At 35.8% G+C, this 144179-nt stretch overlaps 9 protein-coding genes across 9 annotated transcripts in view; 3 read left to right on the forward strand and 6 right to left on the reverse strand.

Moving 5' to 3' along the window:
- Nucleotides 1-8675: 8675 nt before the first annotated feature.
- On the forward strand, nucleotides 8676-13752 carry LOC110449889 (uncharacterized PPE family protein PPE12-like). The gene is made up of 4 exons (XM_021497034.1): nucleotides 8676-10086; nucleotides 10939-11027; nucleotides 12384-12487; nucleotides 12867-13752. The coding sequence occupies exons 1-4, from the start codon at nucleotides 8750-8752 to the stop codon at nucleotides 12900-12902; spliced, it is 1566 nt and encodes a 521-aa protein (XP_021352709.1). The 5' UTR covers nucleotides 8676-8749; the 3' UTR covers nucleotides 12903-13752.
- A 4589-nt stretch (nucleotides 13753-18341) lies between these two features.
- On the reverse strand, nucleotides 18342-26318 carry LOC110449890. Its single transcript, XM_021497035.1, has 2 exons — nucleotides 26060-26318; nucleotides 18342-20657 (listed from the first exon to the last, which is right to left on the reverse strand). The coding sequence occupies exons 1-2, from the start codon at nucleotides 26074-26076 to the stop codon at nucleotides 19754-19756; spliced, it is 921 nt and encodes a 306-aa protein (XP_021352710.1). The 5' UTR covers nucleotides 26077-26318; the 3' UTR covers nucleotides 18342-19753.
- Nucleotides 26319-31115: 4797 nt separating this feature from the next.
- LOC110449878 (uncharacterized protein DDB_G0283697-like) lies at nucleotides 31116-46203 on the reverse strand. Its single transcript, XM_021497023.1, has 11 exons — nucleotides 46066-46203; nucleotides 43286-43388; nucleotides 40967-41102; nucleotides 38895-40243; nucleotides 38455-38680; nucleotides 37492-37600; nucleotides 37144-37222; nucleotides 35550-35597; nucleotides 33263-33324; nucleotides 32192-32321; nucleotides 31116-31798 (listed from the first exon to the last, which is right to left on the reverse strand). The coding sequence occupies exons 1-11, from the start codon at nucleotides 46104-46106 to the stop codon at nucleotides 31760-31762; spliced, it is 2322 nt and encodes a 773-aa protein (XP_021352698.1). The 5' UTR covers nucleotides 46107-46203; the 3' UTR covers nucleotides 31116-31759.
- A 1364-nt stretch (nucleotides 46204-47567) lies between these two features.
- On the forward strand, nucleotides 47568-74874 carry LOC110449879 (xylosyltransferase 1-like). The gene is made up of 12 exons (XM_021497024.1): nucleotides 47568-47724; nucleotides 57846-58104; nucleotides 58566-58694; nucleotides 61620-61787; nucleotides 63189-63364; nucleotides 64073-64275; nucleotides 65176-65256; nucleotides 67462-67678; nucleotides 69046-69222; nucleotides 69699-69804; nucleotides 70817-71145; nucleotides 73363-74874. The coding sequence occupies exons 1-12, from the start codon at nucleotides 47584-47586 to the stop codon at nucleotides 74026-74028; spliced, it is 2652 nt and encodes an 883-aa protein (XP_021352699.1). The 5' UTR covers nucleotides 47568-47583; the 3' UTR covers nucleotides 74029-74874.
- Nucleotides 74875-88690: 13816 nt separating this feature from the next.
- LOC110449880 lies at nucleotides 88691-95956 on the reverse strand. The gene is made up of 2 exons (XM_021497025.1): nucleotides 95842-95956; nucleotides 88691-92661 (listed from the first exon to the last, which is right to left on the reverse strand). Exons 1-2 carry the CDS (start codon nucleotides 95847-95849, stop codon nucleotides 90657-90659), a joined length of 2013 nt encoding a protein of 670 aa, XP_021352700.1. The 5' UTR covers nucleotides 95850-95956; the 3' UTR covers nucleotides 88691-90656.
- A 9260-nt stretch (nucleotides 95957-105216) lies between these two features.
- Nucleotides 105217-111349, reverse strand: LOC110449881 (ragulator complex protein LAMTOR3-B-like). Its single transcript, XM_021497026.1, has 6 exons — nucleotides 111318-111349; nucleotides 110435-110469; nucleotides 109713-109771; nucleotides 108859-108992; nucleotides 107864-107927; nucleotides 105217-107156 (listed from the first exon to the last, which is right to left on the reverse strand). Exons 1-6 carry the CDS (start codon nucleotides 111324-111326, stop codon nucleotides 107083-107085), a joined length of 375 nt encoding a protein of 124 aa, XP_021352701.1. The 5' UTR covers nucleotides 111327-111349; the 3' UTR covers nucleotides 105217-107082.
- A 10218-nt stretch (nucleotides 111350-121567) lies between these two features.
- LOC110449883 (soluble calcium-activated nucleotidase 1-like) lies at nucleotides 121568-125781 on the reverse strand. The gene is made up of 3 exons (XM_021497028.1): nucleotides 125055-125781; nucleotides 123032-123235; nucleotides 121568-122209 (listed from the first exon to the last, which is right to left on the reverse strand). Exons 1-3 carry the CDS (start codon nucleotides 125641-125643, stop codon nucleotides 121839-121841), a joined length of 1164 nt encoding a protein of 387 aa, XP_021352703.1. The 5' UTR covers nucleotides 125644-125781; the 3' UTR covers nucleotides 121568-121838.
- Nucleotides 125782-126018: 237 nt separating this feature from the next.
- LOC110449882 (ribosomal L1 domain-containing protein 1-like) lies at nucleotides 126019-136566 on the forward strand. Its single transcript, XM_021497027.1, has 10 exons — nucleotides 126019-126127; nucleotides 128011-128073; nucleotides 130031-130084; nucleotides 130796-130843; nucleotides 131539-131678; nucleotides 132572-132716; nucleotides 133104-133252; nucleotides 133528-133629; nucleotides 134081-134247; nucleotides 134645-136566. The coding sequence occupies exons 1-10, from the start codon at nucleotides 126113-126115 to the stop codon at nucleotides 135277-135279; spliced, it is 1518 nt and encodes a 505-aa protein (XP_021352702.1). The 5' UTR covers nucleotides 126019-126112; the 3' UTR covers nucleotides 135280-136566.
- Nucleotides 136567-138195: 1629 nt separating this feature from the next.
- The window catches only part of LOC110449885 (RAD50-interacting protein 1-like), a 20925-nt gene continuing 14941 nt past the window's right edge, over nucleotides 138196-144179 (reverse strand). The window contains exons 10-14 of the mRNA XM_021497029.1: nucleotides 142971-143150; nucleotides 142260-142417; nucleotides 141203-141380; nucleotides 140564-140682; nucleotides 138196-140298 (exon numbers count right to left, since the gene is read on the reverse strand). Of these exons, the coding sequence (XP_021352704.1) occupies nucleotides 140106-140298; nucleotides 140564-140682; nucleotides 141203-141380; nucleotides 142260-142417; nucleotides 142971-143150 (828 nt within the window). The 3' untranslated portion in view covers nucleotides 138196-140105. The remainder of the gene's footprint in view (nucleotides 140299-140563; nucleotides 140683-141202; nucleotides 141381-142259; nucleotides 142418-142970; nucleotides 143151-144179) is intronic.

Here is a 144179-nt window from a genome sequence, read left to right on the forward strand (position 1 = left end):
GAGAGAGTCTGCATCGGTACCATCTGTCGTTCGTGCCTATTTAAGTCAATCTGACGCAAAGGATATCCCAAATACGCGAAGGGAATCCCAAAATGATTGTAACAAGAGATGCCAAATACAAATTAAATTCTTACAAAATCATGATGGTTTGTAATTATTTTCGCATAGAGATTTCACCATGGTCTTCAAAGATGCAGGTAGGGCGTAAGAATTGTACCTGCTGCCCCCAATTGCATGATCGTAAGAGGCGACTAAATTTGGGACCTTATCTCTTCTCTCCTTTCTAAATAACTTTCTTCTTCCTAATGTCTCCCTTGACAATGCCTCACTTTTGGCCATTTGTTGAGCGTTCGCCCCTGTGAGGAAGGCTTTGGGTTCTGTCCCCTGGCCGAGACATACCAAAGTCTTTAAAAATGGTAGTTTCTACTCCTGCTTAACGCTCAGCAAATTAGGAGTGGGACGACTGGTTCGCCCGTTGTCAGTATAATGTGACCGGGTGGGGCGTCCTGCTGGGTGTCTTCGGCAGTATGTTTCAGTGAGGTAGCACTATAAAGTCGGCATCAGTTCCGCGCTATCACAAGGAGACAAACACGAACATATCGCAGCCTCCCAAAATACACACACATACACTACACGCATGCATCTTGCACACAGGGGAGGCCGTCCTTAAATGACCTTAGCTGTTAATAGGACGTTAAACAAAATCAAACAAACAACCAAACAATCAAAGATATGATCCAACAATAGATAAAAGGATTCTGTAAACTATCCGTAAGAAAACTGCACATGTACATGTTCATGGGCTGATCGTTAAAAGGGAGGTAACCCGTAGTTCCGATAACCTCAGGTGTATGAAAGGGCCGACTATTCATACGTATATCTGGCACTAGAGAGCAATCGCTTCTGTATAACGCCACCTATTCACATGTTATATCGTTTTTGTTTTTGTTGATATGCCAATGTTTGAGCGAAAGATAACGATCCATTTGAGGTTTTGATACAAAAGTTGTAAATTAATGAAATCGTATACTTATCCCTGCTCCATTTTGAGATGAACTACAAACGGTACGATTATGATTCGTTTGTGTCTTAATCTTAATTTGTTTGGTTTGTTTGTGTTTTACGTCCTAATAACAGCTTTGGTCATTTAAGGACGTGCAAGGTTTTGGTGTTGGAGTAAAGCTGGAGTACCCGGAGAAAAAACACCGACCTACGGCCAGTGCCTGGCGACTGCCCTACGTAGGTCTCGAACCCGCGACCCAGTGGTGGAGGGCTAGTGCTAGAAGAATGCCAGACGCATTGACTTGGCCACCGTGGCCCCTATCCTAATTTGAATTTTGCAGAATCTGTTATGTTAACCAATCCAAAACAAACATGTATGAGTTTCACAGTAGTGAAATAGGTAGCCGGTTTCCTGAAGTATACATGTGACTCATTTGAGAGAGAAAAAAACCAGAATTAATGCCTGGATTGCTTTGAAATACTTTAATATTGAGAGAACACACTGTTCTGTCAATAATAAACATACAATATTCACGAGTTTAATATTAAACATAAGAATATGCGGAAATTGTGATACTGTCTCCCTACATTGAATTTTCAACTAGGGATGTACTTCCTATTTCCGTTTATCAATACACTCCTATGACCTTAAATAGCTCTGCTGAAAAACGTCTGCTGGATATGTCAAGTGGTTGAATTTATGTGAATAAGTGTTGCATTTTGGGGGTTTTCGTATTGGTCAAGACTCAAGATACACCAGGCTAGAATCCACGTAGTAAATGTGGATTTATATCAGAAACCATCGCCCCTAAGCCCCACGCCATCTACATTTTGTAACGTCATCCAGGTCACTAGTCTCTATAGTCACGCACCTAAACCTGACTCCGCATTTTGCCTTACACACAGTAAACGGTAAGCCCAGAAAGACATATCAAACACACACACATAGACGCCAACTAATACCATAGTAGCTAATCATAGGGACATATAGTATTGTTTTAATACAAGTACCTCTCTGATGTGCATGGCACGATATTAACCGTTTCATGTGATAAATTCAATGGTTGGTTTGGCTTATAGGGTTAAGGGTGCTTTAACCGATAAGGTCACTCAGGACGGGCTTCAATTTGCATAATATATGCGTGCGTGCTGGAGACCGTATGTTGATGAAATTGCCTCCATGCGACAGCGTGGATATGATGCCGACTTTAAAGTGCTACCTTACTGAAATACCATACCGAAGGCAACCGGCACGGTATTCCATCTGTCACATTATATATATGACGACGGTTAAACCACTCCTTAACGCTACAATATCAAAAGTACAAATTTTGATTAAAGACTTTTGTTTCAGTCATGGGACAGAGTCACGGAACCCATAACCTTCCTCGCTTGGGCGAACGCTCAATGCCAAGGCCAAAAGCGAGATATTGTCAATTATTACCCAATAGTCTATATACATTATGATTAGTCATTTTTGACTGTTTCTGACTTTTTGTCAAATTTCGGCTGTAGGGGTGAAACAGTCAAAACTGTTTTCCCGGTCAGAGCGATCTGTTACCCGGCGCGAATTCGATGCGCAGAAATCACCCTTTGAGAGCCCCCTTCAAGCGATTCGGTGACCACGACTCAGTGTTGAAGCAATGGCAACATTGTAGCAGCATTGATACTAATATTTATTTGGTAATAAAACATCCAGGTCGGTAGGGGGAAGCCCTGTGGAACTGTTTGCCCTTGGCCTAGCGGCCTCGGGCAAACAGTTCCCCAGGGCTTCCCCCTACCTCGGGATGATAGTTTTTACTGTTCCCCAAATAGCCATGAAACAATTGTATAATGATGCGTAATGAAACGGAAAAGCGGTTCAAAAATAGAAAAAACACAAAGATCCTAAATATCACAATGGGATCAGAATGTATATGTGTACCCAGGTAGAGAGTTTAGAAGCAATCCCAAATTCTGCAGAGGGTTCCTACATTAGTCGCCTCTTATGATAACCTTGCGCTGTACTGTGACGTTGTCCCTGTGTCCTCCGGAAGTCCTCTAGTACTGTGACAAACACATCTAACCATTTTGCGTCAGTGAGTTTGACTTTCTCCAAAGTACTTGAAATAGTGATATTCTTCGTATATGACTTTCGACAATCGCTGACCCTTGCCGTAGTAGTGTATTTGACCTCAACCAAACGTGGAATGCTGAACATCCAGCGGCAGTGTGCCCCCATCAACGTTTACATTGTCCGAAACACTCACAAATGTCACCCATCGGCCATGGGCATGTCAACTCGGGGCATTTCACATCAGCTCCGACCATATATTTGCCAATCACCAATTACCTGTGGTGCCAAACACAGAGAGAAATGTGTATCCGTGTTGTAACACACATATGTAATAACTACTTTCAACTTACCAGGCCAAGCTCATAAACCATTAGCACAGATATTACATGCCTAGTATGTGTTATAAAACTATCGTTTTATCCCGCTTGGAAGCGTTTATTTTATCACTTTTCATGCGCGAAAGTGTTAACGTTTGCTTGACGGTGACACGCGGTGAGGTTTAGGTCGGTAATACCGCTATTTATATAGAAGACCCACTTGGCCTTCGTGACTTTATATTATGGTCATATATGTCACAATAAAACAAATTTCATAAGTTTATTTGAGATTCCTGCTTTCTTATTGTTAGTTAATTATCGATAACAGGGAGTAGGATGTGAAATCGTCTATAAAGTATGCATTAATTAATTTCACTGCTTTAAAACTAAAGCTTTAAACCAGTTCCTTTCTTGATTTGCAAATTTATTAACATATGACGGAAGACCAGAAGTAGTATATAGAAAGCATTGCTAACGTAAATCAGATTCCAAATATGTATACATCCACACAATCATTTGCGAGCATATAAAAAGGTTTACGACTGATAACCGTAGTGGACCTCCTTGCATAACACCAGGTTGAGTGACGGGTGCATCCTAACAAAATGACAGATAAATATAACAGGTGAATACAATTTTGAAAAGGAATTATGACAGTGTATAGTGTATAGAATAACTGTTATTTTGATACTAAATATGTTATATTGATATACATGAAGAACATGTGAGCGTAGTGATACTTTTAATTAGAAAACTATGCAAACTTTTTCACAAACTTTGAAATATATCCAACATTGTCAACTTGCCTATATATAGTTACAATGGCAGTCTATATTTTATCCTTCTTTAAAAACTTTCCATGTATATATTCCGGCTACAGAATCATTGTTTTGTTATATCAATTCCGGTAAAATACTTTCATAGCATGCCAAATATGACCAATGCACGATCTCACATAATCATGACGATTTGATTATCAATGTTTATTATGGTAAATACCGATACATTTCTTGTTTTTGTATCATATCAAAACATTTTATTATATTACGCACTCATAACAAAGTAAGCTTTCCTCTGGAGAACTACTTAAGATTGAGATTGTGTTATAGACAACATTATGTAGATATATAAAAACAATAAAATAATCTTAAAAATAAAACTAATATACACTTGATCATTATTTTATTTTGTCTTTTGCCCATTTATTAAATTAAATATGAAGGAATATTAAGATATTTTATATCTTTTATTCTAAACAAATGAATCACGGAAAGATATCCTTGTCTGCCTCCCCATACAAAAAAATATTTTAGCACATTTTATTCTTGTGACCTTGAACGAAGGTCAAGGTCACCAAATTTTACAAAACTTGTATCCATTCACATGAAAAACCTACTTGCCAAATAACAAGACCCACTGACTTTTGGTTGTGAAGAAACACAAGTTAAAGGAAAAGTGGAATGAAATCTGTGTTTTTCTTTTTTTAAATCAAAGATGTTATATGACATATTAACCTTTTGTCATTTTTTTAGAATTCCTGATGTTGAAAGATAGAATTGAAAACCAACTTTTAAGCAAGTATGAAAAGTAGGCTCGTATTAGACCTATGCAAATTAACGTGTCCAAATTAGGTATTCTCTCATTAGCAATGAAAAGTTCATATACTTTTCTGCTTAAATCTTCAATAAAAAGAACATTTTTTTCTTGAAATAGTGTAATATTTGGTATCAAAATAACAGTTGGAATATGTTGCACACAATGATGATACACTTTTATAGTAATTGTGTCATTTAAATGCTCTAGGAGGAATTGTATTACCGCACCTTTAACACCGACACATGTGTAAGTCAATGAGTTCCCATTTGTCATCAAATGAATTCTGAAACTAACTGGTCCAAATTTAGGCTTCCTATATCCAAGCCGGGCTGATGCTAATGTTAAATCTCCATTGGCGTTGACCCTACCTTTCTGCAATTTGGCTATATTTTAATTATCTGAGAACACTGCTCCTTTTTTCAATTTCAGAATTACTAACATTATTGAAGTGTATATACCAATTCCTACTTAAAAGCACGCCAAAGTGTTTATTGAGTGCCATATTTTTTTTTGCTTTGCTAAAATAATACTTTATGTCAGTTGCTTTTACATGGCAAAATAGACAAGACTATATGATAGACGTATTGTGAGCAAAAATACGCGACGAAGCCTGAAAATATATTGGCGCAATATCATTTTCAAAATAAAAAAAGTAATGGATCAAGAACAGAACCCTGTTGTAATCCTGTTTTGATAAATAGTGCAAGAGATATTTTGATATATTTCAATAATCGGATGAGCAGTGACATTTCACAGCATTAAAACAGAATGATGCTTATAGAAATGGAATTTCAAACAAAATAACATATTTTATTCTCTCAAATACCGTTCCAGGATAATACAACAAAATGTTGGTCGTCTGTATGTATATCGTATGGTTTGAAAGGACACATAACTTTCATTGTTTTCTATATATGTGATGAACAAATGATGAAAACATGTTAGAAGGCAATCCTTGGGGTTTTATAACCACATTTGTGTTGTGTTTAGCGTATGATGATCAATGACATCACTACTGGGTTTTTTTTACCTTCTTTTAAAGTCTCGAGGATGTGTCTGATGTCTGTATATTATACGTGTAATTTTACCGTCGACATTATATTTTGTTAAGGTAGCACTCTAAGTTCGGCATCAGATCCGCGTTATCGAGAGGAGGCAAACACACCAACAAACCGCCTCCCGCACACACACATATATAACCCACATGGAGGCATGTCCTCCAATGACTTAAGCTGTTAATAGGAAGCTAAATCTTATGAACCGAATACTCTGTATTCTGTTTGGATTGATGAGCATTTAGAGTAAGCGAAACGACTGGATAACCCGTTAACTGGTTGGTAGTCGTATGTGACCGGTTGTTTTACTTTGCTTGGTGCCTTCGGCATTGTATTCTAGTGAGGTAGCACTTTAAAGTCGGATTTAGTTCTGCGCTATCGAAAAGAAACAAATTCACCAACAGACCGCATTCAACACACACGCATACAACACACACATAAGGGTAGTCTTTAAACGACATTAGCTGTCAATCAATATCCATTCATACTTATTATTAGTATCAACGTTATCACGAGACTCATCACAGCACAGATGCTATCGATGCTGGCAAACTAGTCTTCTCGTCTCATCCATAATGTGTCACAGACCGAGCCTTCCATTTTGTTATGACATATTCAGGGCTGCAGAGAGCGAAAGTGAGCGTAACCCCTGGACTATCGAGGATGGGCAACAGGTGCTTTCTTTTGTTCGAAAATCTTACCATCTGTAGTTTAGAAGGAAGGATGTTTTATTATGTTTACTTCATCTGAATTATGGTATGATGGCGAGTTTCTGAACATAGGTCAGCAGTAACAATGGAATGAAGGAAAATGAACCAATAACGTCACATAATGATATGCATAATGATGGTACCACTGTCGACCTCAATGCCATTTTTGATGACACTGAAAAATGCCCTTATCTCAGCAAAGGAAACAACAGTTTATAGTGCATCGCGAGCAACGTGTATGCTCCTAGGTCTAAAGCCGACTGTTCGTCTGCTGAAATTTTTGCCTGCTGAAAAAAATGGTCAGTAAAAGTTGTACCGGCTGGCAAATGTCTCATCACCTACCAAATCTTCGCATACATAATCCGATTTTCTGGCAGCCTTCTCTTGTTGTTATGTGACAGATAGTGTGACGACGACCGAGCGCGAAAAAAATACGGCGCCACAAATGATCGACCGAAACTTGTTTGACAATGTCGGCTGATTTTAACGGTCCGGTTGAACAAGTCTGACCAGTAATCCTGATTTTTCTACCGATTTTACCACTTTTATGGTTTAAAAAAAATCACTAGTCAGACAGTCGACTTAATCTAGAAATCTAGTGTCGTCACAGTTTGTGTTTGAAAATGGTTCTTTCGTACAAATATGGGTATAGTAAGGCTAACCGGTTATATTAAAATTGTACATTTTGACTTTATTATAAGTTGGGAAATTGTTTTCGTCAGATTTGTTTACTGAATTTTGTTGAACGATCGTTAAGAAACCCTTCGTCAAACTTGATGACGGTCGTATCGTCAAAACGATCGTTTGATAGATTTTGTGGGAAAAAAAAGGTCGCTGTTCGCGTTAGACAGTTGGTCGCTTATAGAGTTAAATAGTCAATACAGTTAAATTACGAACTCCTAACATTCGGGAGGAACGAAAAGAGGTCATATAAAACAGATGGTCGCTAGAGCAGATTTGACTGTATATAAGTCTCGCGAACTATACTAATCTAAAAGTATTTTTAGAGTAATAATACAGTAATATATAAAGAGTCCTGTTAATTTTTGCCACGTGAGTTCTACTCTTGTTGGGTTTTTTGGGTTCGTTGTTGAAGAGAGTGTACCACTGACAGAGTTAGTCCAAGTCCCAGTAGTGAAGTTCACATTATAAAACTGACACATCACAAAGCATCTGCAGAAATATACAAGGTTTGTGTGCCAATCATTAGACGGTGATTATTTCAATTACAGTACATGTATATATTTTTTCCAAGGTTTTAACAAAGTTTAGTAGTGAAGTAATGATGAAGCTTTCGTAGATTAAAAGTTGTAATTTAATAAATGAGACTCGATACAGAAGCAGACAACCTTGTGATTCTAGTTTTATGAAATCCGAGCTAACCGGGTTGATATCCTTCTTTACTAACTTGACTAATTTCCCCGTTAAAATGCCCCATATGTTAGAGTTATTGATGTTCGTAACTGGCACGCGCGGTTAACCTATTAGGGCGTTTTCCCCAATTGTGGTAAAAAAATCGTGTTGGAACGATAGAATGAAATATGCCGGTCAAGATATTAGAGTAAACTGTATAAATCAATGCAATAAATACCTCCTCTTCACCTGTTTGTCGGCATGCTATATTACGTTACGTATACCGCAGAAGTAGTATCATATATATATACATATCAGTAGGGGCTTGCAGCATCGTGTATAGTTGACAGCGACAGTATTGTACAAACCGACTCTATGAAGAAGAAAACGATCATTGTTCCAGGTAATTGACCATTGGTCATTAATCTGTCACTTCGGACACCAGCCTGCAGGTGTTATCTGACTACAGGACAATCCAGCAGAGTTAACGATTTTATAGGCATCAATAAGTTAATAGTCCATAACTGCTATTCATCACAACCAGCTTGTTATTTAGTTATCATTTACGTAGGAGGGCGTGCGAGTGGTCGGACAGGAACTTAGTGCTTGACCAGTAGTGTTCATTCGGACTAGGACCAGGCAAGTCATCTAGCAGCAACCATGATGAAATCAATGGTCTCGTTAGGATTGTGCTTTATCCTACTTTCAATTTTCACCACAACTAACGGTCAACCCCCGTTCCGGACCTTTCCTCGGAGAGGCCCTCCGCCCAGATTCATAAGAGGATTTCCTGGTCCGCCAAGATTCGGTGCATTCAATTTCATGCCGCCTTTTCGCAGGCCAGCATTTATTGGAGGCAATGTTTTCGGACCACCGCTGGTAGGTGGTCCAGGAATCGGAGGTAGGCCAATTTTTTCCCAACAAGGCAATGCTATCTTCAACGGAAATCCATTTGTTTCACCGTTTTCACCTGTAAATGTTTTGAATAATGGAAATGTGGGATTTCCGACAAACACTTTTATACAGGGAAATGGATTCGCAAATACGGGAATACCCCCCAATTTAGGCATTGGAACAACAAACACTGGTAATGTAGGTTCGACAACGAATACAATTGCAAATCTCCCATTCGGCACCACAAACGCACGCCCCGGGGGAGTGGTAACCCAGACTTCCAATACATTTGGGAACGTCCCATTCAGTCCTGCGAACGCTGGTACCGGGGGAGCGATAGCTCAAGGGGTGGGGCCCGCAAACAGTCAATTTCCCACGGGAATTCAAGGCGGTTTTCCTGCAACCGTTAATACCGGCTTTACTGCACCGGTGAATAATGTTTTTCCCGGGCCCATTCCGAACACCGGTTTTCCTGGACCAATACCAAATACCGGCTTTCCGCAACCAGGCTTTATTGGATCGGTAAATACCGGCTTTCCAGGAACGATACCAAATACGGGAAACGTACTTCCAACACCTACAAACACTATCGGCGGTACTAACACTCTTACCGGAAGTGGGGTCACAGCCGGCACCTTTTCAAATCAATTTCTATTGAATAATGGCGTTCCAGCTTTGGCACAGGTTAACAGTTTAGGAACGCAGGTAACAAGCAATGTTCAGCCAGATGGAAATCAAGACAATATGGTACTTGCTGCCGGAAACAGCTTCGCAAACAGATTTACTCTTATGGGTGGTGATGGTGCTGCACCAATAGGAATGATGGGAGGAGAGACCGGTGTTGGCTCCTTCCAGGATCCGACTTCAGGGCAGACTATAGCTGGCAACACTCTGGTAAATACCGGGGCAGGCAACACTCTGGTAAATACCGGGGCAGAATTTGTAGTCCCGGTTGTAGACCCTGTAGGTGCCAGCGTCCCAATCCAGGGAACCGAACTTTCCCCAGATGTAGCCGTTATTGGAACTATTGGTACGACGGATACAGGAGCTGTGGATCCAAACACCCTCCCAGCAACAACTGTAGGGTCTAAATGCCAAGCAACGTAAGTAATTTTGCCCTTTAGTAACTTTCATGTTTTCTTGAAGGTCACTTCTAACAGGGTGGGGGGGAAAGCGGAAATAATAGCAAAAATATCTTATTTAATGATCGAATGAACGGGGTTTAATAGTGAGGTTTTAGAAGTCGGACGATTTGATAGGAAATTATTCTCACCATATTTAATAATGCAGGCTACAAGCACTACATGTATGTTCTAATACTCTGGAAGTAGCCTTACCAAAGTCCGAGATTTATTTAATGGGGGCATGTAGCATAATCAATTCTGTCTACACTGCAATTGGTACATAACAGTTACAACACAGCCGTACCCTTTAAATAATCAAAAGTACATTTTCATTGAAATATGTTTTGTTTTCCTGTATTGGATAGAAAAAGCACATACATTGGTAACGAAAACTAGATAATTAATTTTGGCACTACCAGCATTTTCACTCAGTATTTCTAGATAACGGGTTTTGCACCCTAACCTTAATGTCAGTTCAACGAAATTTACTAGCATGTGTTATCTTGTATAAGTATACACAAATGTAGATCTGAAGTAAGAAAAGTTATTTTAGAACAAACGTGTTTTTGTTAGGGAGCGAAGGAAGTACCTTGGATGGGGAAAACCCTCCAAGTTGATTAAGAAAATAAATTGAATTAATTATTATATTCAAATACCTTTTTTCAGTCAAAATAAATTCAAAGTCGGGTGTATTCGAAATAGCATTTAATATATTTGTATATTATATAAAAAAAAAAAGTTGAAGGAACGAAACCCAATCAGATTTCGCTGACCGCTCTGTTTTTCCTGTTTAAACTTGTGTGACATCTCTGAAACTCTTTTTTTTCTCAGCGGATGTCAGGGCGGTCAACAATGTGTGTTTGCTGGGGAGTATCCTTGTGCCATGTATCTCGAATCACTTGAGTGTCGATGTCAAGCAGGTAAGTAATCAGGTTATAAGAAATGGGCTATACCACGCGTTTCTTGCACAACTAAATTTATTTCACTCGAGCTAAAGCCCTCGGAAATATGCCCATACGCGAAATACATTCGTGCAACCGGAGACGTGAGATGGACACATAATGTGTGGTGCTGCTTTTATAACATACCTACACGTGTTGTTTATATGCGTATTATTTCTCCGAAAAACATTATTCATCATTATCCCGTATTAATGTTCAAGATCCTTCCCAAAATCTTGAATCAGACGGGAATATCAGACAAAACGACGTCTTTGACAGAATAATGACGTTATATTACTATAGCCTAAAAGGGTCTTTAAATTTTTCAAAACCCATTCTTGTTTCAATGCATCAGTTTGATAAGTGGATCAAAATTGTGTTGTGTTTCATTGCTCAGCCAAACTGAACTTACATGTAAAATAACAAATACCGCGCCAAACAGTGTGATATATTACGTCATCGCTTTTGGTAAAAACTTTAATGACAGCCTATCAGTGCTGTACCAAATACTGCGATATACGACGTCAACACCTTTTGGTGTTGACTCTTTCTAGATTTTACTGTATAGTGAGAAAAAAGTCGATCGTCGTGTGAAAACCACTATTAAATCATCTTTATAAGTACAACACCAAAAGTGATGACGTAAACCGAAATGTTTGGTGAGGTAGTTATAAGTTGGTTTGGTGCGAGTGTGTGTAGGCTGCATGTACATACAGACAGTTAAATCTCCATTTCTCATTAATTACGTTACATGCAAGTTAGCAATAGACATTTAATTGTTTTGTCATTCAAGTATATTTTTCAGGTCGGAATCTTTATTAGTTTATAAAATCTTTTCTCGGTAAATGGCACAAGTACCCGAATTGTTCCATGATACTTTGCCATAATATTTAAAGTCTTAAAAACACCATTTTCACCTTACAGACAGTATTTTGTAATGTGTATTTCCAGTATTCAGTGTACTGTCAAACTAATGTTCAATATAATATACCTCTAAGTTGCCTCTAATATAATAACTCCAGGGATAAATTATTTCTAGTTAATTGTTGTTGTGTAATATAAATTGCAATATTTTCTATGAAAAAAGTTCATTTTTTTAAGAAACATTTTTTTTATCAATTGCAATGATTTGTGACGATTAGACAACTGTGTCTAATAAATATGGCTGGGCATCGCATTTTAATTTTATAAACATATTTTGAATTCTCTTTTCAATGAAATATTGTTTCAATATATTGTACATGAATGTGATGCGGTACACGTTAACTAACTGTTATCGATTGATTAATTATGCTTGTCATCTTGTTTACATTTGACCGTTGTCCATTTTTGCAGGTTGTCGCGTGAGGAACTTCTTTATCCCTGAGGGCCAGTCTCGGCAGACGGATAGTTGTGGGAACGTCTGCTCCTGTGAGCAGACGGGAGAAAACAGGGGCACGGTTAGTATTATAACAACGTAGCGTTCTCAGGTTGGGGATCGCGTCCCTTGGGAGAGGACTGTGACGATGGGGTAGAGATAAAAAGAATGTTTCATGAGAAATATGTCAGGGGTGGAGTAGAGCAGGAAAGGTATTGGGTCGGTAGAGTGGAGAAAATGTCCAAATGGAAGGGATCGTTCGGGTAATAAGGGTTCCTTTTACATGTATGCTGCTCAAATAAAACGCCTAAACACATAGTATCGATGGCATATATATACGATTAATTATTATGCCAATTTGTCACGCAAGGCAAGCTGGACACGGTCGGTATGCATTTCTGATGACCAGACACCTTCACACGTATATATATATTAACATATATTTTTTTATCGTCCGACAGGCGCAGTGTACGACGATCAACTGTCCACAACCATAAATCGTGACGGAAGTGACATTTTCTATCGGGGCGTCAAATCTACTGCCATTCGTCCAATCGGTAAAGACTGGAGCTTGTGTTTGACCAGTGTTGGAGTCTAGAGTTTTACCAAATGAAGCCACATGTGTGCTGATTTCACGAAGGGAAAGAAAGTATGACGACTGATCAAAATTTCTTCAAGGAGAAAATTATGAAAAAATATTTTACAGATTACTTAAGGGTATATATATGCTTTCTGATATACAATACTTATGATCTATTTAAAGTTATCTCTCTTTAAACAAACGTGTACTATCTAATATTCCAGACTGATCTAGTAAATATCTAAGCATGCCCTTCAAATGTATCGATAGTCAATCGAAAGATATCGTACATATTTGTTAATTCGGAACTCTTTGGAAAAGGCATACCACAGTCAGGTAGCATACAGCCCGAACACATTTTCTTAGTTAAAATATAGAAAAAAAGGGAATGTAAAATTGTGAAAGAGGGTGGGGCGTAGGGGTGGATAATAGAAGAACAAGAATTCAAATGCAAAAAGTAGCCTTTTCCATAAATTAACTACTACATTATCAACTACATTAGCATTGGTATGAGGTAGATCACCAATAGTGATGTCCCCCCCAAACAAAGAGGATCATTTTAATTAGTATAGATGTACGTTATTCCACACCAATCAGACTTTTGAAAGAAGTGCAAGTGAAATGAAAGAGATACATTTTTTTTCGGAGAGGTTAAGAAAACTATATACAATGTACATATAATTGTTGATTGTTTCTCATTTTGTATTACGTTACATTGACTTACCTATATACATATATGAATGTCTCATTAAATGTTTTAAATATGCCATACGGTTGTTAACGTTACATTAACCCTCCCATGCCGACACATTTGCCTATCACCAGTGGCGAGTATTTATATTTTTAATGAAGTTATCCATTTCTTGAAGAGCGACGGTACATTCTGAGCAAAATGTCAGAAAGACGTCATATGGTGTGTTATACAGAAAAAATACAGGGCACATGGGATAGCGCACTTTTCTTTCATCAAGACGCCCGGGGGTGGATTTTCCCGTTGGTTTTCTCCGGTTTCCTCCCACATTAAGACCCCGCGCTAGTATCCGGGCCAACACGGGTGATTGATATAAGTTGAAATAAAATCGTGTCATAATTGTTGAAAAATAAATAAACTTTACGTATTAAAATATATATATATAGCAAATGACATGAAAGGAACACACCCCTGCCCCGCCCACTCACTGACGTACACGCACTACCTATAGGGGACGGAAGCGGAAGAACATTGCTATTTAATTTGAAATCATAAGATCAATGACTAAAATATAATCACAAAGATGAGTTAAGGTATATTATAGATACCCCATTAACATGTTTTGTACGTGTGCTAAGGAAGAAGTAAATCTACAGAGATCTCCGCATTTGCAATAGGAACAGCAGGTCGATTTAGTTTTTCTTTGTGTCTCCAAAGCAGAGAAAACAGGAGAAATCAATCATACAAAACCACTATTGCAATGAGGACAATGCATACTTTTAGTCTTCGATTCTCTTAGCAGATCACAAAGCAAAACCCGTGATTGTGTTGTAGGCAGTTTTTAATTACCTTCCACGATCTTACGTTGGAAAGTAGGATACCAAGTTGGTGAAAGATTTAATATTTAGCTTCAATAAACCAGTGCCATGTACAATTAGTAAATATTAGAACAATGTATCAAAATCCAACTACAAAAAAAATGGTCAGTTCATATTGGTAATTAAACACTCGATATCTTTATATATGTAATTTCCTCTCGGAAAAAACGCAAACACATTATTGTTCATTCGACCACAAATAAATACACACTTTATTTATTTTACAACAATTATGAATCAAGTTTTTCAACTTATATAAATCACTCTTGTTGTGGGAGGAAATATCCGGAGAAAACCCACGTGATCGGGCAGGTGACCCCATACCTCTTCACGTCCGATCGGGGAATCGAACCCCGCCCGCCTTGGTGAAAGGCAAGTGCGCTATCCACTGCACCACCTGACCACAAATAGCAATGCTCGATCTGCCACATAACATTCACGGGGTAATGATAAAACACCTGGCAAGGTCTAACACGCGTACCAAATCACCACAACAAGCATAGTCTGTATCTTATACTATAAACCAGAAGTTAAAAAAGGAAAAGAAAAGATGTTCTTCTCGACAGTGCGCCTATATATAATCTTCTACACAGAAAAGGCTACGGATTGTATAGTTGTATATACTGATGTTGACTCTACATGAATTGGAAAGGGTCTATCAAGGCAGATAATTCTACAACAGACATAATGTGCCATGTATCGAACTTGGCCTGTGTTTATCAAACATACACGTTTATTAGGTATTGTACGGTATATTACGTAGATCGTAAAATAACACCGAGGTGAGACTAACACACTCGTAGCTCGCATATCTCCATTTTTACCTGTGCATGATTAATTAACACCTGGTTGATGACCGCCTGAGGTGCTGGATTTGGACACGATGGTCATCTGATTGATGTACAACGTGCTGTCACTGTCCGTGAACCGGCCATTGTGGAGCCCTCCGGCCGATGTCCGTTCGGAAAAGATTACAAAAACAAAATTGACGACCTACATGCAACTTTGCTTGTAAATTTCGTTTTCCACACATCAAGCTGTCCTCCAGTATACTAGCATCAGTTGATTCCTATGTAAAACTCAAATTTGTATTTAGTACCTTCAATTCAAGCTCTGTCTCACGCATAGTGTTGTGACGTCACAGTTAATTTTGGGTTATATAATTAACGGGGGAAACAGAATATTGAATGCGATAGTGTTAAATAGCAATCTCGTGATTTTTTTTATCATGCATGAAGTTAATATTCTCACCGAATATAATGGATATCTTAGAATACAATCACTAAGTTAAACATTAATTTCAAAGCATTGAGTTTCACCTAAAAATACCTTTACACTTTGTATACACGTTCACCTCTATATAATGCCCATATTTGACACTGTACAGTAAAACCTCTATACAATGCCCCTTTTTGACACTGTACAGTAAACCTCTATACGATGCCCATTTTGTCACTGTACAGTAAAACCTCTATATAATGCCCATTTTTGACACTGTACAGGAAGACCTCAATATAATGTCCCTCTTTGTCACTGTACAGTAAAACCTAGATACAATGCCCCTGGTTTCATTTGGCACCTTGCTTATAATACTGCCAACATACATACTTCCAATACCATATCAATCTGATTAAAATCATCTGTTACATGGCTCCGTCTGTTCAGGCGTAGTACGAAGTTAACGAAGCCATGCAACAGATGATTTTAATCAGATTGATACCGTATCTTCATAACTATTCATTTATATGTCTCCCTTGAAATATATATAGATAATATCGCCAAACCTTACCCCTTTATAACACCAAAATTGTCGGGGGGGGGGGGGGGGGGGGGNAGTATAACGAGGTTATACAAAATGTAATGTTTATATATTTGTCGGGATATTCTCTGTAATTTAATGCGCCAGGCACGTGTGTGAAATTTAGATAAAACAGAAAAATGTTAGAGACATATATCTGGAAAGTTGTTTAGCCTGAATCAAGTCAACATAATATCCGATAAACTTATCCAGTAAGTTAGTAATAGCAAGTTCATTATATAATGTATGCAAATTACTAAAGCGCCATGTGGAAATAATTTATTTAAAAAATAAAAAAATGGACATAAACAATCCGGAAGTTGATTTAAATAACCAAGGCATATCTCGTTCGAAATATCTGTTTTGTATGTAATAATAATTATGTACATGTCCTTCAGATACAATTAAAATCCCACAAGCTCATAGCATTATTATATGAGTTTTTTTGTTTTTTTTTATCGCGACACGTATAATAAGAAGTACGTGAGTCCGAGACCGTTTTACCGAGGTCGATACGGCTAACTTTGGATAAATACTTGCCAAACTAACAAACACTGGCTGCCATTAATCTCTTGTAATCATACATTGGACTGAATTATTTAAGTAGCGGATAACCCAGATTGTTCCTTTCAACGATCAATACATAGCTGATGACATAAGGGTTAACTATCGCAAGTTCAAAATATTTTCTTTTCAAATTAGGTATTTTGATGTTATACTTAAACTTGAACTATCAAATGTGTATTAAATATTGAAGTATTTATCCGACATCATTTGACATTTTACTCGGCCTTCCTTGGACTTCCCTGCAGCACTTAATGAAAAATTATCGTCGATATTACATCATGGTTACAAAAAAAAAGAAATGCTCTTGTCTTCAAATCTCTGTAAGACAAAAAAAAATGAAAACATTGATATCCCCGAAGGTGGTCTGAATAAATTAAGGTATGGTTGATTTTCGCGAAAGAGTTTTTAAATTTAAATGATAATTACCGTAATCTAATTAAGATAAGATTTTCGCATCGCTCCCGTTTACTGATAGGTTCCACGCGACATATCAGTTAACGGGAGCGATGTTAATATCTGATTTTAATTAGATTGATAATATAGATATCAATACATGTATCTCACACTCAAGTAACTATTTATCTATGCAAGAAATTAAAAATCACAAGATTCTTAAGATCTGTATAGCTGAGAAAGGCCTGGAAAATCGGTCTTCATGTTATTTTAAATTGTCTCTTTCATTTTCCATTTTTATTTTCACATTCACTTCTGTTTATTTGTTGTGTTGTGTGTGTGTCCGTCCGAATTGAGCCATGCTATCAGTGCAAATAGTAATATCGGGCTTAAGTATAAGGATATAACAAGTGGGAAACCCAAGTAATACTGTCGTTTTAGTCAAACATATTTTACCTGTTAAATTACCCATGTAATTAGTTCGGTGTATACATATGTAGGGTATATAAGTATATGTACATTTACTGTTCATGTGAAGACAGAAGTTAAGTCGTAATTAACCTAAGAAGACTGTTCTGTATACCCGCATATACATTTGTAAGTCTCATGACATTGGCTCAATTGCCCATACATTGTACTTTCCATACGTTTGATTTTCATTTCATATTGTTTCATAAGCCTACGCGAAATTTTTAAATGTCGAAATCATTGAGAACCTTTTTAAGCTAGCAAAGCTTTTTTTAACATCAGTATGAAAATTACAAACTGGACAATGTTTGATTTTGTTATTAGTACCACTCTTAGTCAACAGGTGTCAAAATCGGCTAAACTAGACCACTAGTCGATTGGAGGTGAGGGGAATATATGGACCAATGAAGGCTCAATGAATGTACATTGTATTTACCATCCGTGGCCACCTTTTAAAACTATCTATAAAGAATCAGTTCGAAACTAATTTGACTTAAATCTTCCACATGAAATGAGTTTTTGAAAAAACTAAGCAAACTATTACTATATTTCTATGTTCTGACTTTATTTTTATCGATGTCCAGCTAAAATGTACACTGCCATGTTGAACGATACACACGAGCCAAATAGATACTCGAAGCTTATCCTGTCTACATCCATTCAGGTGGCGTTCAAAAAAGCCTTTGTAATCAGGATGTTGAAAACTTAGTGAGAATAAGTTCAGATATATGTTCAAGATAAAGATATCGTCTAGGTCAATCCCAGCATGCATCAAACTAAACAGATTTGCCCTTTTCAAAATGCTTACCGGAATTGACCGAGATGTCACGATTGGTTTATTCCGATGTTTACCGGAAATGACCAAGAAGTTACTAATTGAAATTAGTCTGAATGGTTAAAACCCCAAGTTAAACGAAATCAAACATAAACTGTTTTCTTTAATATCCTAATTCATTTGTTGAGAAAACCAGCTTTCAACATACAAGTCAAGTTCTCTCTTGCATGAAGTCTCACAACAATATGGGATTCATTATAATTAAAGTTCTTCTTTTTTTTTGAAAAAAGAACTTTTCATAATCTATACTTACCAACCTGAAGAAAATGTTTAGAAATATGGGATTAAGTTTGTATTGTCCGTTAGTTGACGTTCCCCAAATAATATTTCAAATCCCGTTGACTTGATTAAAGAATGACGAATGACACTACTCTGTCTGAGAGTTTGTTCTATGTGATGACACATGCAATTCTATGTAAACAGGACGGTATTTATTGCTCGCAATGTTCATAACCCTTGGGGTCTATTCTAGAAACTGTAATAATTGATACCAATGATTTAAGAAAATATATAACTGGAGACTAGAAGTAAACATTCATTTGATAGACATATAACCGATACGGATACGTCTTTCAAATGCACGTGTAAAACAATGGAATCGATTTACTAGCTCAACAAAATTATATACTGTTGTCGCAGTTCTTTGTGTCACCACGTAACAGACTAGCAGACGACACTACGATTCAGTCATGATTAGGAAAAGTATCTAGATTCGTACACTTGTAATTGTTATCGATGTATAAAACACAACGGGTATCGGAGGTGGAACAGTTTCATGAAATTGTTCCACATATAATTGATGAAAAAACTGTCGTTAACAACCTTAATTTAACAAGTCGGCTACACATTTCAATGCTGGAATAGCAGTCCTTCAAATTTGTATGGTGATTTTCGAAATTGTCTTGTGTTATGCAAAATGAAGTAGGCTGGATGACCTTCCGGCAAACCAGTCTAAAAAATGAAAATATGGTCGTGGAAAATAATATCAACATGTTTGTCCATGCTTATGTTATATAACGACACTTCTAGACATATCTAATCAAATACATTCATATTTATATCATCCTTCTTCACGTATTCGATTTTGCATCTTAACTTTTCCATCCTTTTTCTGTTATCAGACGACACATGTTTTGATTTAGATACTTGTTTGCTTACCAGTCCTTATTAAGACATTTTTGCTATCTACGTCTCCGTCGTTCGATTGACGAGTCTCGTCTATAACAACACAGTGTGCCGGTGGAGAAACCACAACTGCCGGTAACATCCCACATTCTGATGTAAAAGCGAAAGTATCCGCCTTTTTTGTTAATTCCCTGTTCTGCTTGACTTGATTTGTATTTCTTTGTTCTGGAAATTTCGCCAAAGCTGCCCATTTGGCCGAGAATGACAATCCAGCGGATTCCCCAGAGGAAAGACTAGAATCTAGATAAACGTCCATCTCCGAATTCTCTGAAGTCTGTCTTCCGATGCTGGATCTGTTATAACTGTATTTCTCACGGTTACATGCATTTCCGGAAGTGTCTGTTGTGCTTGAACCGGAGGAGGATGTTTCTCGCGAAAGCAATGGTTTTGAAGAGCTGTCTATCTGGCAAGAACCTCGCTTTCCTCCTTGAAAACTGTTGGAGTTGTAACTGCTTCCTAAATCAAATACACGCATGTTCATTCGTTTTTTAATCTTGGTCTGTCGTTCGTACACAAGACCAGTCGCAACAAGCAACAATAACGCACCAACTCCTATGGTGATCGGCCCGCAAATTATAAAGATGGATCTATACGTCCAGAGAACTGAACCCTCACCTAATCCCTTGACTACACTCCCGAATGTCATTATAGTACCGCTTAAAAAAGCCAGTGTAGATAACACATATATCCTTTTGTAATGCACTAATCTTCTGTCAATTTGTATTGTAATTTTTCGTTTTTCCCGGCCATCGCGCCTCCGCTTGAACTCTTTCTCTTGCGCAACTTCTTCATGTTGTTGCATTTGCCGGAAGCGCTCGACAATATGTCGGAACTCTTTTTTCTTCTTTTTGTTTTTTCTGAAAAATTAATTATGAAATAGTCATTACAGAATCAATAACAAAGCAATACAAAATATTTTGACAGTAAAAAAAGTAATATATATGAATCTTTCGGACTCATTTGCCTTTTTCCAGTTGTCTTCGTTTTATTGTCGGATTGGATTTCTGAAAACCAGGAACTCGGTTTCCTTGTTAGTCTAACGTATATAGCACAGCATCTCGGGTTTTCTTGTCAGTCAGACTTTTGTTAACAGATAAACAAGGAACACGCTTGTATTGCCAATTTAACGTTTATAAACCAGGAAGTAAGTTTTCATAGTCAGTTAAACGTTTGAAACAAACCAGAAACTCAATGACATCAGCTTTTATTAGCTATAACTATATAACTATACTACACATGGTTAATATTAGGACTTGTGTTACATACCAGGGTATATGTTTTTAACCAAAAACAAATATTCATGTCTAAGGATTCAAAACGATCATGATACTATGTCCAAGAATTACACGAATTCCAAGTATATTTGGCGGTCAAATGTTATTTGGAAATACATTTTACAAAACTATATATTAAAGTCCACGAAGCTTACTTGAAACGGGACCCAGTAGGTCTACATATATCTAAATCGAATACATCAAAGGAAGAATACCTATTAGCGAACACTTTAATATCCAATTTTTTGACAAATCAAATTACCTTGACATGAGTATCGTCATTCAGGCTATTGTTTAGTAAAATCGACCAAGTTTCAAGTTTTATTATATCCAAATGCAATACAGCATATAGGTTACCAGACGCCTACACTAGTTATCTTATTATATAATAGACCTGCCTGTCATGATTGAATATCTCCGTGGGTGAACCTACTTGTTTGTGTTATTGTTCGTGTAATGTTGTCTGTACACTGACTGAACGGGCTTTCTCTCGTTAAGTTTTCATGGCAAGTATTTAGTTAGCACCACCTCAGCTAGTTTTGTATTATTGAACTAAACAGGCAAGCACACATTGACAGTTTTTACAAGTTGTCTTGTTCATGTTTTAAATCTATACATGATAATTGTCAAAGTCATGTTCCTCGAGCTTCACGAAAATCCACCTATTTTTACTCAGAAGTGTACTGAACAGCTGCAATTATCATAGTGCCTTGTTATTATGGAATTGCGTTTGTAAATTTTAAATGAAAACGTTAACATGGTAAAACCCTAATTAAGTTTCACGTTTTTTTACCGATTTATTTAGTTTAAAATCCGTTTAAATGTATAGTCAAATGCATTATTGTTAAAAACATGACACTTGTTAAAATTAGTATATCATTAAAGCAGCTGAAATAAAGAATTATCTTTACAATTATTAGTTTTATTTATTTCTATAATTTAAGAGACACGTTCTTAATTTCTCAAACTGCTCTACGTCTTAGGTTTAAACATTTGTAATCCACGAAAACAGGGTAATTCATATAGTACGAGGATAAAATTTGCAGTGCACTAAATCGTTTCGAATAGATGATGATTAATGAAGTACACTTTATAAGATAAATACATGGTATGACAATAAAGTTAGGAATGAACAATTTAGAGGGGAAAACTGACGAGTCCAAGCAAAATAACACTGAGTTGGACCTTACCATCAGTTGAAATAGAAAGAGAAAGCATCGAATGGAGAGGTTTGTGAGAGGCGAGTACGCTGGAAAAGCCAGGATAAAATGGAAACGTTGCACCAGTGAGTGCTTAAGGGTATAAAGAGGATAGGTCAGGCGAGATGAGGACCTAACCAAATTATAAATGAAAAACTTTCCGCCATAACCATCTTTCTGATCATTGTATTTGATACGAGCTGAAGTGTGATTTTTTGATTCATCTATTGTGTTTACAAATGAATCTTGATTTAAACATTTAAACTGAACTAGTAGGTCCTTAAGGCCGGATACATGTGACAAGAGAAAAAGATATATTCACTGCCAGACTATGATTCGAACCAAGGACCCTCCGAATTTTAGACGGACGCTCTACCAATTGAGCTACCTGGTCGCCAACAATCGTCCCAGTCCAGTTTACATTTAAACCGTTATATCTTACAGATTATTATGTATATGTTATGGTATTGAACTGTAAACTATCAACACCTAGAGTAGCGAGATAAGTATATGTATTATATGATAAGAACCATATTTTTATGTATTTCGCATGTAGCTATAATAAGATATGTTATATTTCATTGTACATGTATACTTAAAACATAACACCTATTAAAGTCGTTCTTTGATTAATCCAACATAAATGTCAGTTATAAGCACACCATTGTAATGCTGTATCACACGCGTCATGTAGATTCCAACTGAATAATGCTTAACGGAGGACACTTGGTCGAGTATTCAAATTGAGTTCAGAAAACAATATATGCAGAAGTATGAACGTTTTTGGTGTACACCCGAGGGTGATATTGTGAATATCAGGGCATAATATTTTAATTAAATTTTTAGTAATTTTAATTATGAAAATATCACTGATTGAATATTCCTTGTTGTTTTCAATAAGCTAACAAAACTTTATACAATGAAGTCCATCTCTTTCAGTTGTATAAGTTTGGTTATCTTGATGACCCGTTTTCTAACTACGAAAAAATAAAACATATCTGTATTTTAATTAATTGCACAAGTCTTGATCATTTCATTTTCATATGATTGTGTTTCTTGTCATATCTATTTCACAGTGGCAATATAAACATTAACAAAATATCATTTTGTGCTATTTGTGTTTGTTTTTTAAGCTGATCAACAATGCACCGAACTTGTCATTAACCGATCGCGCGATCAACTCCTACATCAGATTAAGATTTGGTTTTGTGACCTCGGTAATGCCATACCGGTCTTTAGTCATCTGTTCCTGTCAAACTTCCGTCTTAACACCAGATTATCCGTTTCCATTCAATGCTTGTTTTCTGTTTAATTTTAAAACTATTTTAAATATTTGTGGTTTCAATTTCAAACTCCTCTTCTACAGAGAACGTATTATTAAAATTTCAATGTTTACTTTACAACAAAACTAGAGAACAACTATTCAATTAATTCATTATCGAAAGCAATACAGCTTATTGATATTACATTACATGTACATATTATGCACAATACAATGTCATACAAAGTCAAGTTCAAGCCATACACTAATAGGTATATTCACTCATTTCATAGACAAGAGGTGTGACCTAATTTCAAAAGCTTTACACAAAAAAATAAAAAAATTATACAGTTTTGTAACATTTTCTGTATTAAGTAATTTCAAAAGTTCATATACGGATGGCTTGCATCGGTAATAAGGTTTAAATAGTTTTTGTCGGAGGAAATCATATTCTTTACAAATGAAAACAAAATGATATTCATCTTCTACTTCAGTAGTACATATTGGGCATATATACGGTAAGAAACCGCCTGCTTATTGTATCTTTCTATTTCAATCGTTAAACAGTGCGCAGACAAACGAAAACTACAAATTACTTTCTTGAATTTCAATAAAATTGGCTTTGATAAATAGCTCTATAGGCTAACTATTTAGGCAGAAAAAATGACGTGACCAAACCGCGGAATTAGATTGCGATTCCATGGTCCAAACAAAAAAGTGTCGAGGTTGAAGTTACGTAATACATCATTTTCGACACAAATATTAGATTTGAATTAATTCAATGTCACACAACATTTTTTAAAACAGGTTGTGCACAAAGAGTTGACATAAGCGGTCCATTAAAACCGGATGCGAATATTTGGTTCAATGTCCTTTTTGACGTAATACAGGTCAGTACTGTTCTGTATGCTTTTTTTCTTAACAATTTTTTTCCGGATTTTGCTTTTCAGAATTCAAAGAGTTTAGGCGAAAGATGTTCAATGTATACAGTGCAAACTTTCTAAACCGAACAATGTATGATCCGGTAACCTGTATAACCAGGCATATTTAACTGTAACTTCTATGTATCTGAACGTGAATACAGAAACATGTCTATTATGACAATAAACGTATTTACTTTCAATGTCTGTGATGTTGTCTCGTAATCTATAACAGCTCGGTGGGGTCAGGTCAAAACAAATTCGGTAAGCCATATTGGTTCGGTTATTTCCTTGAGGAAATACGGAAACTGCCAAGAGAGTTAGTCTGCAGGGGTTTTAGATTTCAGACTTATACACGGCTGTGGAATCCCTGGCCAGAAAAGTCAGGATTAAAACGTGAATATGGCCAATTTAACGAACTAGTTTTCTATCTAGTGAATAAAGCGGAGACCTGTTGGACAGGGCCAATTGAAAGGAAAACGAGATTAATGAAATGTGATTTTGTTTGAAGAATCGTTATTCGAAATCAAAGTCAATAACACTATGATAAAATACGAATAATGAAAGATTTACACGGAGATCCTTTTAAAAAGAGAACACCATGTGTTTCGGAAGGATAAGCGTCGACGACATTCACCATGCTAATCTAAGTAATGTCATTTCCTCAAAGATAAAACTGGTGTTGTGACACAATTTTCGTTATTCATATTGCATAATGAATAGAATATTCCCAAAGATATCGTGATGATGACCGTAACACTTGTCAATAGTCTCATCAATCTTTACAGTAAAGATCACAGTTATATCCCCAATCACTGCCTACCCAGCTTGGCCAGTTGTGTGTAGATACAGAACATGATAAAGGATTTCGGATACCACGGAAGGAACCAAGGACCGTGATGAAGTGAGACCACCGCTGTTCCGTATCAGCCAGGTCTAGGATTGTGTTTTTTGTTTTGTTTTTTTCCTCAAATGTAGTTAGGTGTATTTTAATTACAATTCTATCTTCTTCATTGCTTCCTTCTTATCTACATTTGACCTACGATAAATGCTTTACCATTTAAATCATAAATAAATTGAATACAATGGGAGGGCTAATTAATCGGTAAAATGTTGTCTAATGCAATCGTTCGATACCAAATTGCAAATTATGTTTAAAGGGTGAAGAATTAACTCAACCTCGTGTTTCCACGTTGTTCTTCCCCTATGTAGCAGGGTTTCGGTTAAGCGAGATTTCTACGTACTGTAGAATCTTGTAATAAACATATATAGTGATTATGATACCCGATTACAAATGTAAGGCATTGAAACGCAATGCAATGGGTTCAATAACGAGCTTAACGCAATGCAGTTGAGTTTATTAACGAGCTTGTTCGAGTAAAAGGATATTGTGATTGTTGTAAAACAAATCAAGTCTATATTATTGATTGTACATCTCAATTTTAGCTATAGGTCATATCTATCAAAAAAATAAAGATATTTAGATATAAAAGCTGCACGTGTTTCCCCAGTCATACTGTTAGTGAAAGTTAATACTCAAGTTTTTTTTAAATACCCGTATTATTACCACGACGTTATACAGAATATGGAATTTCAATAACTTACCCTTTTTGTTCCTTCATACTGAACTGAGACGACTGAACCAAGAGTTGATCAACACTTCCCAATTACTCTTTCTGGACTTTCTTAAAATAAATTCCGAAGTCATTTTGTTCTATGCCATGTTGATACAGATTTTTTTCATATCCGAATTCATCTATTTAAAGACGTCTTAAAATTACTGACAGTATCGTGCACCTGTCGCTTTGATACGCTCTATACAGACACCGTTTTGGCGGTTAAGAAAATGAAAATCCATAAAAATGAATTGCATTTAAATGACACAGTGAAATCCGATATATATGTACACATGTCAGCTTTCAATGGAGTTTTTCTCTCGAACAGACTTGGCAAACACTCAACATTAGTATACCGTATTTACCGGATCATAATGCCGTGTGTCGCGATTTAATTGCTTGCGTTACTGGGTCGCTGTTTACTGGATCCCAAAAAATGTAAATAAAACATTTGTATTGTACGTTTATATCAATAGGAAGCGTTCCTTGGGTGAACCATCTATTGTACTATACCGAGACACTAAATGTCTCGAAAACTTTGACGAATTGCGTCCGCACTGTCGCTATAAATCCCTTTGTACAATTTCATTACACTAATAATGGAAACTAATCCTTATTACAATATAAATTTAAACATTAACCTTTCTAGGGATTACCTAGAGGCAAAAAATGACGCGTATATACCTAACAAAACACCCTCAGGTATACTTCTTGTGAAACAGACATTTCAATTTTTAACCATCTTTATACACAAAGGTTATCTTTCTGTGTTTGGCATATTTCTTGATATCAATAATTAGGCCTTTAAACATTTAGAAAATGAATAATAATAGTAATAATTCGAGGTTCTTATATATACCGCTTTATCACAACCTAGTCCGTAGGTCGTCTCAAAGCGAATCACAAATTATTATCCGTGGTTATAGGTCCTTTGCAACCAGCCAACACCTTTCTCAACTCCCTGGGGAGCATACAGTCGGTGCTGCCATTTCGGCGCTAACAGCTAGCATTCAACAATTCTAGCACTGCCCAACCACGTACTCATTTACAGCTGAGAAGACTGGAACAAGCAGAGTAAAGTATCTTGTCCGGAGATACAACACAGTGCCCTGACGTGACTCGAACCCGCCATCCTTCGGTAACGGTCCTACCACTAGACTACCATGCCTCCTAAATGAAGCACATTTGGCTTAATACAAAAAAAGAATAAATTTTAAATATTCTTTTTTTCCAAACAATTTGAAATCAAAATATGTATGCCATGGGCTCAAAAACAACCGCCGTCAGATATATTTGTTTGGAAAACGTTTAAAAAATTAAAGTATTTTTCTTTACATTTTAAAACTTGACTTACCGTGTCTGTAATGAGCCTTTTGAACTCTAACGTGAGATGTTGAAGGTCCATATTGTATTGGCAGAGAAATGGGAAGGAGAACCCCATAGTACAGAAACCTGAATTATCTCGATTCACCACACGGGGATAAACATTTCTTTACCAATTGTTGATAGAAATAATTATGTAATCGTTGTATCGACGGGAGCAGACAGTTTACGACTGTCGGTTATTTGTAAACGGTTCATTCTATTCATTTCACAATGCACGCAATTTATATTCAAGTGATGTTATTTATTATGTTGTAGATGGTTATTGAAGGAAATTAGTCTCTAAAAATAAACAAATACATTTTCACAAAGCATGATGGAAAGATACCATGTCGTTTTTAGAGGGCATGAAAGGGGTCGCTTTATGGGGACAATGGTAAGGACCCCTTTGGTTATGACAAAATCAATCGAAGTTCACTGGCTCTTTTTTAAGTTTATGAAACAGGCAACAAACCGCTATAACAGTGCGCTGTCTTTTGATATTATCTTTAAGTGACGCGAAATTATATATGCGGTTACCTCCCTTGTATCCAGCTTGTATGGTCTTTTAAGTTATTTTCTTTCGGGAATATGAATTATATTCGTCGCTGTATTATAAATATTGTAAATTAAAAGTAAACAAATAGTTATTTTAATTTATCCAACTGTACGGTAATTTCATAAGTCTAATCGTATTGTGTATATGCTTTGATAAGCCTATTATATATACGCTTTACAATTGTTCGTTTAACTATACAACTATGTTATGTATGTGCGCATAAATGTAATTATAATGACCTACTTATTGTTCCTAAGACTTGTTTTTCGTAATAATAGCTCTACTGGGCTAACATCAATTGTTCACTACATACATGAAATGCATTAATGAAGAGAATGTAACAGAACGTCATCTCTGGAATTCGTGGATGGCACAAAGCAAGATGCAACATTACGGCTAGGGGATGGACATATTTTTCTCAATAAGTTTGAAAATAAAATAAAATCTGTTACGTTCAGTCTGCATAATGTCAGTCTAACTCTTTTGATTTTTACCTTTAAGAACGTATAAAGGATATTTGACAACATCGTCAGATATTACTCACTGTCGATTGCGCTACTTACCGAGATATCCGACGATGACTCGTCGTCGACTGCTAACTAAACAGACATGTTATCATAAACCTATGGACCATGGTGAACCCTTATGTGAAATTTGAACAAAAAGATCCCGGTCAGTACTTTGTTTAAGGACGGCCGGACAACGGCTGATTTTGGTTAGCCCACCATCTATGACACGCCTAACTTGCAAACAAATGTGTACGTTTTCATAAATGTGAAAAACACCTTTAACATAAGTTTAAACAAGTTTTATCTGATAGATTGTCATTGGTTTTACATGAGGCACAGAAGGGTGGAGGAACTGGTGTCACCGAGTTTTCCTTTGTTGTTTCGTTTTTTGCCTTTTGCATTTTGTTTTCGGGTAAGGTTAACCTTTGATATGCCAGCTTCTGTAACCCTTTTCTACTATATGTTAGCTCATTTATCCCTGGTAGTGCCCTTCTATCAACACTACACTTTGTCTTATTGGTGACGGTGGGTTCAAGACACTTAACCGCCGTATTCAAGATACGGTAACACTAGACATAGAGGACAGAAGGAAAGCCTCTCCACGGCATACTGAGGACTCTATTTGTTTTGTTCAAAACCGCATGTAAGAGCTTCTTGACACGAGTCTAATACTTTTAAGTACATCCTCAATTGCTGTCTTGTTTGTCACGTATCCGCAATGAACTGCTTTCAGTTGGCATTGTCAATAATATAAGATGACTGCCAGAAGGAAATGACAAGTTCCTTTTAGCGCGCAAATGGTAATCACTTCATCATTAATTTAATTTACTAATATTTATAAACCTTTTAACTATATTATATAGTTTATCTCAAAGGTGAGGTGAAGTTCACTTATTTAAATATATTTTATAGTCCTTCACCTTTTCAGACAACATTATTACCCTTGCCTTATGGCTGTTTATAAGTCTTTCAAGTTAGTTAACTCACCTTAAGCCCACCTGTCACTTATTTTAATAAACATGGTTATTCATCCCAACAAGCTAAATATGGCGCTATTCCAGACGCTATTTGAAAGTTTTTAAAAACATATTTTCTCTACCCTCGTGAACTTGAAAATGAATCAGTCAATCATAATAACAAAACTGATAACCTATTACTTTAGCATGTTCAAGTTTAAGACCTAATACCACGAACCTCGATCTTTATTTGGTCCAATCTCTACTTCGTCATCAACAACACACACAAACATCATTGTGCCAGCCTAGCCCGCCGTGCGCTATAGAAAATTAATCAAATGAAATCGTTGAAACGTTGATAATTTTAACCCAGTTACTTTGAAAGTGAGCCAATGTCATTCAATCAAATAAACTTTGTAGACCTTCATTCCAGCATAGTACAGGTCAACTATTATGACCCGTTTACAGATTTTAACATTACGGAGTCTAGTGGTCTTGAAAAGAAGGTTAAGAACATTCGTTTGAAGAAATTCTTTAGTCCGTTATTCTAGCAATCTACATGCCAAATATTATGATCCTATGCCTCTATTATTATTTTTATGTTATTAAGATGTTTAAATATTTGACCCATGTGACATTGAAAAAATGCCATGGTCATTTTGATAGCACTTCATCCAAACCTGTTACATGACATACCGGTATATCCAGACATCTGGATTCTTGGTTATTAAAGTTTCAATATTATAACTATAGGTGAAATATCGTAATCTTAGGTCTTTTGATCTTCAAAAAGTTTACAAATTTCACATATGACCCCTGTGAGCTTGAAATTATGTCCAAATCATTAATTTGAACAAATTGAGAGTGCTTAATAGAAACACTCAGCAGACCAAATATCATATCAAAAAGTCTTTGATAGTAGGTCAAGGTCATGCTGAATTAAACATAAGAAGATTTATGTTCAATTCAGCATCGAGTTTAATACCATGATCCTCAAAGTATCTTGGTTATTCAGAAGAAATTTGATAGACATCTGGATATGCTTGATTGCCCTTCACCCCAGCATGTGACAGGTAAAATATCATGACCCAAACCCCATTGATTATTCAGAAGTATAAACTTATTTGTCTCCTTTGAAATTAAGACTTTATTTTAACAAACTTTATAGCCGTGCATTCCAGTATAGGCTGTTTACAGCCAAGGGCATGACCCTACGCCTGTTGGTCATTCAGGGTACATTTGACCAACGAGACCTTAAAATCAGGTCAAGGTCAATCATTTGAAAATAAGCTCACTTGTCCTATGTCAAATTCTTTTCTGGTCATGGAGTTTGTTCAGATCAGTATGAGGAGAGACAAACAAATGGACAAACAAGTAGATGGTGCCAACAAGCTACCTGATATAATATATCTTTTTCACATTTCTAAACTGATATTTTGCTGGGCTAAGTTTACACCCCAAATACAATAGCAGCACAAATTTACCTGTCACAATGTATGGACTGTATAAGCAATCTGATCAAAATACTGATCTCCATTATAAATTATAAGCCTGAAGCTGTAGGTGAAAATAACATCGGTATTTTAATCCGATTGTATGTGTAGAGTAGTACTAATTCTTTTAAACAATCAACACCATGAGTTTGTTATTGTATTTTAGTTTAATAAAATATTTTCAATGTACAACAAAACTAATTGTTTATAATCAATATATACAACAAATATTTTTTACAAGTTTCCCCTTTTTTATCTGGTTTGAACATATTGGCCTTTATATTAAATATTTGACCAATGAAAAAAATCAACATTATTTGAAAGATCATGAGTTTTGAAACGGACATGAGACCTGCTACATATTGTCAGCAGTATAAAGTCTCACTAAAAAAAGAAATATTGGAAATGCTTTTGCATGTATCCCTGGGTTACAATTCTTGAAGTAGAAAACTTTGTAAAACATCTCTGTTCCTATTCCAGGTGTTGAATCCTCGTCACTCTATCTTGGGTAGATCGCCAGCTGTATCCCGTAATTTGTTTTCAGACAGAAAAATGTCAACTGCTTCTGTCTGAAGACCTTTGTCAGAAATCGCCTTCGAGTTCCTGCTATAAGCTGTGTGAACATGTCTGTTCCTGCTATAAGCTGTGTGAACATGTCTGTTCCTGCTATAAGCTGTGTGAACATGTCTGTTTCTGCTATAGGCTGTGTGAACATGTCTGTTCCTGCTATAAGCTGAGTGAACATGTCTGTTCCTGCTATAAGCTGTGTGAACATGTCTGTTCCTGACTTCCCGTGTTGAATCCCCGGGTTCACTCTATCTTGGGAAGGTAGCCAAATGAAACCATACCCTAGGAAATGAAGAAGAATTTCTTTTTACAACTGAGAAGAACTGAATGAACTGAAAACTAAGGAAATCCATTATGAAATTCAGGACATGAACAATGTTTATCAGCACTTGTTAACACAACCTAATGTTAGAGAAAAACAATTCGTTTTGAATGACAGAGGCCAGGACCAAGTTTTACACATTACACTTTTATTTAGTTCACATTTTTTTAACCTGAAGTAAGGAAAAATGTAAATTCACATTTTTTTAACCTGAAGTAAGGGAAAATGTAAAAATAAATAATGTTTTTTTGTTTTTTTGTGTTATTCTGTAAAATTGATGTCGCCAATTTGTTTTGGAATGTCTGAGACAAGTAATTGTATTGACATTTCAACATAAAAAAAGGAGAGCTTACCTTCAGAGCTGATTTGGTTTTTATGTTACGAGACGCTACCATTAAAGTTTCAAAGCTGGTGATCCAGTCGTTCAGTAACTTCTTCCGATATTTCTTTTCATTTTTCTCATTCCCAAGCTTCTCGGAAAGTCTTATCAAATACAAGAAAAGAAATTCTTGCTAAAGATCAAATTGATTAATTATGCATTCATTATTTGATTTGAATAATGACCTAACAACACAAAATCCTTGGCTAAACAATCAACCAATTTATAGTGAGCTGAGCAGCTGTAGGTCCATTAGCCATTATTGCATATTTTTGACCCTGTGTCCTTGTAAGTTGATCTCTATTATCTGTATCATAGAAAAAGGGTCCTTACATGAATTTTTCTCATCTTAAATCATTCAAAATGTGGTCTGCATCAGACTATAAATCTACATTGGACTAAGTGTTTGATTGTTGTACTTTGTGAAAGTCCACTATACATATTGGCCCATATACCAAAACAACTCCACATCTAAAGATTTACAACATATCCATTGAAAATGAATACATTCTGATAGCATTGCATTCTGGATTGTTATGACCATGTTTTCTCTCTCATTCCTGTGTGTATAACAGAACTAGGGTAAGAAAAGATTGTAACAAATTTCTATCTTACATCCCGTTTCATGTGCAGGATATCACACAGCTGTCACAGTGGGTAAACAATGACATGACGTCAGCAAATCAGAAACATTGAAGCAATGTTGATATTGTGATGCTCTTTCTTGTGGGTTTTGATTTAAATCTAGCGATTAGATTGATAGAAAAATACTCTTTCATATCGTCATATAATAGGGAAAGTTCACCCTCAAGCTTATCAAATTGGTGCAAAACTCTTGGAAAGCCTCAGGTCTTACCCAATTTGAAAATCCCTCCGGTAGAATTTCCCTATCCTACACATCTGGTCTTGAAAGATTTGGAGAGGAATTTATGGAAGGATGGACAGAGAGATGGATGAAAAAATACAAATACAGGCATAAATAATCAGTGACTGGCAGACCTGGAACATTAAATATGTTTATTACAAATATATATAGGAGACAAACCTGATGTTTTTCTGTTGTAGCTCTGACAGCTCAGTCCTGCTTTCATTAATGCTTCTCTTTGCCTGGAATTAAGATTGTTCAATAACTAAAACAGTATACATCTGTTCAAAGTACATATAAACAATATACGGCTATTATAAATAAGAAAATTCATCAATTGTCCTTTTTTCATATTTTCCCAATGAAATATGCATTTAGAAAACATCACATGTAGCATTACACCATGGAATACTACATTTGGTCAGATATATACAATGCTGTCAAGATTATTGTTTTCTTATGCAATGTGACCGATGTAAAACACTGCAGATTGTAACACACAGAATTGTGTCAACATCCTTGTTATATTAATTATTGCACTGCTGCGGTATTTAAGGCATTAATTGTCAGTGATGAAACATACAATGTACATAGATTTTACCTGGTAGTTATGAAATATATACTGATAAACATAATCAGAACCCAAAAGATTGGGTTCTGTGACATATCCTATGCACATCTACCTACTAATGGTTCACATGTAAATAATGTTTCAACGAAATATTTTCTTCAGTTAAGAAGTTACATGTTCTGGGCAAGAAAACATTACATAAGGACAAAGCTTTACCATAATACAATCTGTAAGAATGGGCCAGAGAGCACTCAAAGTTACCCAGACACATTACAAACTGTAAGAATGGGCCAGAGAGCACTCAAAGTTACCCAGACATAATACAATCTGTAAGAATGGGCCAGAGAGCACTCAAAGTTACCCAGACATAATACAATCTGTAAGAATGGGCCAGAGAGCACTCAAAGTTACCCAGACATAATACAATCTGTAAGAATGGGCCAGAGAGCACTCAAAGTTACCCAGACATAATACAATCTGTAAGAATGGGCCAGAGAGCACTCAAAGTTACCCAGACATAATACAATCTGTAAGAATGGGCCAGAGAGCACTCAAAGTTACCCAGACATAATACAATCTGTAAGAATGGGCCAGAGAGCACTCAAAGTTACCCAGACATAATACAATCTGTAAGAATGGGCCAGAGAGCACTCAAAGTTACCCAGACATAATACAATCTGTAAGAATGGGCCAGAGAGCACTCAAAGTTACCCAGACATAATACAATCTGTAAGAATGGGCCAGAGAGCACTCAAAGTTACCCAGACATAATACAATCTGTAAGAATGGGCCAGAGAACACTCAAAGTACCCCAGACATAATACAATCTGTAAGAATGGGCCAGAGAACACTCAAAGTTACCCAGACATATTTATGAAAGAATATAAAAGATGTCACAGAATTGTAAAATTTAGTTAAATTTCAGCATCTGCAACATGCCGTCAGTTTTAATGTACATCATCCTCGATATCCAGGGGTTACGCTCATTTTCGCTCGCTTCACCCCTGGGATATGTCATTGCAAAATCACAAGCTCAGTGTGCAGCACCAATCAAATAGCTAGCTGTGTGCCTTCAATTTTGCTATGACATATTCCATGGGTGCAGAGAGCGAAAGTGAGCATAACCCTTTGATATCGAGGATGAATGTACATCTCTGTACATGGACAGACCCTGTCTCCATATCCCCTGTATATCGAGGATGAATGTTGGGAGCCCGGGCAAGATGTTACTTCTCTTCAGTCTGTCACCGCTGGTGACCAAGCGACTATCTCTATATCCCCTGTATATCGAGGATGAATTTACATCTCTGTACATGGACAGTCCCTGTCTCTATATCCCCTGTATATCGAGGAGGAATGTACATCTCTGTACATGGACAGACCCTGTCTCTATATTCCCTGTATATCGAGGATGAATGTACATCTCTGTACATGAACAGACCCTGTCTCTATATCCTCTGTATATCGAGGATGAATGTACATCTCTGAACATGGACAGACCCTGTCTCTATATCCCCTGGATATCGAGGATGAATGTACATCTCTGTACATGAACAGACCCTGTCTCTATATCCCCTGTATATCGAGGATGAATATACATCTCTGTACATGGACAGACCCTGTATCTATAACCCCTGTTTATTGAGGATGAATGTACATCTCTGTACATGGACAGACCCTGTCTCTATAACACCTGGATATTGAGGATGAATGTACATCTCTGTACATGGACAGACCCTGTCTCTATATCCCCTGTATATCGAGGATGAATGTACATCTCTGTACATGGTCAGACCCTGTCTCCATATCCCCTGCCAACTTCCTTGAACATGGGACCAAAATAAATCTGTGCATTGTTTGACAGGCATTCAAGAATTCAAAAGGAATTAAACATACCCGAAGAATGTATGTGCGTTTTTGTCGAGTTTCTTCAACAGCTTCTATCTAAAATTAAAACAAAAATCATGATCTTCCAATGTACAGCAGATCCTCATTAATCTGCATCTACACTGTTCCATGAATAACATGCTAACTTATTTTGATCAAGGCCAAACAATTGGATGGTTGTGCTTCTGATTTCAGCTCTCTAAAACTTAGGCTCAGAAAAGTTTTTATATTTCATAGAAAACACTTCAGACCTAATTAATAGCCAACGTTTTGTTTATTAGGCTAATTAGGGTAAACAAATAGGAAAAATAGGTTCTTTAGTTGGGCCTAATCAAATTTAAAAATGATTTCCCAAATTCATACTTTCCTTTATCATAACAAGAATTCTACCGGAGCAGATGTGTCGCCTGCCAAGGCAACTCTAGTGAGATTATGCTTCGATGTAATGGTGAAAAAAGCTGTTTAGCACTTTTAGTGAGAAAAGTGTTTCAGCTTGAACACCAGCAATCCCATGGAATAACAGTCAGTGTCAAGTTTTGAGGCTGATCTGCCCAAGGAAACTGGACTTATAGCATGGAAACAGTTTTTCTATTTATAGTAACAGCGACATTGACCTTTGACCTTCAGACCTGAAAAGCAATCCCAAGCAAGCACTATTGGTAAGAAAGCACTTTATGAAGTCTGAGTTTGATGAACAAAAAAAACCTCTAGTAATTGCACGGAAACAGATTTTTCTATTTATAGTAACATTGACCTTAACTTTTGATCTTCGGACCTGAAAAACAATCCCAAGCAAGCACTTTTAGTAAGGAAGCACTGTATGAAGATTGAGTTCAATCAACTCTAAGGAACTCAAGTTAACGCATGGAAACAGATTTTCTATTTATAGTAACTGTGACCTTGACCTTTGACATTCGGACCTGAAAAGCAATCCTGAGCAAGCACTATTGGTAAGGAAGCACTGTATGAAGTCTGAGCTCGATCAACCAAAAGAAACTAAAGTTATTGCACAGAAACAGATTTTCTATTTATAGTAAACGACCTTGACCTTTGGACCTGAAAGGCAATCCCAAGCAAGCACTATATATATTGGTAAGGAAGCACTTTAAGAAGTTTTGAGTTCAATCGACCCAAGGGGACTCAAGTTATTGCACAGAAACCTTGTTTCGGACGACACAACTGATGACGCAGACAAAGTAATACCTATATGTATTTTTGGATTGTCCTTAACATTGGCAGTCTGTTTATGCATGCATCGTTATTTTTTTGAAGTAATATTTTCATTCTTTAAAGCAAGATGAATCTTCAAATTCAATCAAGGAAAACATTAGAAGGCAGATATGTATTGCGAATTCTTGCTACCAGAGAAGCACATAAATGAATATTGAAAATTATAATGAATTTTTTCCTAATCCATGGAGGAAGAAATATACCATGTGAGTTCCCTTAAAACCAAAATTTATTTTCTCAAGAGCCCACAATACATAAATGTTGATCATTTTAGACAACAATATCAATATATTGTCAATCATAAGTGATTCTCTCTCCCTAGCATAAAACATTATTAATCAAAATAATAGTGAAACAAACCAGGTATACTTACTGTACTGGTGATTCTTTTCCGTATATGACTCAGTAACTGACATTCCTTCTTCTTCATTGTAGTAAGATGAATGTCATCACTAGACAAGAAAAACAAAGCTAAACATGGAAAAGATTTCTTGTTTGTAGAGCAAGACATTTACTTAAGACAGTTAAATTATTTTCCTAGATATTTTGGGTATTTTCCATTGGGAGGAAATAATCTAGATCCATCCTCATTGAAAATGGGGTCCTACTGTTTATGAATACATATTTCAACACAAATGTGGAATTAATGAAAAGGTGTTTCACTTTAACATCATCTGTCATTAGATATACTTTTACATTTATACATTGTTTTGATCACTACCTGGCCACTTGGAGTTTCTCATCGAGGTCATTGAGGACAATGTCGAGATCTAGAACAGATTTCTTGTAACGTTTGTCCATCTCACACTGCCATAGTCCGAGGTGGTGTACCGTGAAGATAGACATTGGTTTGGTTTGATTTTGTTTAACGTCCTATTAACATCACAATACATCTGGAGTGTCCATTAATATTAGGGGTGTCACAATACATCTGGAGTGTACATTGATATTAGAGGTGTCACAATACATCTGGAGTGTACATTAATATTAGGGGTGTCACAATACATCTGGAGTGTACATTAATATTAGGGGTGTCACAATACATCTGGAGTGTACATTAATATTAGGGGTGTCACAATACATCTGGAGTGTACATTAATATTAGGGGCGTCACAATACATCACAGATTTAAGATTTTCATTAAATCAACCATCAAATAGAAATTTCAACTGCTTTCCACCACTGGTAATAGTCTGTTTACGGTTATTGGCATATCTGTTAGAATGTGTCATGATTTGCAAAGTTACCAGTAGAGCATCTAGCATAGACAGAAAAATAAGTTTTTGAAAAATAATACGATACAGCAACATTTTTTATTTCTGTATTGTGATAAGATAACCCTCTGTATTATGATATACCGGTTTTCTGATATATTGTGACAGATCTAGACCTAATTAATATATTCTCTACATTGATTTGATTTTAATTTCGGATTTCATGAACACATTGAATTCCTTTCCTAAATATTAATTTCTTGAATATCTATGTTTGCAAATATTAAAGAATGTAAAACTTCCTGAATATTTTTTTTTTAATGTTAGGAAAATTTAAAACCACAAATATTATACATCCATTTCACTAAATGGCTGCACTAGTTCATATTTTATCCTTTGTCAAGAAATATCTAAAATTATCATAGCACTGAAATATTCTGTTATTCCAAACCTATATTTCTATCTCTTACCAGGTTCTTTCCTTTTTTTCTCATCTGATTTTTTAGTTCCAGAAGAAAATGAGATTTTCTTCTGTTTTAAAGGAGGTGGTACGGGTTTAGCGGGGCTGCCAACATTGATATCATCATTGTCCTCCTTCTCATTGTCATTGTTGATTTTGTTAACAAGACTTCTCTTTAGCTTTTTGTGAGACTTTGTTGTTATTGGTGTATCTTGTATAGTTGACTGGATCATTATCTGAAAATATACAATTTAAAAAAAAAATAATCAAAATTCTGAAAATCTGAATGTTGAAGGCCTTTTTTTTTTTTAATCATTACAAAATGAAACAATATCTTAGAAAAGCTTTTTTTCTTCATGTTTTTGTCGATACATTGTATGAACTATCTGTCAACTGCTGGGGATTCTATTTTAGTAGATATATGACTGATTACATTTGAAGAAGACTTACTGATGCTGCAGTTTCCTCCTGAGAGATTTCGTCCCGTAACATTTGGTCCTGCGTGACATCTTCTTCCATATCCTCATCACCAATCTCCTCCATGATTTCCTCTTCGTCAGTATCGCCCTCTTGTGGAACTTTAGTCCTGCTCTCAGAGAGTGACCCTCTCCTTTTACCTGCAGTCTCTTCTTCCTCCAAATCAGAATCATGCGTTTCCGACACATCTTTATCTGAATCATTTTGCTCCATAGAGGAGTGCCTTGTCAGTCTTTCCTTTTTTCCTGAACGTGTTTTTCTTCTCTCAAAAGTCTGATTTTGCTGCTCTTTGTCAGCAGATCTAGATTTGTTTAAGTTCTTAGCCTGCTTAGGTGATTTGGATACAGAGTTTCTCACATTTTCCCTATTATTTAGACTTGGCCTATTCTTATGTAAAGGTTTCTCATTCTCATCCCCGTCATCACTTTCCCTTGTCTCATTATGGAAGACAGTCTCAATATGATGTCCACCAGACCTGTTTGTCTGAATTTTCGACCTGTTCCTTTGATTCCTATCATTTCTCTGGTTCTGAGATGAGGACCTATCAGTGCAGTCATCTGAATCTGCTTCAATGACTCTGTTTCTTTGTTCAGACTCGTTTGGCAGACCTGCACTATGTAGCACACCAGATGATGTTTGCACATTCATATTGTCCTCTGGATCATTACCCCTAGACCTTGCTCTCAATTTACGAGATGAACGATTATTAAGACTTTTCTCCTCCAGAGAAGAGCTTTTCCTGTCCAATTTCTTTAACCTAGTATCTTCAATCCCCTCCTCCTCTTCCTTATTATCTTTAGCACTGGACCTTCTTGTTCTACTTGATAAATCATTGTTCTTCTCCTTCTCAACATGCATGCTGCTTATGTTCAATTTCTCATGCCTATCAACCTGTTCCTCCTCCTCTTCTTCCAACTCCTCATCATGATGAACAGCCTTCTGTCTTCCATCCTTCTCTCGTTCAGACTCATCTGCCCTACTATCAATGGTACCGGTCTCGCTGTGTTCAGAATACACACCTCCAGATACCTCACGGTCAGATGTGCTGTATCTAATCCTCTGTGTGGTCTCTTTTCTGGAGCGATATAAAGTACCGTTCACGTCCTCCTCCTGAGCATGTTGTATTGTAGCTTCTACCACAAAGCTATCACTTTCCGACTCTCCATCATCCTTCACGGCCATTGTGCTGTCAACCATGCTGGCATCCCCGTCTCGGCCAGACTCCTCCTCCTCTGCCATCTCTTCTTCTTCATCCTCCTCGTCTGCTAACTCTTCTTCGTCGTCATCATCCTCCCCAATGGATGCTTGTTTAGAAGGAATTGCTGAATGAAGAAACAAAAAAATATCGGCATCTGAATTTTTTTTGTTTCAATTAAGACATAAGGCCTATTCTAGTTTAAATCCTTAAGTTTACTAGCTCACAATTGCAGAGTCTGACATTTGGTTTATTTTCAATTCTCAAATGACCTATCATACTGCTAAAAACACTTTATATTTGGAAAAGATCAGGTTCTGGGTAGGGAGTATAACTTCTTCTCTTGACATGGGATTTTTTCAGCTCAGGAGTATTTGTTGACAAAAATTTTAATAAAAAATTTAGTCTTTCCATGAAAACAGGACAGCCTTGGCGACACGCATGCCAGTCCATGGTTCATGACAGTAGAGTTACCCTTGATGGTCAGCTATCGGGTAATCACAAATCAGAGTTACCTAACCCTGATGAGTGGTGAGTAGGGGCCTATTCATTTATGTGGAACAACCTGTTTGTCTGTTTTTAAATGTTACATTTTCAGGTATGTAAATCATGTAAATACTGGCGGACATGCAAAAGTTTATGCAGGCCTTGCAAGGCTCTGTCAAAGCTCGTCTGAAAGCAGCATCAGATTACTAGGATCAACCTTATTTCATAAACGAACAACTCTGGTCTAACCCGCTCAACCCTTTGGTCATCTACCCCTGATGCCTGGTGACTAGATGACCGCCAATTAGAGAAACCTATCCCTGATGTCAGATGGTGTCTTGGTAATGAAAGGAGAATAACCTACCCCTTGCAGGCGGTGACTGGATGACAACAGGTATCGGACTGCTGCTGATGAGATCAGAAAGTTCTGGTATGTGATGATTGCCATGAGCTGGACTGGGTTTGGACGAGGAAATAATATACTGTGCTCGTGGAGTCACCTATATTTCAAAGAAGAATCAAAGTTATCAAAATTTGTTTTTCTTGAATTTAACTATAATAAAACAAGAGGCTCAATGGGTCTGCATCGCTCACCCGGTATTAATCTCACAACTTTAACCTTAAAATTAGACTAAAATAAAGCTGTAGGAGAAATATCAGTGTCTTGACTCAAAGTCATTAAAACAAGAACATTTAGCTGAACAGAGTTTATAGCCTTCCATCCCAGCATGATTCTGGCCAAATATCATTACCATGAACCTTTTGGTTATTCAGAATAAGTTGATACATGTATAAGGTTTTAAACATATTTGACCCCTGTGACCTTGAATATGGGTGAAGGTCATTCGTTTGAACAAACTTGGTAGCCCTTTATATCCAAGCATGCTACTGGCCAAATATCACCATCCTAGGCCATTTAGTAAGTTGTATATAGGTTTAAAACATATTTGATCCCTGTGCCCTTGAATATTGGCGAAGGTTATTTGTTTGAACAAATTGTTAGCCCGTCATCACAGCATGATTTTTGTCAAATATCAACATCCTAGGCCATTTGGTTATTGAGAAGTTGTTTCAGGTCATAGGAGTGTATTGATAAATGGAAGTAGGAAGTACATTCCTAGTTGAAAATACAATGTAGGGAGACAGTATCACAATTTCCGCATATTCTAATGTTTAATATTAAACTGATGAATATTGTATGTTTATTATTGACCGAACAGTGTTTTCTCTCAATATTAAAGTATTTCAAAACAATCTAGGTATTAATTCAGGTTTTTGTTTTATCTATGAGTTACATGTATCCATTTTTCTGTACTTCAGGAAACCGGCGACCTATTTCACTACTGTGAAGTTTTTCAAGGAAGATAACTCTTACCTGCATTTACTATGTGCATATAGTTTTATTATAAAATGTCAATTTTTAATCGTTTATAGATAATTTATTTGACATAATTTCAGCATTTATTAAATTGATGTACATTGATGCAATACTTATCTATGGTAGTATCATTTTTATTGACATTATTTTGCAAAAAATTGTGTCTTTCATTTTTTTTCCAGAAGTCATTCCATTTTACATAAATTTCCATTTAAATTCCTTAAAATTATGACAACCTATATTTATTTTGTGGCAGAAAATTTTCTTTCCTTCAAAGCAAAATGACTACAAAATTTGAAGAAATTCTACTGAGAAATGGCGACACAATCCTATTACCGTAAAGGTTTTTATGAAATTTGACCCCTGTGACCTTGAATATATGTCAAGGTCATTCTTTTAAACAAACATGATCATGAATGCTCTCATCCCAGCTTGCTACTGACCAAATATCGACATCCTGGTCCTTTTGGTTATTCAAAAGAAAGTGTTTAAAGTTTTTTTAAGACAATTGACCCCTGTGACCTTGAATGAGTGAATTCAGGTCATTCATTTGAACAAACTTGGTAGCCCTTTATCACAGCATGATACTGGCCAAATATCATCACCCTGAGCATTTTGGTTATTAAGAAGAAGTTGTTTAGATATTTTTTTACATATTTGAACCCTGTGACCTTGAATATGGGTGAAGGTCATTTATTTGAACGAACTTGGTAGCCCTTAACCCCTGTTTGCTTCTGGACAAATATCATCACGCTAGGCCTTTTGGTTATTAAGAAGAAGTTGTTGAAAGTAAAATATTGTTGCCGGACGATGGAAAAGCAGATCTACATCAAACATACAGCATGCATTCATCAGTAGGTTAGCTAGGCCAAAAAAATAATACTTGTGTTTCTTCTTTCATCCACAGAAAATATGGTAGGTAGCTAGGTAAGCTATTTTTTATTTTAGAAAATATTCTTACTATACTTATATAAAGCAGGATTCTGACTTTAACAGTGAAAATATCATTACATGCCAATAAAAACTTAAGGATAGGCAAAAAATTCTAGTAGGGTAGGTACTAGGTATACGTAGGGTACGCCGAAACACCAGACTTTTTATATTTGGCCTTAGTATGCCTTCATATGCATATGTTTACAGATAACAGACACATTTGTATTTTCATTATCAAAGTGTCGGCTATCAGTCAAGACTAAATGAGTAATAACTTTTGAAATTCTATTGAATATTCATAAAGTAAACGCCAAAAAGTGAGTCTACACCAAATACTTAAACGGACATGTACCTGGTAGGACTGTTTATTACCTTGGCACTAAATGTATCATGGTTGTCTGTACTTCTGCCATCTGATGAGCCTGCATTCCAATCTTGTACAAAGTTGAAATCACGGTTCGTTACCTGTCGCTTTCTGAAACATTATATGAGAAATGTATACATACAAGGGTACCACGTACAGGCTCTTGCTTCAGTAGATGCAATGGAATATTGTTTGGATTTTTGTGTAATTCTTTGCTTGATTTTCCTCCTTCTCATAATGAGATTTTTTTATTTTTTTTTTCTTCTTTCAATTAACAGGTATGTTAAAGATCTAGATTGAATGATCCAAATTTATCTGAACCTGGGCTGGTGCCTTATGCATTGTCAAATCTATGTACTTTATTCATTGGGGGAAATCTTTGGAGGAGAGTTGCACAACTCACTATTTGGAAGGTTTAGCTTTTATTTTAGGTTTTAAATCTGCTAAGTAGTTTTGGTGGAAATTAGCCTCCAGGAATGTTAGCTGTCTGTTGTATAGAATTTCTACTCTTTATGGCCTAGAGATTCACTACGTATATATATATATAACAATTTTGTTGAAAACCTGTCCTATTGATTGAGCATACTTGCCAGCTTTTTCAAATGTCCATGGGGGGGGAATCTAAATGCTCAAAATCAAAACATAAATAAATTTGTGCAATATACCCCCTGAAGACAAACTAACCCTTTTTTAAATGACATATTTTGAGTTGTACTTTTAGATGAAATCATTAGATCTTAGAATGTGGTAATAGTGGAACAAATTGATAGGTTGAAAATACTAAATATAAGGGTCAATAATCAAGAGTGTCCCTCCTAAATAGGGAGGGTTTGCAAGTATGGATTAGGCAAATAAGCAAATTTGAACCCGGGACCCTCCAAACTCTAGACGGATGCTTTAACAATTGAGCTACCTGGTCGCTGACAATCGACTCATTCCAGTTCCGCTACACCACTATCAAAATAGGAAAGAAATGACAATCAAGTTATTAAGAGCAATTTAGCCAACTTGATCCCATCCCTCCGACACCAATGGTAACCACCAGCTCCACTTTATTTGTATATTAAACATCTGTTCCCCTGGGCAAAGGTTGGTATCACCAGCGACATATATATTACAAAGTAATGTAGCGGGGGATGTTATAATATATGTGTGTTCATCTACAGTGTAAGCTGACAGGATTGTATTATAAAGCTCAATTCTATGGCATGTATGTACGTTGTGTCTGTACTATGTGTACCTGTGTCACCCTGACCTTTGTTGTTTTCTGTTCACGTGTCCTGTCTGAGGTCGATGCTTTTGTCGTGCATTAACGGCAGTTGCTTGCTTTTTTGTCAGTGTCCGCTGTACCTGTGTGCTTCTGTGAATCTTTTGTTGTGATTGGTCCTTTAGTTTTCGTATTGTCAAATGTGGGATAAATACGGGGTGGTACAATGTATATCGTACACGGGGCAATCGGATGGATTAGATTCCTGTATGCTGTCACATCTTTTCGTCAGGTATATTTAGGGTTAGTTTAGGATTTTTAGATAGGGACTTAGTCAGGATGTGGGGTTAGCGTTAGTTTGAATTATAGTTAGGTCGTAGGTAGTATGGGATGGTCGGTCTTTACATATTTTTTGTAAGTATAGGGGACCGGAGTATTCGCTATGTTAGCTAGGCCTAGGCTATTGTAATTGTTTCCCATGTATTTTATGTTGTAAATAACAATGCTGTAAATAATCAATTGATAATTGTGTTTCAAGGCGTTTGTTTTCCCTCGAGACAGTTACAAGTTATCCATCAAACCTGGGTTGGTCTGCAGGGCAAGTCAGGTACAGTTTGACGTACTGACAAAATGGGCCCAATATGCTCCTGTTACAGTAATATATACGTCTCTGGTATACGTATAACTTCAATTTAGATGACAGCCAGACCTGAGATCTCCAAACTATATTAGGCATCCTCGATATCCAGGGTTACGCTTAATTTCGCTCTCTACAACCCTGGAATATGTCATAGCAAAATTAAAGGCTCAGTACCGGTGTGTGCCATATCTCGATGAGACAAGAACACTATTCCAGGGGTGTAGAGATCGAAAATGAGCGTAACCCTTGGATATCGAGGATGTATAAAAGGATGTTTTAATCAACTCATCCTCGATATCCAGGGGTAACGATACGCTCACTTTCACTCTCTACACCCCTGGAATGTGTCATAACAATTATTTTTTTTACTGTTACACGACCGCGAGATTCTTTTGATGTGTATCAAAGAATCAAATTAGTCTTCTTGTTTCATCGACAAGGTGGCGCACACTGAGTTTTCATTTTTGCTATGACATATTCCAGGGGTGTAGAGAGCGAAAGTGAGCGTAACCCCTGGATATCGAGGGTGTAATCACAGATCATGAACTACCAGTCCAGTTCTCTGCTACATTGTTATTTGTTAAATTTACTCATACATATATGCAATATGTAATGGTCTTTGGGGATCCGATATCTTATTAAAAATAATACCCGATATTGGTCGAGGAAAAAAAACTGTACAGTATATTTTAGTACGAATAATATCTCCGTGGTATATCATTATTTTGATTTATTTCTTATGCGCATGTCTTGCCTGTTCATATTCCGTTTAAATCGCGCATCATGTTGTATTGTTTTAAATGTACCGATTGCGAAAAAATAAAATAGAAAAGGATAGGCCTACTGTAGCGTTGATAAAGTTTGTTTACAATTTGACATGCGGTGAAATCTGGAGTTGAGCATACGAAAAAAATATCAGTAAATCTTTTAAACACACTCACGAATATCTCCGCGCAAACATCGATGAAAAGGGCTTCGACATGACGAAGTTTTGATCTTGAGCTGTCGACGGTTACGGGCTCTGAAATCGTCAAAGTTCGTTTAGTCTACATCTTGGTTGTCTTTTTCATGTTTAATTTCCCGCCAGAGGAATGAAAACTTCAGTAAAGGGACACAACTCATGTCAATAAATTCATGAAATTTATTCGGTATCAACTACACTTTACTGGCATAACCAGAATAGTGTTATAGTCATATAGTTATAGTTAATAATAAACGAATAGCTAATATTAAAAATTAGCTTGGGACATTTCGTAGTATACATATTGGTACCATAAATCATACATATATTGGTTCAAGGGAAACAACTCTTATGAAACATAAACACGTTCTAGTATCAAAACTGAAACTGTCGAGGGTTTTAGTAGACTTATGTGTAAAAATCACAAGATTAATTTGCTTTATATAATAGGGTCTGCACCTACAGACACAATGGAAATAAATATATCCCTTCATAGATAAATGTTCATTCTTATAGCTGTACATCACAAAGTATTTTTAACATTGGCCTAAATATCCTTATAGCAATAGAAAAAATATGGGGAATTACCCCCATGGGACCATAAGTTAAAAGCCACGGATTTATATATCTTTCGTGGGATACCAAACTATTTTAAATGAAAGGATATATGAATATGTTTTCACTAAGTTCACAAACGAAATTATGTATTCAAACCAAAACTGTGGCATCCTTATATGTGGTGTAAACCAAGAATTGCTGGTAGACGCTTTTTGAATATATGTTTAATAAAGACAGTTAAAAATATGGGTTCATAGAATTGCACGTCTTCTTCTAAAACCTGATTTTTTTCTTTTCCACTTTTCATACAAATAAAAGCAAAGTGAAAATGATCGAAGTTGTAAATAAGTACAACGAAACGACATTGATAAGTCAGAGTTGACGTATATAATTAACCTTCTTGGATTTATATATCTTCCGTGGTATACCAAACCATTTTGAATGAAAGGATATATGAATATGTTTTCACTAAGTTCGCAAACGAATTCTGTATTCAAACCAAAACTGTGGCATCCTTATATGTGGTGTAAACCAAGAATTGCTTTGATTTTATATGAATATAGTTTTATTTTAAAAGTTTTTCAGTACAGTACCCTCCATTTTTTAACATTTTTTCAAGCATCAAAATTCCCTGTAAGATTCTTAAGATTCTTTTTACTTTAAATACAAAACAAAGTATTTGAATTCTGATAATTTGGTGAGATAAACGCTCATCAACTGGGCATGAATCTTGTAGGAATATATGATGACTCAGCTATGGGTACCACGTTGTGCCTGTTGTATAAGGGAGGTAACTAACCAAAAAGAGCTAAGAGAGTGTGGTTGCAATCGAACGCTCCCCTGTGTGTTGATCGGACACCCTCGGCAATTTCCTTCCACACTCCAACGTGAAAAACTTGCTTGATACAGCATATTGCCGGATGACTGTTACCGGAGGAAGATGGCTCGACACATTTGCCGGCGATGCTTTAAATATAAAAAATTATCCATTTGCGCGATAACAATAGTGTTTTTACAATTTGCAATGTTTTATATGTTTAGTTTTGATAAAGATTTCCGTGATGGCAAAATTGGAAACAAGGTAAGAAAGTTTTGGTCTTTTTGGCACTGTCTTTATGCAAACGTCTGTGGTTGATGATGCTGATCATGAGATAACGTGGAGCTACTGTACCGTAATTGTGATTTTTATACACATGGTTTTTAAATAAATGTTCCATTGATGGTTTGGTCGAATAAACACTCGATCAAGGTTTTTTAAAAATAATATTACTAACTTTATTCATATCAATTAGGTTAAATATTGCATAGTGACGTTTAGGGTCAGTAAGCTTACTGTTACAAATGGTGTCTGTGGCCCTACTTATGGTAACAGAGATTCATAACCTGGGTTGTTTTGGTATTCGATGGCAAACACATTTAAAAAGGGGTGAGTAGTGTGGCAGATTTTAATTGTACATGATTACGGTCACCTAGCTTCGCACTAGAGGGAATACCCTTTAGCTCAGTGGTAGAGCATTCGACTTGGAAGTCAGAGATCGTTGGTTTGATCCCTGTTGGAAGCACATTACTCTCTTTCCTGTTACACATGTAAAACGTCGCTCAATAAATCCTCATACTTATTCTATCAATAAAAAAGATGCCAACGACGATAGGTGTTACAAAGTGATAATTGGTACAGTTGTTTTGTAATACTAGGAATAGACATCCTATCACTCCATCTACATCTACCACTGTTCTGTTGAAAGAATGTAGTTGTAACAGGAGAAAGAGAAATGCAACAACCAGGCCGGTGGTTCGAACCCAGGACCCTCCAAATTGTAGACAGATGCTTTAACCATTTGAGCTACCTGGTTGCCCTTGATCTACCCATGCAGTCCAGTTCCGCTACATTCCTCCCTCCTTTAACAAATCTAGCTACTGTAGGGGCCCCTGAGGACCAGCTCGACCAGTACAGCTCTTGTCATTGGGCAGATGGAAAGCCAGTCTGGATGTGTTTTGAAAAGGAGAGAGAAAATAGACCCTGCTTGAAAGGTGCCAAGTCAGGGACCTTATATTAGTCATAGCATCTAGGAGGGAATTCCAGTTTTAGGTGTCCCTTGATTGATGGGAAAGGGTTTTTAAGGAAGAGAGTCAGCAATATTTAAAGGAGTGATTACATCGAATGAAAAATGTAGAGGTTTTCAGATAGTCCTGGGGTTCCATATTTTATAAATCATGGGCAATCGTTAACTGGATCTTGAGGCATCTGGAATTCAATGACTGCTATTGTAGGGACTGCATAATGTCAGAATCAGTGTTTGTGTTACGTTATGTGTGCGGTGTAATGAGCAGCTCTTCTTTGAACCATTTCCTGCTGGTCAGTCTGATTCTTGATAGGGGTCTTCAAAGAGAGATGAGCAAAACTTGGTCTCTAATTTAGGGTGAATGAGTGCAAAATATGTACGGGCCTTGGTATCCTTGTTTGAAATCTTTTAAGATTCCTCATAAGGAGTCCAAGGGTGATATTTGCCTTCTTACATACTCAAATGATGTGACGTTTTCATGAGAGATATGTTTGAGAGATCCACCCCAAGATATTTGCAGGAATGTATACAGTATCTTTGAGTAATTGGCCTTTATGATCGATGGTACTGGGGCCTTGAGATCTTCCTATTCTTTGTAACCCTTAGGACACTACTCCATTCTCAATCTGATTAAAAAAATCACCTGTTACATGGCTCTGTTAACTTTGTATACGCACTACGCCATTTAACAGATGATTTTAATCAGATAATGAGATTGCTCCATTTTCCACTTTTGGTCTTAGTCAGCCTGTTCTGCCATGTCTTGTCACAGTTGATCGCTGTCTTCTTGAAGTTTTTCTCTCAATGTCCTGTAAACAACACAGCCATCTGAAAAGAAATCCTACGTCAGATGTGATGTTGTTTGGAAGGTCAATAATGAAAAGGAGGAAAAGAAGAAGTCTGACACAGATTTTACCGCAATACTGCAACTGTGACTTTTTAAGATAATGTTCCTTCTACCATGACCCGTCAAGTCTGTCCTTGCAGAAAGCTTCTCATCCAGGATAGTGTTGGCCCCTGTTACCGTATTCCTCAACAAGTGTTGGTGTGGCACCTAGTCCAATGCTTTGAAATAATCCGTCTCATAATATAATGAGATCTATCTGCAGGCCCAGATCAAACTTGCCTGCAAGATCATAGCGAGGGTAAGGGGCTGGGACTCACAGTTTCTGGCCCTGAATCCATGCTGACAATCGGGATGCTGTGTTTGTCGAGATGTTTCATGATGTAAGACACAACGATTTGTTCCTGAATATTCCTGCATATGGATGGTAGAGAAACAGGTCGATAGCTACATATACTTGCTCTTCCTTCTGAAAGACTTCTGTGACATGCACTTTTCATCCTGTTGGTACAGATCCAGTCTTTAAGCAGTTATTAAAGATCATTGTCAGGGATGGTAATATTTCCTCAGTGAGATCTTTAAGTATTCTTGCTGGAATGTTATCTACTTGCCATTTTGGTCTTGTTATCACTAAGCAGCTCCTTTACCCCTTTCTCCTCATCACTGAGCAGCTCCTTTACCCCTTTCTCCTCATCACTGAACAGCTCCTTTACCCCTTTCTCCTCATCACTGAGCAGCTCCGTTACCCCTTTCTCCTCATCACTGAGCAGCTCCTTTACCCCTTTCTCCTCATCACTGAGCAGCTCCTTTACCCCTTTCTCCTCTATGATGATATCCTGCTGACCATGCTCTGTAACTTTGGTCTTACTATTGTTTTATATACAAAAAGAAAAACAGAAAATGTTATTGTACTGCACATTTTCTCAAGTTGATATTTAGATTTCTTAAATACCTGCTATAGGTTTCATCATTTCCAGCCGTGGTTGATTTTAATGTTTTTTTTGGGTTTTCTAATCGCATATTGTAAGATATCCTATTCATGGCATCTAATCACACATTATTGTGAGGTAATTACAGATCAGTTCAAGGCATCTGGACTGGCCATGCATTTTTCCTCTCCTGTTACAACAGTATATACAATGTATCACAGTGTAAAAGTATGCAATATTTGGTGTTTTTGAGTTATTTCTTGTTTTGGAAATTGTAATGTAAGAATTATTTATCAACAGACTTCGAAATTAGCTTTGGGATGTACAACTCATTGACATTTACTGTAGGTTTTAGAAGTTTTGATGTATGATAAATAAGATAAGCCCTAAAATAATTGTATTGACAGCTAGGTTCTTACCTTTAAAGCTCTTTATTATCTGCTCTATAGATCAATTAATGTTATTGTACTATTGTGTCACATACCTGTGGACACTAACCATTCTTAGGGAAGTAAATACTTATAAGATTATATATACCAGGTATTAACACAATAGCCTTTTGTGTGATGCCCAAAACTGGGCATTACCGTTTATTAACACAATGGGCCTTTCATTTCACTGAATGTAAGTGGGCATTACTAATACGAAGGCATGAATAAATAGATGACGTAACGTTAACAGACTCCACACTTCACCACTGTATAAAAACTGAACATAAAATTCAAAAGAACACAAAACAATAGTGTGTATTTTTATTATAATAATAAGTTTCATTTTTTTCATTGTTTCCAATGTCACCATCATATGTGGTTTAAATGCTTAATAGCAAAAAATTGGTGTCACTGGAGCTAACACCGACAGCGCTGCTTCAGTCTCAAAGATATTTGATCTGTTTTCACTCAGAACCATCAATTCATGTAATTTATCAAAAATATAAATAATAAAAGAAATCAAAATATTTTCCTATTCAGCATTATCCTTACAATCAAATTGCAATCAATGAAATAACCAAAGGCAGAGGATTGTAATCCGAGGATTTCATCAAATGGAAGTGAATACATTGTTTAATTCAACTGTTTTGATCCAGGGAAAAAAGAATGTAGAAAATCACTTTTAACAGCTGATGAATCTCCCTGTGAATAAGAGTACAAACTTGTACGAGGTCCGTACATTTATACCCAAACTATTATTCTGTGCCCATGGTGATCGGACAGATGCTGTAATTTTTACAGATTTTTAAGCAAATAATAGCAGCTATTATTATTTACAGTATGTGAAATAATAAAATGAAAACAAAGGGATGACAATATCACATATCATATTGATTTCTTTCGACGTTTACCTGAGCTGAAGCTAATATCCATGTCAGCAGTACTAGTATCCATGTATCCAGTACTTTGGTAAATTTAACCCTCATACAAATCCAATATCTGACTTAGGATACTGTCAGAATCATAATCCATTCTCAGCACGTGGACCTTCCGTTCAACATGTGTACATGAGTTGGAGAATGACCACATTACGTCGTGTCTCATAACAATCACAAGTCCTCTGAACTGAGTTTGAATCCTGTCAAAGACGGGTCCTTATTTTTATCAGATGAATATTTTTTACAATTTAAAAACCAATATGATTAAATACGTTTTTAATGAACACTATAAAATATCGGTTTCACCATGAATATTTTTAAAATTTGATAACCAATGTGCACCAAGATTATGAATCAGTTGGGAAGGAGTGGGTTGGTGTTGGCGGGGGTGGGGGTTAATTTTTCATCTGAAGCAAATGTCTCTTTTCAAAAATTCTTATTGAACCTGTTAGATCCTTAAGTTATTGTTTCCAAAAACACATGTTATAACATATCGCCATTCAAAATTCATTACATAGTTATGTTTCTTAATGTAATCAGATTGGCAAGATAAAAAATAAGATGAAAGTTTCCCATGTTTCACTGCTAAATTACCTTTAAAACATGTGTACAAAAATCAAAGGCTAAATAAATGTAAATGTTTTGGATATGCCCTATTACCATAGATAATAGGGCACGGTAGTCTAGAGGTAAGACGCCGGGCTCGTCACCAAAGGGTTGCAGGTTCGAGTCACGGCACGGCACTGTGTTGTATCTTTGAGCAAGATACTTTACTCCGCTTGTTCCAGTCTACTCAGCTGTAAATAAGTACGTGGTTGGGCAGTGCTAGAATTGTTGAATGCTAGCTATTAGCACTGAAATGGCAGCACCAGCTGTATGCTCCCCAGGGAGCTGAGAAATGTATTGGCTGGTTGCAAAGGCACCATAATCACGGATAATAATTTGTGAACCGCTTTGAGACGACCTACAAACTAGGTTGTGATAAAGCGGTATATAAGAACCTCGAATTATAGATATGAGTCAGTGTTTTTTGCATCCAAAATTGAAGATAAATATAAATCCTTGCTTGTATGCTATCATGAAAAATGTCCTATTCTACAAAAGTTTTCCACAAATAGAATTGTAGTAAAACAAAAACACAATTAAAAGGAACAAAAGTTACAGGGATTAAACTAGAGACCTATACACTGCCTGTCGAAAAACAAATCAGCTCAGACATAGAAATCTTCATCACGATAACTACTGATGCAGTAGTACCTTTTCAGTAATTGATTATTCGGGGTTTATATTTTATTCAGAGTGATATCTAACATCTTGGCTGTTTTTGGGAAAGTGTTATGCCGTTCCACACCTTGCAAAGTGTGCGTGACTGGTGAACGGTGGCGACTGGTATTTATTTTAGGGAGTCGACACACAGACAGGAGCGAGAGTGGAGGTGCTGGTCTGATACACTGGACCAATGGACTTTACCAACTTTAAAGTATAAGCCAGCAGCAAGATATGGAAGTACTGACTTTGTAACATACTGACTTTTGTGTATATGAATAAACCTAGCACAAAAGAGAATCTGGACTGGACTCATTCCTTTGAACCTTAGGTAAATACAGTACAACCACAAAGGGTGCTTGTCAAGATGTTGCTTATTCTACCACAGCTAATTCCCCAAACCAAGAACTATATAGCCACATTCTGATTGACAATCTGACACCAAGTTAGCCCCGAGCCACCAATTTTGCTATGACATATTCCAGGGGTGCAGAGAGCAAAAGTGAGCATAACCCCTGGATATCGAGGATGCCAATGTGCAGCGTGACATATCCTGTGTTTACAGCACCCTGTATAATCCAGAAACTTAAACATGTAAGCCAGACCTTCAACAAGGTTCTATTGTATACTGCAATATTGTACTTTATTTAAATTCAATGTAGGGATTACTTACACAGGTGGTGGGAGACTGGTAGTAGTTTGGTTTTATTTTGATAAACTTCCTATGAACAGCCGAGGTAATTTAAGGATGTGCCTCCATGTGTGTAGTGTATGTGTGCATGAGTGTATGTATGCTGTAGACAGAGTATGTTGGTGTACTTGTCTCCTTGAGATAGCACGGATCTGATGCCGACTTTATAGTGCTATCTCACTGAAATACCATGCTGAAGGCACCCAGCACAGCATTACGCCCGGTCACATTACACTGACAACGGGTGAGCCAGTTGTTAAGCAGGGAATAACAACTACCATTTTTAAGGACTTTGGTATGTCTGGGCCCGCAGGGACATAACCCACTGCCTTCCTCATTGGGCGAATGCTCAACATTAAAGCCAGAAGTGAGGTGTTGCCAAGCAAGGCGCTCGGAAATAAAAGGTAGATAGAAGTAGAAAAATAGAGAAATATCCCAAATGTTGCAATGGGTGCAGCAGAATTATTTTGATTGCTTTTATGCCCTCTATTTGGGGACACAAATGCAAATACCCAATTCTGCAAGGGGTTCCCACATTAGTCACCTCGAATGATACATGCATTAGGTAACAGCAGGTGTATTCTATTCTCCATGCTCGACCTGCAGGGGTGGACTGGTAGTGATGGGCTGATGATCTGAAATTGATCGGTTTGCCCTTTCCGATTCCAATTATGCATGTAACTGCTTCAATATTGAAATCAGAATGTCAAATCTATACATTGTAAAGTATGTATTAAAAGTATTTTTTTCTTATGATTTTTTCTAAATGACTGACAAATTTGCACAAAAGCTGCTTGAAATCTATTCATTATAAAAGAACCAAACCTAATGTTAAGCTTACAACTCTGTCTATTGATAGAACAGTACTGTTCTCTTTATTTGGGTATGCAGTCCCATAAAATTATAAACCGATTATGGATAGATCTAAACCCCCTGCCCATTATTAGTGGTAGGGGGTATTTGGTTCTGTAAAGGCCCCAGTCAAGTTCTCTATAGATAGTTGTCTTTGTATTGTCATACATAGACAATAGTTTCTCATGAGACACTAGTAAGAGGGTAGGGTCATGGTGGCCGAGTGGTCAAGGTGTCCGACCATCTACAATCACTTAAGCCCTCCACCACTGGGTCACACATTCAAGGCCAATGTTGGGCATTATCCAGGTACTGGCTTCAGGATTGTGGATTTTCCCTGGTTTTCCTCCGCCACAAAAACCTGGCTTGTTCTAAAATGATCCTAACTCTTAATACTAAATCGGATGTAAAACACAAACCAAACCATCAGTAAAAAGAAATTTTGAGCCAAAGGCATACAAGTCACTGAATAATTCCTTATGATAAGATACACCAGGTATTAGGCAGGTACACAATGGAACAGGTACTTTTGTTTATTTTTGCCTGACAATATCAATGGACTATAATTAGCCTTAGGTACGACATGAGTAATTTACTTTCCCTTAAAAGATACACTCCTGATCAGGAGTCAGGATAATATTTCTCTTTAAAAGCATTTAGTCTTGCCTGTAAACTTAAAAGTCATTTATATGCGACAATATTCAACCCGAGGGCCCTAACATGATGTTTAAGATTTGTGAGGATGTCTTACAAGTCCATGACTTCAAATTATGACAAAAAAGTAGAAATTTACCTATTGACGTATAATTTGCATATGGACATATACAGTGATATTTTTTTCTTTCCACAATGCAATGTCAGCACTCACTAAAAAATCTATATAGGCCAGGCCATCGTCCTGAAACTTTTCATATTTTCTCGTGATCTTTAGCTATGTAAACTATGAACATAGGAGGTTCATCAACTTAAGTTTTCCTCTACCAAGACTTTTTGTTTGTTGTACTAGTGATCGAGAATATTTTAGGTAAAACAAACCAGTATTAATTTGTTTAAATGTTCTGCATAAAGATTATGATTGTATATTATGGCTGTTATTTGTATATTTTTGAATTTAATTACCTGAAAAAACAATAAAATCTGAAATTAACACAAAACTTTTTGATAAGGCTAAAATCATTAGATTTTTTGCTATTTATTATAAACAAAGACTTTTCTATAATCCCCCTTAATGAGGTTATTGAGGAGGTATATGTTCTTTTTGAATGTTTGTACGCTTGTGCATTCAAAGACATGTTCACCTGTTGTCATTGCGATAATGACATAATTTCTGATTTTGATAAAACTTCATATATTGTCAAAGATATCAATACCTCAAATGATTTTGTGTTTCAAGTTCAAGGTCACCATTTCTATTTATAGAAAATCGTTGTGACTTTATTTCAGACAGCAGATTTTGATCAAACTACACCCAATAGTCCTGTACAGTGTATACGTATGACATTTACAACAAACAAAACATTTTAGTGTATCTGGAAAGAATTATGTTTGGCCTCGAGTCCTTTACATGAATGCATGAAGTTATTTGCTTACAGTCTTCAAACCCATTAGCTAACTTTAGATTGAAATCTGAGTTGTTTACGTGTCTGTATGAGAGACAAATTGAGTTATCATCACAACTGTTCAAGGCCTGGGTTAACTTAATGAGTAATTACAGAACATTTTCAGATTGTTATTTTTGGAGAGAGAAAAAAAAGAGAAAATTTTCCGTAGCAGTTTTGTTTCTTGTCTTCAGGTGATTCATTTTTAATTCTCATAGGTGTATTTTTAGGTTTTTATTTAAAACCTTTTGAACATATGTTTGTGTTTCTATGCATAATGAACATGAGAAAGTGATACAGACTGAGACCACGGAATTAGATTAGAAATCCCTGTTATCTAAGTTCGTGCTGAGACGAAGTCCTGTATTATGAAAATTTGTTTTTTATCACTAAACTTGAGACTAACTGGATTTGCTCCCCTTATTGAAATACAACCATAGTCAGATTGACTTTTACTTACAAACCTATATAAAAACAAACTGGAATATGATAACAACACTATATATATACTATAAAGTGCAGACAATATCCTGTCATTTAAGGATTGGTTGTCATATTTTTGACATGCATTGGTGTGTAACATATATTGACTTACCTATACATATTGAATGGAGCGCTCTACACACCAATGCATGTCAAAAGTATGACAACCAATCCTTATATTTACATTTTATGTTAATCAACTTACAGTTCACGCAGAAATAAAGACATAATATTAGTCTGAACACGTTTCAACGTCAGGGTAAATCCATACAGAGAACAGCCACCAGTTGACAGTGGAGCAGTGCAATCTCCAACGTTACAGTTATGACGTCATTAGCATAGCGTCGTCACAATAGCCCAATGTATGTTATACGGAAATAACATACATTGGGCCCGGTAGAAACATCTAGGCTCTGTGCAGTGGAAATGTAAATATTATATCATGAAAAGAATTCTGTTGTTGATAATGACCAGCTGGAACAATTCCATAAACATTGATTCATACTTACCAACTGTTTGAAATTTTCATGGGAAAGATTCTGCATATTCAAAATTAAAAACTTAAATAAAATGTGTATATATACCCCTGAGGGGAAAATTACCACTTCAAAATGGCATCTTTTTTGTTCTTTATGCTAAAATCATTTGATCTTAGAATATAGTGCAAATTCACTGGATGGAAAGACTAAAGACTAGGGTCCAAAATCAGGAGTCTCTGTCCTAAATAACGAGAGTTAATCGGCAAGTATGATTGATTTGAAATAATTATCTGAAAATGTTTATATAAACACCTTCCTTTTTCTAACCCAAAATCTGCCTTCTTCGCAAGACACAAACATAAACACTTATTTATCAAAACATCTAAACACAAGACATAGTCACATAAATAGTGACCCAATAAACAACTCTATATCCCAAAATATATAACAGAAAACCATTAATTATTGAATTTCATTGATCCTAATGTCAGTATTGCTGCTACACATGTATTACCTCTTTGTTTATATATGTATTTAATGTTAAGTAACACGCATCTGATGAACAGTTGTATTTTTCAGATCCAGTGCATAAACATTGTATATATATATTCTTCTTTTATGTTAATAGAATGGAAAAGACCCGCCTGATGCCGTACAACTTCAGCACTTATTTACACAGACATTAGATACTCATTTTATAGACAATAACACAATCAATGTGCCACTATCATATAAGCCAAAGTGTCTCATTACTGGCAAGGAGGCAATGTCGGCCATCAACCGGTCCAAAACACCGGGCTGTAAACAAGAGATTGCAGATGTCTACTGCCTTTCCCAGGAGGGAAAACTTTACCCAACTAGTCTACCTAATACCTGTCCATATAAAGGTAAATTCTTAACTTGTTCTTGACACACAGTCCTAACTCCGATATAAATTGAGAATTTGAGACTTGACTCTTTGGGAAATTATTCTTGAATTCTAGATGTTTCAGTACCCAGTAGTTGCAGTACCTATAAACAAATGGATTATGCAGCTCTTTCTTTGAAAGCGTAAAAAGCTTAAGAATGTATGAAAATATCAAATAACCGACACACGGAACACATAAAAACAAGCATGTCACTGTGTTGTCAAAGTGCCGAAAATGTAATCATTATATCAAAAAGACTTTTGGAAAGTACAGAAACACCTTATGCATATACAAGTACTGAAACACCTTATACATATACACGTACCGAAACATCTGTACCCCTTATTCTTGACATTTTGGGAATTTAATATAGACACATAGAGAAATTAATTTTATTGCTCTCTCCAATCCTATGGAATGAGTTTTGAATCTATGTCCAGGCACATACAGCAAAGGCCATCATCTGGGTTGTTTCCGTGACAACTTGCAGATTCGTGACTTACGATTTCATACAGACTTCCCAGAGGACAACTCACCAACCAAATGCACAAACTTCTGTCTACTTTTAGGTAAGTCATGTTTCACCACCCAGTATACAATTTCCTTTCTACCTAATTATATCTAATTCTGGATTCTCAGGACTATATTGTGAAATGTAATGTGAAAGTATTTATGTGGAGGCTAATTATTTCATATTTTAGCCCACCATCATCTGATGGTGGGCTATTCAAATCACCCTGCGTCCGTTGTCTGTCGTCCGTCATCCGTCTGTAAACAATTATTGTTATCGGTATTTCTCAAGAAGTACCATAGGGATCTTTCTCAAATTTTATATGTAGGTTCCCCTTGGTTCCTAGCTGTGCAGGGCAACTTTTGAGACTGATCGGATAAACAACATGGCCGACAGGCAATCATCTTGGATTTTGACAGTGAAAGTTTGTTATGGCTATTTCTCAGGAAGTACCAGAGGGCTATTTCACAAATTTTATATGTAGGTTCCCCTTAAAGCTTGTTCCCTTGTTCTGCAGCAGTGCCTGAAATGCACTGCTGCAAAACAAGGGAACAAGCTTTAAGGGGAACCTACATATAAAATTTGTGAAAGAGCCCTCTGGTACTTCCTGAGAAATAGCCATAATGGCGATTAAAGTCTTGCTCGGGTGACCATAAGTTATCAAAAGTGAGGTAGTCACTTTTGAGGTAGTCACTGGCCCAACAAAAATTTGGGCGACTGTCGAAAAATTCGTGAATAAAAGAACTTACCAGGTATAGTCCCTTTCACATTAACTGGGGGGCAGTACATTTTTCAGTTGTCATTACTTCAGTTTGAATCGAACTGACGTGATTTAGAAAATATGGCCAGGGTGTCGTCTTTGAGGTGCGAGTTTTGTGTATTTCTTTGGGAAATACTAAATACCTGAATGGAGTGGATCATGTCAGGTTTTAACTAGGGTTGAAGAATAAATATATAATGTTTTATTTTGTTTTACATATTACAAACATTGTCATGTAATATGTAATTTAAATGTGCTGAAGCATTGTGTTAAATGCTGTGGAAATAATTCTTCCCAAAATTATTTGGGCCACCAATATATCATATGGGCCATTGCTTCAAATTTTTTATTCGCCCCAAAAAAATCATTTGGGCCAGCCAATGCAGGTTACCGACTATCCTTTATTGTTCATGTTTACTTTCGAAACTGATCAGTTAAACAAAACGGCCAACTGACAACCATCTTCGATTTTTGACATTGAAGGTTTGTTAGTACTTTTTCTCAGGAATAACTTGAGGGATCTTTCTCAAATTTGATATGTAGGTTCCCCTTGATCCCTCGTTGTGTATGTTATATTTTGAGACTGATCATAAAAACAAAATGGCTAAAGTAAGAACTAAACAGATCTTTCTCATATTGCAATGATCGATTCTATTTCTTTCACATCAAGTACTGTACTAGTAAATATGTGAAATGACAAACTCACTTTGAAGGTTGGCGCTCATACACATCAGTATTAGGTTTGGATCAAAAGTTACCTCAAGGTGTATTTACTGTTAACATGACTCGATCAAACAGATAAGAGGGAAGAAGAGAAAAGATCTAACTGACAAAGATCTAATGAAGATGGTACAATGGTGGGTGCCAAGATCCCTCTGGGATCTCTTGTTTAAGGATCCCAGTACCACTGCCAAAAGCTGTGATTTTGCATTGGAAACTTTTTTCTCTTTTTTGGCATGACTATAGCTTTGATAAGTTATTTCTGACAAGAAACCATACCTCGGGTGGTTGGGTGGTGCACTGGATAGCGCACTTGCCTTTCACCAAGGCGGCCGGGGTTTGATTCCCCGATTGGATGTGAAAAGGTATGGGGTCATCTGCTCGATCACATGGGTTTTCTCAGGGTACTCTGGTTTCCTCCAACAGTAAGACCCCCACGTGCTAAAATCTGGGCCAACAAGAGTGATTAATATAAGTTGTAAAGATTGTTTAATAATTGTTGTATAATAAATAAAGTTTATATTTTACATATACCTTACAGAATTTTTATGCAAAAAAAAAAAGATGATGAAATCAACAAAAAACAACAGCACAAAACAAAAACTACAGTGTAAAAATAGTGCAAAAAGCAGTGGGGCCAGACCAACTTTAGCCTTAAAGCTTCTGATCATTAAAGCAACAGAACTACCTGGTAAACAGTAGTGTCAAGCCCTGCAGCCATACTACAATTTCACCAAAAGGAAAATTTAGGGGAAGTTACTGTATGTACAGAAAAACTTCAATGGAATTGACAAATGTTTTGCATGCAGTAGTAAAGAAATCCTTAACAGAGAATTAAATTGAAAGTGAGGAGAATAGAATTCTTTTTGGTACAGATTTTGTGTCATTGTTTTAACAATCAAACAAGCACTCAAACCCTCCAAACTTTATCAACCCAGCAGTATAGTTTTGCTACGTGACTTCATCTTTCAACAATATCTTCGACCCTAAGGACATAAAAGACCACCCTCCACCTTCCATGGGGGCCACAGTGGCTGAGTGGTTAGGGGGCCACAGTGGCTGAGTGGTTAGGGGGCCACAGTGGCTGAGTGGTTAGGGGGCCACAGTGGCTGAGTGGTTAAGGTATCTGACCGTCTATGATCGCTAGCCCTCCACCACTGGCTCACGGTTTGAGGCTCACATGGTGCAGTGGCCAGGTACTGGACGCAGGTCAGTGGGTTTTCTCTGGGTCCTCTGGTTTTCTTCCACCGACAAAACCTAGCTTGTCCTTAAATGGCCATAGCGCTTGATAGAACTTAAGCACAAACAAACTAAACCAATTCACCTTTACTTTGGAACTTAATGTGAATGTAACGAACAGACCAGGTTCTTGACACTCAATTGCAAGGGAACATGTGTCAGAGCTCGTCAAATTATTTTGGTGATGTTATATCATATTGGTAATTTCAAGGAGTTAAGTATTTATATTAATTATGTCTAATTCCCGAAAATTTATTATTTAAGGGTATGTATATGCCGGGCTACAGTATAGTAAGGAATGCTGGTGTGGGAACAATTACGGAACACACAAAATGGAGGAAGAAGGCAGGTGTGTAAGTAGCTGTCCGGGCAGCAAGGAAGAGAAATGTGGTGGATACCTTGCCAATAGTATCTACAGCACTGGTCTTAGGGGTGAGTACCAATGATAAACATACGCTCAGGATACCTCGCCAATAGTATCTACAGCACTGGTCTTAGGGGTGAGTACCAATGATAAACACACGCTCAGGATACCCCCAATAGTATCTACAGCACTTGTCTTAGGGGTGAGTACCAATGATAAACACATGCTCAGGATACCTCGCCAATAGTATCTACAGCACTGGTCTTAGAGGTGAGTACCAATGATAAACACAGGCTCAGGATACCCCCAATAGTATCTACAGCACTTGTCTTAGGGGTGAGTACCAATGATAAACCCACCCTCAGGATACCCCCAATAGTATCTACAGCACTTGTCTTAGGGGTGAGGACCAATGATAAACACATGCTCAGGATACCCCCCCCCCCCCCCCCCCAATAGTATCTACAGCACTTGTCTTAGGGGTGAGTACCAATGAAAAGCATACGCTTAGGATACCTCGCCAATAGTATCTACAGCACTTGTCTTAGGGGTGAGGACCAATGATAAACACATGCTCAGGATACCCCCCCCCCCCCCCCCCCAATAGTATCTACAGCACTTGTCTTAGGGGTGAGTACCAATGAAAAGCATACGCTTAGGATACCTCGCCAATAGTATCTACAGCACTTGTCTTAGGGGTGAGGACCAATGATAAACACATGCTCAGGATACCCCCCCCCCCCCCCCCCCAATAGTATCTACAGCACTTGTCTTAGGGGTGAGGACCAATGATAAACACATGCTCAGGATACCCCCCCCCCCCCCCCCCCAATAGTATCTACAGCACTGGTCTTAGGGGTGAGTACCAATGATAAACACATGCTCAGCAATAAGCCCAACCACATGACTCATTGGAAGAGATTTCGATGTGCATAAAAAAGTAGTTCCTTGTCTTGTTTGTAATAAGCTTCCAGGCGTAGAAAAATCCAGTCGCTATGGTGAAAAAGAAAATTAATTTGGGCTGATTATTTTTTGCTTAGTAAATGCCAAACTTCAAGTGACATTTTATGAATGTTATCCCTTTCTCAGTCATCTAAGTGCTTGAAAGTAAGAAGAATGTAGAGATAGGTGTTCAAAGTCTAATTTTTCTTAATTTTTAAATGGTATTACACAGCAGTTACAATGTATATGTGCAGTAGGGATGTGAAAAATTTCTGAAGTTAAAGTCAAGGGCACTTAGTAAAATAGAACGGGGTATATAATCAGCAACACATTAGGTTGTTAAACAGTATTGGATGGATATTCTACATGTCATTAAATAACAACAAATTACTTGCATTCCGAAATTCATGGTGGCAATCAGTCAGATCAATCCCTGATACTAAAAATAGACCAGGGATGATATATATACTGTCAAAACTATATGTATGGCCCTTTGTAACTTGTCAGTGTTTTTTTTTTCATTTTAGAGAAAATACTTGCTGAGGCGTCACTAATATCAGACGATACACAAATGGAGATGCAAGATGAGACGGTGAAAATCGTGTTTGTTTTCACTGTGAATGGGCGAGCCGTTCGTCAGGTCCGCAGGCTGATTAAGGCCATATATCATCGTGATCATTACTACTACATACATGTAGATAAGGTATCGGCAGCTTTTTACATTTTAATTCTTCAAATATCTCTCATTACAGTTTACTTAATGTATTATGCTTCATGTCTCCTTTATTTAGCTAGGTTCACAAACAATATTGATATAGAAAAAATAACATACTTCAGTAAAATATGTAAACAGCCAACAGTTGTTTTTTCAAAGCAAATGATTCATAAACTATGACAAAAACAAAGTTGGAACATAACTTTCCTTTAGTGGTTTTGACTCTTCAGGTTTTATCAGGAGGTCAGTCATTCCTCCTGATTAAAGAAAATGGAAAGACCCCGAGGATAGAGATCTTCAAACCTTTTTTTAATTATATACAATGATACATACAAAAAACTGTCTCCGCATATATTTGCTGTCTGACACATTATACTCACATTTATGTAACAGCATCTCACTGACAATGAGTATCACTATTATAGAAATAACAAACTGTATTTTTGATGCTGAGAAGAATGCTTTCTTGCTATTTTCTAAGGATATTGAACACAAAAACATTCTGTTCTCTAGTTAAATATAATATATGGAATGCCTTTTAAAGTCCCTCAAAACACTAATTTTCTTGCCGCACCAACATGGTAAAAATACAGTACAGACTGTAAATGACTTTATTAAATATTTCTGATAGTAATACCATGTATTACTTTTATGGGTCAGATTTTTGTATCTGCTTTGCTATGTTATATATTCCAGAGGCAGGAGTTCTTATTTCGAGAGTTACTTCCCCTTGAAAAGCAGTTTTCAAATATCCACCTGGCACGAACACGGTTTGCAACAATTTGGGGTGGAGCAAGTCTCCTTGACGCCCACCTCCATTTTATAGAGGAGTTGCTTGGCATGAAGGATTGGAAGTGGGACTATTACCTTAACCTGAGTGAGAGTGACTACCCTATAAAGTGAGTACATTTTAGTCAAGAATTACAACTTGACCATTTAACATGCAGTCTGACTCAATAACAGTGACCTCATGAACCGAGTCAATATTTACCAGCAGCCCTACACAATAACCTACACAATAGTAACATAAATTCTGACTCAATAGCAGTGTTTACTCTATTGGAGAGTAACTTTTTTTTTATATTAGCCTGAATAACAGTTACTACCATGTCCCATTTAAGCTGCTCAAAGAGTAGCAGTCACTAATCCCATCTGAAATTGAGCTAACTCTGATATGACTTGACCTTCTAAAAAAGTGACCTCCCCATTGGTCTGTAGTTGAACATATTGGAAATAACATTAACAAGCATTTGTCAATCTAAAACCGAAAATGCATTAAATATATTATACCTAGTAGGTAAATTCAGATGTGGTAGGTCAATGTTAGCTTTTCATCTCCTTTTCTAAATAACATAATTGGTTAATTTTCATTCATTGTTTTTTTTTTTAATCTTAAATGAAATGTTAAGCAAAGGTCTGCTTATTTTCACAGGTTAAGATTATCCATTACTCAAAATAAGGGAAAGAATCGTTCAATGGCAAAATATCTGAGAAAATGTGAAAAATAAAGTGAAGTCTTCAATATGGGCGTGTTTGTAACAGCTGTATATTTACACAAAAATAAAAAAACTGGACTAGTTTGAAAGATACAGGATTTCTTTTTTTTAACACAGACAAGCTCTTGTTTAGAATTCAAAATATCAATGAAAATGTATCTATTTTGTATATATCGTGAGTTCTCACCCATCATCAACATAAATTTGAACACCTATAATTTTATATAACATTTTCATTTGAATCGTGGCAACATTTGCTTATCTTTTTATGTATTAAATTGTACTTTCAAATTCAAATTTCAGGCGGTTGAAGACATTAGAACTTTTCTTGACCAAACACAAGGGTCATACATTCCTGAAGTCACATGGCAGGGAAACGATGCGGTAAGCTCATCCTCAAACTCCTGTTAATGTTTGGTCAGACATTGATCAAACTGATTGACTACAGATTCTTTTGATTAACATGTTTTTGTTATTAAAATTTATTTCGCCATTAATCACTTACATTCAATGATATTAAAGGGACATTATGTGAAGAGCCATATATTTTTTTAATGAATGTATGTGTTGTATGCACTTCCACTTATGTTAACTTGCTATCCCCATATTCATAGTCCGTTCCAAATGTCCAGTTTGACCACTTTAATTGTTCGGGAAAGCCCTGTTGAAAATAACTGTTGAAACCAAGGAATATGATTTCCAAATCTGTGTTGAAACTTATTGAATCAGTAATTATTCATCATCAGAAGTTAATTGCACACATGCTAATATTCAGAATTTAAATGAAGAAATATTTGTTGGCATCTCTGCATTATTTACAGACACCAGGGAATATCTATTAGCGTAATGTGACCGGTACAAATGGGTACGGGGCTAAACACGTTCCCTCAACCATGGGACAAACCTTTCTGTAAAAAGTAATATTCATGAGACGAATATCCCTTTCAAATGTTTTTATAAAGTGTATATATGCATTGACAAGTATAAAAAAAGAGAAACGTTTGGGATATTTTTTTTTACATCGTACAGCTCAATGTCTTTGGCCACTTTTTTTCTAGACCATGCATATAAATTTATGTATACTCTCTTTACCACTTTCACTGTCTTCATACGCTAACACTTAGTAAGTCATATTAGCCATCACACACATTAAATATTTCTGGCAAAACCACTCCGTGTACATGTAGAATATGTGTCGGATATGGAACGTGTTGAGATACTTTATAGTTATATGTTTTCAATACTTTGCATAGATTAAAGCATACTTGTATTGAGACAACTTTTTTTTAATCAGTTCTTTTTGTCCGTAACAGAAGCCGTAGTTATCGGCAGCAGGAAACATTTTTACGTAACAAATTACTTTGTTCCGGTTTTCAATGCGCATTCCGATTCTATCTGAAGTCGAAAATTAATTATTTATAGAAAAAAAGTTGTTGCCTAATCATGCATCCTAAGTCAACATCATGTGAAAACATAAACTGTTGAATTATTACGATTTAAAAAATGTTTTTGTTATGCAATCCTATTTACTATAAGTAGGTTCTCCTTCCTCAATTATTCATCATGAGCCGTCATTTTGACATATTTAAATCTTGCATGTAAATAAAAAAAATCGTTTACTTCAGCAGTATAATTAAATCATATAATTTTACGGTACCTGGGAATATTGTAAATTATGTAAATCTAACAGCGCACGTATCTCATTTGACCCCGAGTACCAACTGAAGAGAGAACAGAATATATATGCCGTGGCTATCACAACAGTTATCCCTTGGAGGGCCTCATAGCAAAATCAGACAACTTAGACAAAGATACTAGCTAGGTTAATAGTTTTAGATATGTATTCATAACATAAACAGCATTTCTGTCGATTCCATTTCAACTTTATACCGGCTATCCGGAAAAATACATGCAACGTAACAATTTCTAGGGCAGTTATTTTCTCCTTTGAATACTTCCCACCTGTAATAATGATTCCGTAACTAATCCTTGCGCTATCTTTTGACCATTTGACAACTTTTCGCTTCGTAGCTGATGCGTTACGCTTTTCACACACCAACAATTCCCACGGCTAGTCATTTTGTTTACAATGAAATTGCGTGCTATGCGCATGCCTTATAGTAGTTCTGACGCAGGGAAATCCTTGATAAAATGTTAGTTAGACAGGTAGAAATCCCAATAATTATCTTAAAATTATTCATTTTTATGAATATAATATTATATCAGCCAAATCCACTCACTTGATATGTTAATGTAGTATTTTAAAAATTAAGACGGAAAAAAAATACACTTCACCGTGATGTCCCTTTAAAGGTTACTGTATTTAAAATAATTATAGCATATAGTAAATCATACTTTTATATCAATAATACATATTAATTTGTTGATACATAGTCCTCAGTTTTAACATATTTTATTCACATTCATGTACTTTATAAATGATGCATATTCAGAAGGTTATTATAATTTAAGCATAATCATGACTCAATATTTTTATTTTATTTATTCAGGTATGATTTTGTAATAAGCAGTCTGTTCAGTCGAACTCAAAATGTTTGAATTTATTTGAATGAATGTAACATTCCACAGGTTTATACAAAAGCAGGGATTAGAGAACACGTTTTTGGAGTGTGAAAACCACTTATGGAGGGTGGCACCTCGAACCCTTCCCAGCGGCTTTCGTCTAGACGGAGGAAGTGATTGGGTCACCCTCCATCGAGACTTCTGTATCTACGCCTCTCAGTCCAAGTCGGAGCTGGTGTCTGGGCTCAAGCAGGTGTTTAAGTACACACTACTGCCGGTTGAGGTTTGTTACATCTTGAGAAAATAATCATAGTTTTACTCACAGTAAACACATAGCACAGCACAAAGGTCCCCTTAAATGATTGTAAGAAAGGTTTTAACTCATATAATCCTGAAGACAAATTTGAACCCTTCCAATTCAAAGGATGGAATGGTTCATAAAGAAATTTCAGGGTTGAATGAGTTAAATCAATATTTCTCTCGGGATGGTGGAGTGATACCTACTGAATTTAGTTCTTGTGGCCCACTATGTACACAGTTATGGCTCCTAGTTCATTTTTGAAACCAAAGTTTGTCTGAAGCAAATGACCATGGACTGCTATATAGCTTACTAGAGTTGGTTTAGATTTATTCCTATCACTATGAAGAAGGAAACGCTCACATCTTGTGGTCATTATTTTAAATGATTATATCATCAGTATTATTTTTGTTGTAAGACTAAGAACATAGGGTGGTTGGGTCACTTGAATGGCAGATTGGATAACAAACTTGCCTTTCATCGATACAGCCAGGGTTCAACTCCCCAGTTGGATGTGAACATTTATTGGCTCACCTGCTCACCACGTGGATTTTCTCTGGGTACTCTATTTTTGTCCCACATTAAGACCTCCTGCAGGCTTCCATCCACGCCAAAAAGAGGATTATGTACTGTAATTAGAACATAGACTTATGAAAAAAAAACTTAAGTAAAGAGTAATGTGTTGGAATAAATTCTTACTTGCCAACTCAGCCTCATTTGGAAGAAGACTCCCTATTTTGGACCTATAATTTTGATATATTCAACCAATGAATTTACTTAACTATTCCTATATTCTAAGATCTTATGATTTCATCTGAAAAAACAACTCAAAATATGTCCATTTTAAAAGTGTTAATGTTTCCCTCAGGGCTATTTACATGCTTTTTATTTGATGTTTTTAATTTTGAGAACGCAGAATTTCTCTCATAGAAATTTTTAAAAAGTTGGCAAGTATGATAAAGTTGTGAACGAAATGTAAAAATATGTTACAATGTATACATATGTCATGACACAGAACTTGAAAGAAGAAGTTACATATTACATCACGCCACGGTGGTTTGCTTGAGAACCAGTAAAACTGTACTAAATAATTATATTACATATTTATAAGTTGTTTATTTGTTGTTTGTGTGTTGTTACAGTCATTCTTTCATACGCTGATCCACATCAGCCCGTTAGATATTACATCACGCCAGGGTGGTTTGCTTGAGAACCATTAAATCTTTACTTTGATCCACAACAGCCCATTAGATATTACATCACACCAAGGTGGTTTGCTTGAGAACTATGAAATTTGTACTAAATGTATATATTTGATGAGTTGTTCACTTGTTGTTTATGTGTCGTTACAGTCGTTCTTTCACACGCTGATCCACAACAGCCCGTTTTGTGACAAGTGTATCGACAACAACCTTCACATGACAAACTGGCGTCGACGACAGGGCTGTAAGTGCCAGTATAAACACATTGTAGACTGGTGTGGCTGCTCCCCTAACGATCTCAAGTCCACCGACTTTGACAGACTCCTGGTAGGTTGCTCATGCCAGTGAATTTTTAACAATTGTTTTAACAACCTCAGATAAATGTTCAGATCTTTTTCTTTTAATATATTTTCCAAAGTTGGTGCTGTAAAACTTATAATGAGAAAAAAATCACTATTTAAATGAAGCTAACGCACTACGGCATTATTTCAGAATGTGATTTTCAAGAGACAATTCTTTGCAAGGGACACAATTTCTGTCTGACTTTGTAATTAGCTAGATAGTTTTTTTTCTGTGAACTTTTGGGGCCAATAATGGCCCCATTCCCAATTTAAACTATTTCAAATTCATGCCTAATTCCCCAAATTTGCAGTTAACTCCTGGAAATTTCCTTCCTTATTGGTATATTTTCTTCCCAAAAGCCCTATCCCAAATTAAGGAAAAAAAACCTGGCTAGAATTCACAATAAGCATGTTAGTATGCTGTAAATGTGTTTTACTATGTTTGATTTTTTTTTAACTCAGGCCTATGAGCATAAGCCTACATTCTTTTCGAGGAAGTTTGAAGCCATTGTCAACCAGGAGATCATCAACAGTTTGGATATCTACCTGTTTGGAAAGACCAACGAAGGTACAACAAATTTCTCATAACCATCATACTGATACTGTTTGGTATATCAAAGTATAATAAGTATAAGAGTCAATCATAACAAGTTCGGGATAACTTGAGTTTACGGTCCTGAAGAAGCCCACTGTTCGGGCGAAACCGGTAGACATTACCGTATTATCAAAATCAACTTATCCCGAACCTGTTGCGATTGACTCTTATACTTAGTTTGCCCTTTTCTTCAATCGCCCTTCCTTCTGGGGTGGTACCCAGGTAAGGGATAAACAGGTGGTATCCAGGTAAGAAATAAACAGGTGGTACCCAGGTAAGGGATAAACAGGTGGTACCCAGGTAAGGGATAAACAGGTGGTACCCAGGTAAGGGATAAACAGGAGGTACCCAGGTAAGGGATAGACAGGTGGTACCCAGGTAAGGGATAAACAGGAGGTACCCAGGTAAGGGATAAGCAGGTGGTACCAAGGTAAAGGATAAACAGGTGGTTACCCAGGTAAGGGATAGACAGGTGGTACCCAGGTAAGGGATAAACAGGTGGTACCCAGGTAAGGGATAAACAGGTGGTACCCAGGTAAGGGATAAACAGAACCAACCAAACCTAAACTAAAGCAACGGCATTGGCTCTACACCTTGAACCAAATTTCATTACTGATACTTTTTAGTGTATCTAATTTTATTACTGATACTTTTAAGTGTATCTAATTTTATTACTGATACTTTAGTGGTGTATCTAATTTCATTACTGATACTTTTTGGTGTATCAAATTTCATTACTGATACTTTTTGGTGTATCTAATTTCATTACTGATACTTTTTAGTGTATCTAATTTCATTACTGATACTTTTTGGTCCATTAAATTTCATTATATTAAGAGTAGTACAATTCAATTTATTTCTTAATGAAACTCAAAAATCTATTTCACATACAAAGGATAAAAAAAAATCCATAAATCAAAAAGGTCTTATTTTCTTTGTTGTATGAAAATATACACAGTTCATGACTCCTGGTCTTCTGTTACAGAGATGAGTGACCATTACTGGCAAAATGAATACCATCACTTTGACGTCAATACCAAGAAAAAAGATGAACATCATTCTTTCTATATGTCCTTCCTCCGTCGGGCTGCTAAGGACCTTGAACTTGAAGCTCAATGTCGAATTCGTCCGCAAAAACTGTTGGAGGTACACCTTCTATACATCCGTGACCGTTTCAATGGAGTTCTGACTCTCTATGAGGCTCTGGATGAAAATACTGGAAATATTGTAACCATGGAGACGCATGTACAATGGGAGAGAAATTATGCTGTGATAAAACCAGTTGGGCCTATTGGAAGACTAATAAGTCTAGAGGTAATCATCAGTTATGGATTTTTTTGAGTTACATGTACCTGGAGGCACAGAAGTCTAGTTGTAGGATGCCAGGCTCGTGACCGAAGGGTTGTGGGTTGCAGGTTTGAGTCGCATCACGGCACTGTGTTGTATCTTTGAACAAGATACTTTACTCCGCTTGTTCCAGTCTACTCAGCTGTAAATGAGTACATGCTTGGGCAGTGCTGGAATCGTTGAATGCTAGCTGTGAGCGCCTAAATAGCTGTATGCGCCTAAACAGCGGTATGCTCCCCAGGGAGTTGCTGGTTGCAACGGCCCTATCACCACGGCCCTATCACCACAGTTAATAATTTGTGAATCACTTTGAGACGACCTACAAACTAGGTAGTGATAAAGTGGTATATAAGAACCTCAAATTGTTATTATTATATGACCAGACTTGATGATTTTGTGTTTGCACTAGGTGCCTAACACTGACTATTCATTTATTTCCTATTTTAAAAGTCGAATGTTTTCCTTTTTTATACAAATGTAGAATTTCAACATCTTGTACATGTATAAACGATCATTAAGATGATTATCTTTATATCTTTAAGCAAATAAAACAGATTCAATCACAACAGGCGAAGGAGCAATAAGTTATTCTTGTAGTTTATTAGAAGTGTCGATCGGTTTCGCCCCTACAATGGGCTTCTTCAGGACAAAATTATCGGATATTTCTACCCCTGAAGTACTAAAAATGTGGGCACATACGATTGTTCTACACATATATATATGTATAAATGACATCATTAACAATGGCAGAAGTTGTGACGTTATAAACAATAGGTAGAATTGTGACGTCATCAATAGTTAGTACCAGATAGATAACTCTGTTAAGCCAATATCAATACATATCTAAAAGGACATCAATAAAAAAGTCGCCTAGTGGGACATAGTAGTTAGAGAATGCAAACTCTTTACATACTGAATAATACATTGGTAGGTTGTCGTGCAGAGTTTCTTCCAGCTGGTAGATATACTGGTCTTATAATAACGGATTTTAATAATCATTGTAAAGCTAGGTTGAAGTCATCTAGAATGATGGAAATAACCTACTATAGACTGAACAATATAAAGAGATAATAAAAAATAGTAAAGTTTTTGAGTCCAAGGCCTAGATGAAGGAAAGGTCCTCTCTTAGAGTGGCCATATGGTCACCATTTCCCTATGACATGGATCCTGTCATACTGGGATGGCTCCTGAAAGTGTTGTTCAGAGGGAATTGCATCATGATCTTTTCTATCTTTAAGTAGAGTAGTTGTAGATTCTGGTATGGTAAGGGGGTCAAAACTTCAAACAAATAATATATTTGTTATCAACAGTTTATCAGATATAAGTTTATTGCTATTAATGACACCGAGTAGTGTGGAATACATCCTTGATATACTTAGTTGTCATAATCTGGTGATTGAAAGAAAAGAAAAAGAAAAAAAAGGAACTTGTTGACATTCACATCTCTATGTGTTTAAAAGATGAGCCACAGGGCTAGGGATCATGGCCTTGCACTGGGCGCTAAAATATTTCTTTGGAGGTCCCTGAACATTGCACTAGCCAGAGGGCACAATCCTTTGTGGTCCAAAATAGAAAACATGCAAGACAGTGATGTTATTCCGTCTTTGCTTATTGCAGAGTTATCTGAACTTGTGAGCAGGTATTGATTGTTATGTCATTTGTTTTTTAGAGTAATTGTCATCAACTTTTGAGAAAACGACGTAATTTTCTCACACAAACCAATGACGTAACAATCAATACCTGCTCACAAGAGAAGATAACTCTACAATACACAAAGACGGAACAGTTGTGAAGCTAATTACTCCTTTGCATAGACTTAGTTATGACTCCTTGCTTAATCATGGGTTTATTTTCTGTGTCTTTTGTTTAAAGGAGAACATGAATTAGGCCAGAATTTATCTGCCTGGATCTTCATGTTTTCATATTTCTCCTGCCTTCTTGTTTATTTCATGTTACAAAGTAGTGACATAATATTCTATTGGGATACCACATCAGTGTGGCCCATTCATCAGTAGACTCCATCGTTATATAAACTAAGTCACTGTGAATACATTGCATGTGAAATATCAAACAAGCAAACCAGAATATACCCATTACATACATGTACTAGGTCATGTAAATTTGAAATAATTTAGCTAAATGCTTCTTAGTTAAATGTAAATATGTTCTGTTTAATTTTCACAGGTTGGAACTGACTTTGACTTGAAAGAATTGATATTTAGGAATTACGCCCAGCTTTTAGGGCCTTACAGTGACCTTGTCCTGCGACACGTTTGGGGTCAAGGTATGGAATTCACAGTCTCTGTTGCTTGGATCGACCCTGCTAATGTCATAGCAGCATCTTACGAAGTGACTGTGCCAAAATCAAGCATTGAATATATAGGCAACCACAAACCACAACTGTCTGTCCCTCTGCGACCCGGTGTTTGGACGGTGAAACTGATGCACCATTGGACTGTACTTGCAGAGACAAAGTTTCTTGTTATACCTCTTATCATGATGAACGGCCAACCAATTAATCCGGTTGAGTCCGAATTATCTCATGGTGGGCCACAGGAATTTTACGCATCCAAGGACTTTTCGGAATTCAGGAACGTCCTGAAAATTAATGCATCCGATGCATTTATAAATGATGCTTTATTTAATAGTAAAAAGACGGGGGCAGCTTTGGAATCCTGGATTGACCTTTTAACTCAGAAATTCTGGTCGATACAATCAACCTGTTCCGTTAATGCAGAACACTGCCCACAAATTGACCTTTGTGACACAACTTCTTGGAGTTCAAGGTCACCTGATCCAAAATCTGAAATCCGGGGGATTGATGAACGTACGGGACTCTTGGTCAGCTGACACAAAAACTCAACTACATTGAGATTTTCAAGCAAATAACTGTGATATATTTAGTCAAAACAAACTTGTTTGTGTGGCAGGATTTGGGTGGTTTTTTTTAAATAGCAGCAATGTATCTCTAAAAGATATTTATCATAATGTGTTCAAAGTCTGTTACCAAAAAAAAAATCAAAATGATTTTAATTCATCAAGATCATCATAATTACCTTATGGGCATCAAAACATGGTAGTAAATGAACTGGAACTGTATCTGATTTCAAATTCATTTACACATTCAAATTAACTGCAAAGGGACCAAAAAACTTTTTTAATTACCATTCAAAATATTTATGAAACTGTTAGCATTGACTGTGTTCTATCAATCTTTTCTTAATTTAGCATTAAAAGTTCTGGTCTTGGAATATATTTGTTCAAAATATGAACGTAAAATGCCCACCATTTGTAGTTTTATACGTCTGTAATATATTTTCACCTTTATGATACAGTCATTGCAAAAGTTATCATTACTGAGGGATATGTTGTTGGTTTTTCTTTGTTATACGCTGTACCATGTAATTGTTTAGATGGTGGTTTTGAGTAAAATACATCGGAGGCTGGATGGTCGTACAAAAATGACTGCATTTCTTATACCAGCAAGTTATCTGTATTTGTTATCTTTCATTGTTATACTATAATTTTAGTATTTTCTTGGTGCTTTTGGTAATATTTTTCTGATCCGAGACGAATTTCGCCTAGAGATGGTATCTTTATTATTTACACAACTGATACTGGGTATTAGCAATATTTGGTTATTTTGTTCCTTGTTTTAGAGGTTTTACAAAATCTCAATGCACTGCTGAAAGCTATCAAAATTATTTTTAGGATGATTTCGATATTGTTGAAATTGAATTGTAAATTTGTGTACATTGTACTATAATATTTTAAGTCATTCATTTTTTTGAGCATTTGTGTATTAATTTATTTTGAAAGTAAGTTAAAAAAAATAGCATGAAGTTTTTATTTATTTCGAATAATTTATTGTAAAAATCCTTGAGCTTTCAAGCAATGACTGATACGTTAATGAAACTTGAAAGAAAGATCAAATATCTTTTAAATTATGTTTACATCATCATTATCAGGAATCAAGATAAAAGCTACATGCTCATTTATATCAATGAACAAGCTTTTTCACAAAAACAAAAAAACAAAAACCCCACTTTAACATAGGCTCTCAAATCACCATTTGTCCCTTGCCCATCCATCATCTTTCCTTTAAAACGTTTTTAGCGTAATTTCTCAAAGAGAATTGATAAATTCTTTCTCAAATTTTTAATGTATTGTCTCCATATTCTGTTTTTTATGCATGTTCAATTTTGGGACTGATCAGAAGAACAAGATGGGCTCCTTGGATTTTGACAGAGAAATTTGTTATTATTTCTCAGAAAGCACTGGACAGATCTTTCAAAAATTTCATCATTGGTTCCCCATAATTCTTGGTTATTTCTGTTAAAAAAATAATTTTGAACTGTATATGCTGCTAGGAGGCCATCTTGAATTTTACAAATAAAGTTTGTTATGGCTAATAGTTCTGGAGGAATCTTTCTCACGTTTCCTGTCTAGGTTCTTTACGATTATTATTTGTGCACATTATTTTCAGTTATATCTGGAAAAAACGGAAAAACCAATGACGACAAGGCAAACATCTTTTAACCATTAATTTGTTAATCACTATTGCTCAGAAAGTACTTTTTATCAAATTTCATAAATATGTTCTTCCTGTTCCCAAGTTTAGCATAATTGATTTGAAGCTTGATTAGAAGAAAAATATGACTGTCAGAAATTATAGTTTATAAACATTTCTATTCTAGTCAATAGGCAAGAAGATGACTTAATCATGTTAGGATAATGTAAAACACACCAGTATGAATTTGAGCAAGTCAGCGCATGATGTATTGTTGATCATGACATAACTGTGACTCAAACAGATGCAAGAACAGAAAATATCAAACCTCCCTAGAGATCTACATGGTGGTGGGATATCAAACCTCCTTAGAGATCTACATGGTGGTGGGATATCAAACCTCCTTAGAGATCTACATGGTGGTGGGATATCAAACCTCCTTAGAGATCTACATGGTGGTGGGATATCAAACTTCCTTAGAGATATACATGATGGTGGGATATCAAACCTCCTTAGAGATCTACATGGTGGTGGGATATCAAACCTCCTTAGAGATCTACATGGTGGTGGGATATCAAACCTCCTTAGAGATCTACATGGTGGTGGGATATCAAACCTCCTTAGAGATATACATGATGGTGGGATATCAAACTTCCTTAGAGATCTACATGGTGGTGGGATATCAAACCTCCTTAGAGATCTACATGGTGGTGGGATATCAAACCTCCTTAGAGATCTACATGGTGGTGGGATATCAAACCTCCTTAGAGATCTACATGGTGGTGGGATATCAAACCTCCTTAGAGATCTACATGGTGGTTGGTGACAAGATCCCTTGTGTTCTCATTAATTTGTGCACTCTATTTTTTTCTATGTTATTGATGAATGAAATGTTTGTTTTATGTACCTGTTCAAAACAATGGCATTTATTTTCAAAATAATTTTGGTGTATCTTTGTATAGTTACTGTGTACCAGGTATCAGCCTGTAGTTATCATAATTATTTGTGGGTTTATGAAGATTTATTGTTAATTTAAAAGACAAAAAATCAGCCCAGTACATGTTTTTACACTACTTCTTCATGTTGATGTCATTTAGCCATGCATTAAATATATATTTATTATATACATTTTTAAGTGGCATGTAAAAGGAATCAAGAAATCATTCACCTTTCTGTCATTCACACAATCAAGTGTTGAAGATCTGATTCTTTTTCTTCAAATTCTTATTTTGCAAGAGATCAAACTTGCTTACAAAATCGATTATGTATCGGTACGTTCAGTTATTGAAATCTACCACCGACCAACCCCTCCATCAACCCATGCTTAACTATTCCCCCACAATAAGATTAGCTTGAAGGTGGGACATAATTATGATTGTTTGACTACATCCTCTAAAGCACTGCCTAGATTACAGTTAAACTTTGAACACTCTGTCTCTGTACAAGGTAGTTGTTTATCTATATGCAAGGTAGTTGTTTATCTATATGCAAGGTAGTTGTTAACTGTGCAGTTTATTTTTCAATTGCAGAGTTATTGCCCTTTTTCATTTTCAAAGCCTTGTTCAAACGACTACTCCTTCATAGCTTTTTGATCAGTTTCTGGTAGGATAAATCACATCAAATGTAGTTGTACCTGTCTATCTAGATAACTGTTCTCATGATACAGGGAGAACGCATATACATATGGATGATTAGAAAGTGATTAAATTTGCCTTTGGTTTACAGTTCTGGTTTCTACTGTAAAAAGGTAGGACACACATACAGTCCATCTTTTTCTCATAGTTCTAGTTTATAAGTTTCATGTGAGTTTGAGAGATATATTTAATATTGTTCATTTGCAAATTCACATAATCATGGAGAAGTCTTTCAAAGTGCAACTTTAAAATTGAATCAGGTGTACCTGCTTGTGGGGTTTACTTGGAACAGTTGATTTGCTATTCAGCGTCATTGAAAGTATCAGAATTTTCTTGATAGATGCTTCTTGTGGACAAATTGACTTCCAAGCCAGGTTTCTTTTTACTGGAGTGATATCAATCTATACATAACAGGAATTTTTATGGTTAACAGATCTGTTATCCAACCAAGATATTTCTTTGTCTTCGTGGATTAAATTTTGATTTACTGTGTCTTAAATTGTTAGTGACTTACATTGCTTAACAAGATTTGAGGGAAGACATCATGGTTAGAGCCACACGTGGTTCAGGAAACACTCATTCTGAACACCTGGTTCTCCTCCAATTTTTCTACAGGGATTCATGATGTCTTTCAATTTATTTTTGATGTCTCCTTTGTGTAGGCTGTTGTCGTTTTGATGTCTCTTCAGTGTATGCGGTAGTCATTTTATATCATCTTTTTGTTTAGATTTGTGTCCTTGTGAGTTGTTGCTCTGGTATATTTTAACTCTACAGCAGTATACTGTTGTTCAGTATGTTGTACTTTGATATAAAGTCATTTGAAAATACATAAATATGTGCCATAGTTTTGGCATAGGAAACACGTCAATGAATTCCAAAATCCAAAATCAATCATCGTCCTGAGGATTTAATCCGATGGGAAAGTTGTTAACCATGCTTTTTAATGATATGTAATACACAATGATAGAATGTTATTTAAAAATTCATTTTATAATATATTTTTTTATAGAACTGTGTGACTGCCAAAATACATATTGTCCCAGTGATCATTGATATTTTAGTGTTATTCGAATGTGACCAAGCTCGGCCAGATAAACAATATCTACACAATAATTTAAGGCCATACGTAATTACCCGGTATACTTGGCCAGATGCATTTAATTGCGTGCAACAGACAGGAGCCGCTGAAACTGGGATGTTCCATGCACTCATGAACAACAGATGTAAATTTTGCTCAGGATCAAGAACAAGAAAACTTAACAATCCCTGTTGAAAAACGGGAAAAACTTGCGGACTTGGTCCATTTTTTCAAGAGTTTGTAAGTTAGATTAAATGGTCATTTTTTCAATAGTTTGTAAGTTAGATTAAATGGTATCAAAATCTGGAAAGTTTTCAAAAAGGCTGTTTTAGTGTGATAGTGAAATGTCAGATTATAATATGTGATCATGTTTAATTTTACTACTTGTTGATAATGATTTTTTATTTAGTTATTTACTAGATTCCCACCTGCAAGTTTTTGATATATACCGGCCTGATGCACTTAATTTCCAAAAATGCTGTAACTTTGAAAATATTTCAGTGGTTGATGATTTTTTTTCCTAATTTCATCTTCAATAAATGAAATATTAACTAAAACAATGCATACTACAGCTGCCAAAGTAAACAAAATCCTTTTTTACAAAAGATTTAAAGCTTTTTCATGTGTATAGCTTTTGACCAAATGTGTAAAGCTTTAAGCTTTTGCAACAGTTGTATGGCCTTCAAAGAAGGGTTTCGCTTTAAGCTTTTGAAGGTAGTGTTTAGTGTGTGCAGAAAGCTTGTACAGGTACATACCTTTTACAGAAGGTCAATACCTGTAAGTTTTGAAGAAGTCCACAGTTGTTATAGGATTGTAGATTTACAGAAGGCTAATAGCTGTTACAAGGGATGGATGTCTTTTACGGCAAGTGGTATATCATTTACAGAATGTGGAGAAGCTTTAGGCTTTAACTCATTCAACCCTGAAAACACATTTGAACTCTTCCAATTCAAATGTTGGAATAGTTCATTATGAAATTTCAGGGGTGAATGAGTTAACAGAAGTTGTACAGCTTCAAGATTTTGCAGGGAGTGTATGGTGTTTTGGCTTTTTATCATTTACTGAAGGTGTATAGCTTTAAGGTTTTGCAGAAGATATATAGCTTGCTTTCTTTCCTTTCTTCTACCTCTTTTTAGTTTGCAACATACAAAGTGTACTATCAAGCAGGGAATTTTTGCCTCCATTTTTGCCCTTGAATGAGAGTGTATGTAATTGTATGTACATTCAGCACAGGGGGATTTATATACATGTATGTGTAGATGTGTAGATATGCAGTACCAGTAAAGTAAACGATGTTGAATTTAACACTTTATTATTCAAAAAGCCATAGGTCAAACCTATTGTGATTTTGCTCACTTGACATAAATTGCCAAATATATAAACCACCTGTATATAGGTAATTGGTGTACCTAAAAACTACACCTAACATCCCATAATGTCACTCTTTGGAGGCAGCTTAAAAACAATAGTCATCCAAAAATAATACATTTACAAAATTCAACATTAATAAAAAAAACTATTGTGATTTTCAAATGAAGAACGTATTGAAAAAACACAGTTTTAAAAATAAAATGTCAGGCTGGTGGGGCAGGGTCTGCCTCCACCAATTAGAAGAATGATTGCCAGCCTTGTTCAGTCCCATGATTTGTGGGTAATCCACTCATTCTGTCCGCTTTCATTATCAATGAGGATGACCCAAAAAAGAAAGTGTATAGCATGTTAGCTCAGTGAAACAGTTCATTTCCACTGACTACCAAACTGGTGGTTTTGATATTTTTATGATTCAATTATTACTCTGTACGTTATAAAATGTATGCTTTACAGTTATAACATATACATTTTTCATGGTTTTTTCGTGCCTTGTGTTCAAATTAAAACTTCAATTGTTCAGTTCTACTTACACATATATATATATATATATAGTTCTTTATTCTATTTATTAGAATTCATTTAGAATCTTTAATTAGTGCAATTTGGTTCATTTTTAGCCAGCTTAATAATGCTTTCTGATATATTGAGTTGATTTGTTATTATTTTTTCTATTTTCTTATAAATGAATTGCTGAGATATAAAGGACACAACTTTCTTACCATTAAAATATTTTCACTTCCATTTGTTAAATAAATTGAAAGTCATATGTCTTTTGTATATTTCTATATTGCAAGATGCTTCTCAAAGAAAACACATTGGTTGGAAATGTATGAATATTTATAAATGATTTATAAATGTTTTCGCACAAATCCTCAGCAAGAATGGTGCTACAGCTTATTTTTCAGTATCAAAAAAGGACTTCACCGATGACATCAAATGGGGGGGAAAAAGTGCCAGAACAATTATCAAAAATTGAAGTTTTTACAACTTATACTAATCACTCTTGTTGGCCTGGATGTTATTGCACGGGGGGGNTCACGTATAGAAGGTGTTCAGCCAAAGTGCAGTTGACCCATCAGATATGATTTTGAAGGGTTCATTCCGTCTTTGCGTATTGCAGAGTTATCTTCTCTTGTGAGCAAGTATTGATTGTTACGTCATTGGTAATTTTCTCACAAATTGATGACGTAACTCTCACAAACAAATGACATAACAATCAATACCTGCTTACAAAAGAAGATAACTCTGCAATACGCAAAGACGGAATATATTACAATAAAATTACTCTGTATGAACTAAAGGTTAAAACCATTCTTTCAAAACTTCTGCAAATCAGTGGGAACACCATTTTAATTAGCCTTATCTTTGTATGATGTTATGATCCATGTTCAAAAAAGGAAATTTTATGGGGGGATTTGTCTATGCACATGCATCCATGAATTTGTCACACCATTAATTATTTTATAGCTTCAAAGTTAAGATGGATTATAACAAACCTATTACAGGTATTTATTGAGATGTAAGGAATAAGAGTCAGAAAGTCAAAGGTCAAGGTCTCTTTGTTAAGTAATAAATGCAATATCACCACACTTGTCACAATAACTTACTAAGGTATAAAGGAGAAGTATGAAGGCTGCCAAGGTCAAGGTCACAGGATCACTCTGAAATAAATTGACTGATTATCTCCAGTCATTGCAACATAAATAAGAAGATGTTTAAATGGTTAAAATGTCGTTCTGTTTTTTATTTTTTTGAAAAGTCTATTTCTCCTAAACTAGTGAGGGAATATTAAACACTTCATGTGGTTCTTCACCAAGGCATGAAGAAGAATGTTTGTACTGGTTGGAAGTCTGTCATGGTGGCATGGACACTGTAATAAGAGTGAATATAAATACAACAAAACATTGTCTTGTGTTAGATTTATATTTATTGTGTTTACAAAGTATCACTTTACTAAAAAGTCCAACCCTTATTTATATCTATCCGAGTGATGGGGTTGTTCCGTAGACAGGCTCAGCTACAGGTTCTGATGAACATTTTTTTTACAAACAGTTAGACTTCTAAGGTACATGTTATAAGTATATGTATGTAAAACATTCTGTAATAAAATGTAACATGTGTATGGTCCCACGAATGATATCCATTTGATTGTGAAAAAAATGCCTGTGGGACCAAAGGTTAAACTTCAAGGTAATTAAAATGTGAAATGAATGTGTGATTGTGGACATTAGAGGAATTTTATCATTGCTGTTTGAAAGAAATGTATACTGTTGTTTGTAAGATAACATGCTCAATTATTGGCTACATCAGTGATTGTTTCAGTATAAATGATAAAGAATGCTCTCAAATTAAATTCTTTGGCATCGTCCATCTCAATACAATTTAATAGTGAATAATTTATTACGCATTCAAAATCTTGAAATACATGTTAATAATGAATAGCTGTATGATCAACAAGGGACATAACTTATTTTAGTTAACAAGATTAACTCATTCACCCCTGAAATTTCACAATGAACTATTCCAGCTTTTGAATAGGAAGAGTTTAAATGTGTCTTCAGGGGTGAATGAGTTAATAGATAAATTAGGTTTTCTATAGAACAAAGTTCAACGAATGTTACAAAATGGTGAATTGGTTTTAAGAAAATGATTTAAAGATAGCACTTGCGTGTATGTTTGTAATGATTCAGACTCGTTTACGATCATTGTTGTCATAAACATTATTGTTTTCATCAACAGCGGTCATCACTATGCAATCAATTCATACAAATGTTTTTATCTTCATTATCTCCAAAATAAACTTATAAAGTAATTCGCTAGTAAATATTGCCTTTCTGCTTTTTATTTTTCATGAAGTGCTCATGTACAATGGAAATTGGAAGAATCCTGAAAAAAGTGAATACTTGTGACAATGTCTCTTCGCTTGAAGCCTCCGTCTTCAATGGTTACAATATCGTTTAGCTGTAACTTCACTAACTACAAAGGAGGCAAAGTTATTTCGCTACTTACGTCTCTACATTTTCAACAATATAATCTCCCTGTAAGGTCTCCTTAACCTTAGCTGTTACTAGAAGTTTAAACCCAGTAAACCAAACAGTAAGGTTGCTATCTTCACAGGTAAAAAGTCACTTTGCTGAAAGGTTGCCTTCTTCATAGGCAAAACGTCACTTTGCTGAAAGGCTGCTTTCTTCACAGGCAAAACGTCACTTTGTTGAAAGGTAGCTCTCTTCACAGGCAAAACGGTACTTTGCTGTAAGGCTGTAACCTTCATTTGCAAAATGTCACTTTGCTGAAAGGTTGCTTTCTTCACAGGCAAAACGTCACTTTGCTGTTTGGTTGCTATCTTCATTTGCAAAACGTCAATTTGCTGTAAGGTTGCTATCTTCACAGGCAAAACGTCACTTTGCTGTACGGTTGTGACTTTCATTTGCGAAACGTCATTTTTCTGTACGGTTGCTATCTTCAAAGGCAAAACGTCACTTTGCTGTAAGGTTGCTATCTTCATTTGCAAAACGTCAATTTGTTGTAAGGTTGCTATCTTTATTTGCATTAAGTGACTTTGCTGTAAGATTGTAACCTTCATTTGCAAAACGTCACTTTGCTGTAAGGTTGCTATCTTCACCGGCAAAACGTCACTTTGCTGTAAGGTTGATATCTTCACCGGCAAAACGTCACTTTGCTGTAAGGTTGCTATCTTTATTTGCAAAACGTCAAATTTGTTGTGAGGTTGCTATCTTCATTCGCTAAATGTGACTTTGCTGTAAGATTGTAACATTCATTTGCAAAACGTCACTTTGCTGTAAGGTTGCTATCTTCGATAGGAAAACGTCAATTTGCTGGAAGGTTCATATCTTCACAGGCAAACCTTCTCTTTAATGTAAGGTTACTATCTTCACAGGCAAAACGTCCATTTGCTGCAAGGTAGCTTTCTTCATTTGCAAAATGTGACTTTGCTGTAAGGCTGTAACCTTCATTTGCAATACGTCACTTTGCTGTAAGGTTGCTATCTTCACAGGCAAAACGTCACTTTGCTGTACGGTTGTGACTTTCATTTGCGAAACGTCATTTTTCTGTACGGTTGCTATCTTCACTGGAAAAAACCGTCAATTTGCTGTAAGGTTGCTATAAAGGCAACAATTTCATTAGTTGAAGGTCTACTTCTACACTGGTGACAACATACGTCTACTGTTAGGGTCTGACTGCTGTGAGTCCCCTTAGCCTTTAATGGCCGTGTGGTTGTAGCAGATCCTCAGTAGTATATGTCATAGTCATGCCTTATATTCACCCTTCTCAGTACCATACATGTCTTATATTCACCCTTCTCAGTACCATACATGTCTTATATTCACCCTTCTCAGTACCATACATGTCTTATATTCACCCTTCTCAGTACCATACATGTCTTATATTCACCCTTCTCAGTACCATACATGTCTTATATTCACCCTTCTCAGTACCATACATGTCTTATATTCACCCTTCTCAGTACCATACATGTCTTATATTCACCCTTCTCAGTACCATACATGTCTTATATTCACCCTTCTCAGTACCATACATGTCTTATATTCACCCTTCTCAGTACCATACATGTCTTATATTCACCCTTCTCAGTACCATACATGTCTTATATTCACCCTTCTCAGTACCATACATGTCTTATATTCACCCTTCTCAGTACCATACATGTCTTATATTCACCCTTCTCAGTACCATACATGTCTTATATTCACCCTTCTCAGTACCATACATGTCTTATATTCACCCTTCTCAGTACCATACATGTCTTATATTCACCCTTCTCAGTACCATACATGTCTTATATTCACCCTTCTCAGTACCATACATGTCTTATATTCACCCTTCTCAGTACCATACATGTCTTATATTCACCCTTCTCAGTACCATACATGTCTTATATTCACCCTTCTCAGTACCATACATGTCTTATATTCACCCTTCTCAGTACCATACATGTCTTATATTCACCCTTCTCAGTACCATACATGTCTTATATTCACCCTTCTCAGTACCATACATGTCTTATATTCACCCTTCTCAGTACCATACATGTCTTATATTCACCCTTCTCAGTACCATACATGTCTTATATTCACCCTTCTCAGTACCATACATGTCTTATATTCACCCTTCTCAGTACCATACATGTCTTATATTCACCCTTCTCAGTACCATACATGTCTTATATTCACCCTTCTCAGTACCATACATGTCTTATATTCACCCTTCTCAGTACCATACATGTCTTATATTCACCCTTCTCAGTACCATACATGTCTTATATTCACCCTTCTCAGTACCATACATGTCTTATATTCACCCTTCTCAGTACCATACATGTCTTATATTCACCCTTCTCAGTACCATACATGTCTTATATTCACCCTTCTCAGTACCATACATGTCTTATATTCACCCTTCTCAGTACCATACATGTCTTATATTCACCCTTCTCAGTACCATACATGTCTTATATTCACCCTTCTCAGTACCATACATGTCTTATATTCACCCTTCTCAGTACCATACATGTCTTATATTCACCCTTCTCAGTACCATACATGTCTTATATTCACCCTTCTCAGTACCATACATGTCTTATATTCACCCTTCTCAGTACCATACATGTCTTATATTCACCCTTCTCAGTACCATACATGTCTTATATTCACCCTTCTCAGTACCATACATGTCTTATATTCACCCTTCTCAGTACCATACATGTCTTATATTCACCCTTCTCAGTACCATACATGTCTTATATTCACCCTTCTCAGTACCATACATGTCTTATATTCACCCTTCTCAGTACCATACATGTCTTATATTCACCCTTCTCAGTACCATACATGTCTTATATTCACCCTTCTCAGTACCATACATGTCTTATATTCACCCTTCTCAGTACCATACATGTCTTATATTCACCCTTCTCAGTACCATACATGTCTTATATTCACCCTTCTCAGTACCATACATGTCTTATATTCACCCTTCTCAGTACCATACATGTCTTATATTCACCCTTCTCAGTACCATACATGTCTTATATTCACCCTTCTCAGTACCATACATGTCTTATATTCACCCTTCTCAGTACCATACATGTCTTATATTCACCCTTCTCAGTACCATACATGTCTTATATTCACCCTTCTCAGTACCATACATGTCTTATATTCACCCTTCTCAGTACCATACATGTCTTATATTCACCCTTCTCAGTACCATACATGTCTTATATTCACCCTTCTCAGTACCATACATGTCTTATATTCACCCTTCTCAGTACCATACATGTCTTATATTCACCCTTCTCAGTACCATACATGTCTTATATTCACCCTTCTCAGTACCATACATGTCTTATATTCACCCTTCTCAGTACCATACATGTCTTATATTCACCCTTCTCAGTACCATACATGTCTTATATTCACCCTTCTCAGTACCATACATGTCTTATATTCACCCTTCTCAGTACCATACATGTCTTATATTCACCCTTCTCAGTACCATACATGTCTTATATTCACCCTTCTCAGTACCATACATGTCTTATATTCACCCTTCTCAGTACCATACATGTCTTATATTCACCCTTCTCAGTACCATACATGTCTTATATTCACCCTTCTCAGTACCATACATGTCTTATATTCACCCTTCTCAGTACCATACATGTCTTATATTCACCCTTCTCAGTACCATACATGTCTTATATTCACCCTTCTCAGTACCATACATGTCTTATATTCACCCTTCTCAGTACCATACATGTCTTATATTCACCCTTCTCAGTACCATACATGTCTTATATTCACCCTTCTCAGTACCATACATGTCTTATATTCACCCTTCTCAGTACCATACATGTCTTATATTCACCCTTCTCAGTACCATACATGTCTTATATTCACCCTTCTCAGTACCATACATGTCTTATATTCACCCTTCTCAGTACCATACATGTCTTATATTCACCCTTCTCAGTACCATACATGTCTTATATTCACCCTTCTCAGTACCATACATGTCTTATATTCACCCTTCTCAGTACCATACATGTCTTATATTCACCCTTCTCAGTACCATACATGTCTTATATTCACCCTTCTCAGTACCATACATGTCTTATATTCACCCTTCTCAGTACCATACATGTCTTATATTCACCCTTCTCAGTACCATACATGTCTTATATTCACCCTTCTCAGTACCATACATGTCTTATATTCACCCTTCTCAGTACCATACATGTCTTATATTCACCCTTCTCAGTACCATACATGTCTTATATTCACCCTTCTCAGTACCATACATGTCTTATATTCACCCTTCTCAGTACCATACATGTCTTATATTCACCCTTCTCAGTACCATACATGTCTTATATTCACCCTTCTCAGTACCATACATGTCTTATATTCACCCTTCTCAGTACCATACATGTCTTATATTCACCCTTCTCAGTACCATACATGTCTTATATTCACCCTTCTCAGTACCATACATGTCTTATATTCACCCTTCTCAGTACCATACATGTCTTATATTCACCCTTCTCAGTACCATACATGTCTTATATTCACCCTTCTCAGTACCATACATGTCTTATATTCACCCTTCTCAGTACCATACATGTCTTATATTCACCCTTCTCAGTACCATACATGTCTTATATTCACCCTTCTCAGTACCATACATGTCTTATATTCACCCTTCTCAGTACCATACATGTCTTATATTCACCCTTCTCAGTACCATACATGTCTTATATTCACCCTTCTCAGTACCATACATGTCTTATATTCACCCTTCTCAGTACCATACATGTCTTATATTCACCCTTCTCAGTACCATACATGTCTTATATTCACCCTTCTCAGTACCATACATGTCTTATATTCACCCTTCTCAGTACCATACATGTCTTATATTCACCCTTCTCAGTACCATACATGTCTTATATTCACCCTTCTCAGTACCATACATGTCTTATATTCACCCTTCTCAGTACCATACATGTCTTATATTCACCCTTCTCAGTACCATACATGTCTTATATTCACCCTTCTCAGTACCATACATGTCTTATATTCACCCTTCTCAGTACCATACATGTCTTATATTCACCCTTCTCAGTACCATACATGTCTTATATTCACCCTTCTCAGTACCATACATGTCTTATATTCACCCTTCTCAGTACCATACATGTCTTATATTCACCCTTCTCAGTACCATACATGTCTTATATTCACCCTTCTCAGTACCATACATGTCTTATATTCACCCTTCTCAGTACCATACATGTCTTATATTCACCCTTCTCAGTACCATACATGTCTTATATTCACCCTTCTCAGTACCATACATGTCTTATATTCACCCTTCTCAGTACCATACATGTCTTATATTCACCCTTCTCAGTACCATACATGTCTTATATTTACCCTTCTCAGTACCATACATGCCTTATATTTACCCTTCTCAGTACCATACATGCCTTATATTCACCCTTCTCAGTACCATACTTAAACTTACTAGGTGAAGTATTGTGTATCACGTCATCAGGTGTTTATTACTTGCAAAAGTTTCAAAATTTCCATCGGGGAGAAATTGCATGATATTTTAAGACTGAATTAAAGTATTGAAAATGTGCCCTTTTTGACATATTATCTGTATAGAATGCCAGAATTTAAGCTGTTCGATGCCATGAATTATTAGATAAAAGCAAAACGTGCTATTTTTCAATTCTGTACATTTTAAACGTCAGAAAGAATGGTGCAAATTGTGACATTCATATAAAAATAAGGAGACATCGTTGTGTGTGTGTATGTTGAATCGGAATTTGTGGCAACAACAAAAAATACAGAAACACACACGGTTCATTATTCAAGATGATTTATTCAATGATTTGGTTGAACAATGATATGTTATGGCAATTTTTCTTGTAAAAATTCCCAAATGAAAATATCATTGTAACAGTTTTTAATTGTTTATGACATTCTATGGTTTCTCCAATATCTTATTAATAATTAAATATCTGACGATACTATGCCTATCATCCCGGCTCTGGTATCTTCCAACTTCAATACATAGCTTATGACAACACTTTCAAGTGGAATTTCTTACAATAGCAAGATATTTTTAAAATCCAAAATTGTATTCAAGTTTTAAGTAAATTGATATTTTACCTTTGTATACACTTTATCAAATTATTTGAAAATAACCAGTACTCAAGTGTTTGAAATTCATAAGTTAAGGGATTTTATGCACCTCCCCTTATGTCTTAACAGTAGGTGAGACCTATTGGGAATTCCAACTTTTTGCCCTTTAGTATATCCGATGAGTCCTAGAAGGACGAAATAAGAATAGGATATGGTGTTCCGTTTTGGGTATCCCGCTACTCCTATAACATAAGAGGCCGCTGGTCGGCCTTTTTTTCTATCGGATATGATTTTGACGACTGAGAGTATCTCGCCGTGGAAACCTCTAACATTGTTGGAGTAGGTGAACCTGACATCAATCAACAGACACATGTGCTGTTTATATGAATAATAAAATTGATGTTCCGACTTCTAAATCGGAAATGAGGATAGCTTTCTTTAGAATGTTTCTATCTGGGTACTCTCACGTTACAAAATAGAACAAACATCTATACTGTGATTTGTTCTCGTATCTCTGCAGTTGGTATCTGATGTGACCCCAGTTTTCTTAACTTCATGTTATAACTATTTTTAATGAAAGAAAATGTATTGATTTCAATAATTTTTTCCTGTGGAAAATCTTAAGAAACAAAATTTACGAACTCGTGAAACTGGGGCCTATTCTATATACAGCTTCCGGTTGAACGACAAGGTATCTTATTTATATAACATACTTTTCAGTTTCTGATCATTGTACCGTCCTGCATGCGTGACGGTAAAAGTATCAATGAACAGTCTCTAACAACTGATGCATGTATATAAATCTGACATCAGCGTGTGAAATATAAAAGGTTTAAAAGTTATTTCAATGGAATTACTTTACTTAAAATATATACGTTATGATCAAATGTAACGGCTACAGAGTCGATAAAAGAAACAAAATCAGGAATTGAGGAAACATCAACATAAAATGGCGTCATGGACTCTGCCAAAATATCGCGTCTCTACGATATATGAACATATTAGCAATTCAGCACGATTAGTAAAAACAATACAACACAAGAAACAATACTCTCTGATCTGGACAAAGAGTTTTCATTTACTGAACACACTATTTAAGTTAATGTTTAAAAGAAACACTGCCGTATTGAACACTGCACGTGGTCATTGAACAAGAAAACTAAAACCTCTCAACAGAGTATTTAATATTGATTGCTGGTTCAATAAACGCAAATGAAGAGAGTAGTTGGTTGTTCGCATTTTAGCATGATTCCCGTGAATTTGTAGTGTGTTTTTTTACAACGATTATTTGCATGGATTCTTTCAGCTTTAAAAAGAACGTGTATTGAATATTTACGTCAGCAAATGTAAGGTATATTCCATCATGTATTATTTCTCTGTACAGCACAATAAAAAGAAACACATTATCCTCTCCATATGGAACTCGTACATAGCTTCGCCAACGTTATCCTTTCTATAAAGGACATAATAATACAGACTTCTATTTACATTTCCCAAACAGAGAGCCATTTTCTAACACGTTCTGAAAAGTGGCCACTCATTCTATGTAAATTTACTGAACCTTCAAGAAAACAACGAGCCAGATTGGAAAGAAAACGTAAGTTTTTGGCTCATGGCTTGTAGGTAAATAAAAGACTAGATACACCTTTGTTCTCCTCTCCATATAAGAAACACACTAAAGTACACCATAGCTATTTTCTCCATCGCCTGCTAGCAGATGCAAGTTCTGCTTCCCGATAGGCTCTATCAGCCCTGTGGTTGTCCCCTAAAGTTTTGAAGCAGATATGTAGTAGGTAATGCACCCAGCAGCTCTGATGTCCACCCTGCTCATGGTCATACTTGACCACTCTCAGTTGACGTAGTGCAGCATCACGCCCTCGGGTGTCACCAAGCTCGTGAAAGCACATGAACAACAGGAACACAGCGTACGGTAATGGACAGATAGTTATGATATAGTTGCACTTCGATAGTTCTGTATGAAGATGAGGAAGACACATCCAAGGTTCCTCCTTGAAAAATATTAAGACGTTTTTAAATTCTTTCCTACATCTATATAGTAAGGTCTGTCCTTGTCCGGTGTATTTGAGCATGTATCTTGCTTTTTCTTCTGATGATTTGTGCAAAACATTTTGCTTGAAATTAGATGCAAGAGGCATCACTTGTATGCATATCTCCAGTGACTTTTTGTAGTCTCCCATCAGGAAGTGGAAAGTGGCTAGATACAACACGTTTGTGCCAAACGATGCCGTTGGAATCAACCAGTGTTTACATTTTCTCAGAGTTTTGTACCTCGACTTGTTGCCTTGACCATCTACCATGCTTCCCTGATCAGCACGAATCCGTGCTATTTCAGAAAGTGTGTTCATCGCATATGTATACGTGATTATCTCCTCACTTTCTGTCTGTGACTTTGACAGCAAATGAAGAGTCTTTGCCATCGTTTTCAAGACATTTCGGTTAATGGGACCAGCTCTGCGTAACGCGTTTATGACTGTTATATCTACACCACAGTCAATGTCTTGTGAATCACGAGGGTGCTGAAGTTCGGCTTGGGTCCTTGGATTAGAGAGACTTTTCAAAAGATGAGGAAAACACATCCATTTCATCCTGTGACAGTTGTTTAAAATCTCAAGTAACTTTCGTTGGTGTTGTCCGTGAACTTTCCTCTGGAACATGTTGTGGGCAGGAATGAAATAATTTGGACAGTAACCTTCCAATACCCAATCGATCAATATGTTGAAGCAAAACCAGAAACAGAGGAAGAAGTTTCTTTCCTGCCAGAATCTTTGACTGGTATTTTCAACCGCAACAAATATGAGTATTTTCATGAAATATGAGCACAATATATCGTCATCCCCAACGGTGTCTTTTAATGTTCCTTTAATCTGTTTTAGGAAGTATTTCAACAGAACATAAACTTTGAATTGGATGTGACTAAGGGAGTGGACTAAACGACGCTCTGCTGCTACAAAAGATACCCTCCATTGTAAAAGTGTGTCATGTGATGAGCATTTGTCACCTACTGGGACAATGTGACAGCCACTTTGTCCAATGCTGTTGATCAATTTTTCACTTGGCCAGCCATACAGTCGCGTACGTGTTAGCCACTCATTAGCCACCTTTGGCCAACTGTTACATGGAAAGCAAATGACAGAGTCAGTACCTGTAAGCATGTTAACTGTGTTGCTTGGACCATTTGGAAAGGATTTTATGCCTTTTTTTGTTAATAAATTGCTGCATTGTTCTCTGTAGATATCACTTGAAACGAAATACGTATCGCCCTTTTGTATGATAGCGTCTAATAGTGCTGGGCGACCTCTCTTTCCTAACTGACCTATCTTTAAAGACACAAAGCCAGGTCGACAGTCATGGGCCTCTTTCATAAACAGAATGGTCCTGGGTGAGCTGTTTTGAGGAACATACTGGTCAGGGTATAATACTGTTACAAGACGGTCTGTAAATAGTATATCATTATCTGAATCTACCATATCAACTCCCTCCGAACGACTTCCGGCTTTAAATTCATGCATATTACGGTCTTCATCATTTGACAGCCATTCGGACATCAGTAGAGTTCTCCGCTTGATGTCCACTGCCTCTTGTGTCAGTAAAAACTCCCTTTCCAGTAACCTTGATAGCAGAACGGACCTTCTTTCGTTTTCAGTATCATCTAGTTTGCCCGTCTCCATCCCAGACCTGTAACGAAATAAAAACTAAATATTTGGGAGCTGATAGTAACGACATGAATAAACATGTACAACATTCGAATGTTTTGTAAGCAATGCTTTTTTCATATTACTTCGACTGACTTTTTAAAAAGCATGCCATGCTCTTCGCATCTTGTCGTTTGTCACTGACGTTCTTGTGGTGTTTATTTTCCAGGAGATGTGATAACGGGTTCCACATGTGGAGCAGGAAGCGATTATCTCCAGCGTTAAATATAACTTTTGCTTCGGGTTTTTTGTCCTATTATGTTGATGTTGTGTTTTATTCTGTTTCATGGTTTTGTTTTCATGTTTAGTTCGTCTACGTGCACAATGTATGTTTAATATTTTAGATATAACAAATTGTACATGTTTATACGCCTAATAACCTTATTGTTGGTCGATAGCAATCAAATTATCAATGAAAAATATGTTTGCTTTTATTCTGATTATCTATACAAAATAAATGCTTGAAACAAGATGCAAGAAGCATCTTTTGTGCGCACTTCTCGAGTGATTTTTTGAAGTCTTCTACCAGGATGTGAAAGGTGGCTTAATACAACACGGTTCACAATATTAATCAGGAAAGTAGACAAGCATACATCTTCATGATGTCCAATAAACTGTCGAATAAACTGAGGAATGTTGACAAAAAGAGGCCCTACAACTCACCCGGTTTAGTTTTACTCACAGCCGTTCTGATACCGGAAGTGGATGAATGTTGAACATGTGGACGAGATTTAATAAGTTTCTCATGTTACAGCGCATTTTAGTGTGTTATACATTTGTATGACGGTATAATTCAGAAACTGATTAAAACATCTCGCTCAGAGAAAAAATTCAGAGATGATTATGTGAAGATTCATGTAACACAACCAACAAGAGGCCCAGGGGGCCTGGATCACCTGTTTCTTTTGTTACATGATACTGACAAATAGGTAACTTCAGACCAAATTTGGTAACTACAACACATAACATTTTAACATCTCTTAGTTCTTGAAATATTGCTGTTTGAAATTTGAAATTTTAATTTCAAAGCTTTTAACCCACATTGACCTCTGACTCCGGCTAGCACTTAAAGTTGGCATTTGACCTCATTACTGTAATAAAGAAAACGATTCACACAGCTGGTCTACATAACATGAAGTTTTTACCATATTTGACCTCTGTGACCTTGAAAGTAGGTCAATGTCATTTTAATGAGGAAACTTTATAGCACCCCATCCCAGGTACCTACTTGCCAAATAGCATGACCCTGGGCCTTATAGAACTTGAGAAGAAGATTGTTAAAGCGTTTAACCTATGTTCACCTTTGACCCCCGAATAGCACTTAAAGTTGACCTTTTACCTCATTACGTAATTAAGTAAAGGATTTGCACTGCTGGTCTACATAACATAACCCAGTACCATGACTCTGGTCCAAATGTTTTTTAGGATATTGTTGTTTGAAATTTTTAACATATTAACCCCTTTGACATTGAAAGTAGGTCATGGTCATTTTAATGTGGAAAGTTTATAGCACTCCATCCAAGGTACCTACTGGCCAAATAGCATGACACTAGGTCCTCCAGAAGAAGTCGTTCAAAAGAAAAAGTTGGACGGACGACGGACGCCGCAGTACGGTATAAGCTCACATCGCCCTTTGGGACAGGTGAGCTAAAAAGTGTTTATATGTGACGTTGTACGGTATGTATTCTGTGACCTTCATCAAACAAATGACCAATGAAGCGCATGTACATAAAGGTGTAAAAGATGTACGAGTTTTCCACGAAGTTGAGGCTGTAAGCGTATGGAACACAGGGGCTCGGTTTCGTGATACTTTCGGTTAATAATAAACCTATACACACTAGTAAATATATACATATTCTAAAACCTTATAAAAATTGGGGGTACCGAGGTATCGGGATACTTTCGGTTAATAATAAACCCATACACACCAGTAAATAACAGCAACACTTTTTATCCGGTGTTTATACACATTCTAAAACCTTATAGAGTCAGTACAATAGTTTATTTCACAACACGTACAGTATAATATGTAAAACAAAAGTTGCCAGTACACATAGGCTATTGTATTTTTAACTTATTTGACCCCGTTACCTTGAAAGATGGTAAAGAAAGATTTAGTCGACTATTCGATAGCCTTCGACTCTCTAATGCTATAACTAAGACAAATGTCAAGACTGTATATGTATTATGTTATTAACAAATATTATGACCTTATGGATCATGATTCAGAAAGTTAGTTTTTCTAAATAGATTTTAACACATTGACCTTTATGACAATATTGAACGTGACAATGATCAAGGTCACACACCTGAAACCCCCGAACAGAGCTACAGTATAATCATCATGGAAGATGGTCTTTCATTTTGCATGAAACGTCGATGGAAGATTTTTGAACACTAACAATGAAAACAATAAGCCAGTGTAATTTATATGAATGAATATATGATAACCCTTAAACCGAGTCATCTTCAAGATTCTATTACTTATAGTTCTGTAGGCGAAGGCTTTTGAGGGTGACTATTCACAACTCCGTGAAGTGGGACTCTCATATCCGTAACACAACCAACAAGGCAAATTCCACTCTCGGATTTCTAAGATGAAACCTGCGACAGAGCCCAGCGTCACTGAAACTAACCGCATACAAATCGCTGGTGAGATCCGTCCTGGAATACAGCTGCACGATATGGGACCGGCCTTACCAGCAAAACAACATCCACTCGCTGGAAAAGGTACAACGCCGCGCTGCCCTCTTTATAACATCAAACTATAGAAGGGACAGCAGTGTTTACAGAAATGGTGAAAACTCTAAAACTAACACCACTAAAGGATCGCAGGCGAGACCATCGGCTTGCCCATTTTTATAAGATCGTAAAGGGGCTAGTGGCCATACCTGTAGATCACATATTGACTCCATCAAACACCCGTACCAGATCAAAAAATAGTGAAAATTACCGACATTTCCAGTGTAATACAGTCGACATACATGTATTTAAAAATTCATTCCCCCCCCCCGAACAACAACAGAGTGGAATAACCTACCAGAAGACCTCGTCAAAACGCAAGAACTTAAAAGCTTCAAGACATCACTACAAACTGAGACAATATAAACTAAAAGCCTAACCCTGGAATTTATACTCAAGTATTTAATATAAAACGACTTACCCGTCCATGTCTTGGTCGATACGCTCTCTCAAATTCTAGCCGGATCTTTGAACATATCGTTGGATTTGTGGGTTTTTTATGATCAAACTCAAGATCTGTATGTCTACGGATTGGACCTCATAATGTTAAATGAGACGGTTCATATAGATATATAGGATAGATAAATGTATTGATGCTGAACAGGCATTTCAATTGGTTGAAATTTGAAGGGGATATTAAGTGACTGATACTTGACGTGCTTTAGTTTGTCGTAGATTCGAAATAAAACATTTATTTGTGTTTATTTTTTACGTTGAGTTATTTTACTTGCGTTCCAAATGGTGATATGGTTTTCCATGCGTTTGCTTGGTTTGGAGAGACACATTGGTAACATAGTACATGTCATATGAGTACGGTGCACATGTGCCGTTGGAAATACGGTTTAACGTCCTATCAACAGCTATGGTCATTTAAGGACGGCCTTCCTTGTTTGCAAGATGCCTGCGTGAAGTGTATGCGTGTGTGTTTTGGCTGCGATATGTTTGTGTTTGTCTCTTTGTGATAGCGCGGAACTGATGCCGACTATATAGTGCTACCTCACTGAAACATACTGCCGCAGACATCCAGCAGGACACCCCACTCGGTCACATTATACTGACAACGGGCGAACCAGTAGTCCCACTCCCAAATTGCTGAGCGTTAAGCAGGAGTAGAAACTACCATTTTACAGACTCTGGTATGTCTCGGCTAGGGAACAGAACCCAAAGCCTTCATCACAGGGGGCGAACGCTCAACTAAAGGCCAAAAGAGAGGCATTGTCAAGGGAAACATTAGGAAGAAGAAAGTTGTTAAGAAAGAAGAGAAAAGATAAGATCCCAAATTTAGTCGCCTCTTACGATCATGCAATGGGGGCAGCAGGTACAAATCTTACGCCCTACCTGCAGGGTCTCGGAAATACGGTCCAATAGCTGATGAAATTAATTTCTAAAATGCACACATAACAACCCATAGAAATACGCTAGCTTGGTTATTTAATATCGCGGGACTATTATTTCGCGGTTGTCCCGGTCAGAACTAGTTCGTTGGGATTAAATTTCGCGCAACATGACCAGGTAAATGCATTTCGGTGATGGGTATTCATTTTACTAATGTAGTGTAAAATAAAGCAAAATACTACATTGAATTGTTGTTTGATCTACATTACTTGGCAGCAAACGGATAAACAGATATTTTTCTTTTGCGTCTGTAAATATTATATTCACGAAGATTATAATTCGATAGTTTTTTTTTATTTCGCGCTATCTTTGTCGATCGCGAATGAAGCAAAACTGAACCCCTCGCGAATATTACCATGTACACAGTAGACGAGAGGAAAACTGAACCCCTCGCAAATATTACCATGTACACAGTAGACGAGAGCAAAACTGAACCCCTCTCGAACATTACCATGTACACAGTAGACGAGAGCAAAACTGACCCCTCGCGAATATTACCATGTACACAGTAGACGAGAGCAAAACTGAACACCTCGCGAATATTACCATGTACACAGTAGACGAGAGCAAAACTGAAACCCTCGCGAATATTACCATGTACACAGCAGACGAGAGCCAAACTGAACCCCTCGCGAATATTACCATGTACGCAGCAGACGAGAGCAAAACTGAACCCCTCGCGAATATTACCAAGTACACAGCAGACGAGAGCAAAACTGAACCCCTCTCGAACATTACCATGTACACAGTAGACGAGAGCAAAACTGACCCCTCGCGAATATTACCATGTACACAGTACACGAGAGGAAAACTGAACCCCTCGCAAATATTACCATGTACACAGCAGACGAGAGCAAGACTGAACCCCTCGCGAATATTACCATGTACATAGCAGGCGAGAGCAAAACTGAACCCCTCGCGAACATTACCATGTACACAGTAGACGAGAGCAAAACTGACCCCTCGCGAATATTACCATGTACACAGTAGACGAGAGAAAAACTGAACCCTGGCGAATATAACCATGTACACAGCAGACGAGAGCAAAACTGAACACCTCGCGAATATTACCATGTACACAGTAGACGAGAGAAAAACTGACCCCTGGCGAATATAACCATGTACACAGCAGACGAGAGCAAAACTGTAGCCCTCGCGAACATTACCATGTACACAGCAGACGAGAGCAGAACTGAACCCCTCGCGAATATTACCATGTACGCAGCAGACGAGAGCAAAACTGAACCCCTCGCGAATAATACCATGGACACAGCAGACGAGAGCAAAACTGAACCCCTCGCGAATATTACCATGTACACAGTAGACGAGAGCAAAATGTTCATCATTGACATAAAAAACAGATTTCAATACACTTGTAATCACTTGATCAAACCCGCAGAAATAATACACTGCAGGGAAAAATTACATCTTAATTCTCAGTTCAAAGTATATGAATATACTTTTCAACTATAAACATTACTATAACAATATTGAATTGTTTTAGATAAAATTATTATAATTAAAGTCCTTTAATCCAGTTATTTAACTATTTAAAACCGATTGAGACAGGTTTAATCTGTAAAAAGCTATAACATTTTATCACAATATATAGCTAACCTTCGCAAATCCCAAAAAAAATATATAGTGGTTATTTTTGTGTAAACTAATCTAGGATTAGTACAGAAATCCTGTCAAATGATCGTTTCAGTTAAAACACAACATAAACATTCAACTTTATTGCTGCAGGAACCCCAACAATATTGCAATTGCCATTGTCATTTACAATCAAACCATGATAATGAGGAATGCTTTCAAAACCGCAGGAAGTTTGAACTCGGAAGGATGAAATGATGGATGGATGATGGATGGATCTGATTAAGACAGATTGATGTTTTCTGAAAGTCCCTGTCACTACAAAAAAAAGACTTTTAATAGATAAAACCTAGGGCGTACGGATTGTTATAATCAATTTAATTAATTATTTTTTTGTTATTATATGATTTTTATTTCATGATCTGTTATTTTAATGATTATGTTTTCCAATTGAAGATAACATATATATTTTTTGCAGTGAAAAGAAACAAACCTTGTAACCTGTTGAGTTTTCTAACAAACCACAAATATCACAAAATATCATATCATATTGCTGGGGATATGACGAATACAGTTGTACATAAGTACGATATACAGGCAACCGCCTCTTATGAACTCTTATACTGAAGATCTCGGACTTCCGAGTCATCTTCAGGACAAAGCTTTAAAGAAAGCTTAACACTTAGTGACTGATGTTTTGGAAACTTTCTATTAGTCATGTATAAATTAGACAACACGTTAGTTTGAACTTTATATAGGTCATCCCTATTGTGACGTCTCGGTTTGGATGGATGTTTTTTTTTCCGTACATTTGTTTATATGGAAAAGTACATTTTCCAAGTATTACTTGATTTTTAACTCATCTATGTAATGTAATCTGCAAATATTAAAGCTTTAACAAAATTCATAATTTGTATGTTTTATTGTCCTGGAAATCTTCAACGAACACAAAATACATAATATCTTTTACAAAACATCTTAACTTATTAAATATCAATAAAATAGAAATAGGGTATGTCATTCTCGTCTCTGAAACGTTTGTGTAGATTTTGTTATGCGTAGAAATGTGTTCTAACTATTAATAAGGTACATTTGTTCATGCTCAAGTTTATTTGTCAGAGGACCCATAACTTTGTTATCCATACCCTAGTTCGAAAAGTAATATAGGTAGTCATGTGTTCTATTGACGTTCTCTCCCTGGTTCTTATCATACTTCATATTATACACGCTTTACTCAATTTCAATTTGAAATTTCCCAGCACTCCTCTATTTTGTTGAACTTCTAATTTATGTATTGCTCTTGTACAAGGAAAACCTGAATGCATATTTCCCTTTTCAAGTCTTGTTCCGGATTCATGAAAACATTTTTCATGCAATTTTCAAGAACAGATTTTGTATCAGGGAAAGAAATATTAATGTCTCCCCATCCAAGGGCAACAACTCTGTAATGTATGCCTGTTCTATGACACCTGTGATATGTATGAGCTATATGTTACAGATTGACCTCCCTGCTGACGGCGTACTAGTACATGGCATGTTCATGGACGGATGTCGCTGGGAGGACATGGTGGTGGTGGACTCCATCCCTGGCGTCATGAACGACTTCCTCCCCGTTATCATATGGAGCTTAAGATGGACTTTAGTCCTGACCCCGTGGACTACAGAGCCCCACTGTACAAGACATCAGCCCGTGCAGGTGTCCTCGCCACCACAGGTACGTCAAGGTCACAGAGATTTATTGTCTCGACAGTGTAGGACAATTAAAAGTCGGTGTAACGTTTCGTAAACTATTTTTTTAAATTAACATACCAGTAATTACAGGTTTTGCGCATCTCCCTTTCTGTTTCAACTGTGGACTAACCTCAATTTCCATCTTTTTTTTTAATCCCTAGCATCGCCAATTAGTCCTAGAAGGACGAAACAGCTGTATGGTGCAAGGTAGTTAGATTTTTTTTAAAGCTTTATCTTATTAGTATTTAATTGTATTGGTGCGATCACGTGTGTGTGTCGTACGTTCATCTACCTAGATATTCTCATGATAAAACAAAACTAATCTAACTTAAGACCATCAAGACTTACATTTAATCATTATTGTATGCCGGGAAATTTTCGCATAGTAAAGAAATGTGAAGGGCGAAATTTCGCTGCAGTTTAATTTTCGCCTTTTTTCGCCCTCCTTGATAAGTGCGAATTTATCATCACAGCGAATATAAGTAAACAACAAAAAATACATAGTAATGAAATGTAAAGGGCGAAATTGACACTGCGAAAATTTCCCGGTACTCATATTAAGGATTGAGACAATGTAATATAAAGACGTGCATATATGATTGAAACACACTAGGGCTGTTTTAAACCTCACTCGGTCGCCTACTGTACCAGTGTGACCATTACACCGTCACAGTCTCCTCAAAAACAATAGAAAACAACCCGATAATCCCGACATGTTCAAAGTAAACAATCGTCTATTGATGATATGAATACCTAGAACGCGGTTCCAGTGTTAAAAAAGGATGCGGATAGTACACATGTCATTATATAGTATATGTTTGCATAGTACAATTACAAATGTGTATATATGATATATATGTTAAGAACAGCAGATCAAAACTTGAACTCTTTCGTTTCCCGAACACGATACAACAGAATGAAACCCTCGCTCATTAAGGAGATCATATATCAGTTGTCCATACGATCAAGCAATGGGGTGCAGTAGGTGATAATATATATACGTCCTCTAACCGGCATTGCTTAACTTAAAGATGGTATATTGATTTTTGTATAATTACCGTAAAACAGGATATTTCTGCGGGACAATATTTTCGCGATTTCGCTGTTCAATAACGCAATCGCGAAAATGATCCGCAAAAAAATATGACAAGTGTATAATGAGCCACAATAACAGACTTCTGAACCAGAATGTTGTAATGAAATTGCGCGCATAAGGTTGTGAGGATTCATATACATACAATGTAATGATGTTTGAAAGTAGGTTATATCACACATCTTATAGTTTTGTTGATGATTTGTTTAACAAAACAACTTACGTGTTGTTGCTCAATATGCTGTCATTTAACCTATTTGACCCTTAATATACCGAGTGTCCCGTCCTGTACTAAAACATCGCGAATTAAGTTCCTTCACATGTCTAGATCGCGAAATTATAATCCGTTTATATTATATATTCTTATTTTAGGTCCAAATCGCGAATTTTAGTCGGCGTAAATAACCCCTTCGTACACTATTAGGTTTCTTTATGAAATTACCGATACAAGTCGAATAAATGTGCCAAATCCTCTATTAGACTACCCTTGGTTACATTATGTTAATTAGTTAAGCCAAATCCTCTATTAGACTACCCTTGATTACATTATATTAATTAGTTTAACCAAATCCTCTATTAGACTACCCTTTGTTACATTATATTAATTAGTTTAGCCAAATCCTCTATTAGACTACCCTTGGTAACATTATATTAATTAGTTAAGCCAAATCCTCTATAAGACTACCCTTGATTATATTATATTAATTAGTTAAGCCAAATCCTCTATTAGACTAATCTTGGTTACATTATATTAATTAGTTAAGCCAAATCCTCTATTAGACTACCCTTGGTTGCATTATATTAATTAGTTTAGCCAAATCCTCTATTAGACTACCCTTTGTTACATTATATTAATTAGTTTAGCCAAATCCCCTATTAGACTACCCTTGGGTTACATTATATTAATTAGTTTGGTCAAATCCTCTATTAGACTACCCTTGGTTACATTATATTAATTAGTTAAGCCAAATCCCCTACTAGACTACCCTTGGTTACATTATATTAATTAGTTTAACCAAATCCCCTATTAGACTACCCTTGGTTACATCATATAAATTAGTATGATTATGTAGAAACCGTCATTTTACAATAAAGCGAAATTTCAAGACGTAAAAATGGCGAGTTTGTAGACAATTTGTGCCAGGTGCGCAAGAATACTTTTGTATATTAAATCAAAATCACCTTGCCATAGCGAGATGATTTACATATCCATGTTTTTGTTTGATCTGCACTCTCCAGATTACCTGATCTTTGAAACATTTCGTCCCGATTGGTGGTTTTCATCATCAAAATCGCGTCAACACGCGTATTTTGTCATTAACACTCCTATACACTCATGGTGGCAACCCTTGCCGTAAAACACGTGGATGTTTTTACTCGTCAATCTGTCCTCATAAGTTAACCGACGGATTAAAACTCGAAAACGGTGGTTAACATTTTCAGCTGATGGTTGTTAACCGATATTTTGCGTATAACTCTTAGTCGTAGATATGATTACACAACAATTAACCAGTGACTCATGTGGTCCATTTATGTATCAACGAGCTAACCAGAGACGTCTGGGGAAACCATCCTCGATATCCAGTGGTTATGCTCACTTTGGCTCTCTTCACCCCTGGAATATGTCATAGCAAAAGATCCTTTGATGTACATCAAAAGAATCTCGCGGTCGCGTAACGGTAAAAAGCGATTGGTCGGGGTTTTTTTTTATCCGAGATCAATCAAACAGCTATCTTCGTGCCTTCAATTTTGCTATGACATATTCCAGGGGTGTAGAGAGCGAAAGTGGGCGTATTCCCTGGATATCGAGGATGGGGGAAACATCACATGGGAAGAATGGGATAAAACAATATGCACTTCATCGCAAAATTTCACGTTCGAATAGTTTTAAGGTTGCTATGTGTAACGGTTGTACAATTATCATGAAATCCGATGTTTTAAAAGACAGAGCAAAAGAAACAAAAGCTTTACTGCTTTGGGAACCAACCTGACATTATTCACCAACCTGACATTATTCACCAACAACATTATGAGAGAGGAAATGAAGAATGTTCTTAAACCAACAGGAAAATTTAACAACGCCGACGAAATGACTTCAGCCCTTTTGCCGGATAGTACTGACATTTCACTCATTTTATATTAAGATGGGTACAGATGTTGAATCGTGGTTACAGGTCCCAAGTGTCTTCAGGGAGGGGTCTGGAATTTTAATTCCTCTTTGACATTTTCTTTTTGTGATGTGTTATTTTAATATTAATGTGTGGAAAATAAAGTAAACGTTGTTGATTTAGCGATAAAAAGAAATATGCCTTTTCACATGCCAAGTTTACTGACCAACCTCAAGTGTCACGAAATTTAGCATTACTGGGTAAACGACCAATTAGATACACGTAGACATTGATTTAGGATGAAGTATACATTCAACCTCATCGTTTCCCTTCCACAACATGGGAACAAAGTACTTCATTCTCCTTAGATCACTCTTATACTGAAGAACAAACTCGGATTTCCGTGTCCGTAGTGGCGACGCTACAAGTATTGATAATAGCTAGATTACTCGAGACTTTCATAATTACTCACCATAGAACATCACGTGGCGACATGATAGAGGTTTACATAATATTGTCCGGGAAATATGACCATGAAGTATCCGACATATTTAATATAAGGGAAAGTTCATCTGCACGTGGACACAACTTTAAAATTTACAAATCGCATTCAAGATTAAATATTCGAAAAGTTTCGTTTACAAAGAGAACTGTTGATTTATGGAACAAACTTCCGTCTAATGTTGTGAATTAAAGCACATTTAAACAATTTGAATATGAATTAGATAAACTTTCACAAGTTTATATGTCTTCACAAGTTTATAAGGCTGCGTCTATGATATGGGCCATTTTGAAAGTCTCATATACATATAGACTTATTTTACAACAATTATGATACAAGTTGTTACAACTTATATTAATCATTCTTGTTGCCCCGAATGTTAGCATGGACATATCAATTAACTTTATAATAGTTTAGACTCTCGTGTCAGCATTGCCTAGATCACTACACGATCAAATGTCAAATCTTTGTTCCGGCAATGAGTTCTAAACGACTGAATACATTTTAATGAAGATTCATAGATGGCTTCGAATTAATACTGAACTATGACTATGCTAGGGAACATGTACTGTCTGTTGCTCAAAGGTCGAATGTAAACGTAGATTTGACAATCAAAAAGATACACTATGAGCCTTATGTAATGCTTACTATTTGGTTTGGGGATAAATTTCAAATGATCCTTCGTTATGCTTATGTGTGTTTTGTTGCATTTAAATTACAAAAATAACCAACAAAATCAACACTCTAATTACCTAGCCCGAGTTTCCGCTAGCCCCGACACCAGACCTAGACATTTTGACAGAAAATTGTCCCACACCAGACATCTATCTGTCGAAGTGTCTAACGTAAATCTGGTGTCAGGGCGAGAGGAAACTCGGGTTATCCGTTACTGACTATTATGTACATGTATATAAAGGACGGAAAACGACACCAGACATCTATCTGTCAAAATGTCTAACGTAAATCTGGTGTCAGGGCGAGAGGAAACTCGGGCTTTCTGTTACCGACTATTATGTACATGTATATAAAGGACGGAAAACGGTTCACTTCCTATTAATTTAATTTTAACTTGTGTGACTTTTTTCAGGTACCAAACAGAAAAATCTATAATATAGATGAATTCAAGCATTGAACATATTTTTGTATTAACATACGCTTTAATTCTTAGATTAAACTTGCACATCAAATGTTGCATCCCGAAGAAAGTATCTGAAATATGACAGCTCTGACACTAACAGAGCATGCAAAGCTGCTGTTTGAAAAATTCACGAATTATCCCCTATATATCGTCCATACTAGCTTTTCTTTTAATACACTTTATTCTAAATGTAAAACAATGGGTCATGGTCTGTATGAAATTCAAAACAACTCTTCCTGTTTTTCTGTTTTTATTTTTCTGTTATTTTATTATGTATTATATAGCACTGTGTATCATTTATTTTGGCAAGTACCGAATAAATCGCAAAAAAACAGAATGCACTTGCGTAAGAGCATTAGTAATAGGAGATTAAAAGGCAATGATTCAAACCCAGATATTCCCTTTGAATAAATAAACTGACATATGCATGGTGTACAAAGCTTTTCCACATGTACCAGGTATGTTCTTTTGTACCAGGTACTACATGTAGGTCCTGTCTTTTTGTACAGGGTAAATTTTAAATACTGTAGATCTTTTGCACCAAATACATAAATCTCTTTTGCACCATGTAATACACACATTTTTTTCTTTACTAAATACATAGCTTTTGTTATAGAAACATCTGTTTTTGTATCATGTATGTATCTTTTCTCCAAGCACATTTTTATATAAATCTTCTGCTTCAGCAGGTATATATTTTGCACAAAGTACCTGTATTACCTTTCTTACCAGTTTCATATCTTTCACACTAAGTGCATGCCTTCCACACTAGTACCCTAGTACCAGCTTCATATCCTTCGTGACCAGTAAATTACACACCAGGTACCATAGAAACATCAGTCAACAACTTTACCAACGCGAATTGTATGCGTCAAGGTATCATATGAGGTGACTAGCAGGGCATTAAGTTTAACTCATTCACCCCTGAAATTTCGTAATGAACTATTCCAACCTTTGAATTGGAAGAGCTCAAATGTGTCTTCAGGGGTGAATGAGTTAATCTTACATGAAGGTGATTCTTACTGGAGTGAGGTTTCTCATTTTTATCTTGTGTAGATGACAAATACTCTGCTACAGACAGCTCATAACAAAAGTGTCAAAGAAAAATAACCACTTTTTTGTTAGGATTGCTGATTAAAGCACATGCTTTGCCAACATGTTTGTTCTTGTCAAAAAAAAAAAAATTTTTGTTCCAGACATCAAATAATAACCTCCATCCCCCACACACAGCATCCTGAATGATTTTGTTATCTTGAAACAGACAAGTAACAATAAATTTACTCTACAACAGATGGCTCATAAGGGAAGGGAAGTAATTATTTTAAAAATATGATGTATTATTATATATTAAACAAAAGGATATAAACAGGGATTGGGGCTTTCCGATATGTCCCCTTCCATTACACAAACAAACACATTCACTTGATCCATTATTTACACATTTATGCACAGGACATCATCTGCAGCCTTATTAATTACATTAACAAAACCTTACTAGTTTCCATGGCTTACAATGTTAACATCCAATATCACATTGTTTCCAGACTGCTTCCAAATTTATGCAGTGAAATAAATATGCTTAAGAAGAATATAATTTAAACGTCAGTTGTGGAACTTAATATTTATTAATTTAGCACATTTTTTTAAGTTCAAGTCAAATTATATGCATATCACAATTCTCTATTAAAAGTTAAAAGTACACAATGATGGTGTAAACCAAAAGCAGAACCAGCCAGACTTATATATTGTTCTTATTCTCTTGTGATAGAAATGTCCCAAAACATCACTGAGAAAAAAATATCTTTAAATATAGGGTAGCACTTCCATAATATTATTCCCTTTATAAATCTGTAACATATTCTACTGCATAACACAGAGGTGAAACATTCACTCAATCGATGGATCTATACCACACTTTGACTACGAACACGCTTTTCTTTCATTTCTTCTTTTGCTCGCAAAGCAAATAGTTCACCTACATATGCAAGTCCAGGTTTCGTCTTCAGCATAATAGGCATACCACGTTTCTCATTTGCTGTTTTACACCTTCTAGTTTATAATATGTCTATAACACATCAAGTACTGGACTGTGACATTTCCTCTTACGATGTAATCACAACGGATGAAATGTCATTTAAAATGTCTTTCATATCGTCTTTTAAACTTAACAGCAAACCTGTGGGAATAAAGAACATAAAATCAGTTCTAAAATAGCCAGAGCAAAACCTCTACAATCTAATCAGCAGTGTTCATACCCAACATTATAAACACTAAATACAATATGAAATAGAAATGATGAGCAACAACACCAATGTATCCGGTACAAAATGTAATGTTTGATTTACATCCTACGTGCTGACAAGTTTCGGCCAAGGGGAGGCCGTCTTCAGAGCACAGTTACATGATGTTTGCAACTATGGTACAATGACAGTCATATGTCTAAAGACAATAGTTCTAGAAGAAACAAAATTCTTGTAGAGCCTAATTCACTTATGAGAGGTCATATGATTTCTGGCCTTTTATACAATTTACAATGCACCCATAACAGTTGAAGATTTAACTGAAAAAATGGAATCAACATATGTCACAGTCAATATTACTCATGGAATTTAACTATTTAGCTTTAAGAAAGACTGAATGTTCCTATTAAAATGTTTGTAGAGATAAGACCAGGTACAATGAAAATCATTTTACGTAACACTACCAAGGTTACAGAACAGCTTTATGTGTGAAAATTGATAAAATAAAATAATTTCATTATTTACATCATATGTGGGTTTTCCCCTCCAGATTTTAAACAAGACTTGGTATGATACCGATTTACAGGGAATTTGGGGATGTGTAAGTGTTTACCTTTTTGGAGGCTTAATTATTCTTTCTCACCTGTATTTGTGTCACTCTCCGCAATATAGGTCACTGTCAAAGGACGGCAATTTACCTGTACCACCTGAAAAAGGGGATATTAAAATAAAGCAAATAATGGAAACATGTTTTATCTTGCAATACTTAAAATTTGTTCAAATACACTGTAGTTCATACATGTGATGAAAATGTTGATATGCCATAGCCAGAATTTCTTTACCATCTACAGCAATATCACTGACACTGTCGACTTAAGGTAATAGGTTTGTGTCACCATTTCTCAGTAGAATTTCTTCAAATTTTGTAGTTATATTGCTTTGAAGTAAAGCAAATTTTCTACCACAAAAAAAAAAATGGGTTGTCAAAATTTTAAGGATTTTAAATAGAAATTTATGTAAAAAGGAGTGAATTTTGAAATAAAAATAAAAAGACACAATATTTTGCAAAATAATGTCAATAAAAATGATACTGCCATAGATTAATAGTGCATTAATGTATATCAATTTAATAAATGCTGAAATTGTGTAAAATAAATTATCTATAAACGATTAAAAATTGACATTTATAATACAACTATATACACATAGTAATTGCATGCAAGAGTTATCTTTCTTGAAAAACTTCACAGTAGTGAAATAGGTAGCCGGTTTCCTGAAGTAAAGACAAATGGACACATGTGACTCAATATTCATCAGTTTAAGAATTAATGCCTGATTGCTTTGAAATAATTAATATTGAGAGAACACACTGTTCTGTCAATAATAAACATACAATATTCATCAGTTTAAGATTAAACATTAGAATATGCAGAAATGGTGATACTGTCTCCCTACATTGGATTTTCATCTAGGGATGTACTTCCTATTTCCGTTTATCAATAAACTCATTCGACCTCAAATCATCTATTGTGAAATCATATTTGCTTTGAATCTGTTCAGCTATTGTGACATCCTTAATGGAAACGAAGAGAATCTAAAAGATTCTTTAGTTTCATATTTTTATACAGCCTACTTTACCTGATAGTTTTGATACATGCAGACAACTGAATCATTTTTCTTAAAGCCCATCTTGTTGGCCTGCTCTGTTCCCCCGCTGAAGGTACACAGGAAGTCTTGCCTCAATGCCAATTCTGGGGCCTGCTCTGATGACACTGTTAACAGAAGGCATACACAGTTTTAATTAATAATAACATGTGGCCCAGGGTTTTAACAGTTCACGCATGCTCTTTACTTATTTTATGTTGAATGCGATACACCCATATCGAAAGAATGAAATAAATACAAACTAAGAAGAGGCAGAAATTTAGTAAAGTCTTAAGATATTTACCTTATCCTTTGGGGCCTTATGTTGGCTAATATCATATTCCTATTATCAGGCCTCAAACTTATGTTAACAGCCGAATAAGTCTATTTGACCTAAAGCTGTTCTGTATCAAATTATGTTTAAATCCCCTCATCTTGGCTTAAAAAGTAGTCTTGTTTGAAATTTACCAGTTGAATTCTGTCACTCTGCCCATGTATGGCTACAATCATTGGACCTCTATTTGATGCTATCCCTTTGTTTGGGTATGGCCACATCATTTAGTTTAAATTCCTTCAACTATACTAAAGGAGTAGGACTTTAAGTATTTAGCTCTATTTTCTCCACTTTGCCCCATCAGATTTCCCTCAGGGGTGACACGCTTTTAGCAGGTAGGTCAAAGACTCCCAAGTCTTCCAATTCTGGATGGAGACTTCCTTTTTTCATTCTCATTTCTATTTCAATTATATTGGAAACATTTACCAGGTAGCTTAACAAGTGAAAAATTAGTGTTATCTTGTGGTAAGCCTATACAGAGATGCCTCACATTTTTCTCCAAAATAATTCTTACCTTTGACAACAGGAACACCATCTCTGTCTGTTACTAATATAGCATAAAGGCCTGTAACTCTGAAAGGTATGAAATCAAAATTTCGGTTTGAGTAATTATACAAAGTAGAACTTATGTTTATAGAAGTTTTAGTGATATTGCTATGTTTATTTTCAATATAAATATATCTAAAACTTGGTACAAAGACTTTTTTTCATTGGAACCAGTTTAATGTAATATTCGTCAGACAAGCATGATGCATTAATTCAAAAGTTAACTTTGTAATCAAATGTAGTAGGACGAGGAATAGTGATGAAGAAAGTGCTGTCGCTGGGGCTCAAAGCCGCAACCCATGGCTCTCCAGCCCGATGCTCTACCGCTGAGCTGAAGGGAAATTCCCTACAGCTGACGCTTGTAAGGCAACCTATTCAATGCACATCTTTTATACTAAAAAGTTGTGTCTTCGGGGTGACAACATAGAAAAAGGAGGGAGGAATGTAGCAGATTGGGGCGATCGTCAGCAACCAGATAGCTCAATTCAATTGGTAGAGCATCAGTCTAGAGTTCGGAAGGTCCCAGTTCGAATCACGGTCTGGCTGTGCATTTTATCTCTCCTGTTACACAAATATTTGGATAAGCAAATCAGAGACATATATGCTACATATATATAGGCTTTATATGTTTCTGAGCAAATCTATACATCAGGGAAAACTTACAAAAATAAAGAAAAAAAATCTACTCACGTCTTCATCAATTTGGACAGGTATGCTTTTATTTCCTGAAAATAAACAGAAAATATATTCATAACAAGATCATACAATCTGAACTGTAAAGACCTATAATAGCTAGCTCTATTGACCTATCTGAAATAGGTCTTTTGAGCTATTTTCAAGTGATTTTCTTTTTTTAAAGAAAACGAAACAAAGTCGCTTTTAAAAGAAGATTGTATCATTAGGTTGATAACAAAAGACATTAAATATAAGTATTCTTTTTAAAAAATAATGATGTAAAAAAATCGGAAATTTTACATTTATGAAAAATGAAAATAAACATCTAACTGTATGCTCTGATCAGACAACATTACCATGAACCTTATTGTTTTATGCGACTTTGCTCTAATTTAATGAAATTTAAAATCTGAGAAAATATAGCTAAATACAGCTATAATTTATAGGTGTATATAGCTATATAGGTCTTTATCAGTTATAGCTATATAGCTCAATCGGCAGAGTGTACTGGACCTGGTCATATTTGTACACCCACAAGGTGTTACAACAGAAGCAATGCTTTGTTGTCTGCTTGTAATTTATTATCTTTGACGTTGTGTAAATTTAACAAATACTTTTCCTTAGTCAACTGTCTACCAGGTAAGAGGAGTTTTCATCTTTTTGGGGAAAATTGTCATTTTGTAGGTGATCTTGTTAATGTGTCATGTGACGAACTGTTTCAGTCTGACATTAACTGTTTGTGATTTAGGAACAGTTACTCCTCTTTATCAATAACCTAAAAATGGCTGTACATGTATGTGTCTTTAAATAATTATTGTCGAGCTATTGTACTAATTGGGAATGTATATTCAACACATTATGAAAATAATTAAGTTTAGAAAGAGTCGCAGACACTCACTTCCGCCATTCTTGGAAACGACTTTTTCTGGTTTTAAATTACAGAAGAGTTCCGTCGCGTTTTTCGTCTGTTCCAGTTATCTTCCTTGTTTGAACCAGAGACATATAAAATACGTCTCTGTTTGAACGCTACTTTTTGTTGCCAAATCAATGGTTTACCCAAACATTTGATAGGCCAATAGATTGGCCTATTTATCAAGAGAGAAGTAGTTGACGTTAAATAACATACATTTTTGAAAAATAGATTTTGTTATCATAACTTCACAACTTTATGTCTTTTTAGAAAGGATTTTTTAAGTTTTCTATAAGTCAAATCTGATTTTATTTTTCAAAGTTCTTGATTCATTTCGTCCACGGGAAAATCATCTCGGTCATTGTTTTGATATTCAGCCAACTGCGCGTTAAAAATGATCATAATACCCATTGGAAGAAATGTTTACAAAATTCGTCATTTTTGTTTAGCTTTTGATATACTATAGGACACGCTTACTTATATTACTTACTACCACGGACTTAGATCTAATTCCGTGTTACTACTTACTACAACCACATCCCTGCTACAACGAGTGATTTTATAGACATGAAATTAGTTATACCTTTATACAAATGTCTTGTCTGGTCGCAACTTGATAATGCAAGTGCAGTCTGGTATCCATATAAATACAAACATATTGATTTAACTGAAAATGTTCGACTGTTTACCTGGATTACAAAAAATATCATATTAAGAAAGGCTTAAAAGTCTTAATCTACCTACTTATTGAAGTATATAAAATTATCAGTGGCGTATATGACAAGGCATGCTGTACCTATGTAAAATTATGGTCAGACGGGGGCCATCAATACAAGCACAGAAATTCCAAAAAAATGTTTCCACAAAGGGCTACTTAACATCAAGATGGAACACTTTCACTGTGACAGCACCACGCATATGGAACAACCTACCAGAATCACTGATATCTGGTCCAGACACAAACTGTTTTAAAAATAGACTAGACAAATTTTGGGAAAACCAAGACCTGGTTTATAATTACAGAGCCGAACATTTATATGAAATTTAATCAAAATTTAACGGCACTAAACTGTCTATATTTTTGATATTATATCGTACATTTTGTTTATATATCGTTAGTATTATCGTGTTTTATGTATTGTATGATTTCGAGTCCGGTGAAGAGGATTGTTCAAAGCCTGTCATTGTACCGGAATTAACTTAATCTAATTTGTTTATTTAGTTAGAGTTGTTGAATGTCCGCTTCATTACCGAATATATTTGGAGGATCGTTGATATATATATATATTGCTTGGTGGTAGCTGAGAAGTCGAAAATGTCTCGGTCATCAACTTGAATCAGAGATGTGAAAACTTCATATGTGAAAGTATGACTTAAACAAATCCTAATCGGTATTAAAATTTTAAAAAAACACCATGATATGGATGAATGTTACTAACGATTATGTCTTCTGCTTTGATATACCATCAGTTCTTGATTATATCTTTCATATCGACTCTCTGAGTTCCGATATTTTTCTTGTGAGTTGACGATATTGTATTCGGGTTTTCTATTAACGCATATGCAGAATAAGTAAAAACACAAAACCCAAACATGCGAGGTGCTGGAACGGACGAACGCCATTTATTATGATCGTACCAAGACAAACAAAGGTTTCACTTGGTTGAGCGCTAACTCAGTTCAAGACAGATACTTTTTTCTATAAGCTGTGAGGATCAGTTCTCGTTTCGACATGGTAATTTGGTATATAAAGAAAAAGAGTATATGTATGAAGTTAACTGTGTCATATGAGAAAAATTTAAGCAAGACAGCTACAACGAGGTTGTAAAATAGCAGAAAAAGAGGAAGAGACGAGTTTATTATCCCCTCTAGAGCAACGTACTGCCCATCCAATCCACATGGAGATTATCTGGAAAGCTGGAAAGCATAGGAAGATACAGGAAGGGTGCTGGGCAGAGCAACAACAGACGGCACCATGCAAGCATGGAAGAACGAAGACTGAACCCATGCATCGGCTGACCGGCAGTAACTGATCATCATTGTACTTTCAGCTGGAAGTACAATGAAGTGTTGTCTCAGCTTGCAACATTATTGTTAAAACAGTTGTAGTCTGTACCTGTCTGTATTTGTTATAAATTAGTATTTGTTCTTGGGAACCAGTCTTTTCCAAGAACGGATTACTTATAGTACACGGCAACCACTTCAAATTAAATGACCAAGGGAGACAGGCTACAGCTTAAAATAAGACTGCTGTTGTACGGTCTTTGTAAGAGGTCTTCATGATTCTACAGGAAGAACAAGAACACATCATAACCTTCCTGAGGGGAGATAGAGATTCGACCAGACGGTGGCACGAAATAATACGGTTTGTCCAATCATCTTTGATTTAAAAAAAACCCTGATCAGAACATTTGTTAGTGAACTGACTATTCATCAGGGAAGAGCGCATCCTCGATACTCCAGGGGTTACGCTCATTTTCGCTCTCTGCACCCCTGGAATATGTAATAGCAAAATTAAAAAGCACAAAGACAGCTGTTTAATTGGTATCGGGTAAAAAAAAACACCTGATCAATCGCTAGGCTAATACATGTCCTTTGAAGATTACAAAGGAGCGACATCCGACTTAGGTCACTTTTTACCGTTATGCGACCGAAAGTTTCGTTTGATGTACATCAAAGGAAAAAGGATCGAACTCGCATTCTTTTCTCATCAACAAGGTGGTGCACACTGAGCTTTCCATTTTGCTATGGTACAGAGAGCGAACGTGAACCTAACCCCTGGAGTATCGAAGATGGGAAGAGTAGCCCGAGTTTCCCCCTGGCCCTGACACCAGACTGGTGTGGGACATCTATCTGTCAAACTGTCTAAGTCTGGTGTCAGAACCAATTGCCTTCCTCGCCTGAGCGATTGGTTTTGTATTGTTTAACGTCCTATCAACAGCTATGGTCATTTAAGGACAGACACTCAACATTAAGGCCAAAAGTGAGGTGTTGCTAAGCAAGGCGCTAGGAAATAAAAGGTAGTTAGAAGTAGAAAGAAAGATAAAGATCCCAAATATTGCAATGGGTGCAGCAGATTTATTTTGGTCGCATTTGTGTCCCCAAATAGAGCCCAAATTCTGCAGGGGGGTTCGCGCATTAGTCGCCTCTTACGATACATGCCGTGGGTAACGGCAGGTGAATTCATTTCCCGATCCCCCACCTGCAGGGGTGAACAATATGGGAACCTCGCAAATAGCGAATACATACCAAAACAATATACAAGAGGCCCAGGGGCCTTATTAGCACACCTGGTATTTTATTTTTCAATTTAAAACCTGCTGAGTACCATTCAGGTTTATCAAAGGAGTACAAGAAACAAAGTTGCAAGAAGAACTACATATTCATCTGTTTTGGTGGGAAAGACAACAAGAAAATGAGTTTCCATGTTATGTCCCAATTTTCCTCTATTTCCCCTATTGGGCCTCACATGCACCTTTTTATACAAATTGATTTTTTCCCCCCTAAGCATACTTCAGACCACATTTGGTTTAAATCCCTTCATTTGTACAGGAGGGAGGGGGCACATGTTCCATTTATAAATATTCAATTCCCTTTGCCCAACAAGTTTGGTTAGGTTAAAATCCCTTCAACGCTACAGAAGGAGCAGGATCTTTAATGTTTTCCTCTATTTCCCCTAATGGGCCCCACTCATCTGCCCCAAAGAAGGGGGTCCACACACCTCAGTTTCAACAAAATTGATTCTTTTGTCCCTAAGCATGCTTAAGACTGCATTTGGTTTAAATCCCTTCACTTGTATAGTAGGAGAAAAAAAAATCCTCTGTTTATACAAACTTGAGTCTCCGTTGTCCAAAGATGCTCTAAGACAAATTGGGTCAAAATCCTTCTATTGCTTGAGAAGAAGATTTTTAAAGATTTACCTATTTTCCCCCTATTTGGCCCCACCCCTCTGCCCCCAGGGGGACCATAACCTCCATTTATACAAACTGAGAACCCTTTGGCCAATGATGCTCCAGACCAAATTTAGTCAAAATCCTCTTGAGCTGTTCAGGACTAGTAGCGTTTTAAAGGAAAAAGTTGACAGATGCCGGAAACCGGACGCCGGACGGCAGACGCTGCGGCATGGGATAAACCCACTTGGCCCTTTGGGCCAGGTGAGCTAAAAATGGGAATAGTTAAATCCCTATTTCAGTGACATTCAACTCTTTTAACTACAGAAGAAGGAGACAAGAGTTGGACAAATTAATTATCAAAGCATGCAACATCCGATCCGATTAGCTTCAGCAGAGCACTTTCAACGACTTAAAACTTGCAATGTCACAGGACTTGAGAATTTGTTACAGCTATATTTGGACCTAAACTAATGTGCTCAGAGTTGTTTAACGGGTTTAGATCTAAACCTAAATTGTGTACACTCTTGATCTGAACACACTAGTTTAGATCTGAATAAAGCTGTTACCAGTTCTTAGATCCTTGTGTGCAATGTTGCTCAGAGCATCAGTAGAAGAAATGGCTGCACTAGCAATGGAGTCATTAAAGTAGCTTTTCTCCTTTCCTCCATCAGACATCGTCGACAACTCGCTCAATTGGTGAAAGAACCTGAAATATCACCGAAATATGAAAATGGAATTTTGCAATGTTTTTTTTAATCTATTTAACCCTTTCACCACGGTAGACCAATATGGATTCATCCAGATAAATGTGTGGTAGAGTCTACTAAAGTTACCTAGGAGTGAAAGGGTTAATGAGACACTTGAATGATGGCAATCAAAGTGAATTGTGCAAGATTTGAAACCAGAACGGGAAGGAAATGCTCAAAATATATAGCAGAGAGAAGCTTACAGCACAGAACCATCAAATGCTTTTTTGCTTTTTTTTCAGTATAAAGCTGGTATCTATAAATTGTTTCCACTATCATCCTCAGAAAAATAGGGTAGGTAGGTAGGTATTTTTTCATTTTGAAAAATATTTTACTATGCTTATATAGAGCAGGAGTTACGACTTTTCAGTGCATATCACAAAATGCCAACACAATCTTAAGGGTAGGCACAAAAATCTAGGGCCTGTAGGGTTAGCGGAAACAAAAGATTTTTTTAATTTGGCCATGGAACTGTTAATCAAATATATAACTTTGTTAAACTTGTCTCCGATTCATTATCAAAATTCATATCAGAATAAATTAACACAACATTATTTCAAAATATAGCTTTATTTCTGAATCTGTCATACAAATTGATATCAGATACCATAAAGTATCCATCTCTTATACACATCACACTCACAGTTTGAAATTTGAAAATGAAATCAATGAACAGATCAAGATAAATATACATAACATTGTACAATCTGGAATTCATTAAGGACATAGTTGAAAGTTTGATTAGATCTCTGTATCACACAATAATATACAATTCATATTGTGATAAAAATTTCCAATTAACATAATCTAACCCACAGGGACTTAACAATTTGTTACAGCTACATTTGGACCTAAACTAAGGTGTTCAGAGTAATTTTACACATTTTATAGGTCCAATGAATGACCTCCAGTGATGACGTATATATCATCATTAGGGCTGGCATTTTTACCGAAAGTTTATCTAAACCCCTAAAGCAAGTAAGATAATTCTTGAACACCTTAGTTTAGGTCCAAATGTAGCTGTAACAAATTCTTAAGTCCCTGTGATCTAATCAAGTTTTGAGGTACTAAGTGATCATTTGCATGTTTGCAACCCATTTCCCCTATACTACAAGTATAATTAAAATGTATACATGTGTGAACTGAACACATTTTCAAACATCAAACATCTACAGAAAAATGTTAGGTATTTTCTCTCAAAAATATATCATTTCTGTTTTGAAGTATTAGCTTTTTTAAACAGATTATTTTTCTAGCTGAACTTAAATATGGCTCCTCAATGACTATCCTCTAAGACAATAAAACACATAACTTTCAAAAAAATATTGTATAACAATTTTATAATACATATGTGATTGAAGGGCATTTCCAGCAAACCCTGGGACTGTCTTTCAAAGAGAAAAAATAAATTAAATTTTAACCAAAAATGTTACTAATACACTCAACATTCTGGTAAACACTTAGATACATAAGCTTATACGGTAAATGATAGACATTTTACACAAGACTGCTTGTATGTTTTGGGTAATTCATACCCAAAATTGTTTATTACGGGTATTATCTATGAATTTACCTAAATGAGTTATCTGAAAAAGAGAATGTCTGACAAAAGCGCTTGTTATGAATATTTTATATGATACAATGTACAATGAAATTATGGAGTGAAAACTGTTGGTCAAATAGATTTGGAGAGAGGCATTCAATAGATAACCTTTACCTCGACTAAATGGCCTGAAAAAATACAACTTTTTACGTCATATACAGAAATACAACTAATGAAGTCAGCAAAGATAACTGAAAAAATACCCCAGTTTATTGAGCAAGCACATATTTATATATGACCTAGGTAATGAAAGGTTCAATGTAGGCGCAACCATCAAGGACAAGTAAACATGTGATAACTGAATGTATCAACACCTAACCTTAAGGACACCTCCATGTATCTGATACGAGTTAATGGACCCAGGACCAATACATTCTCCTATCCAACATAAAAATAAGCAAGTCCCTATCAAACATCAGTTACCTGTAACACAGTAGTGGATATCCCTTAGTGTTGGGAGTGAATGTGTGATTAACCCTTTCACCCCTATGTAACTTTAGTAGACTCTACCATGCATTGATATGGATGAGTCTATTATGGTCTACAGTGGTGAAAGCATTAACATTAATCAGTTAACATCAGCATGTTATTGGAACTATCCAATAAACTTATAAAACGGAAATTCTATGTAAACATTTTCTTTTTGATTTCACCAAAAATTGTGACTTATAAGTACCGATCATCAAAAAATCCTAATGAATGAAAAGAGTTGCTATTTTTTAAATGATTAAAAAAAATAAGTTTAAAATGCTCAAAGCAGAAAAGTAACAACATTTTAAAGTAATGATGATGTTGAAAAATTCGTTTGTGTCTCAGAAATGAACTAGAAATGTTATCCAGAGGTTAACTTTTAACTTCAATGATAACAATACATCTTCATAGTTGCCTTCCATAACACCATATGCTTCCAATCGTAAAGTTTGAAATACAATTATTTCACAACATTTTAAACAGGCACTAATAATTATGAAGAGGAATTTGCATTCACAGATACGAAAATTTCATCAACTCTACAATTTACAGATCTACAAAGTTTGCAAAGTTCGTTGAAATCCATCTTATACTTGAGGGTAGTTTACAAGATGTTTAATAAAAGGTAGTAAATATCTTGATATCAACAAAACAACATGGAGATCACACATGCACAGGTTTATGTGACGAGCGAGATATGTTTCACTAAAACATTGGTGCAGTACTATAGGATTTGTACAGATTAAATTGTGTCAAGAGACAGATGGAAGGACGGATTGATCACCTGCTTCCAGTGTACCCCCATTTAACTTCATTCCCAAGGGGTAAGAAAGAAACTGCTCAAACTAAAGATGTGAACTATTTTACTACCGGTACTTACTTTCAGTAAACGAGTAATTGTTTTGATATAAATGCCATGTGATGGATAATTGATTACACAAATAGTAGAATGAACCATTTGATTTTCTTTCAAATTGTAAAACTCTTATACATCTAATGCTATAACGATTCTGTTTAGGAGACTTGCGTAGTGTTATGTATTTAAGCTGTCAATGAATTAAATTTAATCCTAGTGTCATAGATAAACACTTATAATAACAACTTGTATACATTGTATGTATTAATTTCTAAAACATATCTAGTACCGTATATCATAAAAATTATAACTTGTGACTAAAATGAAATATTTGAGTTGTGATATTTTGTTTAAACATGAATATCAAATTCAAGAATATCCTTAATAAAAAGCAATACTGGTATCAAAACTTAAGGCCAAAATAAAACCTGAAGGGTTGAAAAATTTAACTGTTTAGAATTTTACAATAAAGAAATGAAGCCATGAAGGGAAAGAGCTAAGGAAACAATTAAAATAAAGTGAAATTTATAATCGGTTCTGTAATATCCTTTCATATTATCTCATGAATTAAACATGGTGTACCTATTGCGATCTCAGTACTCTTCGACACAGGGACCTGAAAAGCTTCTTGTATATATGATCATTGGGGGTGTCATTTTTACCAAAAGTCAATCGAAACCCCCAAAACATTTAAAATTTCCCTGAACACCTCAGTTTAGGTCGATATATTGCTGTTACAAATTCTTAGGTCGATGTGCTCTTCGAAAGAAAAATCCTTAAAGCAAGATGCCAAAATATTACTATGTGTCTCAGCACTCATCCCCTTTGCATTTTAAGACAACAGCAGTATGTATAGTAGAACCGATGAAGTTAAAGTACCATCTGTATTCCTCTCCCTTGATAAGTATCAAGATTTAAAACATAATACAGAGATATCAGTAATGCATTGCTTTCGCATGCAATGCATTACATTTGACATAATAATTTATTTTGATGTCGAAATATATTAGGACAGTGACTCGGACACTCTGTGATGCCTTTAGTCGTTTATTTCAGCCTCTACAACTGGCAGTCACTAACACAGGGTATTGTATAAATATATTCTACTCCGAGCATGAGTACATCTCTTAAAAAGCTGTAATGCCTATTCAGTCAGCAGACAAAATTCCAGTGACAGAATAAAAACAGAAAGAGTAAGAAAGGAAAATAATTAACAAACACCAGAAAATAAAAAGGTCCCAGAAATTAGAGTATAATTTTAAACATAACAAACAACATATTTCCATATTTTATATGGCATAATTTCTTATCACAATAAATTCTGAAAGTAATGCAGTATAACTGTAACAGGAACAGATTCAAAGTAATCATAAAAAAATATCAACAGTTTTCTTATGTAGTTCATTTTTGTTAGGGAAAAAAGAATAAATAAATAATTTGATAATTACAAAAAAAATGAAAAAGAAAACTGAAATTGACATTGTAGGAATCAACATCAGAAGAAATATGAAAAAAATCCAATACTGTAATTTTCTGGTTTTTTGTTGTGTTTCTTACAAAAAATATGTGTATACCTAGGGATGAGTAGGGCAATTATGTGCACTGTCAGTGTATCATTAACTATATAATGTACTAACTACTGCTTTAATCTCCGCTTCATGTTTTCTATCAAGATCAATGTGTTATCAATATGACTGATATTGATTGGTCATTAACAATTAAACTTGACAACATTCAATCTTACATTTTGTGTGTGTGCAAAGGTTACACAGTTATTTAGAATGATTTTAATTTCATTTCTTTCTTTATATCTGAGCACATTTATACATTTACATGACCTATGACCAACAATCTCGTCCCAATTAATAGTTTTTAATTATCCAATTTCACATTTATGAAAATTAGGATTTTTTGCACAACCTTTGCCAGAAAATCGCCAATTACATGTATTTTTTATCTCATAAACAAATTTGCCTAAATTTTCATGATATTTCAGTTGCATCAAAGTTTCTAACAAAATTTGGATGAAATATGCCCAGCAGTTCTGGAGAAAATAGTCACTCCATGCATTCATTAATCGAGTGAGAGATTTAAGATCTGGCTTTCACTTAATCACTTCCAGTTATGTACCTATTTATTTGTTTATGTGAAATACATACCAGTTCACATACTATTGAATTTGTATAATTTTGATTTCCAGGTTACTTTCCTAGAACTGTTCCCGATCACATTGAATTTGTGGATTTATTATTTTCAGAAAACTGTTAAATTAATTATTACACTCCAGTCAGTATTGGAAAAAAATGCATAGATCTGTAATTCTTCTCAGTGCAACACAATACAAATCATGATCACAGACAATAAATTCATATATACCTGTGTAAGGTGCAAGAACACAGTTCTGTCACAGTGAGATATGCCTGTGGAATTAATCTACCTGTTATCTTAAAGATGGGACCTGGACACTTTTCACAATTGCCTGACCTGCAGACTCAGTACAAAACTGTTTATTTTGTTGTTCAAGCAATTATCTATTAAATTCTATTTTACTGGCAATATGTCCTGCTGTAAATCAACAGGAATGCATCTTTTATATTTTCTGTACTTTTGTCCATTTTTTTGTAGACAGTCAGACCTTTAATTAATTTATAAATTTTGTTAGACAATTACCTCTTAACAAATGAAAATAACATTAAAGAATTTAGAGACACAATTATCAATAAAATAAAATCTTAATCAATCATTTTCCACATATCTTTCAAAGTCGAGAAGCAATCTCTTTATCCCACTTGGAAAGATTCTAGACAAAAAAAAAAGCAATGAATGGATAAGATCATTGTATACCCTGTTACGGTCGTAGATTTTAAATCTACATAAAATATGTGCTAAAACATGATCATAGATTCAGTTGTAAAAAAAATAACTTTTCAAATAGTTGTCTCAAATGAATTCTATTCCTTCATATTTATGGTCTCCTATTTTTTTGTCAGAAAGAATGATATCCCCATTAACAGTGAATACTAGTATGTAGGAGGCTACTCTTCCTTCTACCTCCTCAGATTTTAACGCAACAATCATTTGATCGTTTGTCCCTGGAATGAATTTGAATGAAGAAAATCCTCTTAGATCATTTTTAACACCAATATATCTGATTTCAATATCATCAAATTTGTCGTTTGCTATTATCATCATGTTGGTTGCCTTTCTTTCATCTATCTTATCATCATATCTTTCCCTACTGGCTCGTCGTGGGAGGAAGAACCAGCGTTTGTGGATATCGCTCCATGCAGAAGACTCATGGATCATATATCCTGGAAAAGAAAATTATAAGTAATAACAGGACATTGTGGTTTAATAGAATCTGTCACTCCAGTGATGAAGACAGGATAAATAAGAAGTAATGAATAACTTTCTGTAGCCAGTCATTATCTTTGGTATATCTGTATACAGTGATGTGATGTATCGTAAGTCTTTCATGTTGCATCATTTTTCCATGGAATTCTATGTTAATTTCATTTTTTTTCAACAAAATTTTGTGACTTTGTTTGACATCTAATTTGGATAAACTTGACACCCTGTTATCCACCAAGTTTCCTCTGGTAATATCTATATTATCTGTGGCTCAGTTGACCCCCTGTTATCCACTATTTCCTCTGGTAATATCTATATTATCTGTGGCTCAGTTGACCCCCTGTTATCCACTATTTCCTCTGGTAATATCTATATTATCCGTGGCTCAGTTGTTGAGATATCACTTTTAATCCCAGCATAAAAGTTGTACTTTGACATCATTCCCATAGACACTCATTCCCATAGACATTATGTTTAATTTTGCCATAAAAATATCTTTGCCAAGTCAACGTTCATGGTTAGAATTCTATTTAAAGGATATTTATATAAATTTATAATACCAAGAGAAGCACTAGATAATTATCTAGCTTTGTGCTGAATTTCACCAATTTTTGATTAAAAAAAAAGCCAGGAAAATCAATTTTCTGAAAGTAAAATAACATAGAATACTTATGGAAAATGACATAACATGAGAGGCTTATGGCACATCACTGTAAATTCAACATATTTTTTAATCATAGTCACTTGGAAAACAGTAAGCAAAGGTAAACAATACAACAAACCTGGTAAGCTATGTCCTGTGGCCTTCCTCATAGCATTGTAATATGTGTGCCAGTCATGGTGTGTGATCTGTCCAGTGGCAGAGATAGACATGACCCACTGAGGGTTCAAGTTGACAACTTCCCCAGTTTGTGTTGTCCATTCCTTCCCCAAACCTCCAACATATAACTTTCCGTTTCTGACTGTTGCCCACTCACTCTTGAAACCTGTCAAAAACATGGAAATGTTATGAATACCTGGGGGATCTACTAAATTAGCTTGCTGCAGGCAATTTTCATCAGAGTTGATTTTTATGCTTTTTATATAAGCATGTTCCTGATAAATTTTCAGATGAAAAGTGATCATATTTCCGAAATACCTCTACAATGTTATTTATTGTATTTTACATGAAAACCAATAATGCTAAACCTGACTCAAACAATCTATACTTTTATTAATTAAATTAATTAATAAAAGTATAGACTGCTCGAGTCAGGTTTAGCATTATTAATTATTTGCATATATATATATATACATGTATATTGACAATTATATGCGAAAACTTCTGCCACTTTCTGGAAATCCAAAAGTGGACAGTGCCCTTTGGTACTCCCATCAACCTGTAGGCAAAACACACAAGGCTCAGACAAATGATGCCCTGTATCTCTCTTCTCTAGGCTGGTGTACATTCGGTACCCTCCATCAACCAACAAGGAGTCCTCAGCAATTTATATCACATATTATGTTGCCTCATTCTGATGAAAATGACAAACCTGAAAGGAACACAATGGTCCAACCTTCGGGCACACATACATCAAGTAGTACATACTCTCAATGGCTAATCCTGAACTACAAGGTTGTCTGCCCTTTTCCCTGGTCAGTGGTGCAAATATCTCAGGAGGTACCATAAATATCAATATAATGCCACCCCAGAAAAAAGTGGAGTACAGTCAGTCCATGTCTAGTTGACAGGAAGAAATCAACTAAATAGTATTAAATTTGTTGAATTTAATCAGTTTATTTTTGTTATTTTAAGATTACTGCCAATAATATACAAGTAGTTAATTATTAATAAATGTGTCATCAATCAGCTTAATCCACATTGGCCCTGTTATTAAGCCTCGGTCTGTCATGCATATTGGCCCTTGGCCTGTGGCCTCAGGGCCAATATGGAATTAACTGATTGATAATTTATATATAACCCTATACATGTATCACAGAACCACTAATGCCAGTTCTGAGATAAACATCAACTTCACAACTTCCTTATGAGGTAGACAATCCATTAAGATGTCTGTCACACAAAAAAATCCTTTGCCATAAAATAAAACAATTAATTTTAAACAAATTGTAACCAGAATAAGTGTTTCAATCTTAGCAACTACATTCAAATACTGTTAAGGACTGAACTTGAACTGTTTTGTTCCTAGAACAATTTTGTGCTGTAATCATTATTCCTATCTCACCTTATCAGAAAGTCTCAGGTGTGCAGTTCCAACCCCTGAACCAAGAGTATTTCTGACAGATTCACTGCTGGACTGCAGTGCAACTTTTGTGGTCTCAGATGAAATATTCACAGAGAATTTCAAAGATTTACAAGCTGGTGAATAGTAATTATGTAGCCGACTTACAGGGGCTTTATTTGTTATATTAAAAGACCGGGCCCTTCAGTTAAGGATTATTATATGATTGTAACAGGAGAGGAAAAATGCATGACCAGACTGGGGTTCGAACCTGGGACCCTCTGAACTCTAGATGGACGTCACTGCCTACCAATTGAGCTACCTGGTCGCCGACGATCGACCCAGTCCAGTTCGCTACATTATAAATAAAGTGTGGTTACAAGATACATTGCATCTGCCACCAGACTTGGACATTTTGACACCCTATAGATGTCTAGTGTGAGTGCGCTCTGGCCCCACACCAGACATCTATATGTCAAAATGTCCAAGTCTGGTGTTAGGGCCAGAGGAAACTCGGGCTACAAGATAGTAGATACATGGCCTAAATTCTTGACCTGTCCAGTAAGTTAAGTTTGTATTATACCTTTCTGCGATCTGCCATTACCATCTGTGAGAATGACCCAAGGAATCACCATATTGTCACTAATCTCGTATACAACTCCAGTCCTGTCATCCATGGTGTAAAGTTTCCCATTGAACACAATAAGCTCGGAGAGCTCCATTCCACGCCCTCCCTGACTCCATGTAGATTTGAGTGTTTTTGCTTCTGAATCTAAGTTTACAGTGACATGTTTCTGATCTGTAGATATTGACAAAGTTCCATATAACAGGTAACTTAACCACGTATCCTTGTCGTTTTTACTCTTAGAATCTGTATCAAGATCTGTCACAACAGCTATTTTATAATGGATCCCAGATTCATTTTTAACTGGAGCTGTAAACGGATAAGTATGCTCATGTGAAACGGGATATATATCTGGACAATTTCGTTGTATATATTGAGTGGGCAAGATATAAACAACCAATGTAAGAATTGCTGCCATGAACAATACCCCATAGGCAACAGAGCGTGTTTTGATATGGAGGCGTGCACTGCCAACCCTGTATGGTACTGGTCTGCGTATCGCTTGCATCCAGTCATGGACCGTCGACGGATAGGAGGTAGAACTCATTTTGCTGCTACATTTCAACAACTTTCAATTCATTCTTTGTACTGACGTGGCTCGCCATACATTTTTCGTCTGCCCAAACATCCCTGTCAAACCGTGTGCATTAAACGCTTATCTTTTAAATGCCAACTACGTACTACTTAAGCGTATGAAAGATTTATATATGGGTGATATAAAATTAAAGCTGGAAAATGGAAACAGGTGCCCGTCTGCGGGATAGAGTGCATTGACATTTGCTGATGTTAATAAGTTGATGTCATTACGACTGACATAATTCTTAATTTAATCACAAGGACAAATAGTTCAAAATCACTGTAATTTAACACATTGTGATGTACTTGTAAATAATATTTTAGTCAGTTTTCTCCGGAATCCGTTTAATCTATTATAGCATTACCTGCATCCCCACGTGTTCATAATATTTCCCTATAGCTTCACATACAGATCAAGCAGGATACCTGTTTTTGAAGAGATGAAGAAGGAAAAGGTATTTCAAAACACTGTACATGTTATCACAACAATCAAAACTTTTATGCATGCTCCTTGATTTCGACCATCCTCAGATGGACCATGAACTTGTCAACAAAATACATAACGTTAGTTCTCAGGGGTTCGTGTCGTATGTGTATTTCAGACATTTGCAACGAACATATGCGGACTTCCCTTCCCTTCTATGTCAATATAGTAGGGTAGGGAAGTCTATTATACATTTTCATATCTTTAGACATAGTTACACGTTACAGATTAAGATGTTACTCCCATAACATGAGAGGCCGCTGGTCGGCCTTTTTTCAATCGGATATGATTTTGCCGACTGCGACGAGGTTACGCGGCGCCTGTCAAAAGTTTTTCGCCGTATAAAACCTCTAACATTGTTGGAGTAATGAAGATGTATGCTATTCAACTTTCATCTTGGTCTAAAATGATATTCTAAAGACTTAAAAGTCGTGTTCTTATCTTCAGTAAGACGAATTAAATCTGTCTTTGATTGAATTGAACCTGTCTTGAAAGATATATATGCAAATGTGGATATCATCCATTCAAATAGGTCTTCTGGTGTATTGGAATGGATCTACTTGATATCTACATTTAGTTGTATACATGTAGGTACAATTATATGAATATACATTATGTTGTTTGATGTGTAGACTTCCATATAGGTAAAATCAGTTAAAGATAGGTTCAATACTTCTGTTATAGGCTCCTTTCATGTATCCTCTCTGTTTATCAATATAACTTTTTCGGATATACATCAGAATACTAGGTCTGACGTCGACCTTATTGTATAAATGAACAATTTTGCTGGTCCAAGATAAAGGAGAGCGGCCTAAGGACTGACAAAAAATACATGTGTTTCTTGTAACATGTTGTAAAAATTTAGGGGAGGTTGGTAGGTAACAAATTTTATTTTAACAAATAATTTTATATGGTTTATACAGGATAAGAGAGTAATCTTGACTTTGCAGTGGCGGATCCAGAGGGGTTTTTTGGGCTTCAGGAAACCCCCCCCACCATGAGAATTTTCTTTAAAAATCATGTATTTTCACCATTTTCCTCAATTTTTCCCCACATGGAAACCCCCCCAGGAAATTTGGAAACCCCCCCCATATAGGTCTCTGGATCCGCCACTGCAAGTTTGTCAGTACTTTTTTTAAAATTGCCCTACAAAGTTAAGGGTAAGGCTAACACAAATAATAATTGTAGGTAGGGTTACCGAAAACACCTAATATTTTTTGTTTGGCCTAAGGATTCCTCAACTTGTCCTGCACACTGCACTGGTTTTCCCTGTAAACAGTAACCTCTCTTTACCTTCCGTTACGCTATAATTGTTGCACAGTTAGGCTAGGATACCTCCATTGACCAGGTAGATCAATTGTTAAAGCAATGGTATAACATTCCAAAGTCCATGGTTTGAATCCCGGACTAACCTCGCTGAATTATGACACTCAGAACACTGCTGCTGATTATATTTTGCTTATTTTATCTTTAGTATTTCTCATAAAAGTCCCACAATGTCTTCGTTTTCTTTTCAGAAATGATTTATTAAAGCTATTGTTATTCTAGAAAAAACTGTTTCCAATATACTTAGTGAAGATTTTTTGGCAGTGGTACAGGGATCCTTAAATGATTAAAGATTGAAATTAGTCTATCTTATAGTTGTACCTTAATATCTTCAATTATTTAACATTCCATAAAAGTCTGGTGTTCGGCCACAGGCACAGGAAACTATGGCAACTGCACCAATGCTATAAGGAATGACAGTTCCTTTCAACACAATAGAAAAATCATGTTCAGTTGTGATCATAAGATGGATAGTCATACTATAATTGGACTTAAGAATTCATAGATCAATTTTATTCATTTCACTAGATGTCAAAACGCAAGGAAAAGAAAATGCAGGAAGCATCCGTGGAAGAAACGAAGAAGGAAGAGGTATGTTTTAACATGTCACAGGATGTGTCTATATCAAAATGACCACTGATTTCCAATGGACTATTCTGAAAAAAGTAACACACAGACATATATTCTTTTGACATTTTATGGCATGTCATTAACTCCTCTTTCAAAAAAATATCCAGAGAAAAAAAGTTTAATACAGTTGTTTTTTTTACTTCCCAGAGGTGTACATCCTTAATAGCAATCAACATTACAATGCATGTACCGGTACTTGACAGTTTGATGCCAAAACCAGGGTTGTAAATGACATTTGTTTTCTGCTGTAACAATGTCTTCAGGAGGATTTGCCGTACATCAGATTTGGACTACTTGTACTTCGATCACTTGATGACTTTGTAGCTCAGAGCTTTATTGAAGAGGTCCTGGGTTTAAAATCCTTTGTTCTGGAGAGGCATGTTGTGTTTGGCTAATGTTTCTAGTATTCTTGTTTAAATTGTCATTCCAATATGAACTTGTATGCCACACACATATAAATTTACCGTTCAGTATATTAGTGCTTCCTGGTAATTATAGCTTGGCAATTTAATATAACAATTTTGTTCACTTTGTTGGAATACCAAATAAGTAACTGCCAATAAGCTTGATAAGTTTAAAATGAGATTTTAAAGTTGTGTCGAGTATCATTTTTAATAATACATCTAGATAATACTGTATGTATATAACTCTTAGATGTTTTAAAATTATAAACTATAAATTGAACATGAGAAATGAAGGGAATTAGAGCTTGGAGTTGTTGAATAATTTACTAAACTACTGTGATTCATTTACTTACCAATGCATTGTTTATACAAAGGCTAACAACAAGATTTATATTTATTGTTGACAAATCAGGTTTTGGGTCAATCTCAGTCTAGAAGCGGCTGCCAGTACTACTGCTGCCTACTGGGATCTTGTATCAGTACATAACGAACGTGTATTCTTTGTGTTGCTGAAACGATCAGAATCATTTTACCAGAGTTCCAATTTAGGCCTAACATCAGTTAATTTCAATGTCAGCTGTATGATGCAGTGTAATATATTTTTCTTATGCATACTGTATCAGCTACCAAATTGTATAGGTGCAATCACATGTGTGTCTTAGGGCTATATATATATATAGGTTCATCTTATAGAATGTAACTGCTTAGAAAAAGTTCCCAGGTTGTCCATAACCATGTCTGAACCAAAATGGAACCACTTCCCTTCGTTCACTTTCCCTCTGTCAAGTTCAATTATTTTCTGGCTGCCTTCAAAAGTTGCTGTCTGTTAATTCAATTACTAACTGTAACCTTTGCATTTTATTGGCATGTGGATCATTAAATTTAGTTTTTTGACATATTTTTAACAAAGTTTTGACTTTCTTTGGGGTTCATTTTTCTCATCCTTGAACGTGGCCGATCACTAATGTGAATACTCTGTATTGTGGCAAATTTTCAGTTTGTAAGCAAGATTTCAGGTTCAAATTTGACACTGTCTAGCCCGCTGCAAGGTTCCTGTTCTATTACATATTTTTATCAGTGATCTACCCTTGTTACCAGTATTTTATATGTACTTGACAAATGGATACATAAACCAGGGTTGTATATTCAAGTGATTTCTTCAGTAACTAAACTTTTAGACAGAAGAAGTGCAGATTTGTACAAGTTTGATCACCTTTTGATTAAGTTGCTCTGTTGGCAATAAGTAGAAATCAGTGATTTTAGGTTTGCAATCCTGGGCAGGTATATTATGTTTCGTTGTGACATTCGTGTTAAAAATGTTGTAACTATTGTAGCTTATATTATACATAGAGCAGTATGTTAGTATGTCATCCTAACCATTTGTGTGATCAATGCTGGTAAGTTCATTCCAGCATAACAATTATAAAACTCTGTTCAATCCTGCAGATCATGAAGGATAGATACCATTGTTTGGTTAAATAATTCATTTATAAAAAAAATCTTGATTTCACTAGGATATGCTGACTGACACAGATGAAAAAACGCAGGAAGAGGCAAAGGATAAAGAGGTAAGTTTGTACCAGAATTTAACTCTTTTTAAGTACCACAATAGACAAGTTCCATTGATACTGACCCAAACAATGTTTGTAATATTAACACATACACTAGGGCTGCAATGATACATTAACATGATGATGAGATACACATCACGATACTCGGGTCACGATGTGATACATATCACAATACATATAATAACAGTAGAAGCAAACCGAAAAGATATGTTGCAAATTTTCTCCGTAAAAAAAGACTTTGCTAAGGGATGAACACCTGTTTAGCTAGTGGTTCGGGTAGTATAGCTTCCTTGTTGAGGGTTTGGACCTAAAATCTTAATCTGGACTCATATATTTTTCTTGTCATATTTATTTTTACCTTTGTCCGATACATTAGTGTGTAAATTGTAACGTCCTAAAATGACCTTAACTGTTAATAGGACGTTAAACAAAATAAAATTATATATTGTACATACTCTGTAAACATTCAAAGTGTAGAAATATTGACAGGTACATTAGGTTCTGTTTTGCCATCTTGTTTCAATTATTATTCCGGTATGAACTCTGTTAGCTTTTATAGTTGTATAGTTAAACATGTGAGCCACAACAGCTTATCTGACTGTTATAAATGTCTGTTTATCCAGATCATGATAGGGATATCCTATTTGCATTAAAGTGTTAATTTACATGTATATAATTTCTTCATTCCATTTTGTGTTGGCACACAAGGTTGAGTGGTGGCAGAAAACATGTTTGGAGGTGATGAAGAAGGAAGAGGTATGTAAACACACAGGATAGAGCTATGTTGTACCAGCAATAAACCTTAACTCATTCACCCCTGAAGACACATTTAAGTTCTTCCAAGTCAAAGGCTGGAATAGTTCATTATGAAATTTCAGGGGTAAATGAGTTAAATACAAACATGTTAATACTGATCTGACAAAATGTCATATGGCTGACTGTCACTAAGCTTAGTTTAAAATTGGAGTTTGAAGTAGCAAATCCTATTGTGGATCATTGATGTAATACTGTACTGTATAAAGGTTTAGGTTGACAAGAGCAGCACATCTAGACAAATTTGATCTCCTTGTGACCTGGTAGCTAGAGCTTGCATGTAGAGATTCTTTATAGAAAAGCTGGCCTTGTCTGGTGTAGTTACAACATTTAATACTTAATATTTTAGCCTTTAAACTGTACTCTTAATAACCAAAACATTCAAAGCAGCTATATAGCTCTAGGTTTAAAACTGTTTCAGAAACAGAAATATATATTGACAGATATATCATGCTGTATTTTTGTTTAGATTTACACATTACGTAGTTATGATACAGGTTATTGTAATTACTGCTTCATGATAAAATGTGAGTCATGATATTTGATATTGACATGACAATTTGAAATCTAGATCTGTAATATTGATATCTTGACTTGATCAGAGAATTAATTAATTAGCATATTCTTGATTTCTCTAGGTGTTGAAAACTCTACAGCCGTTATTGAAGTTGGTGAAAAAGGATAGAAATACAGATCTTCTGTCTGATGATAAAGCGGAAATATATTTACAGTTTGCTGTGAAAAAGATTCCAAAGGTTCAAAACAAAATCATCAAGCTGTAAGTAATAAATCAATATATATAACTCTGAGAAATTAGGACCACACTGTATAGCCAATATAAAGAATGTAATTGCATTTTGTTCAATGGTCCAATAATATTTTTAGTCTGCCATCATCAGACGGTGGGCTATTCAATCACCCTTCATCCATGATCAGTTGTCCGTCCGTCCTTCCTTAACAATTTCTCAGAAAGGACTGGAGGAATCTTTCTCAAACTCACATTAAGGTTCCAATTGGTCCTTGATTGTGCATATCAAATTTGGTTGGGACTGATCAGAAAACCACGATGGCCCACAGACACCCATCATGAACTTTGAAAGTTCAAGTTTATTAGTGCTATTTCTAGTTTGAAGCTTTGATAAAAAATAACCACTAGGTGCAAGACTTGTTCCAACAAACAAAAGTATTAAATAAGAGAAAAGATCAATCTTACATAGAACCTATGAAGAGGGTACAGTAGTGGGTGCCAAGATCCCTCTGGGATCTCTTGTGTTTTACCCAAAATTATTTAACATTGCACATTTGACATGAAAAGTAACTGGGTATGATACAAAATCTAGCAGGAATTGTGGGTATAAATGAAAAATTTGTTTTTCAAGTGATTTATGAAGAACTGGTATGTTTTTAAACCATATATATTTTTTGTTTACTATTTTAGAACTATATACATGTATATTATATGTTATCATGTCAGATGTTGCAACAGATCTAAACTTTATGTTCGTATCTATTTGGAATTAGCGGCGAGGGTTTAACATAAAGCTATGAAAAATTGTCCAGTAAAGAAAGTGGAAACGAAATTTGATGAGGCGCCTGCCCTTACTAATCATAATGATTTGTATTATAGCACACATAATCAATAATTTGATCAATCTTATTGTCCATTTTCAGGAGGTTACCACATTCAGTATGGAAACCAGGACAGGAGGTCTGCCTCTTTGTAAAGGATATTAACAAAACATCTAGGGAACATGAGGTGACCGAACGTCACTTTAAAGATCTGTTGTCGTCAAAAGGCATCAACTGCATAACTCAAGTAAGTCTCCTCCTCTAGAGAGATGACCAATCAAAGGTGCTTCACTGAAATTTGTATATTTTAAAAAGGGCGTATCAGTCTCTTTATAAGAGATCTTACCAATTTTGTATGTATTTGTTGTGTATAATATATCTTCAGATAAAAAAAAAATGCAGATATGAACATTGTTTTAGTTTTTGGTTGTAGCAATTTTCAAGTCTTAACTTTGGCAACACAATATAAAGTAAAATGTAGGAAAATCCTTATTGATTTTAGATTTACCTTTTAATTGAAATTGTTATTTCCTTAAAATTCAGCAATGGAATTTCATTTCCTTGCATATCATGAGAAAAAATTCTTATATCAATTTTTCTTTCCTGTGATCTCTAATGCTTCTTTGTCTTTTAGGTTATACCCATGAAGTGCCTGAAGCTGGAGTACAAACCTTACGAAGCAAAGCGAAATCTCTCCAATATGTTTGATCTGTTCGTGGCAGATGAAAGGATTATACGCCTGTTGCCTTCTTTGCTGGGGAGAAACTTTTACGGAAAGAAAAAGTGTGTAATTGAGATTTTAGCACAATAAAACTAATCTTGGTTAATCAGGTGGTGCAGCTTTTGCCCAAGCTACCAAATGTAATTGCCAAAATAACTAAAAATATTCAAGCTTTGAAATATTTTTAGTGGGCATTCATAGGCAATATGAATGCCAACTGGACAAATTCAATGAAGCAAGGATTATGAAAGCTGATCATGTCCAAGTCACAAAAGAAGGGCGTAAAATTGACATGTCTGTATCCAAGCTTTATAACAAAACTTTTTCTCTGTTAAAGGCATCCGATTCAAGTCAACCTGCAAGCTTTGGATCTAAAAAAGGAGATTGATAAGGTTGTGTGTGACAGCAGATGTATCATCTCTGGGCAGGGAGCTACAAGGTGGGTATTTGTATAGTTAATTTAGATTATTGATTGGAAGGGGTTCTATAGAATTTATGATGAAATGTGTATCTTGACTAATGAAAGATTATTTTTACAAATTTTAATAGGGTTCAAGAAAACACATTGGGTGGGTGAAATATCGAAAATTTAATAATACAAATATTGTTAATATTAGCAGCATTTTCTTTTCTCATTGGTGTGTGTTCTTTTTCATCAATCATCAGTTGCAGATTAAAAAATCATAATATAGGTTTGGGAATTTAACTTTTGAAATTGAGAAATCACCCCCGAACCCCCTTTTTTGTGGGGAGAAACTCCGAGTATTTCAACTTATAAGATTAAGAATGGGATGATAAATTATTAATTGTTGAGAGGAGACATTAAAATCTCTTGTCCGACACTCAATGGATTCTTCTAGTTGTGTATCTTAATACTTTTCTGTCTATAGCACAGCGACTGTAGGATACTCGGATATGTCAGCTGAGCAATTGGCCGACAACGTCATGAAAGCAATGGAGTCAATAGCTGCAGCACTACCTGGAGGAGCAGTCAACATACAGAGTGTGTATGTCCGCACAGAAAAGTCGCTGGCTCTTCCTCTCTTTGCAACATTCAGTAAGGAACATAATTCTTGTCTTTATTTTTTATTTGGCCAATTAAAACAGTAAAAAATGTGTTTAGTTAATAATTTTAGGCAATGCCTTGATAAATTATTATGACCAAAAAATCACAAAAAAATCGCAAAGAAATTCACACGTCAATATAAAATCATCATACTCTGCTAAGTTTTTGCCCAATGGGAATAAAAGTATGTTGACCTGTGGAGAGTTTCAAAATGTTTTTTTAACAACGCAATGTGAATTCACAATTCTCAAGTTTTTTTGGGGTAAAATGTGTTAAACCAAATTATGCAAACAAATATTTTATAGCTATAAATGAAAATGGCCCATTTTTATTGAAAATGTTATATTGAGATACTGTAAACTCTCAATTGTTATTTATTATAATCCAGGTTCTAAAAGGGAGGTGAAACTGCCAAAGAAGCCTGTACAACAAAACTCTGTAGTGGGAGAGCTTAGTACCCTCATGACTGGCCATGTGCTTGTTACTAAGATGGGTAATGTCGTAGTGGGGAATCTAGACGAAAGTGGGAAATTTAACAAAATGAAACAGAGGCAAATGCACCAGAAAACAACCAAGCGAAAGATTGATGAGGAGTCAGACGATGAAATGGTTTTTGAGGAGGTTCAGCAAAAAAAGAGAAAAACAAACTTCAGAGACAAGCAAGGTAAAAAATTCAACACCAATTTTACCCAAAAGAATGGTAAAAAATTAAGCATAAAAAGCAAAACAAATGATAGTATGAAAATAAAAGACAGTTTGTCTTCTGTACCCACACCAGAAGCAACAAAAAAGGTGACATCTAAAGCCACACCAGAAATGAAGGGAAGAGTTTCTTCTAAAGCCGTGCCAGGAAAGGGAAAAAAAGTGTTGCTGAAAACCACCCAAAAAAAGGCAGGAATTTTGACAAAAGCTGCGTCTAAAAAGGGGGAAAAGATGTCTAAAGCCACACCAGAAAAGGCAGGAGGAAAGTCATTGTCTAAAGCTGCATCTAAAAAAGGGAAGGGGAAAAAAAAGTTGTCTTAAGTCACACCAGAAAAGGAAGGAAAGTCTTGTCGAAAGCCAGACAAGAAATCAAAGGAAGTGTGTTTAAAGCTGCATCTAAAAAGGGGAACATATTTTGTCTGAAGTCACCCCAGAAAAGGATGGCAATGGGTTGTCCAAAGCCACACCAGAAAGAGAGAAAAAATCATCTGAAACGGTGGCAAAAACAGGAGGAAAAACGATGGTGAAAAACTCCAAAATGATGAAGAATTAAGCGTTGAACATATGATTCAAATCAGTCAACTGTGTTGATACTAAATTTAACAATAGGCTTTGGAATGTGAACTGTTGAATAGCATAAAGAAAACATATTGAGCTGAGATACAAACTGTGATGCATAAATACAGTTTTTGCATGTGGTTTGCTGTTAAACCAGAATGGATGAAAAGAAATGTTATCAATGCAGTGTCATAACACAATGTCACTTGTAATCTTTCAGAATATTAATTTGATCTAGATTTTATTTTTAAACTATTTGACATTAATTATCAGTAATCATAACTTTTTTAGGAAATTTCTACAGATTATATTTTGATTAATGGGTCTGTCTTTATTTTGATAATTTGCCTTTTTGAAGAATAAGCCAAGGTTTTTCTGCATCTGATTAATTCTGTTAGTGTAAGGAAGGATAGACCAAGATTATTTAATAAAATTTCAATGTACTTGAGTTGGTATCCTTAAATTGCCTTGCATTAGCAGTAGTAGTTGCATGCATTATGATGAAGTGGCACTACTAGCTGTGTATAACATTAAGGAATACAGCTCTATTGACTGTTGTCCAGATTTCTTTGTTAAAATAACCCTCCCTTTTGTGATTCCTCTTTGATGAAATTTTAATGACTTTGAATTTCCAAAGCAAAGTGTGACACTAGTTGATAAATTAATAAGCTGAACCGGAGCTTTTTGTCCATACAATTACTGATGCTGAAGTTCAAAGAAATCATTACTATTAAAATTATTACTGGTAAAATTTTGTCTGTTTTCACAAAAACATTTAAATTAAGTAGATTTAAATCTTGATAACAACGTCAATGTAACATTAATAACTTACGACAAAATTTCTCTTTTTTTTTCTTCTGGAAAGGTTGAATATTGTTTTTGAGAAATGTCAATACTGTAGACAAATATTTCAGGAGATCTGTAGTCTCCAAAGCTAGCAACTTCATAGCACTGTACTTTTTTTACCTGTTGACTATAAATATTCATTCAACGTATTTGTGAAGACTTGTTAAATATACATGTATATGGATTAAAATGATGTTGAAAATATTGTACATGTAATGTCTTCATTTAATAAATTTTATGAGAAACATTATCTTTGCATTTTGAATCACCTGAATGGTTATGTTTAAATTAAACTTGTGATTACAAAAAAACCCATGACAATTCGGCGAATTATAGTCCCCCACCAAATGTGAAATGCACAGATGATAAATTTGTACAGGAACTAATTCTATATATGAATGTTTGACAGACCCACCGTATTCAATAAGGAATAGTGTCAGTGCTACTATTGCAAAAAAATCTGGTGGATGTTTACTGTTTAGTGGTATGGTTTTACTATTAAATTGCATCTGGTGACACTATGTATGCTTTTTCAAATGCAATTGAACCCATGCCCCAAGCAAAGAGTTCCAGTAACTCGTAGTGTAGGAGATAGAGCCCGGACAAACTTTTTCTTTGATGCAGGTCAAAAGTCAAAATGTAGGTCAGAGTGACCTACTTTTGATACACAACATACCGCCTCACTGAGGTGAACCCATACCCCAAGTATGAAATTCCAGTGACTAGTAGTGTAGGAGATGGAGCCTGGACAAACTTTTGATGTAGGTCAAAGGTCAAAACGTAGGCCAGAGTGATCTACTTTTAATACATGAGACACTGCCTCACCAAGGTGAACCCATACCCCAAGTGTGAAGTTCCAGTGACTAGTAGTGTGGGAGATAGAGCCCGGACAAACTTTTTCTTCGATGTAGGTCAAAGGTCAGAGTGACCTACTTTTGATACATGACACACCGCCTCACCAAGGTGAACCCATGACCCCAAGTATGAAGTTCCAGTGACAAGTAGTGTAGGAGATAGAGCCTGGACAAGATAGCGGAAGAACGGACGGACACGACGCAAAACTACGAGTCCCCCGGTGGGGGACTAAAAATTATTTCTTTGTTACATCTTCCCCTCATTTTTTTAATATTCAGCCACAGTAAGAAGATATACAGCAATTCCTCTTCATATCATGTATTGTTTGTCAGAGGACAATGTGATACATGTATAAAGCAAAAGGCAAGGAATGGTAATAGGAATCGGCCTGCTATTGCGATGAATATTACCATGGTGTGTAGGGCGACTTGTGAATATTCACAGGAATTCACGTCAAACCTGATGATTTAAAAGTATTACGTATATATATAGAGAAATCTATATAGTCAATTGCTTGGCATTTCTTCCATGATCATATCCTCACCTGTTTTTCATTGTGTCCATTTACTCCAGACATTATCATACACTTCCTTTCAATGCCTTCCTATGATCTTAAATTTGAGACTTCTGCTAAAATGATATTCATTTCTTGATAAGGTCGTGGTGCACATGTCTTATGAAGTTTGGTAATATTTATACTTGTATATCTTTATTGCCATATTTCCCTTGCTCTCATGTACAACATGTATACTTAATTTTGGAACAAAATCATTGAAAGATTGATATGAATGTCATCTCCATTTGATAAAAGATTGACCCCATTCTGTGACCTTGACCTTTTAGGTACATATCAGGAAGGATATGATCTTCATTATCTATGTTATTTTTTGACAAGAAAATATTAACATACATTTACAAAGATATTAAATAATTTCATTACATAGCAAAGGAAAATGAAAGAAAAACACAAAATTATAACAATTAAAAAATATTTATTAAGATTATGTGACGCATTTCAATTCACATACAATTATCAATAACTAAAAGGTATAATTTAAATATCACATAGAGCACCTTTTTTAACTCCATACACCAAGCACACAGATTTATAATACAAACACCTTCACAAAATTTCTGTTTGTCAATAAGATAACCCAATCCCAGCACTACAGTAACCTTTTTATTGATTCAGCACTACCGATTCATCTACATAAAGTGTAGAACGCAAGCCGTAAAGGCTAATCCTGTCCTTCTCATCTTTAAAAGATGTATTAACAAGGTCTTGTTTCATAAACGAGACAACTCTCGGCTGATCAGTCTGTTTGGAACATGATGTGTACATAACTATAACATGTATATATTTTCCTACACCTATCTTATTACATGTATTAAAATACAAAATCCAGATGATGGCTATAGTATGGCCAGATGCTTTACTGAAGTGTAGCCGGCCTTTTCAGTGTCAACACCATTCTGGTAATTAACAGTCCTTTATAAAGGAAGTTAAAAAACATAAACTTTATCCAGGTTTGCAACAGAGCCAAATTAAATCATCTTTATTCTCAGATTTTATAAGTTATAATACAACTAGATTACAGGAACAGATTGCATAGAAAAAGAGGAAAATCTGTTTCCCAAAACATTTATGTAACCATTGAACAACCATATTAGTGGTGGCTGGCATGGCTAGTCAGACAACCAGATTAATCAAGGCTGGATAGTTGGACAATCATATTAGTTGTTACTAGATGAACAAAGCTGGGTAGTGGCACTGGTATACCATGACACAATGTATATAACAAGGTAACGATTTCACTCTGAATATATATATCGGTAAGACATAATCATTATTGACTGTAAGCATATTTGCTGTAAACAATTACAATTGCATTGCACATTATTTGGATACACAGCCATAAAGATCTTTGGAAGAAAAACCTACTTTTCATGACATGAATTTCAGCCTCTCTTTTCCTTAATATCATAAATTTCCATATTCACCATAATAGATGCCCCTCCTCCATTAAGTGCAACTACAGTATCAACTTTCTGATTAGAAAAAAAATACAGACCCACATTTTCCTTTTATTCCAATTTATAAGTGGGTCGATCTGTTTAAGTCACTTCTAGCATCCTCTCTAGCAGGGGATTACTATCTGAGAGAACTTTTCTGATTTTTCAATGAAGACTTCCAAATTTGGTTGGAGAAAATATCCCTGAAAAAATCAAGCTGGTACTAGGAACGATACCAGCAGTTGAATTACTGGACCAATCCTGATGTTAATGTTGTACTAATTCTATACAACAGGTCAGTTTCTAAGATGATTTTTCTATGGATTGCATTTCCAGTGAAAAAAATAGACTTCCCGCAAAGAATTTGTTGCTATCGTTAAATTCCGTTCGACCTAGTGATGGGCAATCAGTTTAAAATCATAATCGTTAATTGGTTTGTAATCGGAAGTAGAAAACCTATCGAAGATCGATTGCATAATCAGTTCATAACTTTATAGGACTGAATAACCAAACAAAATGAGAACACTACCATGACATCAATAGATGGAGTTGTTAACTTTACACTATGCTTCGTTCATTTATTATGAATGGATTTCAAGCAATTTTTATGCAGTTTTATCATTTGACTTTCAAATACTTTTTTACATTGAAAACACTTTTATTTTAATGAAGAACCAATTATATCGATAATAAGATTTGTAAACGATGACTGGAATTAGAAAGGGCAAACTGATCAGTTTTCGATTATAATCGATCAACAGCCCATCACTACTTCGAACCATAAATTTGTTTAAATTGTGAAGTTCCAGAGACATTTCCTATGGTAAATATGGTTTGACTCGGCGTCTGTGTTCATTACAACGCAAGTTTTCTTTTCATGAATTGACTTTGATGTCTAACAGCACTCTGCATGTTTGTGGCGTCAACTTAAATATTCCTATTTCATGTAATGCATTATAGACACTGGAGTCCTTCCCTGGGGTGGGGCTGCTTTCATGGATCAACACTTCCTTCATCAGTAGAGATGTTCCAGTCTCCATAGTGAGGAGTTTAATAGCTTCATTTACTCTGGAAAATACAAATCATAAAATGTTTTATGGTTCAAAATTAAAATAAAATTCCCAGCTTATTGTATAACCGATTTGGGAAATTGAGACATTTAAATTAAAAAAAGAATTGAGTTTAAAATTTGTATTTGAAATTCTCATAAAAACTCTGGTCTCGTTTTAACTATTATTAACAATTAAAAGCTCTTTCTCTGCAAAAATAACAGTTTTTACAATTATAAAACCCTCTCTATCGTTAAAGTAAATGTTTTCAATTATACACTCACTGCCTAAAGTAATTCTCTGGTTTGTTTGTAAACTCCCCAAACAAAGGAAACAAGTTTCTTGTCATATCAAACTCCAGCTGTGAGGCTCCTCCGTCATTGAATCTGTTTTGTAGTATAACCTACAAAAAATTCAAAAAAATTGTCATCACAATCTATTCAAATTATCACTTTCACCAAACATTTGATGACTTCTTGTCTTAAATCAGCCATAAAGAAATGCAAATAAGTGACAAAAATGTTAAGGCAATTTTTTCATTATATATCATTTCATATCATGTATTCCGTCTTTGCGTATTGCAGAGTTATTTTCTCTTTGGAGCAGGTATTGATTTTTACGGCATTGGGTTGTGCGAGAAAATTACGGCGTTTTCTCAAAAATTGATGAGTTTACTCTCGCAAACAAGTGACGTAACAATCAATCCCTGCTCCCAAGAGAAGATACCTCTGCAATACGCAAAGACGGAATAGATTGCGAAACTTGATTCTCAGTGATATTTGTAGTACCAGAGAACCCTCAAAAGATGGTCTAGTTCAAGAGACATTACATACAAAAGTCTCTATTAGTATAGTTAGGTTACAGAAATAATTTACAGAACAGTGCACCTAAAGAATGAACTGTATCAGTTGTGTCTGTAATACCTCTTCTAACATGAACTTGTCAAGTTTGTCTGTCAAGCGTTGCCATGCCAATGTGAAGAGTGGTTTACTGAGTTGAGCCTGTATGTGTGTCAAATGATCTTTCAGTACGAGCAACATCTCACAGGCCGAAGACGACAGTGTTAAACTTGTTTCCTTCTGACTTGACAACAATAGCCACCTACAATGCAAACCAAAATAAAAGTACAAAACAAGGTTCTTTCATCTAAAAGGAAGGATACAGAGTGAGAGAATTTAAAAAGTAACACTTTTAATTCTTTTACTTTGAAGGGAATGGAGTTGAATTAAAAAGTGTAACAAAAGAAATGAAGCTGAATGAATTTCAGTCTTACCAAAGTCAGTAAAGTAGAAAATAAGTTATCAAAGTTCCTGTGGATACTTCTCCAGGAATAATACACAAATACATTAAAAGTAGGTCAACGTGACCTATATCTGTTTCAGACTTTTGTTAGACTTTGCATTTAGCTTTTATACTAATGAATAATCAAACTACATACCTTAATACATTAAGAAAGTACTACTCTAGATTTAAACACTGTGACCTATTTTTGTGCTTACTGACTTTGTAAAGACTTTGCATTCAGCTCCATCTATTTGGTGAGATTTTTTGTTTAGCTTCATTTCTATCAAAGCAGGAGTGAGGGCATTTGTTTGTTTTACAACATTTTCTGTTTTTCTCTGTGTCTGACTGTGTGAAGTATATAAGACTCTTTCATGCCCAGGGGTGCAGGACTGGGGAAATCCACCGAATGGGTTTTCAAATTGGTTAAACCCCGACGTTAACCGACCCAAGAGTTTTGCCCCATCTTGAAAATCCTGAGGGTATAATTTTCCTGTTCTTCACCCCTGGCCTTGAAAGAGTATTTTTCACTCATTCCTATCACAAGAATTAGCTCAGAATCCACATTTTTTTTATCCCATTGTGCTGTCACACACATAAAATTGGGTGTAAGATAGATTTTTTTTACCCAGGAATGAGAGAATATGTTTTCTTTCAAAAATTAAAGAACTTTTCAATCAATTTTTTCATGAAACTCACCTGTCTTTCCTATATGCCTGACTACGTGACTGTACATCCAATACTATGCACTTGACAATGTTCTTCAGCATCTCTGTCTTGAGTTGGTTGAACGTGTCTATAGCCTCCTCAAACAAGCTAGTTTCCAACTCTTCAGCCACATCCTCCAAACCTTCGTACTAAAACAAATAGTTTTGAGAATTATCAGAAAGATGAGGTCATCAAAACTTCAGTTTATAGAAAATTTGTTAACCATTTCTTCAAAAATGTCCATAACTATCAAATCACCGATCTTTATAATATTGTAAAAGTGTTTATTTTCATCCCTCTTGACATATGCTTTCATTTTTTTGCTCTTGTTCAAACTGGCGAATTAATTCAGCATTCTTACAGCAGACAGGTATTAACAATATCCTTACCAAATTGATGAAACCACAGGAAATTCTAGAATAAATCCTGCTTTATAATAATTTGACATTCAACAATAGTCACTTTCAGGTTATGACAGCTGAAAAGGTCAGCAAAAACATGGTTTTCTCTTAACATCACATTCTGGTTAATATCATGTTTTCCTCTGACAAATGAGACGTGATATTAGGAAAAACTACTGTACTATGTTAGGATTGTATTTTCTAAATCGCAGTATTCACATCACCAACAGCAATAAGCACTTTACCAGAATACCCTGTAACCAAAACGCTAATGAAAAGACTACTGGAGCATAAGGCTTACCAGGCTGAGGTCAGACGAAGGGCTGGATGCTGTGGTCAAGATGGACGGACTTGATACAGATGTCGGACTGGACTGTGTGACCGGACTGGACTGTGTGGCAGGACTGGAGACTGAGGCTGATGGTTGTGTTGACGTGTCGGGTTCTAGTGTAAGATGCTGGTACTGTATCTGCAGGAAGAACTGTAAAAAAAAGGACTGTGTTGTCATATTTATAACATCACCATGTGGTTTCAGATCATATCCACCCATCTTTTATTAATTTGGAGATTTAAGTCTTTATGAACATGAACTGAATAGTCTTTGTAATGGTAACCAGGCTACACTATAACCAAACCAAAATGAGGCACAGCAGGATGGAACATCTATAGCACAGATAAGCTTATTTGCATGCAAGGCAGATTTCGCTAATTAAATTTAAATTTCTATGTTTGAATATTTACAATACTTATATCCCTGCTAATTCCATCACAAAAGTGTGATAAATTTCGAAGTTGCATGTGATAAAATCTTCAGATTCAATTTTTTGGGATATCTTCATCATGCAAATAAATAGAGAATTAGATACTTGCAGAAAAAATACCTAATATCCCGATATACGATAATACTGCATAACAATAAACATTCATGGGTACAAAACCATTTCTTTGTTGATTCATTTCTACATGCAACCTCTTTTTTTCAGGTACAGTCAAATTACGTTCTTTTAGCAGAATGTTCATGTTAGTAAACATGGAGCCTTAATAATTGTTTTGCATTGTATATGTAGCAGAAATTTCTATGTTAGTAAACATATAGCATGGAGCCTTAATAATTGTTTGTACAGTAGATTTCTCTTAATATCACTTCCCATTTGTCAGAGAAAAACATGATATTAACAGAAACATGACATAAACAGAATACATATTTTCTGATGTTTTTCAGTCCTCAAAACCGGAAGTGAACTTAGTCAAATGCCTAAGTGATGTGGCTCTACGAAGAAGATTGATATTTTGTAACTAACCTTGTTCTTTACCCTAGCTGAAATATAGATATAAGTATAGAAATAAATATATTATTTGTATTTCATTTCAGTATGCAGTTACATTTCATATAGTTAGTAGCAAAATGACGATCAGTACGATTGTAATTATGATTGTTTACTGCAGTAGTGATGTAGGCATACAAGTGTTTGGCTGGTATTCTGCATCAAATTCAATTGTAAACATGAGA

This window comes from Mizuhopecten yessoensis, unplaced genomic scaffold (genome assembly GCF_002113885.1).
Source record: "Mizuhopecten yessoensis strain PY_sf001 unplaced genomic scaffold, ASM211388v2 scaffold4837, whole genome shotgun sequence".
Lineage (NCBI taxonomy): Eukaryota > Metazoa > Mollusca > Bivalvia > Pectinida > Pectinidae > Mizuhopecten > Mizuhopecten yessoensis.

Coding starts and splice junctions, on each gene's coding strand:
- LOC110449881 (XM_021497026.1), bottom strand. Junction 109,772..110,434: donor CTGTCCAAATTGATGAAGAC/GTGAGTAGATTT, acceptor CATACCTTTCAG/AGTTACAGGCCTTTATGCTA. Junction 108,993..109,712: donor TGGTGTTCCTGTTGTCAAAG/GTAAGAATTATT, acceptor TTCTGTTAACAG/TGTCATCAGAGCAGGCCCCA.
- LOC110449883 (XM_021497028.1), bottom strand. CDS start 125,643: ATGAGTTCTACCTCCTATCCGTCGACGGTCCATGACTGGATGCAAGCG. Junction 123,236..125,054: donor TAATGGCAGATCGCAGAAAG/GTATAATACAAA, acceptor TGTTTTTGACAG/GTTTCAAGAGTGAGTGGGCA. Junction 122,210..123,031: donor CACAGGACATAGCTTACCAG/GTTTGTTGTATT, acceptor TTTCTTTTCCAG/GATATATGATCCATGAGTCT.
- LOC110449889 (XM_021497034.1), top strand. CDS start 8,750: ATGATGAAATCAATGGTCTCGTTAGGATTGTGCTTTATCCTACTTTCA. Junction 10,087..10,938: donor GGGTCTAAATGCCAAGCAAC/GTAAGTAATTTT, acceptor TTTTTTTCTCAG/CGGATGTCAGGGCGGTCAAC. Junction 12,488..12,866: donor CGGGAGAAAACAGGGGCACG/GTTAGTATTATA, acceptor ATCGTCCGACAG/GCGCAGTGTACGACGATCAA.
- LOC110449878 (XM_021497023.1), bottom strand. CDS start 46,106: ATGTCGAAGCCCTTTTCATCGATGTTTGCGCGGAGATATTC. Junction 37,601..38,454: donor GAAAAAAAGGAAAGAACCTG/GTAAGAGATAGA, acceptor CTATCTTCACGG/TACACCACCTCGGACTATGG. Junction 37,223..37,491: donor GAGAAACTCCAAGTGGCCAG/GTAGTGATCAAA, acceptor TTTCTTGTCTAG/TGATGACATTCATCTTACTA.
- LOC110449879 (XM_021497024.1), top strand. CDS start 47,584: ATGGCTCGACACATTTGCCGGCGATGCTTTAAATATAAAAAATTATCC. Junction 58,695..61,619: donor AAACTTCTGTCTACTTTTAG/GTAAGTCATGTT, acceptor TTATTATTTAAG/GGTATGTATATGCCGGGCTA. Junction 64,276..65,175: donor GAGAGTGACTACCCTATAAA/GTGAGTACATTT, acceptor TTCAAATTTCAG/GCGGTTGAAGACATTAGAAC.
- LOC110449882 (XM_021497027.1), top strand. Junction 128,074..130,030: donor AAGAAACGAAGAAGGAAGAG/GTATGTTTTAAC, acceptor TGATTTCACTAG/GATATGCTGACTGACACAGA. Junction 133,253..133,527: donor AACTTTTACGGAAAGAAAAA/GTGTGTAATTGA, acceptor TCTCTGTTAAAG/GCATCCGATTCAAGTCAACC.